Here is a 107,468-nt window from a genome sequence, read left to right as displayed (position 1 = left end):
TAGTACTGTGCAGGGGGAGCAGGGAAATATCTTCCACTTATGACACAGAGGTGGCTACACACATCCACCCTCCAGAAGCAGCTTTCCACGTACGCAGCTGTGCCTGGCTGCAGAGCAGGTACCTGCACAACAGGAGGAGAGAGTCTCCCCAGTCTGGTGGATATTTTTCAAACAGGTGAAGTTCATATAAAGAGTCTTGGACGGTGGAGAATAGACCTGTTACAAAAGCGTTTTAAAGGATTGTTCTCAAAAGGGGTTAAATCCAAACCCAGCACTGCAGTCTGGGTATAACATGTGTCCCAGCAAGCAGAGAAGTCCACCTAGGCTATCAGCTCGTGACATGGAAGAAATCGTCTACCACCTGAGCTCCTCCTGCTGCCTATGTAAAAGGGGGATGATGCCAAATTGCTTCACAGGTCACTGAAAGTTTAATGGAAGGTTCCCAGTAGTTCTGGAGCATGCAGCGAAGGTTGCTGTAGCACAAAGCATTACTGTTTATTCTGCCATTATCATTCAGTGGAGAAAAATGCAGAGTTCACTGTGACAGCTATTGAAACATCACCGAGGAAAGCCAAAAGTCCAGCAGTGAAATAACCTCGTCCTTCGGACAGACCCCCCGGTATTTTGTGCTCTGTCCCAGCAGAGGGAGCCCGAGTTTATTAACAAATCCCCATCCCAGAGGTAATCGCTATCAAGGTGGTACCAAACCCCAGGCATGCTGTGCACTGGTGGGGGAAGGTTGTGTGGTGGAAGAAGGCTGTATGCTGGTGGAGGAAGGCTGCATGCCAGTGGAGGCCACCTGCAGAAGGTGAAGAAGGTTCCCGGAGCAGCCCAGCTGTGATGCTGAAATCGGGCTGTGTTCCCAGTGGGGACCTCTGCGAAGAAAGCTAATGGTTTGCCAGGAGGTCCAGCAAGTAACTCTACTCCCTGTGACACTGTGAACATGTCAAGAGATGGATGGTTTGCGAGTGTAGAGGATATGCTTATTGCATGGTGGTGATGGTGGAGGGAATGCACTGACAGGTGCAGCAGAGCCATGTTAAGATGGATGCACTGAATTTAATTTGCTTCGGAGTCTTCCTCCAAGGCCCAGGCAGGGACCTGTGTAACTGTCTTTATAACAGGCCAGCTAGTTTAAATCCTGCCCATTTAGACAGTTCTCTCCAGAGGGTTCACTGATCACTGCAGTGCCAAATCCTTAGTTGTTTGCCATCTAGCTCCTGAATCCGGCCCCATTCTGGCTGCTGAGCAGTGTCCTAAAACCACCACAAGCACAAGACCGTGGCCATGATCCACAGTTCCTTAAACCTAATGGCAGCTTTTTTCACCAATTTCCCTGGGTTTTGGAGGCTCTGAGTTAGTGCATAGAGGGCTCAGTGCAAAGAAACAGGAACAGTTTTCATAAATAGCATTCTCGGAGCTCATGGGAATACCTTGAGCTTTCTCTGCAGACAACGTGAGATGAAATGTCTCCCAAGGACACAGATGTGTCTCAGCTGTGTGATCCTTCTTCCGGTAAGTAGTCGCACTGGTGCCATGGAGTCACTCACAGATGCAAAACTGCTTGGGAGAGGACAGGCTGTGGCACAGGAACTTGGGAAGATAACCGATCATTTTAGGTCAAATCCAAAGACCATTTAAACCAGCATTCATTACTCTTTAGTGCTCTAAAATGACTTGTTTTAGAAGACGAATAGTGAATGGGGACATTTCAGGGCAAAGGAATAAGAAGGCAAACGACTCAGGCTGTGCCCTGCGGAAAGCAGCAGATGGATATTTTCCAACACAACTTTTGAAAGGAAGGTTAAATTTCTCCAAGATAAGGAGAGCTCCAGCAAGCTGGAATGCATCACTAACCCCCCCCCCCCAAGCTCGTCCTATGATAACAGCTGTTGTGTTGGAAACCTAATGCTGATGAAAGAGTTAAAGGCTGGTTGATGGGCAATATCGGTGACACACCTCTGAATTGAGCATACTCCTGGAGTGAGACTGCGGACTGGTGTTACTCAATGAATAGAGGCCACTCCAAGGGAGTTTTTCCTTGAATAGAATGGGGTCAGGGAGCCGCTTTGGGGAACAATGGTTGCCACCGGCTAGCTGAATTTCTTACAATCACACACCATACCCCCTGATCAAATAGCTCCTTTGTCAGCCTGATATAAAAACATGTCATACAATGATGATCTGGAAGAATGACATGAGCTGGCCTTTCAAAGAGATCAGAAGGGCTTGTTTTGCACAAAAAGAGCCCCCATCAGAGTCAAGACAGAAAAAAAATGGAGAATAAAAGAGGGTGAATGGAAACAAACAGCAATAACAACAACAACAGAAAAGAGGGCAAGTTGGAAACTTGGGTCTGGCTTGTTTCACAGCGTCCCATGGCTGCAGCAGCACAGCACGGTCGAGTTGAATCTGTTTCGGCATGGATGTGGATGCTGGATTGTGTTGCCATTGGGTTTCCATTGTCATTCTGCACTGGGACAGAAGAAATTGCTGGATGGGAAAAGGTCACTTGGCCCAACGAACCATCTCCCCCCTCCCCGAAAGTGTCTCAACGCCATCTCTCCGCTTTCTCACTGTAGTTCTGTCCTCAGTCTTCCTAATGCAATGTTCGTCTGCTGCCTTCAGGGTCCTGCACAAAGTTCAGATTGCTCAGATGTCTATTCTTGTCTGCCTGTTCCCATGAGCTGGGAAATGTCTCTATGACGCCCAAATCACTTCTTTTTTTTTTTTTTAATCTTTTGTATTTTTTTGTTTCTTGGAGAGAGTGCCCTATTTTTGACCCTCTTTCTAGTATTTTTAGGAACATAATTGAGTTTTGCTGCAGGGAAAGAGTTTTTCTCCTAAGGAGGTTTTAAGATGCACAGGAAAGTGGATCCTTCTTGGCTGCTTTCAGGGGAACAGCATTCCTACAGTATCTGCCACAAGAGTCCCAAGAGATGGCATTTACACACAGTCATGACAACTTTTGTAAGCTAGAAAGTTCTGCAGTCCTGGAAATAGGCAACTGGGGGTGTCAGGCAGTTTCAGCACCTAGAAGTGTTTAAAACAGTTCATATTCAGGCTGAAAGCTTATATTTTATTAAAAAAAAAAAGAGTCAGACTATTCAGAAGAAATCACAGCAGATGAGAAGCTAAGCTCTTAGGAAACTGCTCCTGAAAATACATTGACAACAATGACAATATACTGAAGCTTTGCCCAGTGTTTTAGTTCTTTTTGATATTTTTCTTTGGATCACAATGTCGTTTTCCTCAAAAGGAAAAAAAGTCAGTGCAAAAGCTTCTAGAAGACTGCCGTATTTGTATAATTAAACATGGTAATTAGAAAGTAGAGATAATCTCAACTCTAGCCACTTGCACTTACGCTCTAAGACAGAAGTCTATGATCATATATTATTTCTTCTTTGTAAAGTATTTTATTTGTCCTTTTCTGCAATTTTGTGTAGAATCTCTTACACTGTTTTCTACTCAGCATATATTCATTTGCAGGAGAAGAATCTAGTAAGTTGTATTTACACAATACGCTATTTATTAAATACAGAGAATTTTTACAAGTACACATACACACATAGATGGCATGTATATAATAAATGAAATTGTTGCTGAGCTGAATGCCTCAGCTCTTCAATTCCTTCACCTAAAAGGCTACACTGCACAAAATTAGGGTCATAATAAATCACCTCCTCTACTGCAACATATCTCTGCAAAGCTATGCAGCTGGTTGAAAATAATTAGGCAATATTCTGGGTGCTGCCCAAAGATACATAGGAGACATTGGTTACAAATCTTCAACAGTTTAAGTTACAAGGCAATTACCAGATGCTACTTGTGTGTTTGAAGTGGTAGAGGAAAAAAATATCCCGCCTTGTGTTGTGCTATTTGTGAAATAATTCGGGATTGTATCATTAAAGCTCATACCACAGCAAAATAGTACAAAACACAGGTGGGTTGCAGCACATGTAATGTATTAAGAGTCTGAAGTTAGACACTGCGAAAAGTACTTAGGCACCTAAATAAAATGAGATTTCTAGTGGTGCAGAATACCCAGCAGTTTTGCTTGAATTTCACAGATTTTGAGCTGCCAGGAACAGACGGACAGCTGTCTTTTAGTTTGTCAATCTGGAAGGCAGGTTTCACTGCAAGGGCCCGTGTTTGGGATTGCTCCAGCATCCAGCTGGAAACTGCAGGCAGCATGGAAGGTGACACTCCACTTCTTAAACAGGATGTCCCTCAGGGACTGGGTGACAGATGACATGACCTAGACTGAGTACCTTCTATGTGCTGAGTGGATTTCTATAGTCCTGGTTTTGATCTATCCATCCTTAAAGTAAATCGCAGATATCTACCTGAGAGACTTCCAGTCATTTTGCAGCCGGCTGGATCTAACTGGGCATACAGGAGAAGCTGCTCTTGGCGCGCCATTGTTTGTAGGCTGGACTTTGCAAAGCACTCCCCAGTTTGACTGGGAGACTGTTGTTTTTTTAGGGCAGGTTATAAAATCCCCATTGGGGCTCAGGCCTGCTGGGTGTGGTGGCAACTCGCAAATTTGCAACACTTTTTCATTTTTCTCACTTAAACTGTTTTGTGGTGACGGTATTGTTTGGCCAGACATTCCTGTTTTGTGGTTATTCTTGGCTGCTGTTTTTCTTTATTATGGAAGTTCTGGATATGCCAGATGGCTAATTTTTCTATTGTCTTTGGACGATGATACCCTGTTTTGGGGTAAAGTAGCATGATTCCCTTAAGAGCAATGAAACTATGTTTGCAGCAACCTTGCATCCACCCTGCGATCTTGGACAATTCAAGGATAGAAAAAGTCACGTGAAGGGAACACTAACTGCACAGTTAACTATTGCAAAGGTTGGGTGTGTGCAAAAAGTCAGGTTGCACATGAACCTTAACTTTGTCCCTTTGTCAAAAGGTGGTACTATCAAAATGTGAGTGACAAAGTCAACATGGTTGTTTCTACACCACTTCTGCTTTCTTTGGCCTCCTGGCTGTGCTGTGCTGGACCTTCCCTATTCAAATTTCTAATGAATCTTCTTGTATTCTACTCTGGTTCTTACCATGCAGTTATAACCTTGGTATTGGGAGCAAGCCTGGAAAATTTCAGAATGAAAACCGAAACCTTCTAAAAGGTAGGAGCAAATAAAAAACAGTGGATTTTAATATAGCAACAGCTGGACTTCAACTTTAATAATGTATATTTTTTTAGAGCATGTAGTGTTTCAGATCAGATACAGATATTTTGTGTGTGCTTCCGCTAAATCAGGCCTCCTGTCAATAATGCAATGAGAGGGTGGCATAATATATTAAAGTATTAATTACTATTAATTACTTTTCTGATGATGGGTCTACTAAAGATACTTAAAATGGGTATGTGAGAATTGATCAGAAATTCTGTGGCTTGTTACCACTGATCATGAGCCATTTCAAACCAAAGGAAAACCCGACTCCCATGAAAAAGATACTGTGTTTTTACAAGAAATAAAAACTACTGGTCACTTGATTGCTATGGGGATGGATATAACTAAATTGAGCTTTCTTAAGGCAGAGAGCACAATCTAAGAGCAAAAAAAAAAAAAAGGGGGGGGGGGAGGGAGAGAGGGAGCGCAAGAGAGCTGAATTGATTTCAGTCTGTTCAGGTCTAGCTGGAAAACACAATACAGTGAAACGGTCCCTTAGTCGGCAAGCTTCTTTTCCTAGGTTTTTCCCATGGTTTGAAGTGGAGAGGGAGGGATGGTATTAGAAAAAGTGTGTGTGTTTGAGAGGGAGAGAGACAAGGCTGTAGGAAAGGCAGAGAGATGAGAGACATCGTTTGGAAGGGTGCAAAATAGTCCATTCCTTCTGGGGAGTGGAAAACTTTGATGTCAGTGTCTCTGATTTTAAAGCGGCAGTGTCAGGTTCAGGCTGAAAGGCCCTGGTATTTGAATCTTTGTCTGTGCTTGTGCTCCGGACTCTGCCTGTGCACACACCTGCACCTCCAAACACCTGTTGGGACATCCACTCAGCAAATGGCCCTTGCACTCCAGAGCGAATGGCAGAAAATAACCGCACGCAAGTAGATGTCTTTACTGACTCCTTGTGCAGAGGTTCATGCTGAAAAAGCACGGTTGTATGTTTGGGAGCATGAAGAGAGAAAAGCATCAGGCAGCCTCCCCTCGCCTCCCCCTTTTACAAAGATATTTTTCTTCCTGCTGTTACTAATGCAGTTACAAGATGAGGAAAATAATCTCTGAAGGGCATTGTGATTAGTCAGCCATTGTATAATAGTAAATTCAGTTTCAAGAGTCACAAATGAAGCTTGGAAGTCTGAAGCCCTTTCTCCTTTATGCAGAATTGCAGGCATCTTGCTCAGTCTGGCTGTTTTGTCTTTTGAGCTGCATTTCAAGATAATGCTACTAATAATTCAGGCATGTTAAGAATGATGAGTCTATTGCAAGCCTGGAAGAAAAGTGAAAGAATAGGACCAAATTTACCACTTACGGCACACAAATATTTCTGGTGTAGTTGATCCAGAGTGCAAGTGGCTTCTTCTCCTTTCCTCCTTTCCAAGTGCAGACTTGCACTCCAAGATTTGCATTCCAAGATTTGCACCTGCAAGTGGAGCCGTGAGAGCTCTTGCTCTGCTAGGCAGCAAGCTGCTCTTGCAGGGGTTGTCACCCAAAATTCATACCAGGCACTAAGATGCTGCAAAAGCAGAAAACATATTTGGGAATTATGTAGTGTTGAAGTCAATATAAATGTTACTGTGATGATCCTGGGACTGTGAGGTCTTGATTTCTGGCAAGAATACAGGCTCATGTGCATGGGGTGGTTGATGGGCTCTGACGAGAGACAGACAATGAATCAATTTATGTTCATCGACAGACTTCCTTTATTGGAAGAAGAGATTTTGACTTGAGTCTCTGGAATGTCAGCATTTTTCTTCCCAATACTTTGTTTTCTATTTAAATAGATAGAGTGAAAGGCCTATTTCCATGGCAGGTGGGCTGGAGAAGGGGGGTTTTAATGGCTCTTTATTCTTGTATTTATAATCTGACACGCTGTACACACGTTTGTCACAAAACTGTGTGAGGTGCCCACCTCCTATCCACACATTGTCCAGCAGATGTTAAAGCCATCAAGTGTGTTTGCTTCCAGTACCAAAGGAAAACATTCTCTATTTTGGGATGTGGGATTTTTTTTTAACTGATCTAAACAAACAAACAAAAAATAGCCTTGGAGAGGTAAGCCTTGCATGATCATAAGAAACTTGTGTAAATGAGGATCTAAGGTCTGTTCCCTGACCCATAAACTGGGTTAGTAATTAGTTGTTCCTGCAGTTTGTTGTTGTCACAGAAGCCGAGGTTAGGCTGAAGCCTATTTAAAACTCACATGCATTAGCAATACGGGATATCTAAGCATACACTTACCGCAGTGACTGATCATTAGTTACTATTTATAGTAATACCTGAGAGCGTGCAATCACAGCAGAGGTTATGTCTCATGAGGTACTGTAGCAGTGTAGAAGACGGTACTTTGTCCCAAGGAATTTACAACCAAAGGCCCCAAACCTGCAGATGAATCTGCTAGATGGACCCTTGTGCACACATGGTAGCCTGTTGCAGGACTAGAGCCCTCAGTGTATGGACAGAGGAATAACTTATTCTACACATTCTTTACTTGTTGACTATATATGTGTGCTTCACTAATAAGAGACCCCTTGAATACTCTCATTGCACTTTCAAACTGTATGTCCTGGAAAAGGCTGGTATTGAGAGCAGAACTTGCCTCACGGCTTGGCTATGCTATAAATCTTAATACAGGATTCAGCCATTTGAAGTTTCAATGATAAGGGAAGACAGAATTAACCACTGAGCAATAGAAAATGTGAGCCTCCTAATTAAAAAAAAAAAAAAATACTGTGCAAGAAAGGACGGCTAGTGAAATGTTGCCTCTACCGTAGAGGAGAGAGATGAAGTAAGCCTAGAACTCCTAAAATTCTGAACCCGTGAATTTGTATCTGGTGTTGATAATTAGGCTCCGTCTTGATTGCCTGGTCAAGGCAGATGCAAAACTGCCAGTACAACTATGCTTGCTCGCTTTCCATATTACTACCTTGTAAGTGAAGCTTCACATATGAGAACAGTGCATCCTCCAGAGCAAAGGACCTCGCTGTGCCCATGGGCACATGATGAGTTAGGACACTGTGAGACTTGTTCATAGAAGGCTAAGGACTGTTTGAAGTAGTCATGCAGGTGGAAGGCGTATGTAGGATAAAATTAGTACCATAACTACTGCTGCTCTGAAGATACTTTTACATTGCTTTCTAAACACACCAAAAAGTTTTGGAACAACTGGTGGAATTAATGAAAACTGAGCTGAAAATCGCGAGAAACAACTTCATAAGTCTTGATCATCCTCTCAGGGAAGCCAGTGGGAATTTGAATGTTTAGTTCCTCAGGCTCTGAGTATAAAAGGAAAAAGCCCCTAAAATATCTTCATAGGTAGTCCCTATAAAAGCACAAGATTCAAAAGCATTCCTTTAGGAGATCAAGGACGGTCCAGCCTTTGAAGCCTGGAGGATTGGGAAATTTAAAGATCTTTGTGGCAATCATATTGTGCCATTAGAAATCTACCATTTGGAATTGTAAAGTGTTTAAAAGGAATGATTCCAAATTCCACAGCTGTCTGGTGAGTGACAACCTGATGTGGCCTGGGGGGGAGGAAGAAGGTCATTGTTGAGAAAACAGTTAAAATGAACATTTTCTGAACAGATGCTTTAGATAATACTTTGATAAATGAGGTTAAAAACACATAAAATCATCTGGATGACTTCCAGAAAATAACAGATTAGCAAAACAAACAAACAAAACTCAAAACCCAAAGCCAAGGAATAGGTATAGGGCCAGTACTTAGCAAGTAACAGAGGACTGCTCAAAATAAAATGATCAATAAACAGAGTCTAAAACAGCAAGATGAGACAATTCTGCTGGCTATGGGAAGTGACACATTTTTATTACACTGCAGTTTTCCATAGGAGAGAGCTTCCAGAAGCTGGGCTGTTTTAGGTTTGTTATACTAAAATATTTGTCAAACCATTTTTATTGCTTTTTTTCTTAAGTCATCCAAGCAGCTCATCTGCTGATCAAAATACGAAACCATTACACGTGCCTAGCTAGTGGATAATGAGAGTGACCCCCTCAGTCTAGTAGCTTCCTCAGCTGAGTATAGTGAGAAAAGTAAGCAAACAGCATCACTGATGACAAACTGATTTATGAAATGGTTTGTTTTCAGAATCTTTGGTATAATTATGAATAAAGGTCCTGATTCTGTGACTGCTGAGAAGCTTATGGGAATGGCAGCTGGCTGGATGCCTTCAGTTCTCATTAAAAACTCTGCAGATGTGGTCTGGAAGCACACAGAATAGGGCCTGCTGGCATTATTTTTAAGGGAAGCTTTTTCCTTGCCCTTTATAGAACTCATGGCAAACGTCTTCTAATTCTGATTTCTTCTGGTATACCTTTTATAGGCAAAACCAAATCAATATGTGTAATTTGGGAAAAAGAGGGAAAATTCCGCATAACCTTTCAATTTTATCCTCTTTAATCCTTTGATAATTTTTGTGCTTCTCCTGTAGAAAAGCAATTTTGCTAATCACCTTTGTGCCAATCCCTGCATTCCTGACAATAGCGTGAACAGCCTCCATCAAAGTCTTTGATGTGGGAAAGACACACACACACACACACACATAATCTGAAAACAATTCAGCTCCTTGGTTCTCAATGGCGAGCACTCTGCTTTAATAGAGTGCAAGTTCCGTGGAGGTTTCTAATCCTTTCTGCCAAACAGAAGAGACACAGTCAGGTAGCACACCTTATTCAGAAGTTAAAATAACATGTTACTTGCTCTCAGAGAAAATCAAAACAACTCAAGATCAAAAACAGATTCCGCCAACCCTAACGGGATAGACTTTCTACTCAGATAACTCTTGATCTAAGTGTGTAACAAGTAACCTGCTTTAATCCCTCAAAGCGATGGTGTTACAGATAAGTACTGTAGTAGCAGAGGAGGTGTCTTAAGTTTCAGAAATACACAAAGCATTGGTTGGAAAGAAAAACAAAACAAAGAGCTGTCCACCTGCTTGTGTCTTTAGCTGAAAAGGTGTATTTGAGGGCAGTGTAAAGAAGAATAAGACCCTTTGGGGACAGCAAAAAAAATGACAGGCAGGTATTGAAATGGTATTTCTTCCAAGCTGCATTTCATTGACTTATTCTGTTATTTTATGGGTGTAAGCCCCCATTTTTAGCTTACAGATCCTATAAGCTATGATGCTAGAATGAACTGTGACTTTAGCACAGAATCCTACTCTATTTTCAAGAGGTTCAGGGTGGCTAAGAGCCATGAAAAGATTGGGATCTTTGACTATAAGATTTTTGAAGAAAATACTATTGATTATGTGATTATACTGCACTAAGCACCTGCACTGAATCCTTTATGAATATGGAAAACACAATAAAAATAATCATGTTACATGTACAATTTTAGTAAAGGCTCAGAACCTTCCTTGGTTTCTGCTCCTGCAGAAACCTACATGTGTACTTCCTTTTGCACTGCTGAGATGACTAGTGCCACCGGGTCCTTTCCTCCGAGGCTCTAAACATGCGCTGCTTACTGTCGTAACCGATGTGGCAGTAATAAAACTTCTGATACTTGAGGAGGGATGTGTGATAGATGTTTGATAGCCCCATAGCAGTGGCAGTAGTAGTAGTAACCATGCCTAAGAATTAATGTATGCAGTTGCAGGTCCATTAGTCTCAAAAATAAAGAAAACAATTGATGGTGATATCCGTGTTACAGATAAAGATTAATAACTGTTACTACCTTGTCAGGGAATTAGCTGCACCAGAAAACAAAGCTTATATTTAAGAGCAACGTATCTCATTGGTTTCTTCATACTACTGTTTGTGCCTCCTGTCTGGATCATATCTGGTCCTTTCCACAGCTACTGCATGCAAACAGATGTTTCATCTGATCCAAGTCTTTCATAGTTCTTTATCTTTAGGTCACAGATTGCAAGGTACCAAGGGCCCACTTCTACAGACGCGCCTGTCCATACTTCGGTCTTGGTCTCCCAGTGGGCCACACTGCACATATAACTTTGCAGCCAGGTTCCTTTTAGAGTGTACTAAGCAGTTTCCTCAGTGAAGTGTCACTGGCATAGACTGAAGGCTATTGTAGACTGGGATCTTACCCTTAATGATACAGCCAAATAAAGATATAGCCAGACTGTATCTCCAAGGGGAAAAAAACAATCTGATACTGTTTTTTTTTTTAAAAAAATCTAGTAACGGTGAACTACCACAAACCTTGATAAGCTGTTTGAACAGACGGTTTTCTTTACTACAAAAACGTGCTTCATTCATGAATACGTTTTCCATCACTTTCTGTCCACAGTTCTTATCTCTTTGTCTGGTAGATTGAAGAGCCTGGTATTACCAAATTTTTCTTCCCCGGTTTAAGTGCTCATAAGGTAAGATCAACTTGCACCTTAACCTTCCCTTTAGAAAGCTAAATAGACTGAGCACCTTGGGTCTCACTATAAAACATGTTTGACAGTCCTGTAATCATTCTTGCTACTCTTCTTTGAAACCCCTCTAGTTTTTCAACATCCTTCTTGAAATGTTGGCAGGACAAATTATTTCCAAAGCAGCCACAACACAGGCAAAACCAGAGCTAAAAGAACCTCCCAGCTCTTGTTTGTTTCCCAAGACAGCACTAGCTCTTTGGTCACAGCACTGCAGAAGAAGCTCACGTTCAACTGATTATTCATCTTAATGAATACTTTACGGAATTGCAGCTTTGCAGGATAGAGTTACATCCTTTCAGTGTGACCTACATTCTTTGTTCCTAGATGTGAGACTTTACATTTGGCTTGATTGAAATACATACAATCTGATTACACCTAAACTTAACGTAGAGTTCTGCAGCCACGAACGTCCTTTGCATGATTTACTCTTCCCTCGGGCTTTATGCCTTCTACAAAGCTTTGCTAATAACTATTACAGATTTTTTTTTTAGGTCACTAATAAAAATATTAAATCACATAAGTCACATAAAGTCAACAAACTATCTCTGTGGGTCCCACTAAGAAGGACCAACTTGATAATAAACATATACTTGCACTAACAATTTAGGACAGAGAAGTTATTTAGTGTTTAATATATTTAATATTTCAAACATTGTCAGTTGATTACAAAAAAATTAGTTACATTTACTTAAATTTAATGTCATCAAAAACATACCAATTTAATTTGATACAAAACTGCATTCATGACTGTTTTGTATAAACTCATGTTTAAGTCATGTTCATTATATTACCTCCCTTTCAACTGTCTACTTAAATCCTGTACCAGATGTGCTGTTATTTTATCTGAGCAAAAACTTAGGCTGATAAATATTTTAATTACTTGGGCTATCTGATTCACTTGTTACAAATGCTGATAAAACATTTGCCTTCTGGTCTTCTGGACCTTCCCTGAGTTCCAGGTTGTATTAAAATTCAGTGTAAATGGACCGGACAGTTCCTCAACAAGCAGCTTCCAGAGCAGGTGATTTAGTCCTATGAATACCTGAGATTATACAGACAAGATGACCTCGTGGAACAGGACATAAGTACTGTCTAAAGGCCTGTCTGCTATGGTAACCTCATTATACACTGAAATTTATTTTTCTACTTCACTGTGCAAAAGGAGATGCAGTCTGTGGTGGGTAAGTGATACCTGTACAAAGCATTCTAGGCAGATGATGAACTTCTTACAACTTATTTATCTTTTAATTTTGAGGGAGAAATCTCCTCAAACATTTCAGTCTTCCGTAGAGTGGAAAATACTACAAGAATGAATAACAACATCATACTCGCATTTTCCTGCTCCACTGTCTGTGGGAAGCAGCGCTGCCACTTTGGATCAGGATCATTCTGTGCTGTCAGTACTCCAGGCTCCTGTGGATGGCAACAATGATTCAGTTATTATGAACCCTTCCTTCGTGGCAGTGTGCATGTATGTGTGCACACACACACGTGTGAAGTGAGAGGGCTTTTCAGCCCCTGCTTTGTAGAACCCTGGATGGGGAAGTGACGGCACCAAAGTGTCCGTCGGGAAAGCCAGCCTTAAGTCCATTGCAAGCAGGGCCCACTCTTGCATGGGGGGAGAACCTTTCTTTCAAATGGCCCAGGAACCTGGGAGACTCGAAAACTGCTGCTGCAACACTGGCTGACCCCTGCTGTCTTTCCAAGGGCGCCGGGCGCTCAAGGGTAATTAATGAGCATTAATCACCTTGCTCTTCACCTTCCTTTGCAGGGGTGCTGCGCCCAGCGGGAGCTGCTCCAGGTGGTGGAGCACATGCTCTGGCTACCTGGAACCGCCATCCCTGCTGTGAATTACTATTAATGAACACACGGAGAAGGTGACGCTATCAACCCCAGCTAGGAAGGACACGGAACCGTGTGCGGGGGGGGGGGGGGAGCACTTCCGCAGCGGGCAGAGGCCAGGGGAGTCCCAGTGGCTCCCGTTAACGAATTAACTCGCTAATGAGGGTGGGCTCGGCAGGGCCTGTGTCCCCCCCCGGCCGCCGCCTCCTCCTCCCCCGGAGGGGGGCAGTGACAGGCGGCGGCTCCTGCCCCATGTGACTGGGGAGCGGCTGCCCCCGTCCATGGCTTGGCCTCCCCCGGGCAGCAGCAGCTCCGGCTCCCGGGGAGGAGGGGCAGGAGCTGCTGCTCCATGGGGAGGAAGGGCAGCCCTCGATCCCCCCAGGCGGAGGGGGGATCCCGGGCCGCCTCCCCCCCCCCCTTCCTCCTCCTCCTCCTCCTCCTCCCCGCTCTGGGCCTTGCCCGAGGAGCTGCTGCTCCTCATCTGCTCCTACCTGGACGCGCAGGCCTTGGGCCGCCTGGGCCAGGTCTGCCGCCGCCTGCGCTTCTTCACTAGCCGCGATGTCCTCTGGAGGCGCATAGCCCGCGGCTGCCTCAACTCCGGCTTCACCCAGCTCGGCACCGACCTGTAAGCGCCGCGGCGGCGGCGGAAGGGCGGCGGGGAGGCGGCGGCGGCGGCTGGGAAAGGCCGGGGATGCCGCGGCCTAGCTGGTTGCTAAGGGGCGTTCTGCGCTGCCGGCGTAGTCGCTACGGGGGGCTCCCCGCCGCCGCGCCGGGGCGGGGGGAGGGGGGCTATTCTCGAAGCGCGGCTGCGCCGTCGTCGTTGGCCCGCGCCGGCAGGGGCGGCGAGGGCAGGGGAAGGGCCCTGGGGCCGCCCCCGCCGGGGGAGGGACCGCGGGGGGCGGCCGTGGGGCAGGGCGGGGGGGCGCGCTGGTTTCGCACTCCGTCCCCGCGGGGCAGCGGGCGAGCGCGCTGGGGGCTCGCTGGGGGTGCCCCCCCCAACCCAGGGGAGGCCGAGCGGCCAAACCGCCTTCCGCAAGCGTGCGTAGGGCCGGGGGGCTTCGAGGCAGGGGCGGTGGGAGCAGGGAGCCGGCGCCGTCGCGCGGGGCGGCCCTCGTGCGCTCGCGGCCCCCGGCAGCCGCTCAGCAGCGCGGGTCGGGGCCGGCTCACCGAAGCCTTGGAGGTGTCGCGCCCCGCGAGCCAGCTTTTGGTGGCAGGAGTCTCCTTCGTAACTTAGCGTGATCTCAGCTCGCCGTAGGTTAAGGGTAGGCGCCAGCCGTGTTGGCCGCGCTGCGTGCGGCCGAGCCGCTTTCCGGGCGAAGCGCCTTGTTGGGCCCGGGCCTTGGCGCTAGGGCGAGAACGCAAACGCTGCGTTTCCTCTCTCAAACTTAGTAGCCTCCAAAACAGCCCTTGGAGGCAACTGCACAACTTGGGGCTTTCTGCTTTAGGGATCCCAAGAGGAAAATTATGTTCTTAAGATCTACTTCCTGCGTTTCCCTTTCGCCGAGGCCCAGAGTCTGGTGTGTCATTTCGGTTTGTTTCCCCTACGCGCTGTGTTGACATGAATCGTAAAAGAAGAGATGTCAGCTCTTGAGGCCTATTTTGCTGTCTCGTATTGCTGTCTCATCGATAGCACAGACTTTAGAGGCAACAGTTTCTGCAAGCAAGACCAGGACTTCTGTGGTGGTGAATATCCATGTGTTGGGTTTTCAGTCCAGCGCATCAGCTGTTCAGTCGTCGTAGAGTGGGGGTTGCAGACCGCAGATATCGCAACCAAGCACTGAATTTTGCAAGATAAGCACAGTTCCCTTCGAAGTCAGCAGGCGTAAGGGCTGCAGAATGGCTGTGCGTTGTGACTTCTGGATCCTGTCTACTGTGATATATTATTTTGTCTACCGAGGAAATGAAGTTCTGTATTTTTTCATTAAGGATAAGGTGATACTATGCCGCTTTGGTTGCAAGAGGGATCAGGTGTACAGCAGAGCAGGTGCAGCATATGCAAGGACCACCATTTCCCCCGGCAGAGGAATGCAGGTCTATAAAGAGCTTCAGAAGAGGTTTGTTAGGTCAGAGGTTTTGAGTGAAAGGAAGGGTACTTGAGTGTCAAACTCCTAGGGTTTTCTGTGCTGTTAGGTTTGCTATGAACAATTTCTTTAGTAATTCTAGGATGTGCTTTTGTGCTGAGTCTTATTTTCAAGTTTTCTTTAAACATCTGTATTTCCAAGTGCTGCTTTTAGTGTTGGTCATCACTACCCTGGTCTAGGGAGTTCAAGCATGGGTAATACACAGAGTGGCATCACAAGCTTGTTATGCAGGAGTGTTGAGGTGTAGCTGGGAGCTGAATCTTTTAATTACGTTTAACCTAGTGGAGAGCTCACAGTCTTCAGTTCTTTGAAACAGATAGTATGCCAGATATTTTAGACAATACCTGAAAGCCAACAACCTGTTTTCACTGTGTGCCAGCATCTTGGGACACTTGCAAGAGTTTTGCTCCAGTAGGGTACAGAGTTTTGGCAACAGATAAAGACAAGGGCCTATCTCAGAAGGAGGGGACTGAATATCTGTGCATCTCCAAAAGAATCGCCATGAATGTCTGTATTGGGATGCGGTACAGTTATAGATTTTGTACTTAGCTTAAAAAGAGTTAAATATTCTCTATGGCAGTTTGAGGTTTTTAAATAGCCTTGTCTTTTCTGTGCCATCTGCTCCTCATGCGTGTCTCCGAGATGAGGACTCTTACTGCAATTGAGGGAGTATAATTTATTAAGACTACCTGATGCATGGGGAGAGGGCAGAGATAAGCTTCTGGGCACATAATCTTTCTTCATGATAGTAATTCTAAATAGGAACCTGGCAGGCTGCTCAGTGAAGGTTAAACCTGAGCTGAGTAGATGTTCAAGCTAAAATATCACTGAGTGAATAGAACAGTGATGAAGATGATGGATTGATGGACTTCCTTGATAACTCTTCTTGCTTAGTGATGTAGGGCAAGTCTTGAGTCTGTCTAGCTTAGCTTTGAATCACTCGAGAGCTAAAGCTTCTGTTGCACGTTCTGGAGAACATTGCATGAGGTTAACACTTTAGTGTTTTGTTTTTAAGAGGTTTGTGTGCAATACTATCCACAACTGAGAAACAGAGAAAGTGAAAGCTGGAACCGTTTATGGTAAATGTGCTTAATGAAATAACATGCGTGATTCTAACATTAAATCTTAAACTGATGGTCCCAGGGAGGCTGGCACAAGTTAAAACCTAGTCTGGGGAATGTTTACTGTTTAGAACAAAAAGCATCTCAGTACAAGTTTGATAATTTCTACTGTTAAATGGCTTTTGATAAGCTGTCTGTTAATGCTCTGTAAATGGAGATAATTTGAGCCTAATGTGTAAGATAGCTGTGAAACTTATCCCCCTCCCCTACTTCCCCAGTTTCTTAAAGGGTGATTAACTTGAGAATGACACCATTTCTTTAAAATGTTATTTCTGTTAGGTGTAGCTGAAGATTATTGCAACAAGAAGATCAGAGCAACATGTTTTAGCTTGCATGTGAAACAACTGTTTGCATGGTCAGCTTGTCTATAAGGATCTTTTATGGCAAAATAGGGAAGAGGAAAATTGGCTGCAAAACCCTAGCTGTTTATGGCATGGAAAGGTGAAATTGCAGTACCTAGATATTTTCAAAAAACTGAATGTAATAGTTTTACTTCTCATATTGACTATGCACCTTTAAAAATTGCCTGCTTTGTTTATCTCTGGACATGTACTTAGACTTAACCAATCTTAAATTGGTTTGCTAATGTCAAAAGAAGATACAGACTTAATCCCAGAAACTAGCTGTTATGCTAAAAGGCATATTTATAACATTGTCAGTCTCTCATGTTTGCCCTTTCTGGTAAACTCAGCTAATCAGGACCTGCATGTAAGTAAAGTATTTAAGGTATTGATTCAATCATGTGCTTAAGAAGAAGAAACAAATTTGCTTTGAGCAATGTTTTCTGTATGTTTCATTCTGTAAGTGGGGGGGGGGGGGGGGGGGGGGAGAATTTTCCCTAGGTTACATCAGTGTGAATTAATGTGTATTAGGGATTATAAGGCCTGATTCAGCAAAGTCCTTAGCCCCCTTTTTAGCATTAAAAATACTCTTTCTTATTTGAATTAACAGTAAGTAAATGCTTAATAAAATAATACTGTGCTGTTTTGGAAGTATTCAGTAGTTTTAGGTTTATGTAGCTCTTGACAGCTATCTTACAAGCCTATCTGTGTCAGTGGCCTCTCTGCCACTTTTTCTGTACATTCACATTAATTTTATGTATAATCCTGTAGTGCAACAAGACTTTGTAATGGGGGTGATAAAAAAAGGCAGTTAGTCCCTATGCTGAAGACTTCTGCTTCGCTCCTTCACAAGAACTGCCCAAGCGAGAGTCAGGCCCTGTGTTCATGTTGTAAGGTTCACGGAGCTTCAAAAACATTGAACAGAAAAATAACGTCATATCACAGAAGAATGATGGCTTACTAGCTCCCTCTGTGACTAAACTTGAGCTGAGCAGTAGCACGAAGCCTTTGGGTTTTTTGGTGTGAATACAACTGTGGTGTCTGGTGGCCTGAGTCTGTTTTGCCAGCTGTTGTGCAGGCCCCGGGGAGGGGGAGCAGTCTCTGTCCTGAAGAGCTTGCTGCCTAAATAGACAGGGTAAACAAGGGCTGGGAGGGGAAGCAGAGGCAGAGCGATGTGAACCAAGCTGCCATCTGTGCAGCAGGTCAGTGTCAGAGCCAGGAATAGAAGATGGTGCTTTGAGCCCTCATCTTGTGCCTTACCCACTGGACCACCTCGGTCTGGAGAAATCGGAGAGGAAAGGAACTCGCTGCAAGGTGGTTCTTTATTTAAGCATGGAAGAAAGGAATAAAGTTGCAGCTGGGCTAAACTTATTTCCCCTTTGCTACAAAGGAATTTTAGAGGACAAGTTAGATTTGCAACCTAAATAGCTTGACAGTGTGTTCTTTGTAATATATTAATAGTTGTTGTCAAAATATAGAAATGTTCCACTGCATGTTTTCTCCCTGCCCATCTTCAGTCCCGCCTTGCCCACTAGGATCGTGGTATATTTTCCAGTTCAGAGAAGTAGGTTCGTTTGTGGGTGAATTTACCATCTTTGAGTATTTAAGAGCTTGTTGAAGCATTTCTATGAGTTAATAAAAGTAGCATTTTCTCCAGTTCTTGGAGGAAAAAAAATATATACACCTGCAGGAGCAGGAAATGGCCAATCTCTGCAAGTCAAGTCCAAATACAAACGACAGCAATTATAGGAGACCTGCCTTCATTACTGGAGGGGGAAGGGAGTGTGAATGCCTGTAAAGCTACTTCAGTATTCTCCATCTTTTAAAACTTGTTTTGCCAAAGTTTCATTACTTTAACTCAAAAATGAAACAGGCAGTGAAGTGGTGCAGATGATGCAGAGGGCAATACCCTGGGGAGGATATTGCAATAACGGCAGAAGCCTGGAAGAGGGCACACAGCTATTACTTTGTGCTGCAAAACTTAGTGGTTTTTAGAAACTCCTGTTAAACTCTTATTGCCTCTTACACTGTTCATTCTGGGCTAGATAGATCTGTCAAGATGGTTCTGCAATCTTTAAACTGTTTCTTATGCTGGGAATGTGAAATTGTTCGTAAGAGCGTTTTCTGGCCTGCCCACCCTCCCCTTAAAGTCTTTATGAGTTCAAAGTGAAGGAATAATTTTATCTAGTTCAGGGCTTGACAAATGTATGCCGTGCCTGTTGTTATTATTCCTGTAAGCTGCGTAAGTGAAGTAGCTGTGTATAATTTCATTCCATCCAAAGATGTACCCTGACAGCCTAGTCTTTCAAATCAGAATATGCATGATTACTGCTTAGCAGCTGCAGGTTTGTTTAGATCTTCCCAAGACTATTCATTTTTCTGAAGCAGCCCAGGTTTTGGCTCCAAAGGGTCTGTATAACTCCTTGAGAGATGCAAGGTGCCTGCTTGGAGTTTCTAGCCATATTCCCTTGGCAAGGTGGGGGATCATCCTGTGAAAGAGGGGCTTAGATCCGACTTAGAGCTGGTGATGATTTTTTTTTTCCATTGGGAAGTGTATGTGAGGGTGCTTGTCTTTGCGGTGTGTATAGAAGCTTGTCTGCAGCTCTCCTGATTAGTCTCTGGCTTCTTCATGCAGGTGGATTGCTCGCAAGATCTGTGAGGTGGAGCAGTAAACCTGAACTATCTGGTAATGTCTATCTGAGATACTGTAGATGCTCCAGAGGAGGCAAGGAACAGCACGAAAATAGTCTGGAGAGCGCTTCTCTGTCTCAGTTATTTGAACCCATCTCAAATAGGAGAGGGGGCGAGCATAGAAGACGGACTGTGAACCTGGTGGTAAGCTAAATAAGGGGCATGTGCTAAAGGAATTCAGGTGGAATTTTTCTACTGGAAGAGCCGTTTTGAAAGCAGGCTGACTTGTTGAGGGCAGCAACAGGAGCTCCTGACATAAATAGCTTTTCCCTCTTGGCGGTCTGTTGGTGGCCTGTGCCTTGCAACTGCGCTGAGACCCTGCCACTCAACAGGTGTGTCCTGATTACACAAATAAGTGCAGTTGGTCGCAGTGTTAGCCATCCCTGCCACAGGGCCAAGGTTGAAAGTGGGGCTTAGCCACTGTGACCTATTTGTTCCTCTGTGTGACCCTTCCTGAGGATGGCTGGTGACAGCTCTGGTGCAGACAGCAGACTCTGTCCACAGAAGAGGTTCAGTCTCAGCAGGTCTCTGCAGACTCACGTTTCCACATGAGCTCTTCAGCACTTAAAATGTAGCAAAATGTGAAGGACTTCTGTGGCTTAGGATGCTCCGTGCAGCTGGGAAAATATACAGTATGACGTGTTGGTGTTATCTTCTGTAACGTGGTATGTGTTGTTGCAGGCACCGTTGTTTTGGCACATGCTGAAATTGTAGACGTCTCGTAGGAATCTCCCTGGGATGTAGTGAAATACAAGAAAATCCTACTCTCGCAAAATTATCGTTCGTGATGGCAAGGGCATTTGGCTGGAGAGGGGACAGATTGCTGGAGGTGAAGCTTTAGGAGGAGATGTGCTTTTGTGTGTATGTGTGTGGCTGAATGATTCTTTGATTCTTTCTCTCTCTCTCTCTCTCTCTCTCTTTTTTTTTTTTTTTTTTTTTTTTTTTGCTTTCTTTTGGGGCCCAGGCCAGTAACTGCCATGGTGGCTGAGGTCAACTGGGTCAGCGGCACTGGGAGGGATGGTCCCAATCTCTCACTTCAGCAGCTGGGAAGTGTACTCCAGAAGGAATATTATATTTCTTCTGCTAACTTTGCCAAGAAAGAGAGGAAATCCATAATTTGAGCAAAATACTTTTTTTTTTTTTTTTTTCTGTAGGATGGGGTGAGGTAGGAAGGGGGAAGTGAAAAATCCTTATAGTGGGTTGGTTGACATGGCTTTTATCCTGAAACTGTCTTTCAGGCTCTAAGAAATGTTTGGCTTCTCCTTATTGTGACAAAGTCTCTTTAAAGGGGGCTTGCATCTGGCGTGCATGCAGCTGGAAGCATGTTTTAGCGCAGGTCATGTATTGTACTGCACGGTTTGCATTCCTGATAGAGTGCTTTTTGGATTAATTAGCTAATAACAAAGACAGCCTTGTGTCTTCGGAAGCATATAACTTTATACGTTGTTGGAGTTGTGACCCCCTAGTACAGGTGGTAAAATGATGGATTGTGATCTGTGTGGAGGCTTTACGGATGTTTTAGCTGATTTTTTCTTTTTTTGAATTTTCATGTATGATGTTGACGAGTTCCTTCACCTTGTGTTTCTTGCTATTCTTCTAGGGTTCTGGACCATACTTCAGTGTTGAAGAGCAGCTGTGGCATGTTGCTATAATTTCCTAGTCAGCAGCAGGGGGTAGAGCGTCAGGTGCTTTCCAATGCAGTGCTGTGTGGGTCCTAGTGAAACCAGGGTAGTCCTTTCCCAGTGAGTCAGCCTCCCACGGTCTTTAAGTATTGCTGTTGGGTGGGGTTTCTTAAAACTTGGATGCCAAGGTCTTGATTCCACAAAACATTTAAGCATATGCTGAATTTTGAGCATGTGGTTTAGTATTTTGTTGGATTCTGCTCTAAGGAAGGTCAGGTGGTTCATTGGCTGGATTATCGTGGTCTCTCTGCTGCGTATTATGTAGCATCAGGCCTCGTGAGGTAGGTTAGTCCCCTGAATTTTTGGATGTTCAATCCAGTTGCTGAAATGGGACGTACTTGGTTAAATCAGCCACTCGCTGTAGGTGTGTGACATTGGTTGACTATCTCAGATAATTATGGAGCAATTTATAAAGATTTGCATGTGCAGAAAGACTGAAGCAGAAGAGTCTTTGTAAGGGAAACAGGATCATTTTTATCAAATGATTAAATTTATATGGTGATACCCTTTTTAACTTCCTAAGTTTTGAGAATTGCTCTAGAGCATTACTGTGATGTATTTTGCATTGCTTTGTTGATGTATTTTTGGAGCTGTTTTGTGGAGTGTTGTTGAAGAAGCAAATCAAATTGTATCTCAGCACTTGATTCCATCAGTAGGTTGAATTTAACTCATCTCTTGCTATCGAGGATCAAATGTCTCTGACCAACATTTGAAAATTCTCACAGTTCAGTCTCTACTGCCCTGATCTTGGCAAACGGGAGGTGTGTATCTGTCCACGTTCTGCATCCCCTGTCTCATGTTCTCCATGTTCTCAGTTCCCTCTTTTGCTTCTGTTTTGTGTAAGTAGAAATGTCTGGGGGATAAAAGGTGGGAATTTGTAAGACATTTAAATTATCTGAGTCCAGAATTGTGTATGGAGGAAGCAGGTTGAAAATGAAATATCTATTTTATCTACTGAGCACTGAAACTGGTTGCCCAGAGAGGTTGTGGAGTCTCCTTCTCTGGAGATACTCAAAACCCGCCTGGATGCAATCCTGTCTAACATGCTCTTGGCAACCCTGTTTGAGCAGGGGTGTTGGACCAGATGATCTCCAGAGGTCCCTTCCAACCTCAACCATTCTCTGATTCTGTGATACTAGTGTGTGTCGGGGGAGGACGGATGGAGGTGAGAAGCCAGAGCCCGGCAAACAATTCTTCCCCCTTCCTCAACACACACTGCCCCTGTTGATAAGCGTGAAAGAAGAGGGTGCCTTACTACCAGGAAGTAGTGAGCTGGTACCCTGGGCCAAGCCAGTGCATGTCCTTTTCGAAATTCCTCTTTCAGCAGCAAGAGGATCAAGGCCTGCCATCTCTGAACTAGGAGAGTGACCAGCTGTATAAGGTGGAGGCTGCTTTTTTTCACCTTGAATTCACTTTTTTTTTCAAAGAATTGGGAATTATATTTAGTCTTAGTGTTTGTGCATTAAGCTCAGGATGTCTACTTGGGCCAGTACGTGTTGGGAAGGTTGGGATGTGAGTGCATTTTCCATCACTGAAAGCTACTGACTTAAATTCTCTTTATGTCCGGATTTTAACTGGGGGTTGAGGGCTGTGAATAAGTATTTTGGAGTAATGAATGGAATTGAGTGTAGGCGGAAAGCCTGAACTCTGGGAGAGTAATAAGCAGTGAGGACGCTGCTGGACCTGACCTGACTTTTCAGTGCTGTGCATTCCCCATCTCAGATGGTATCTTGCCCCACAAACTTCAGCAAGTGCTCTCTTAAAAGTGGAATTCCTCTTCTTGCAGCCTAGGCTAACTCTGGAGATTTTTATGTGTGTGTATATGTATGTATGTATATATATATATATATGTTCTTAAGGATTAAGAGAAATAGGAGTGTATTTAGGAAGCTGTAAGCTGTTTGTCTGTAGTGGCTCTACTGATCATAAACTTACAGTTGCAAAGATTTCTAGGAGATGAAAAACTTTTCTGTGTGTGCTTTCTGTTTTTGTTTAAAATGGGTCACATGCCCAGGAATGCAGTCAAATTATAATGGTGACTAAGTGCCGGAAAGTATAGAAAAGGGGAGGGAAGGGTGAGCAGAGAAAAAGGAGCCTGAGGCTATGGAGGAAAAGCTGGGAAAATGAGAATCTGGCCAGGCCCTAGGGCCAGGTTAGAGATTCCTACACGCATTAACAGCCACAAGAGATGTTTATTTACAGGGAGCTAATCTTTGTTTTAAAAATGATAGAGCACCCAGAAATGTCACTTTTGGGAAGTGGGCTGGGGGCATTATGGAAACAGGAGGAGGGAACTGGCCCTGGTGTGGACACCAGTCCCTGTTCTTCCTTTCATCCAATGTGGCTGGGAACTATTTGCCATTGAGAAATGCATTTTTAAAAAAGAAGAAATCTTGGTGTAATGTAATAAGATGGTTTGCAACCCCCAGTTACAGAAAATATGTTGGAAAGCTGCTTGTGTTCTTACTTCTCTGATCCTTTTGTTTGAACCTGTGTTGTACTCAGCGTACCTGATCAGCTCTTGGTCAGATCTGAAGCTTTTACTGTAGCAATCTTTGGGAATGGCTTGCTTTGCTGATGAGCACCCAATCTGCTCAAAGTTCTGTTTCATCAACTCTCACAAATGCATTTGCTCAAGGCTGGCTCAGGCCCCATCAGTATTTGCCAATTCATAGTTTGTGGAACCAGAGTGAGAATGTCCTTGTGACCATCTTGTTTGTGTTTGTTCTTCATGTGGCATCTGTCCTGGTTGCTCATCTCAGCTCTCTTTCTTTGCAGAGCAGCTGACGTTCCAGTGAAAGAAAGGGTGAAAGTCTCTCAGAACTGGAAGCACGGGCGCTGCCGGAGGGAGATACTGCTGAAATGGAAACACAAGCAAGTTGCTCCTTTCTTTTCTACTTTGTTCAGTGTCAGCTGCTAAGGGGCCTTGGGTTTGCATCTGTGCCCTGAAATGAGGCATTTCATGCTCACTTTGATCTGTGGTGTTTTGCAAGTGATATCGCTGGCCTGTTTCAGATATCTCATATCCAGCCAGCCAGCAATAACTGGAGATGCTGTCTTGCCCTAGGGATTCACTTACTGAGTTTCTCTCTCAATAAGAGCCCGAATTTGGCATTGTTCTGACCTGTTGGATTTAGTAATCTCTACTTCAGACTCCAAACTACTATGTGCCTTAAAAGCTAGCTTGCCCATCTATTGTTATATACCATGGGCAATTTTCTGTCCTGTTCTTGCAGTGAGCATACCTTGACCCCATATGTGGACTTCTGTTCTTTGTGTCTCCTCAAAATGCTTGTTTTCTGTTTTCTCACATTCTTTGCCCTAACCCTAGATTTGGACATAAAAATACAAAACTTTAATTGCTGTCTACTTTAGGCTTCCCTGTTCTACTAACAAAATGTACATTTGACACTAATTAGAGGAGATTGTTGCTGTCAAAATCTTGCTTGCAAAGGTGTACTCACTTTTCAAAGCAAGGAGTGAGATGGGTCTCATGTCTGAGTATATCTAAAGTTTTGGCCTTCACATCATCAGGCAGAGGGGAAAAGTGAAAGGGACTATGGTTTGTTATTTGTTGAAGATCAGAGACCTATTAGTGAGTTTACGTGCCTTTTGGTGCGATGTAGATTGAGGTGGTGGATGATGTGCCACTGCTTGTCTAAAGCCCTGGGTATAGCTGTAGTGAACAGAGTGGTTTGTAGTGCGGGTTTTATACCTGCCTGTGAAGTGCTTGAGACCATCTGTGAGAAGGGCTCTGTAGATGATGAGATCATTACTAAACCAGCTTCTCAAGTGAAAATGCGAGGATGGATTTAATGAGGTCACCATCCAAACTGTGTGCCCTAATTTTCATTTATCCTGCTTTCAAATTTGTTATTTCTCCTTATGAAAAAGCTGTAGAAAAAAGGTAAAAGCTAAACTGCAGCAGGAGGAGAGCCATAGAAACTGGCTATAATCTAAGGAAGCTGGATATTCACTTGCTTTTAGAGGGCTGCGTGGGAGTGGAGGAAGGAAAAGGAAATCAAAGCTTGCCTTAAAGCAAAGCTGCTGCTCTAAAGATGCCTCTTATTTTTCCATGCATTGATCAAATCCCAAGTGAATGCTATAACCTATGCTCAACTATTTTGTCCCTGTGACTAAAAGCCTGTTATTAGAAATAGATGCAAGCAAGCAGACATCTTATGTCTAATAAAATACCTTGTCCTCTTACTTGCTCCTGGTCCCTTGTTGTGATGATATGTGGTGTGCCTGTTTGTGATGGCTTTATTGTCACAGAAAATCATGACCTCTGAGGATGAATGAGCTGCAAAAAATAAGAAGGCTCCTGCTTTCAAAGCAGCTTGTTCCTTAATAGCCTGAAAGCTGAAAGATTGTTCTGTGGAAAGGCTCTGATTTTGCTCAGTGTTTGCGTTTATATTGGTGCAGTTGGCAACAGGTGTGAAGGATGGAGAAAATTTCATGCATCTGCGCCCTATAGACATGAGCCCAATGTTTCTTTGTAGCTTGCCTTGCCATGTCCAGAAGGTCTAGTTGTTGATTCTCTGGTGGCTACACAAAGGCAAAGAGCAAGAGCTCACAGGCTACGTGCCCGTTGTAGCCTGTTCTGTCTTCCGTATTTTGGGTTTGTTTCAAGAATAAATAAACTTCTTGTGATGATGCACTTAATTCAGATATTGCTTGAGTGTTGTCTTCTCTCTCTTTTTTTTTCCCCTCGCTTTCCCAGGAAGTTATTTTTTTCCCATACTTTCTACTTGTAACTTCCATGTTCAAAGTACTTTGCAACAGCTCTTTGAGAAGGCTGTGGCTTTTGTGCCTGGCACCTCTTTGTAGGGAGACTGCCGCTGTCCTGCAGATAGTAAGGGACAGAGGGGTGCATGATGTCTTATGAAGGATGGGCAATGGAGATCAAGAGATGTTGCTTTTCTGCTGCTTTTGGCTCAGAAGTGGAAGAGGTATGACTGTAGAAAAACACCTCCCTTGCATGAGGAGCACAAAGTTCTTGAATACCCTCCAGCCCCTGCTTCTTCTCACCCTAGTGGCTTACATGTGAGGGTACAGAGCCTGCAGGATTTCTTTTTGTCTGTAGGGAGATCTGTGCTTGATGTGACCTGCTCCTCTGTTCAGATATGTGTGAAACAGCAGCAGCTTTGTGTTCTCTGCAGGACATCAGCAAATTATGTGCAGGATCAAGACTGTTTGTGTTCACACAAAGAGCCTCATATTGAAGGCTCTGTTAGAAATGCTTGGCATAGCTCATGAATGCCTGATAGTCTAGTTTCTTAAAAAGTGCAGGGCTCATCAAGAGGGGTCAGGGAGCCTTAAGTATTTCCTATCTAAACACATTAGACTCTTCGCCATCTTCTCTTTCAGAGATTCCATGCTTGTCTTTTTCTTCAACTCTTGGTTAGAAAAATGCCAGCAATGTGATCTACTCTGGATGTTGCTAGAGAAACTCAATTTCTTAGCCATGCCACTATTTTAAGCCCTGCTTCTGCATGTGAGCAGCAACTCCAACTCCGCTTTTTTTTGAGCGAATGTCTGCTTTTGTTTGTCTGAGGGTGTATGTGATCTCTCTCTCTCTCTTTTTTTTTATTTTTATTTTGTTTTGTTTTGTTTTTATTTTTCTCTTCTCCCCCTTAATCTGTTGTGTGCCTGCAGCTTGATGCCCTGGATGGAGCTAGATGGCGAGTATTTGTACCTGTCTCAAGCTGAAAACATTGAGGCCTACCGGCTCTGTCCAAATAGTACAGGTTTGCAGCGCCACCCTCAAGCTATCTTCTCTGGCCACCAGGAGGACGTGTGTCGCTTTGTTCTTGTCAACTCCCACGTCGTCAGTGGAGGGGGGTAAGTTTAGTGCGTAAGAGATCCCAATGAGCGTGGTGATGAAGTTGGAAAGGTGACAGGTCAGTCCTGCCATGGAGCATCCTTGTACATGATTCAGTTCTGTCCTAAAAAAACACTCCGCTAAAGAGATGGAGAAGCTGAATCTCATGCTGTTGACAGTATGAACGGCTCTTTTATCTTTTAAAATTATACAGATGAGTGCCACATAATCCTGACTGATCTGCCAGGTTCATTTCTTTCCCTGTTATAGTCAGGGTAGCTAGACTGTATTCTAATATTCAGAACTGCTAGTTAACTGGGACTGCAGTTGCGTATAAAGCTTTCTAGAGACAAGTATATTTTTATTAGACCTACTGATATAATTGTGGAAAGGAGGAAAACTGCCAAGCTTTCTAGCATACAAACACTTCTCCAATTAATTTTGCATCCAGATGGGCTTTTTCAATTAAAGGAAAAGACAGAACTGTTGTTTTAGCTATTAATGTATACAGCACTTCAGCACAGAATTGGGAGAAGCAGACTGTCTTTACTGGATGTCTTGACTCTCCCCTGTTTTTTAAAACCGTAATAACTCCCCTAACCCTCCCCCCCGCCCCCAACCCACAACAGAAATCCGGGTGTCAATGAAGGCAGGCATTTTAAATTCCAGTAAATGTATTGGTTGAAAAAAGTCTAAGTTGCATTGTAGTTACTTCAAAACACCATCCTCTATGTGACTGCTTTGGAATGAATGAAAAGCTGAGGCTAAGACATGGCAGAGAGCTACCTGCTTGCTTGCCCACTTATTCCAGCTGTTTGCCATCCAGACAGGATACTGGCAAGCTCAAAGCAGTAGAAGGAAGAATGGCTGTTCTGCTGATTTGCGTGACTTAACCTAAACTCATCTTTCCCAGACAGAAAGGTGCCCTACAAAAGCTGTTCTGTGCAGCAGATCAGACTTAATGGCCAGAAATGGGGTTTTAAGAGAACGGGTGATGTGTGGGGAGTGGAGGGTTAATAATGTTGCTTGAATTTCAGCTCCTCTGGGAGATCAGTCATAGCCTTTTAGTGGCACTCCCAAACATGAATGGAAGGTGTTCCCAGCCAAGGGAGCTGTAGCTGAAACAAATTTCCCACCCCAGGGTTTGTTTTTCAGGGATGGGAATATTGTCCTTCACAAGATCCATGGCTCCTACAGTGTCAAGTTTTCTGCACATGAACAGGAAGTGAACTGTGTGGACTTTCAAGGTGGCCTCATTGTGAGCGGCTCCCGGGACAGAACAGCAAAGGTGAGCAGTGATGATCCAGCTGCTGCAGGTGCTGCCTCAGAGGTGACTGCTGAGGTCTCCTGCTGTGAGTGTCAGCAGAACTACTGTGGGCCCTGGCTTGTGTGTCTGCAGGAGGAGCACTGGGTATCTTGGCATAAGCTCATGTCTCTGAAAAGATGTTTGCTGTGCCAGGCTTTTAAGAAGGAGATTTGGCAGCACTTTTGGGTATCAGCTGCTGATTTAAGCTGGAAGCGTAGAGGAATGCTTTGCCTCTTTGACTATGCATTCATCTAACACAATAGTGTGGAGATCCATGCCAGTTAGTATGAAATTTGCCCTATGTGTCTCAAGCAAGCCCTTGCTTCCAGGAGCGAAATTAGGCTATGGACACCACCAGCTTCCATTTTTCTCTTCTAATTGGCATCACTGAACCGTATTTGTGGCTGTTTCTTTTTGAGGCAGAACCTTGTTGACTTTTGTCCTTTGGATCTGGTTAACAGCACTGTGTGGACCTGGAGAGCTGTTCTTCTGAGCTGGTCCACAGTTTCAGTAGTTTAGGAAACTCCATGCAGTTGTTTCACCCTCATCCTGCTGGCCTGATGCAGTACCCCTAGCATCTTTACAACCACTAGTTTCATTGTTGGTAAATGCTCCATATTGAAAGCTTTGGCTGTTGCTCAGGACAGGATCCTGGTATACTCTCTGTGTCTTGGTATGTGCCACAGAGCATTAGTGGAGGTAAGAAGAAAAGCTGTTATTCCTGTTCAATAAGAAGGGAAGCTGGAACAAAGAGACCTGAATATCTCTTTCAAGGTTTTATAGGAAGTGTGTATTAATGTGCATTACCCTATCTGTTCTACTTGGTCCCTCTGGATGGGTGTGCTCCTGGGTGAGATAACTCCCAAGCAGAGCTGTGTTCAGGTGGAAAGAGCACTGTTTGGGATGCTGTTTGTCTCCTGTGAGCAAGATCTGATGTTGCTTTGGCTGGCATTTAAACAGGGCTGTTCTTCTCTGTTCTGCTGAGCCTCTTTGGGAGCATGCCTTCTTGCTGCTTCCCTGGCAGCAGGAAGACAGACCTCCCCTGACCTTGAGAACAAATTGCTGAAGGCCAGAAAGGAATTAAGGCTGTTTTTTTCTGGAACTAGTGTCAGATCTCGCCCACCCAATGCTCCCTACAGCACAGGCTCTAGGGATGTTCACCTTTTATTTTCTATCATTGCTTTTGTGGGTTGCCTTGTTTGTGTGAAAGACTCTTGGAGGGTGGAAGGGAATCCCTGCCAGCCTTTTAAAGGGGCTCTAAGTGTCTAAGCTATTGAGGGCTCTGCTGAGTGTTGATTAGGGCTAAGCCCTGAAGAGCTGCTAATGTACATTCCTGTGTGATAGGCACCAGATAGTGTGCTCTGAGCAATATTTTTAACCTGTAGGAGATAGGGATGCCTTAAAAGAGTTAAGCTTTTCTGCTGCTTTTGCTGACACTAGGTGCTAAATTCCCCGCTGACAAGAATAGCCTGCAATCCTGGGCATTATCAACAAACAAACAAATAGGGCACTCCCAGCTTTGAAGTCTTGAAGTGAAACACTGGGGGTTGGTTACAGAGGACTGGGGTGCACAGGTCCTATGAGCCAAGAATGGGGCAATGCTGGATAAGTAAGGGGCACAAGCAGAGGCCACAGGGAGAAGCTTGGGGGGCTTTGTAAGGACCCAGAGTCAAAGGTAATAGGGAGGGTGAACTAGTAGAAGGGGATGTGTGTGCAGATGGGGGAGGGAAGGGAGTTTTCTCACATTGTCAGCAGGTGAGAGGGGCCTCTGAAAATAGCCTGGGGGTATGCCTAAGAATCCTGGCCCAAAGGGGATGGCTTTACACAAATCTCTTTCACAGAATATGGAACAATTAATTTTACAGGTAATGTGAATGAAAATCTTTCCAGTGATGGTGCAAAGCCTCCTAGACCTCTTTGAGAACGGCAGAGTTTTGAACAAATCCTGCTGCTTGTTCCTTTGTCTACAGAAGATGAGAAATTTCTGTGCTGAGCGCTGTCCCAGAGATGCGTGGTATATTCGGGTACTCTCTCTGTCCCTGTGATCAAGTGGGATAGAACGTCATAGTTGTAAGCTGAGTCTTTGTGCAACTTTAAGTGCTTGTTTCTACCTGCGATTGAAGGTTCTACTTCTCAAAAATAAGTAGTGGGAATTCAGTCAGAGGATCACTGGGGAGGGGAGCATGGCAGTTGTGGCAGCTCATTAGCTGTGTGCATCCTACCTTCTGCACCTTCTTGGTGATCTGGCATAACATGCATCTCTCCCTCTAGGTCTGGTCCCTGTCCACGGGCAGAGTTGGGCAGTGTCTACACACAGTGCAGACAGAGGATCGAGTGTGGTCCATTGCTATCAGCCCATTATTAAGGTAACTGAGATCTCATTATTTCGAATAGAGAGAAGTAAGAAGTTGGATGACTATCCTAGATAACTAAATATCTGCAAATCTCTGAGGCGCTACTGTGACACTTCAAGGACTTGATCTAGGTGGAGGTGCTTGTGCCTTTAGCAGGAACTCAGGAAAGAGTATGTGTTCTCCATTCCCCAGTATGGCAGAGTGGTCGCTTCATAAAAAGGCTGTGAAAATGGCCACATCGTTCCTGTTACTGCTTTAGGTGGCATCTGCATGTTTTCCCCTGCACAGCCAACTCTCTACCCTGTTCTTCCTTGCTAGTTAGGAGCCATAAGCCAGATCATCTTGAGGTTTTCTACACTGAAAAGATGCCAGCTTATACTGGACTCTCTGAGAGAAGAGGTACCAAGCAGAAAGATCCCTGATTTTTGGTTTGGGAAGCTAGCCTGGACCTGTGTGCAATGGTGAAAACTCAGTTTTCTTTGAGCATGCTGAATTGGGGAAGGTAAGAGCGGTGTTAAGGGATATGGAATATGCTACAAGTACAGCTTCAGCATGGGAGGTATGGGCGATACCTATACCAAAGTGCTGCAGTTCATGAGAAAGTAAAAATTTGAGACATTTAAATTCTCACTCTTGAAGTCTTGCGCTGGCTAGCAATGATCTGTCTCTTTGGTGCAGTTTTAACCTGGTCCTCTGCAAGAGAGGTTCCTCCTCAGCCTTCCTCAAGGGAAGAAGGAAGAAGAGCCATTTTTGCTGTCCATGTTATATCTGCAACTAGTGATTTTTAGGCTTATGTAATACTAAAATATTTCCCATAATTTTCTGCTTGTTAGATTTCTGAGCTTATTTTTAAACTTTGTTGTTTGGAGCTAATGGTATTATCATGGAAATGACCTTCTGGGTCTGCTGTATTTTTGCTGTTCCTCTGCCCCACTGCTCCCAGTGTTTGAGACAGATAGAATTTTTGAAGTAGTGCCATGTGTGTTAATGCTGCTGCAAGATGTTGGATGGAAGCCCTTTGCTGTCTTCTGCTCTGTTAGGGCCCCTTTTCCATTAGACTGGCCCTGGATCTAGTGCCATGGCTGGGAAAAAAACCAGCAGCATGCTGCTTCCTACTCCTAAGTGATGACCTACTAAGGTGGCCTCTTGTCAGGACAGCGTTCCTCTCCCTGGCGTGCACACTTGTGCACGCTCTCTGTCACAATATTTACCCACCGTCTTCCCCCTCCCCACCCCTTTCCTCCCTGCAGGGTGATAAATGGGAGGCAATGGAACAGCTACCCCATGAACAAGTGGGCTTTAATGTGCACTCTCATTTTCTTTTGAGGCTGCAGACCCTACAGCCTCCTTCACTAGCCCTACTCCCCCCCCAGCCAATATTTTTTTTTGGGGGGGGGGGGGAATTAGAGCCAATTAGCCACGTCATTAATTCTTCAATTTGATGGCTGATATAGCAGGGCCTGAAACACGCTGCTGACCTCGTATAATGGGAACCTTGCTCCTTAACATATTGACGATGGGAGAAGTTAATTAAAATTCCTCAGAGAGAAGGTGTCGGCTAACCTATAAACCTGTCGCTTCTCAGAACAAATCACAGCTATCCTGGAAGAGAGAGAGGATCAGAGCAGGAGGGCATATCGTGGGGGAGGGCCAGGGCAAGGGGCAGGGGAGATGAATTTTACACTAATAGGTTTTATTGCTTGCTGTCTAATGAGGGTGGGTATCAAAAAGATAATATCTGGTTTCTATCAAGGTCTACTTTGGGGAGCTCTGTGGCCTGTTTTACTTGCAAGAGTCCGTATTTTACCTGTATGCATTCCCTGTGCACTTGTGCGTAAAGGTTTTCCTCCCTTGCAGTCCCCATCCTTCTGGCCGGTCTTTGGTACATCTGTTCTTCAGAGAGGCTGGACGTAGCCCATTATCTCCTCTTCCTCCTAAAAATTTGATGTGCCCTCCTGATTTTTCCTTTCTCACTTGCTGGTGTAGACTGAGAGCCCTTCCCTAAGAATGGATGGTTCTGCTGATGTAGAATTGGTGCAGAATCAGGCTTCAACCACTTAAGTATTTTGGCCCATCATTGCAGAGAAGCCTCCAGCTCTCTCTAATATGGACACAGCTCTGGAACCGTTCAGAACAGTTGAGTATGGTGGGGTAGGAGCAGGGAGGAGTGCCCCAGCTCTAGCTGTTAACAGTTGCCTCAGAGTGGCTGCAGGTTCTTGACCTGGAGGTTAGCCAGGACTAAGACTCCCTAGAGTAATCAGGACTGTATTCTTACTGAACCTCAACTGTTAATGGGCAGGGCTGAACCTTTCCTCCTTGCTTTTCAATGGTACCTCCCTCTGTGTCACTGAAGCTTCCTTAAAAAATATCCCATGCGCTCCCAACTTGCACGCAATGGGGTTTTCTGTTATCTCTGCTGTAATCCTGCTCTGCTGGTCTGCTACTTTAATGGACTGTGCCCGCATCCCCCAAAACTAATGTCAGTAGGTAGGACTAATGTCATTCCTAAAAGAAATGTGTATGGAGTTACTGTAGCAATGCTCCTAGAACAGTCAGATTGTCTGCTTCAGGCTCAGGCATGGATATTTGTGCTCTTGAACTGCAGCTCTTCTGGTTTCAGGCATCTCTTCTGGCTTTTCTACTGTCAGTTGTCTGCAGTTTCCCTGCAACAGAGGTCCTTCTGCAGATGTCCTGAGATAGGGAGAAGGCTTCCTTGTTCTTCCTGCAGTGATGCTGAGCTAGCTAAGAGGGTCTAAGAGGGTCTGCAAACAGAACATTCCCTTGGGGAGATTAAGTCAGGAGAAAAGGCAGTGTAAAGGTAGCAGGAGCACTGGATCTCCTCCTGTTGCTGTGAGGATTGTGCTTGGTCCTCTGTTACCTTTTCAGCTTGTTGAGATGCCACCCAGATGTGCATTATTAGAGCTTCATTGCTTTGGGGCATCCTAACATTGTCCTACAGGGCAGTGAGGATGGAGAGGGCACTATGCTCCTCCTGCATACCTTTGGTCAATGATATTACTTGGGATATCAGGGCCCACATTACCTGCCACTTCAGGGGTTGGAGAAGAGTCTGAGAGTATCCTTAAAATAAGGTACCTCTGCTTGCTTTGGCAACTTTTGCTGGTCTCCAAAGCTGTCCTTCTGCAAAGATTAGTAAAACAATGTATTTACAGGGAGGCTGTATACCCTAAACCACGTTTCTTAGCTGTTTGTAATCCCCTTCCCCCCGAGTTCATTTGCCTTTTGAACTCTGCGTCATGCAGGTATTAAACTTTCGTTTGCTGGTGCTTACTGCAGTGACTTATGTGTGCTCAGGGACCAGGGCAAGCCTGAGTGCAGTGGACCAATTCAAATGTGCAAAGTGAGGCAAACCCAGTGTTTTCTGGTGGAATAGTGATACCTTCATGCTTTGTGACTTGTGACTCCCTGAGCTGGCAGTAGCCAGAGAAGTGACCACTGTACAGGGTTTAATTTGAGGGATAGGTTTATGGAGAAAGTGGGGTCTAATTGCTTGGCATTTATGGCTGCAGAAAAACGAGGCTTATGATACACGTTGTTCTAACGAAATGCTCCTTTATTTAGGGGGAACTTAGTTGCAATGCATTTTTTTCTGATCATAGAGAAGCTTTTAAACTGGAGGGAGAGAGAATAAAAGCAGACTTTGATACTGAGTTCATTATTTATCTTGGATTTAGAAGTTCTTTGGTGTTGGATTAAAAATGTGTTCAAACTTAAGCTCAATTCTCTTCTTGGGTCTGGCTATAGATATTTGTTGTTTAGGTTTTAAATATTTATCATGAGAGTTAGTCTTCCTGTGTCATTCTCTAAGTGTGCTGGCTTTTAACCTAAGAAAAAAGATGATGGAGGCACAAAAATGATTTTTATATGTGAACTTCTAGACAGGGAGTTAGGAAGCCTTGGGTGCAGATTTGGGGAATACCAGATAACTCTAATGTGCCCTATTGTGGCAGAGACATGATTTTGGTATGTGAGCCCAAAAGATGTCCCTTTCCAACTCGTCAGTGGGCCTGCTGGTGTGTGACTTCTGCTAGCAGATGTTACCTTGCTGAAATGCAAGTTTATTCCATAGAGGAGGAAAGTTTGTACCGAATACTTGCTGTGCTGAATGTTTTAATTTAAAGGAAAATGAGTAGTTCTGTGAGCTTTGGAATTTAAGAAGTCAGGTTTGTTCCGTCTCTTCCCTTTATGCCCAGTGTTGTGTTTGAGACCTGATTTTAGATGCTAATTTGAACCTCTGTTAATTTAGTTGCTGCCCCCATGGAAGATTATGGGGTGTAATATCTGGGAGACCTCTGCCCCTATGGACAACTTTAGGCAAACTGCAAAACATGAGCAAAACTTGCTGGGAAAAGGAAGGAGGGAGAAGAGGTATTGACAAGTACCATGACTGTATGGGTCCTTTTCTTTTTCTTTTTCTTTTTTCTTTTTTTTTCCTGCTGGGAATAATCAAAATGTCTAATTTTGAAGGCTACTTTTTAATGGCTGTTTGGAAATCTTTTTGTGAAAGTGAAACTATCTGATTTTGTAGATTGCATTAAGATAAAGCAACTCGCTTGAGTTGGAGCAACTTTTGTGGTAATTTTAACTGTACTTTCTGGAACCATAACGTGCAGCAGCTGAAGCCCAGGATAATACTCCCTCCCCTCGCACCCCCCTTCTCCGTCTTGTTGCTCCACTTCTATCAGCAGACATCCCCTAGTGCACGTGAAAATGAGCTGTTGGCTGTAGCGATGTTCTATTTTGACCTAGCTTTGTACAGTTAACCTCTGAGTCTGCTAGGATATGGGAGAAGGAATGGATTTTATTCTCGTTTGTGCATTGCCAGCAAAATAGCAGGCAGCAATAGCTCTGCTGTCCTTCGGGATCTCTGTAGAGCCTGGTTGGTTTGAATAATTGAGAGGAGAGTCTGACCTGCAGCTGTTTCTTAAGTAGAGGCAGGAAGAACCCTGCTTGACTGTGAGATCCCGAGGTGGATTTGCAGATTTGGAGGTGGTATTAGCTACCATCTCTTGCTGACTTCAGAGAGTGATCTGAATGCAGTTTTCTAGATGTGTGCAATAGTCATATCTGACTTAATGCTCTTTTTCAACCCTAAGCTGAAGAGCAGGAAACAAGTAGCAGCTTCTCCCTTCTGGAGCCAGAATGACATGTGTCTTACCCACGTGCCCTGACTCTTCTCGTGATGTTGGAAGGAAGAAGTTTGTCTTACCTTCTGAATTGTGTGATAGTGATTCTCCCACGTCACCTTCCCATGGGTGAACACAGGAACGTGTGTGTCCCTAGGAAAAAATAACCATGTGAATGCTGCTATAGGTCCACAAACTGTGCAGCTTTTCTTCAGTTTCTTTCCTTTGCCTGTCATACCTCACATGACTAATGGAGTGCTCCCTCCTTGTCACTTTGGGGCAAAACTCTGATGTTTGTATTATCTGTAGCTATGTGAATTGGGTCACTAGTGGTTGTGGGCAGGTGGGCTGAGGATTTGGTAGGCAGAAGCTAACTGAATTAGATCCCAAACATCTGTTTCTAATTCAATGGAGCCATGTTGCATATTGAAGCTCCCCCCACCTCGCCCCAGCAATTTTTTCTCATCTTTCCCCTTGCTTGAGGGAAAGTCTGCCTCAGGAAGCTTGGGGGAAGTATCTTTTTTGTGCTGCTTGATTTGCACAGAAGAAGCTGTGTCTGTTTAATCGATGTGACAGAAAAAACTTAGTCTAGGAGGGGGCTGGCAGCCTTGTGGCTTGAGGTTTCTATTTCCAGTTCATGATCGTTTTTTCTTCATTTTTTTAAACTTGCAGGGGGAGAAGGTAACTTCACCAGACCTTGGCTGCTGTTTACCTTTGCTCGGCTGTGCAGCGTGCCTTTGTTTTTCCACCTTTGATCAGTGTCCTGCCGACAGATAATTTAGCAATTGCATCCCAGGGTGGAAGTGTGGAGTTAATGTTAAAGTTAGTTTTTTTTTTTTCCCCTCTCTAACTCCTCTGGCTGATGGAGCAGAGAAGGGGAGAGGGGAGGTGAAGGGGGCCATAAATTCTAGACCTAGTGATTCTGCTTCTAGTAGAGAAACTAAAGCCTCAGATGTCTCTTCAGCACTTTCATTAACATTTAAATTAAGGGTTTGTTTTTCAGGTGGCTTCAGAGTTGTTGCCCTTTCATAGCCTGACACTTGGAGGCTGTTCATGTTCTGTCTTTTGCAGTTTGCAGATCAGTGTACAGTAGTAATCACTGCCCTATTTTTTTTCTGATCTTCTCTGGGGAGGGCAGCAACCTGACAAGCTGTACCAGAGGTTCAAAGAGAATCAGACACTGACTGTAGAGGTAGATGGGCAGGAATATGCCAGATTTCAACTCCTACAATTAGAGTGGTGTCTGTTCCCTGCTCTGCCTTTCAAAGGGCTGCTTTTGGGGGTGGGGAGGATCAGAGAGGGATAGACCTTTCTTGCAAGGTGAGAGCCCCAGGTGTGGATGCCTCTAACCAGGCTCAGCCTCTACTGTCAGACCTCTAAGATGGCTGGGGGTGTCACTCAGAGGCTGGAGCTCTTGCCCTGAGGTGGGAAGTCAAGCTGCAGTGTCCTAAGATAGCAGCCTAGCCTCTCTAAAGGAGTGTTGATTTACTCAGAGGACAGCTTGAGGCTCATCCTTAGCCTGCCATTGGCATTTGAAAAGAGGGAGATGGTGGAAGATACTGCCTTGAGGAAAGAACTTCACCTCCATCTTCTGTGCTAGAGCACTGAAGTCATGTCTGCTTTGGGCGCTGCAGCTTGCTGTAGAGAAGACAGCTGGTTGGCAGTGTCGATTTTGATCTTGGCTTATGATAACCTAAACCAGGCCATGTATTACTGTAGCTAAGTAATTTGTGGTATAGGAGCTAGTTAGTTTAACGTCTAGAAGGAGGAACTTTCACCTGCTTCAGCAATTTTATAAGAGCCAAAGAACAAGGAGACAGTTTTAGGAATCCACTAGCTAACTTCTGGGTTAGAATTTAATGGCAATGACTTATGTAAACACATGTGGAAATACAGTCTCTGCCCCATAGGTCTTCTGGAATTGGCCCCTTCCTATCTGCCAATAAGTAGGGAGCACTTAGTAGGCTGTTATCTTCTGTAGGCCCTCTGGAGAGGACTCCTACAGGAGTTGTGAGACTGAGTAAAATTTGAATTGGTGTCTTTTGTGAGCTAAAAGCAGACAAAACGTGGAGAAAAATGACCCAGCATAAGAGCAAAGTGTTTAGCATAGTGACACAGTTTTGTTGTCATGACTCCTCCACTACCCTGAGCTTTCTTGCCTTTCTCTGACAGCTTGAGCTGGATAGACTTTGAAGGATGCCAACTGGATGAGAGCAGTGGGATTGGGAAATGCTGCATGCTAGTGGATGTGGTGCATAAGAAAGAATAGCAGAAGTTCCTATTTCTTCAAGATTGGTCCTGCATGTGTTTAGTGGTGGTCGTGGTCATGCTTTGTAGTATGTGGCTCTTCTGAAGGATCTCATTCAAAATCATGTGCTTGTGGAACCTTCCTATACAGACTGAACAGTGTTTCTGTTACAGGGTGGGTTTTCTGGGGCCTTTTTGTGTGAACCGCCACAGACTGCAGTCTGTCAGCTCCTGTGTCACTGCTGTTGAGTTGAAGAGCTATGTCTAACTGATCTGTTACTGAGCATGTGTTGATGTCTCTTGGACAGTGAATGATACAGTACAGCTGTTCAGGGGCAGATGATCCTGTTGTCCACATTGCAAGTGCTCTAGAGCTCAGTAGTGGAATGGACTTCTTGGATTTCTGTCTGACTTATGCTGTTAGAACTCTTTGCTAGTCTGGTTGCTCTGCCCATTATCACTACAGGTGCATCCTAACTCCTTTCTTGGGAGAGGTTTCTTTATAGTTCCAAGAACTAGTGCTATCAATGGCATCTTTCAGTCTTCACCCTGTATAGTGCAAGGGGGGGTTCAAGAAGTCTGCTGCACACCACTAGCATTTATTCTTTCTTCCAGGTGCTTCAGCTTTAGGAACTTCATAGACTCATGTCCAACTAGCTCTTCCTCTTCAGGGCCTAGTGTCGCATGGTGCTGAACAGAGTTTGTGAAACCCAGACTATGTGAAAACTAAAGCTGTTGGGAATATGAAGAGGGTTGTTTAGTATTTGTCACCCAAGGGTCCTTAATCATGACTTCCGAGCTGCTTCTGATGTTGCTCAGTCTGTAACTTTTCATCGAGAAAAACTTTGGCATCCAGGCTCCGGAGAGCTTAAATTTAATGTGGAGTCCAGCTCAGCTGCCCCAGCGGTACCAGGGCAGATGTGCCTGGACACTAACTAGGGTAACTCCTCCTAAATTCTCTTTGGAAGCTCCGCTCTATTTATGGGTGGAGAGGCTGGGGGGATGCCTGCCCTCCCACCTTCCCCCGTGTTGTCTCAAAAGGCCCTGGTGCATCTTTGATTAGGTGTAGGTCAAAAGAATTTCCACATCGTGACCTTAATAACTGCGGTTGATTGGCAGGCGGTCTGCGGAGAGGGAGCAGCCTGTCCCTTTCATCTCCCTTGGTGCCGTGCTGGGACAATGGGCCAGCATATTTTCCTTGTTGTTCCTCATTTGAAAAGGGTCTGGTATCTCTACTAGGTACCTGTGACATGGGGGTCTTGATTGGGGTCTCATAAAGGGCCCTGTCAGTGTGTCCAAAGGCCAGGAATACAAAGGCGAGCAGTGGGTGGGGGTCTCAGCTGACCACTGAAGAAGGGAGGGGAGGGTCTTGGAAGCAGTGGAGGGAGAAGCAACCCCTGATGGGAGACCTTAAAGGGGGGTAGGGGGGGAGGAGGCGGCCCATTTTTGTCCCGAACTCATCAAGCACATCTGCAGAATTGTCCCAGCCGCTGCCTCCCAGTTTCAAAAGAAAATGATCGTTTGATAAACCGTCCTGATTCACCACTTTCTCACAAGGGAGGGAGACCCACCTTTGACCTCCATGATTTCACTTGGGCCTAGCTCTCCCCCCATCCAATTGCTAGAGAAACTTTGAAATGCATCCCTTGCGCTCCCTCTCCTTGTCCCTCTTTCCCTTTACTCTCTCTTTCTTTCCCTCTCTCTGTTTTTTTTCTCTCCCTCCTCCTCTTCCCCCTACCCCCACCTTCCTCTGTCTCCCGCTTTGTAAAAAAACAGGCGCACTGCTTTGGAGTTTAGGCAAGTAATTAGTAAAATCTTTTCTGCAGCACAATAAAACCACAGCGCTTGGCCCACATATTCCCACAATTTACATACTCGCGGGCATACGAGAAAACAGGTGGCATTCCCAGTGCATCGCTGCCTATGAAAATCATTTGGAAGGCAGGGAGGGGAGGGTGCTGGGACCCGCTCGCTCCTGCAAACTATAGGAATGTGCATGAATGTATTAAAATGTTTTCACACAATGCTTGCATTTTCCAATGGGAAGAGGCATATTCTGGATGAAAGGCGGCTGGCCCAGATGCAAGCCTCTTCTGAATGTTCTTTCCCACTCGGAGTTTGTTTGCATGGACCAGACAGAGAAGGGGCTGGGGCAGGGGGAGGAAAGGGCAAGGCTAGTATCTCCAAAGAGTAAATGCTTGTGTGCCTCCTACCCACTCCCCGTCTGTGGTCCCAGAAAGTCCAGTTGTGAGGGAGTCAAGGCTGTGGAGGGGGGCAAGAGTGAGAGTCAACAGAACTTTCTGCAAAAGCCTTTGGAGTGATTGCAAATATACAGAGGAAGTAGCTTGTAATGGAGCATGTAGCTCTCTGAGTGACGGGATTCAGTGGCTGCGGCAGGAAATGACTGAGAGGGAGCTGGCTATCTTGGACAGTATTAGTATAGCAAAGTGCCTATTAATAATAGAAAACATTCTTGCAGTACGTTTCCAGCTTCACCTTATTGTCCAGGAAAAGGCTGATCAGCCCTTAGCCAATGCCATATATTCAGCTACACCTTTCCTTTTCCCAAGAGAACAGGTTGTTGCAAGACGTGCCACAAGTGGAACTTGGGATTTCCTACTCCATCTCCTTCTGGGTTGGTTTGGTTTTGTTGCCCCTTAAGAAGGCTCTTTCAGCTTGTAGGGTGTTGACAACAAATGTGTGGTGAAATCTGTATCTAAAGAGTGTAGATCGGGACTTTCATGCTAAATGCCGCAAACTAACCAAGAGAATTGATGCAAAAAGTGCCAGAAGCTGGACAAAAGCCATGCATGAATGGCTTAGCCTAGGAGCAGTGTGGGAAGACCCTGAGTTCAGCTCCAGGGATACTGTTTTATTTGAGAGTACAGTGCCCCATTGCTTCCCAGTTACTGCTGGCTCTGGATATGTTTTGTTGCAGCTGTAGCTTAGTCTTGAGGCCTCTGAGCAAGGGAACGGGATTGAGAGACAGGATGCAAAAAAGCCTTGTTGGAGAATGTGGTGGTAGGATGAGTGCTAGAGGGTTTTCTTTGATGAAAAGGCCCTTATATTCTCTAAGGGCCTGTGGTGTGGTACCAGCATGGTGATCTGGATGTCTGTCTCAATGTATACAGCCATAGCCTTTGTAAAAAGCTCTTCTGGGCAGGAATGCAGTCCAAACTGGCTCTCCCATGAGGATGTACGTGTCTGTTCCCTGCTAGACGGAGCCAGGGCAACCCAAAGTTACGACTGCTACAAAGAGCTATCCCAAGGCCCACAATGTCCAGCCCACAATGTCCAGCTCAAGCCCCTGCTCTCCCAAAAGAACGTATCAATACACAGGCTCCCAGAATAGGTTATAACCCATCAGAGGGGAGTGGGAAATGCTGTACAGAAGCTTTCTCTTTAGTTGGGCTGGCTTGCCTTGTCCTTTTTCACCAGAGTATCTTTGTGGTGACTGGAGAGAGGATATTTCCTCAGCCCTGCAAAGAGTTCCTCAGCCCTGCAAAGAGCATAAACCTAAACAAATCTTGAAACCTTTTGCAAAAAGGTGTTCTTGCATGGCAGGTATTCTTAAAATGGATCTGCAGTAGCAAATTTGCAGTAGCAAACACATTGCAAAGCTCTGCAATGTGTTCTTTTCTTTTCTTCTCTTTCCTTTTTTTTTTTTTTTTTTTTTTTTCCTCCCAGCTGACCTGGCACTGGTCATAATGGTGTTTGTCGTAGTGCAAAGGTCTTCAACTTTTTGTTGGAAACATAACTAACAACCCTACTGGCAAGAGGGCTTAGTTTTTATTTTTAATTATTGTCTTCCCTGTTCCCTGTCCCTCCCCTTCATCTTTCTGCATTGCTTAAAGAGGCAATGGAGGGAAAAAAGCTTTGGTTTTTGTTTGGGAAGGGGGTTAGGAAGGGCTACGTGGCCCCTGCAACCTCTCATAGGGGTGTCTTGTCAGGGCGCGGCATGAAGGGCACAAACAGATCATAACCTTTAAATGAAAATGCGATGGAGGGGAGAGATGAAAGCAGTGAAACAAATTAGATACATCTAGAGGGGGTGCTCAACTGGAGAAAATTAGCATTTCTTCCTAATTGGAGTGCAGGGCATTCCATTACAGGGTTTCATTACAAGGAGGGAAGCACTGGGCCTCTTTGGGGGATTCCCTCTTGCCCCCAGCACTTCTAAAAGTAAAAAATATGTTTGGAAGAGGACTGGAAAAGGACTGAATTTATTGAAGTGAAGCTTTTGGACTGCTGCAGGGAGAAGAATGATAGCAGAACTCTAGCTCCCTGTCTCTTAAGAGTAGGAGGTGGTGACGGAGTGCACATGAAGTTGAGTGTTCATCTTGCTTTTTCTGAAGAAAACTGAAAAATCCAGAAGAAGATGGAGGTGTTGGCAACTTTCTGGTACTAGTCCTTGTCGAACCAGATTTGTAGTCTGCATCCAAAATGCACGGGTTTGTCCAAAGCATAGGGTTGTATATTTTATAACTAAGTTCAAGCCTGCCTTAAACTGCATGTCAAGTCTATGATGTGCAGAGCACTTGTTCAAGGCATGTCTTTCTCATCCTGCCTCTGATTAGAGCTGCTGTATCCAACAAGAGTTTTGTGCTGTCCCTGGGAGGGCAATAGCTGAGTTCCAGTGGAAAAGTCTGATGGCTCCACTATGGCTCCAAGTCTGAAGGCTTTGTGGTCCAGGTAACCAGGGATTCAAGAAGATTCTGTACATGTGAACATTTTTATGTATGAATGGGCAGCAGAAATAACTTACAAAGGATCTCTGGATTAGGAGTAGAAGCTAACAGTTTCTTCGTCCCAAAAAGGAATTGGATTATTTATCAGTCAGTGCTCACTGGGAAAGGAGAGGAGGCAGAGGAAGGTGAAAAAAGATGAAAACAAACAAACAACCCCCCCCCCCCCAAGATGTGCTTCAGATATGGCAAGCAATATATCCTGTTCCAGCTCAGGAAAGGGCCTATATAAGTACAGGAATGTGGGTTGTAAGAAACGTCTGGGAGTCCTGTCTGCACATAAGGTATTTTCTTGTGGAGCAGGAGGGATGTTTGCAGCAGCACTGCTGTTCATCCTGGGCAGGCTGTGTTATCTGCGTGCCAAGAACAAGGTTGCAGATGGTATGAGTGTATGGAACTGATAAAAGTAAATCTTTGACTTAACCTTGCTGCTGAATTTTGGTATCTTCTTTGATTCGTTGCTCAATGGGAACCTATGTCTGCCTAGGTACAAAATTTATAAATCTGTAGGCTTTGAGGGACCAGGTCTTGCTTACATCCATGTAAATCCCTGACAGGGTATTTTGTACTTGTGGGAGCAGACTGTATCACTGTAAATATAAGTCTGTAAGGTTAGACCATTGGTGTTTTAGGGCTAAAAGTCCTGCGGATACGCAGTGGCTGCCCGTAGTCCTGTGTGCATAAGTGTTTTCTTGATTCAGCTGTACTGCTTATGACCACTCTGGCGTACCTCCTTGCTGAAGCACCTGGTGAAATCAAGTCTGAAGCAGACAAGCTGGAAGCTACAATTACATTTATAGACCAGTCTTCTTCCTCACGTCCATTTCACACACACTCCAGCAAGTGGTTTAGCATCCCGTTTGGGGAGGTATTTAAGCCTACACACTCAAATGTGTTCAGGACCAAAACGTTCTGGCCATAGCCTGGTATATCTTAGGCCTTTAGCTAGTGCTCTATTTGTCAGCTTTGAGAGCTTTCTGATAGTGGAATATTGATGTAGAAATCTGCCTTGGACATGCTTTGAATTTCTAGAGCACAAATGTAAGGGGCCTCTGTTCCCTCTGCATGTGGCATAGAGCATTGTGCTGCCCACAGGAATATCTCCAAGCCTGAAAAAGCAAGTGAAAACATGACTCAGATGGGCTTCTCGCACATTAGTTCTGGCACAAGTCCGGATAATGTGTCCCATTCCATTCTCAGCAAGAAGAACCATTTCAGTGCCTCGCAAGAGATGCTCGTGAAGTTTTCAATATGAGCAAATGCATCAAAACCAACCTGGCTATTGATCAGGTTAGCAGACTTCTTTTGAAACAATTCCCTCCCTGCCCACATCTGCTCTCTGCTTTTGAGCGACTGGAGAGGCTGGAGTTTAGAGCAGAACAAATGACTGAAGATAGGCAGGCTTCAAGGAAGACTGGTTCCTCTGAAGAATGGGAAAGTCTCCTTCTCAACATATGTTGTTGTGAGTCCAGCTGGTGTGCTGATATTCTTTAAAATATAGCATTCCAGAGAGCCTCTCGGCTAAGCTTCAGCATTCCCTGGGTAAGTGGCGTCATGCATCTCTTTTGGGAGTGGGGTCAGACACTGGAAATGTGGACAGAAGTTTATGGCTATGACCCTTTCCTTGGCCCTATTGCCTCTGGTCTCCTTGCAGAGCTGTGTGAGACCATTCCAAAATGAAAGGCAGGTTGGGAAATACTTCTTCTCTGTGCAGGGTTGTCGCTATGTCCTGCACCATTTGTTATCTAGGATCTATAAGGCCTCTTCTACCTTCCTTCCCACCTGCACGAAGTACAACTGTTGCAATCCTCTCCCTATAAAGAGGAGGTGTGGATTCATGAGGCTGTACTTAGCATCTCTGCACGTGCCTGCATGTGGCATATACTCATGCTATGCAGGCATCCTGACACTTCACAGATGGAGTGGTAATTTGGGGCCAGGTATTAAATCCAGCCTTTAATGTGCATTGCCCTGTCTAATTAGTAAATCCTTGCCCTCTCTCCTTTGAGACTGAGGTACATGTTCCTCTAAATCTAGCCGTCTATCAAAGAGGACTTGAAATGAGGCGCTGCTATGGTTGGTAGACACAGGCAGCTAATGAAGAGAGAGAGAGAGCCCATTTCCTTTGAGGAGAGAGATCTGTACCAAGGTGATTGATAGTCCCAGAGATTTATGAATGTGGGGGCTGCATAGGGGATTGCAAACTGGAACCCAACAGCTTGTTTCCTTCAGTGGTCATTTGTGCTCCCCACCTCCCCCACCCCCCCCGGGGGGGGGGGAGGAAGAAGAAAAGGAGACGAAGAAATTAGCTGATCAGAGGAAGCAATTATAGACTAAACTGAGCTGAGCAGCAACTACTACTTTTGCTGTACTTGGTCTTTCCCTCCTGGTGCAGCTGTCTTGTGTTTTGCACCTGTGCTTCGTGTGGTGACCTGCTTTGAACATCCAGGCAGATTTAATAAGGGATGGGGATGCAGCAGGACTACTTGATGTAATGGGTTTTCTCTTGCTGTGAGGTTCTGACGGTGCTCAGAACTCTATTGCCTTTCTAGCACTAACAGAGAAGCCAGTGATATGGGTCCCTACTGGCCCAGAGGGGACTGACAGTGTTTGAAGCCTTAAAATTTGAGGAGCAACCAGCTCAGTCTTAACTTCTCTCAAGACTAAAAGAGCAATGAATTGACAAGGTTGTGTGTGTGTGTCTAAACACAAGGTATGGCAGAGGAATGCTTCTCTGTACCAAATGAATGGTTCTATAATTATTTTGTATCTTGTTTTTGTGGTCTTCCCTCATATTTAGTCCCAAGTCAAGCACTCTGCAGAGATTACTGATGTGCTGACATTTGATTGCCTCCATTAGGCCATTATTGTAAAAGTGGCCTGGAAGGAAATACAGAGAATATGACAGTGGTGGACAAGCTTGAGCACAGAGGTGCTTTTAACCAAATGCTGCAATATCAGCGCTAGGGACACCTGAAATTGCTGGGAGATTGGTTGAAGTGAACTTGCAGAACTTGCTGCCCTAGAAGGTTTTGGAGATGGATGATATCAGCAGTTTAAAAAGAGATTTGGCAGATTCATGGACACAAGGTCTGTAATGATTAGTAGAAGGACTAGGTGGGGATATGCTCTCAAAAATCCTTAATGTGACAATTGTGGGTACTGTGGTACTATAAAGAGAAAGACCAGAGAAAGTGGCCAGGCTTGTACACTCTCCCTAAAAAGCATCTGTTACTAGCATTGCTGGAGACAGAGTAGTGGGTCAGAGGGACCATGGCCTGACCAAGTTGGGCATTTCTTGTGTTCTTCTGGTCATGCTTAGTCAGTCCAGCATTTGGTCTCCAGCTGTGGTCAGTAGTGGACCTCTAGGCAAGAGGGCAAGAAACAAGACAAGCGCAGAAATGTTTCTTCCTGGCTGTTCCTTCACAGCTTATAACGCTCAGGAGGTTAGGGTTTCCCTGGCTAGAGTCTGCATTTGGGCATCCCTTGGGCATCCCTTAGACATGGTAAGCTCACCATTTCCTCTCAGCTGAGCCTGTGACTGCAGTCCACAGAGATACAGCCTAACCTGAACTCATGGTTGTGTAACTGGAGCCTTTACATGCACATGGTAAAGATCTGTGGCAGCTTTGACTGGGACACTCCAAATTGCTGCAGAATCGAATCCTGATATTTTAGTAGTGCTCTGTTGAGTCTCCACTCAATATGGATGCGTGAGTGAACTTGGTTCTGGCATTTCTTCATCTGGGTGCCCTACTGGCCAGGTGAAAATGGCTCTTTTAATACTATGTTTTTGGATGAGACTTCCTAAACTCTTAGCGTGCATGGGAATGGGGTGGGGACATGGAAGGGAAAGGAGGAAACTGTGGTTTCACAATCCTGCCCACAGAGCTGCCTGTACATCTTAAGTTTCTAGACTTACGTTCCTTGAAGTGCTGGAGAACTGGCTGATAGCAGTTGTCCTGCTTCACCTAGATGGCAACCTACTACCTACTGTAGATAGGAGGGAATGAGTGGAATACTTCATATCGCTTTTGTCAGGTATTTCCTGGCATCAAAGGACAGTGTGTTTCAGGGAATCTTCTGTTCCATTTCAGACTCGGGAGAGATATGTGCCTGAAGAGGCTTCTTCCAGTTATCTTCCAGTATGATCCTTTCCCTCCTGCTCCATTTTCTGTACCATTCTTGTCTTTCAATATGTTGATATGAATCATAATAAATTGTTCCTTGTTTTCCTACCTCATCCTTTCCCTGTCTCTGCTGCCTGTTTTGTCTAATCCTTTTCCTATCTTCATCTGCCTAAACTCAATTATCACTTGAATTCACCAGTTCTTGGCCTGCCTTGCTGCCCAGTCTGTGATGATACCGAAGTACCACCAAAGGAATATTAATGCTTATGTTGTGAACCTGTGTTTTATCATATAAGGTTGTCAGGGTGATTTGAGCTCTGGCTGCTGCAAAACTTGCTCAGTAGGTTTTGGGGTAGTTCAGGAGCTGTATGGGAAGTGGTCTCCACTAAGCATCGTTGTGCCTTAGATGTGCCTTGTCTGATCAGCTGTTTAATGAAATCTCAGCTGTCTCTCTATGCATGCAGGGCTGGGACTGTCCTTTCTGGCCTGACTGGCAGGTCTTATTTCTCCTTCTGGTGCTTGCTTGCAGCCAAACATGCCCTGATTCTGCAGATGGAGGGCAGAGGCTTCATTCAGGATCTTGTTTGCTTAGAGACAAATGGTTAACGTGTTTCAAATGCTGTTAGCATGAGAACCCCAAAGCAAATCACTTTGCAGGGAGCTTGGGAGCAAGAAGCTGCCTTGAGCTTTAAGGGTAAGTGAGCTGAGGTTGTTTCAAGTATGTCCATGTCAGGGCTAAAATGATCAGAGCAGGAAAGCTCTAGCAGTCATTTCATGGCTGAGTTAAACGCAGATGAGGCTTTGCTTGCCTCCTCCACAAGAGCACCTGTGTCTCCATGCCTCACTGTCTGGATCTCTCTGCGTGCGGTGTGTGGTATATACACACGCTTCTCCTCTTTCACCTTTCCTGGTCTTTGGTTCTTAAAACCCTCTGAGCATTATTTTCCTCCCACCCCTCTGGGTAAGAATAACTCATTTAGACTTCATTAGGAAAGTGTTTGAATATTGTAGAGCAGAGGAAGAAAGTCAAGCAATATTTTTAAGTGTTTGGAGTTTTTTTCCCCTCTTCCTGTAAACCTGAGCAAGTACAGCTCCTGCTTCTGCATCGTTATGTGGAGTAAGAACTACTGCCCTTTGTGGGAAGGTTACTGGGAAGGTGATGAAACTAGGAGTTGGGTGCAAGGTCTTCCTCACCATCGTGATCACTTTTTTTTTTTTTTCCAAAATTCTCCTGAGCTGGGAAGTTTCAATTTGGTGTGTGTGTGTGTGTGTGTAAAGGAATAACACAAAAATAGGTCATGGCTTGTTGTACTAGGAAAATTAATTCCCTCTGACCCCTACTTTTAAACTGAAACATTCTTGAGTTTTAGTTGTCCTGGCAAGCCTGACAGGATTCTCCCCTCCCCCTGACCTCAACAGTGTGCAGGGATTGCTGTCTTATTGAAAAGTCATTTTCTATCATATGTTCTAATGGAAAAGTTTAGATAAGCTCTCATTATAGATGCATTTTTTTAAAAAAAGAATACTTGTTACTGGAAACTTTGCCAGTCACCACATCTGAAAATATATTGCAATTGGTGCTGGCAATCATGAAGCTTAAAAAAAGAGAAAGGAGATTTTAAAAATAGGAGCGGTTTTCTTCTTTTGTGTTATGGTTCTTCAAGCATTTGCTACACATAGGTGTGTATTCAGACTTTTCTCCAAACTGATAAGAAGTGAAACCTTTGCTTAATTGAATTTTACATCTCCCCTTATTCCTACCCCAGGGAGTGTTTTGAGAAGAAAAAAACTCGGATACTGTAGGGTCTGTGATATGGAATGTGAGTGGGCAACACAACAGATCTTTTTGCACTAGTGTGGGGATTGTTTGCCATACTTCTTTACTTAGCCTTGAAATTGGCCTGGTCAGTTTGAGCCTGCTTATATTTATTCTTGTTTTCTGGTTCTCAGATCCTAGCATTGATTTCATGTTGAACGTATATTGTTCAAAAGCATCAATAGTTGTTCTTAAAGGAAGAAGTCTTGAGCATGGATGAGCTGAGGGCACACAGTATCTAGCTGAACTCATCCCTGTAGCAAGTACTTAAAGCGGGTTGGGTGAGACCAAAAAATACTGATTTGAAATTCAAAAATGTTGCTGTCTGTCACAGTCTTCAATAAAAGATGAAAGATTTACATGATCTGAAGAGAAACCAGAGGGGTGGAATCGTGTAACTTTGCCAGCTTCAAACAACCTGCCATGGGGTTGTGTCACAGCTTTTATATCTTTTAGGTGGTCCAAAATCTACAAATCTATGACCAAGGGGTTTGTGCTGCCTGTCTCTGTGCTTTGTATTGAGTGTCTATGAATCTCCTTTCCTTGCTGGCAGGAGTGTGGTGACTACATCACCTCCTACAGCTTGTTTAACAGTCCTGTGTAGTTGGTGCTCTGATGAAAGCAGAAGGCTCCTTTTGACTTGGATACTGCTTAGCTTGTGCTCTTCATTAAAAAAATAAATAAATAAAAAAAAAGGCAATTCTTGCTTTTCAGTAGAGTGCTTCAGTTATAAGGGACCTGAGATGAGATTTTGAAGACCATAATTCATCAGGTTTGAGCCTCCTAAAAAAATGGAGAGACTCAATGCATTGGAGTTGTGATCACCAAATCAGCTGAGCAGATTTAACATGCCCACAGCCCTGAAGCTGACCAACTAAAACAAAGCTTTCTGTCCCAAAAGGAACTGTGATAATTGAAAGAAAGAATAAATTCTAACAAGCCCTGCGTATCAACAGAGGTGTTTGCTTATCTCAGGATGCAGCTTTCTGATTTGTGAGACAACTAATGCTTCAGTCTGGGACAGTACAGGAGTGATACACTGGGACCCAAGTGGTTTGACCAACAAACGTGTGGCTAGTGCTATTCAGTAGGTTCTGCAGAACACGAAGCCTGGGATAAAAAGGGAGCTGGCATAAGTGAGGCTCCACTACGAAAAGCAATTTTGCTTTGCTAGCAGGAAATGGCTCAGCAAAGAGAAAACCTGGTACCTTTGTTGCTATCCTCCCAGCTCTGCTTGTTACCTAACTTCTGGACATATGTTGGAGGATGTGAATGAGTCATCCTTGACCTTCTTTACAGTAAGAGTTGACAGTGACCTTGGCACGGTTCTTGCTATCCTATCTGGGACCTCCCATTTCTTCTTTGCAAGCCTAACGCCTTTCCCAGTCTTGATGCAAAGATGCTGCTAGATATCCTACTCTGAGTAGAGGTTACACCAAGCTTTTTCTAGAATTTGTGCTTGCAGCTCACCTCTTCAGATGCTCCTGCTGTGCATTCCTGCATCCGTTTTCTCCTTTACCTTTTTTTTTTAATTTTATTTTTGAGGGGGGGGCATGCTCTGCTAGGGGCTAGGGAAAAGATGCATGTCACGAGCTGGCCTCCTTGGAGCATGTCCTGCTGCTGAATGTGCCCTGGCTCTGCCAGGCAGGCTGTCCCGCTCCAGCCCCCTCCTCCTACTCGCCCCAGATCGGAGCCCCTGAGAGGCCTTTGTCCGCCTGTTGAGAGCAGCCCCCATCCCGCCGTTCCCACATGGTGCACCCTCCCTGAAAGCCCCCTCCTCATTCAGCAGTTTGGGCTGAAAGAACCTTGGCTAATTACGCCAGGCTGAAAATTACCACTTTGCTTCGTTCTCCTGCTGCTGGGCCCATTTGTGTGGGGCCTGTAGTTAGAGGGAACAAAGCCCCCCCCGGTGGAGTCAGGCAGGCCCCAAGTGTGAAGCTACAGGTAGAAGCAAGAGGGGAATGAAGGGAATAATTACCAGCTTCTCCAGGTGAAAGCCCTGTTAAAACTTCAATAAGCCAATTAGGGGCCAGGGTGTGTGTGTGGGGGGAGAATCTCCCCCACCTATAAGTGATTCCCACCAGGCAATTAACAGAAATCATTTCATGGAGGGGAGGGGTAGGTAAGAAATGACTCTTAGAAATTGTCTTGGGGCTGGGGGTGGGGGGGAGCCTGAAACAACACAACTGCTGCAGTGGTCCTCATGTACTCCAACCTCCCTGCTCACTGTGTGGCCTGAAAGTGTTGGTGGGGAGAGGGAGGAGGGAAGAAAAATAGCAAAGAAAAAGGAATCGCTGGAGCTTTACACCTGGGCAGGCTTTGAGAAAGCAAAGGCTGGAGTTCAGAGCTTCTTGTAAGGCTGTGTGTGGGCCCAGAACACTGAGCTGCTGAATCTGGGGAAATGGTTGAGGGTCACGCTCAGGGTGTCCTCCCTGTCAAGGCTAGGAGGAAGGATAAAGGTGTTGAGCTCAGCTGGGCAGGGTTACGTGCTGGGGTGTGAAGGCTAGAGGTGAGTAGGCACACAGGTGAGAAATGGTACCTTCAGAGAACTGCCTGACGTACTTGAAGGTCTACAGGTGCCCTGTCTTATTCTACAGAGAGATAGTGTCTGATGTCTCATACCTTTCCATGCATCTCATCCAAGGGACTATGTTCTTGTGCTGCTCAGCCAGCAGTTTCACCTGATTCTCATGTTAAGTTGGCTAGGAAGAGCTAGTGTATTTGCTCAAAACAGAGGTTTTATGAAGTTGTCTTGCCCTGCAATTGTGCTGTATTGCTGATGGCATATGCAGTGGTCTAGGATAGAGCCTGCTGTGCCGTGCACACCTAGCAGGAGTCTCTGCGAAGTTGTAGGCAGCAAAAGTTTGAATACCTGCTCTGTAGAGGAGAGCAAGAGGTGAATGTAGGATGAAGGTGCAGCAAAGGATTGAGTTTGTCCTAGTGATGCTGGAGGGGGAAATGCATAGCATAATTAAAGCAGCATTGTCTGTGGCTATTTTCCCTGCACTTTCAAAAAAAAAAAAAAAAAAAAAAACAAAACACCCAAACTTGAACTCCTCAAAACACAAATGTAACCTTAGTAGTGTCTTTTTTGCCATTATAATGTTACAGCTTATGAAATGTCCTGTGAGGTTTTGATCCGGTGATGAGTGAAAGCTGAAAGAACTCTACTGGAATAGTGTTTAACCAACTTGTCTTCTGGACCTACTTGATAGTCAGTTCACAATATAGTTTCAAATATTCTTTAGGAGGAGCAGAGAAATGCATCTCTTACGTGGTCTTGTGTTTAGATTCAGAGGTGGTTTCTCAGCAGTGTTGCATTTTTTTACGGTTCTCCCAAGATGTAACCGCAGTGAATGCCTGTAAGGGAGCTCTGTCCACAAAAAGGCCTGGTAAGCGTGCATCGGAGAAATGGTTGTGGCACTGGCTTTCTGTCTCCGGGATGATGTTAGGTACATATTGTTCAGACCAGTGCCTGAGTTATATATTGTATGACATTTCTCCTTTGGTTAAGGAGTCTGTTTTTCCCTGTCATAATATGAGTATCAGTTGGTGATTAAATTGGGACTAGAGAGAGCTAGGGATGCAGGGAGTTCTTGCACAGATATCTCTGTGCAGAACATCCACTCCCTGCCTGGCAAGTACAGGGGTCAGGGAGGGAGAGGGAAGAGTATTATGCATATCATAGAAGGATTTTACACTGTTAAACTTGGGTTTTCAAGCCTTTGCTTTTAATAAAAGAGCAGAGGTGACATCAACCCAGTAGCAATAATTGTGCAGCCACAAAGGTCATTCTGTTTGAGGAACTGAAGAATCGCAGCAGCAGTGTAGAAAGCATCTTTTAAGTATCCTTCGTATATGGGAATATCTAAAGGGTTCACCCAGGATCCCCGATCCTCTTTTAGAGGTAATTGGAGTGTGGTCATGTCCTGGACGCTTTCTTCTTCCTCAAAGCCATGTGTGAAGTGGAATACTGAGAAAAGGAGGGTGGTGTTTAGCTGCAGAATAGTCTTGATGCTCACAGTGCTGTCTGAGTAGGCACTTTAGCGTCTAATAAAGCATATTTTCCAATTGGATGCCCCCATGTGAAAAAAAAAAAAGCTCTCTATGCATGTCTCTCTTGTGTGGATTCTCTATCTTAATATCCTTGAGCTCAGGTTTTCTTCACAGAGGAAAAAATGCAGCGAGTGTGTTATACCCTGTTGCTTGTTTTCAGAAAGGGAGCCTGCTGTTGGGCTTGTGAAGTGATGGACAGTGGACAGGGACATGACATTACTTGGGCAGACAATGTGGGGTGAAAAAAGCAATAAACGCTGGGTGGAGGTATCTAGCTGGGTGCCTGTTAATCAACTTGTTACTAAGTAGAGATGATTCCTCTAACAGGGTGGGAATTGGGCAGTTAGGGAGAAGAAAACCATTTATTCTATCTTTATTCTGTCTATTCTATCTTATCTATCTGTGGGTCTCTGAAGTTTGGAGCAGGACCTGAAGCTACAGGCCAAGTGGAAGGGTTGGACTGGTAAAGCTGATCTTCCCTCCACCCTGATACGTGCATTGAGTGAAACAGGAGATAATGACTGCTCTCAAATGCACATGTTCTGCCTCAGATGTGAGACTTCTGTTTAAACTCAGCATCTCTACAGTGTTCTTCAGTTAAAAATGCAAATGCCTCCTTCCTGGCGACCACTTTCCAGTTGTACACTGCACTGGAGGCAGCATGCAAATGAATTATTAGCCTGTCTCTCCAAGCCTATGTCACCAGTGCGCCTTGCCAGAGCATGGCATTTCTTTTTGGAGTAGCTGTGATTATAAATGGTGAGACATTCATGCAGTCATTTTTTTATGCATTTTGTTTTCTCTTCTGTGCTGAGTTCCTTATGGAGTGTCCATAAAGACTGGGAAGAATTCTTCTGTAGTTTTTCTGTGGACAATTTACGATGCATACCAGGAACGAGGTTCAACCCTGAGCTGGCTGATGCCTTGGGACAAGCTGCGGCATACACAGAAGGCTCAAGAAAGCCACAACAAATGTACCAACATTCTCCAGTCTGTTTGTAGAACAAGCCTGGTCATTTAGTTCTAGCTACAATGTTGTTTACTGCTGGACAAAGATGAGGCTGTGCTGCAATGGGTCTTTGCTTGCTCAAGTGAGCTTCGTCCTCTTACCAAATCTAAATACGGACCAATTGTATGTGCCACCGAGTGATTGGGCGTAGCTCTAAGCTCAGCTCCAGAGCACTGTGGAAGCTCTCTTTCATGCTGAATCTGGATGAATAGTACAGGGACTAGAGAATGCCCAGCCACCAGCAGGCATTTGAAACAAGGCTTTAACAAAGTACAATGTCGCTATCCTTGAGCCTAGAAGAGCAGCCAATGATGCAGATAGAAGATGCACAGGTCAGAGTTTGATGTATCCTCCTTTCCTTGCACTGAAGATGAAACTCTGAAGGTGCAGGGCTGAAGTGTTGCCTGACAAGATGTGGGAGGAGTATGGTACATGGTACATGGAGCTAGGGACTGGAAGAACAGGAGAGCCCTTGAGGACTGAAGAATATTAAAGACTTAGTGTGGAGCCAAAAGCCAGAAGGATATTGCAGGGCTGCAGTAAGTCGGATGCAACCTGCCCTTGATATTTCAGATTTTGGACAGTTGTATCATGTGCCATCAGCCTCTGCAGCTTTTCCAGTCCTATCTTCTAAACAGACTTCCATTCACCATACTTGCTGTTCTACAGAGTAGTGATTTTTGGCCCATTAACAGTGGCCAGACTTCTGATGTGATTGCCTTAAATGCTGATGGTGTGACTGCCTTACATGCTGATATTGCTTTTGGTAGGCTTAGAGGCTGTCATCTTGTTCTGTATGCTGATGGTGCTGTGGAAGTGGGACAAAGACTTTCATCAGAGAGCTGACAAGGAAGCCTGCTGAGGCAAAGGACCTTGCTGGGCTCGGGCTCAGAGTGAGAGGCAAACTGAAGCTGATTTTAGTCGCTTTGCTTGCTCTATTCCTTTTGATGTGTTTGAGGCTGTGCTGTTGGAAGCGACAACAATAAAGGAGTGATTCCCCAATGGCAAATTCTTCTCAACTTCAGGGAGGACAGAATGAGACCTCCAGTGACTTCCTTCCATAACAAAGGAAGCTGGAAATACCCTGTCTTTTTGGGGCTGTCACATCTGGCTGACTAATCTGGCCAGTCTTTAGTGTCTTTGGGGACCCTTCTTGACTTTGTGTGTCTGCCTCTCCTGCCTTCATTCTTTTAAATATATTTAATCCTGTTTCCTACTGAAAAAGGAACTCTGTGGAACTGGGAAGTTACAGTGTGGGTGAGCAGCCCCACTTCTGGTTCCGTGGGATTTTTTGGCCTTCGAGATACTGCATGTTCCACAGTGATCTAATTATTTTCTTTATTTTCTTGCAAATAGCTTCACTTTCCTTTTTTAAAGGAATACTCACTTAAGAAAATGTCTAATCAGTATTTTTGATCTTGTAGCATTGTACCATCTCTCCCACTGCATAAAAGTGCTTCCTATATTGCCTTGGCAATAGCTTTATTTTAGAGTTTAAAAGAGTTCTCTATGGTGTTAGAAGACACAGGGGAAAAGATGGGGGAAAGCTTGGCAAGGTTTTGGTTGTAGATGAAAGAACATGATAAGCACTGGGGACTGTTTATTTTCCTATGGATACTCTTCCCAGACAGATCCCAGAGACTTGCTATGTCTTCCAGTTTTGTATTCAGGTTCTAAGTGGTCTGCTGCCTGCTCATAGAGCACAGTTCCTCTTCAGTTAGGATGCTGTCTGTTAGTGGCTTTAGAAAAGAGGACTGTATCCTTAAAACAGTAGGGGTAATCTTTGAGGTTTAAAACACAGATGTTGTGCCCTCTGAACATATTCTGAACTGTAGGTGGGTTCTCTACCTGAATGGTGACCTTGCAAAAGCGGAACTGCCCGAGGTTGCTGTGGCTTACAACACTGATCAGACCTAACTGTGGTTAGTCACAGCCCTGGATCCCTGCAGGTTCAAGATTAAATGCTTGTAGCATGGTTTTCCTAAGCAGATCTGCAGAAATGTGCTTGTGCATGTAGTACATGTAGTCCAGCTGGCACATGCCTTTGTATTTGCTTAGTTTACAGTTACTGAGCTGGCATTGTATAATCCAGCTGCCTTATTTTACTTCTGAGAGACTGAAGGTGCTTGATTCAGTACTCTGGTCCTCCCCCAAAGGGAACAAAGTAGGCCTAAAGCAATCTATCTGGAGCAGTGTGTCCTCCAGGGATGTGAAGGCAAGGCACCAGTCCTGCCTGCCCACCTGACCCTGGTGTTGTCCGGCACTGCCTGAATTAAAGATGTGTGGGACTTAATTTTTTATGTCGGTCGTGCCTGCTTCTTTGTGGAAGAGGAAAAGCTGAAGTGATGTTGTTTGTCTGTCTTTTCTGTCCTCTCTCCCCGCCCCTTTTTTTTCTTCTCCCTTCACAAGTGATTTGCCACTGGGGAAGGAGCACCTGCTTCCACGTGCTATCTCTGTCTCTCTCCCTTTGTGTGTATATGGACTGCTGGAGAAGCTTCATGCTAGAGGTGCTGAAACTCACAGCAGTGAGTTTTCTACCCCGCTCCTCTTCCCTGGACAATGTTGTTACTGTTGCATCTGCTCCCCAGCCTCCCGGGCTCTTCAGCAGGGGCTCCATCAAGTTTGTGTGACCTTAGCACTGTATTCATGCCGGAGGAGTTGCCTTCCGTAATGATGTCAACTGATGAGGTTAGCAGGATGGTGGCGGCCACGATAAGACATGACATGTTCTAATGATTCGCCTTAGCGGACTGCGTGTGTGTGTTGGGGGGGCACAGAGGGGCTTAGAGAGGGGAGGTGGGGGCCCCACAGGTGCCGACAAAGACTTTGACCTTTGCTGCTATAATATCAGTGTTTCACAGGCAGGGCGGTTCGGTAACCCACTTTCAGCCCATCAAAAATTGATTTAATTGCAATTTTTTCCCCCAATTAGGAGCACTGGAGCTTAACTAATTGGAGTAATAGAGAGTAATAAGGCTCTGATAAAAAGCCTTCCTCTGCCTCCTTTGTATCTTGTGTCATTGCCTGTCAGAGGTCAGAGAGCTTGCATATTCTATTAGGCAGAGTTGCCTTCATTTGTACAAATTAGTTTACCCAACAGTAATTAAAATGCCAGTGCAGGTCGGGGAGAGCTGAATACAATTGATGGGCACATTGGTGAAGGATTTGACAGCTCCGGTGGCCTGCCTTGCCAAAGCGTGTCAGTGCTGAATCAAAGGCTACACAAACCCACAGACCCGTGTGCTTAACCCGCAGCACTGTCAGCATCAACTGCCCTCTCTCCTCTTCTTCTCTACTCTTCGTTTGAGACTTGCTGCTTCTTCTCCTTCTTTTCTTACTCTGCTTAAGACTTTTTTTTTCTTTTTTTAAGAAAAGTTTCCCATCTGTCTTCGCGCTATCCTTTCTGTTGATTTGCTTTCATAATGCTACTGCAGCTCCCCCATCCTGTCTCCCTGGGTGCTCCCCCTCCTATCTCCCTCCCTCCCCCTGCGCCTTCCACATTCCCAGCTGCAGGGCTTTCTCAAGTAATAACTTCTTTGTTTCCTGGTCTGATGAGTCTCCATATATAATAGTCTCCAAAATGGAACAACGATGTCCAATTCCAGGGGGCGGGGGAGTGTACGAGGGAGGAAGGAACAGGCTCTTGCACGTGTCAAGCAGATTCTGGACTCAAAATCCCCAAAGAGCGGAATAGGACTTGGGAAGCAATCTGTTTACAGTACAGGGGAAGGGCATAAGCCTGGGCCACGGTGAAAGTTTGGAGAGAAGAGGTTAGAAAGAACCTATTTCACCCAGATCCCTTCAATGGCTTTGTATAGCCAGAATCGCCAGCTCAGCTCAGCCAACACTTGCTCTGGAGGCTGGGTTGACAGTGAGAAAGATACGTATAGTACAGTGGGGTTTGCATCTCTGGAGTTGAGACCATTTCCAAACCTCATGACAAATAGCATCTTTTGGAAAAGACCCACATGCAGCTGTCTCTTCCCAGCAGTCATATCTAGCAGTGTTTTGTCCAGGATGGGGTGAAACAGGGGGGTCGGCATTTTGAGAGCAGGAGTGGGATCATCCCCACTGGACTGTAGCCAGCGCACTGCTGCTGTTGCCAGAAATGCCATGGGATCTGTAATGGCTGCAAGTCAGTCAGATGGAGAGAAGTTCTTGTGTTTCTTCCAACAGCACTGCCAAAATATGCATGCTCTCTCATATCCCCTGGCTCAGCTCCTGTTGAGGGGGATGATCTCTAATAGGATGCCTTTTCAGTGGCATGGAGAAGGCTTTCCCTCCCTTCCCTCCCCCCCCTCACCCAGGAGAGAGTTTCAAGTGGGAAGAAGAATGTCAGAATCTCAGATGACTAGAAGATGCTTTGCTTTGGGCAGCAAAAGCAGGCTGAGCGTGAAATATGTGTGTCCAAGTGCTCTGCAAAGTCCCGGCCTTCTTGGCACAGTAGAGATAGAAATGCTACATTGGCTTGCTTGTTGCTTTTAACCTCCCAGGGAATCCCTGTCAAGACGACATACCCAGCTGTGGTAGTCCTGCAATGGTGCTTATTTTCCACTTAGAGGAACCTCTTGGAAGGAGCTCATAGTAATGATGCCCAGCGACTTTCATAGGGCATGAGAGGGCTTAGTGGGGAAAGAAGCTCTGCGTCTCCAAGCCCATCTGAAGCTTGGACTAAATATAGCAGTTTTTATGAGAGATAAGTCATACCTGCACTAATGTTTGTAGGGCATCTTGTGCTTTTCTCTTCCCAGTCTAGTCTCTTCTCAGTCTCTTTGACTCGTGAAAGCATTGGTAGGGAAAATAAATAACACTTATTAAGCTGGTGATTGAATAAGTCTTAATGCTGTCCTGCTCATATACCTCTGGAAGATATTTTGAAGCTAAACTTTACATGCTTAGCTCCAGTGTACATGTTGTCTTACACCTACCATAGCTGATGTGTGTTGCCCTTTTGCTTGGAGTCAAATTGGCATCTCTGCAAGGTGCTCGGTCACAACAAGCCCAAGGGCTGAATTTATCTGTCTCCAGACCAGACTCAAAGTGAGGGACCCTGCGTCATCCCCTGGCAATCCAGCCTTCAAGTTCTGTTCGTTCTCAGGCTTTGGCAGTCTCTCACAGGCACTGCTTCCTTGTGTATGCCTTGTGGATCCTATTCGGTAATTCTAGCAGTGAAGGTGCCCTGCTTTTCTGGGAGAAGTCTTATCTTTGCTTGCTAATGGGCTCCAGCCTGTTAAAGATAAGGCTGGCAAACCTGATCCTCCTAAAGTATGAAACAAAATTCCTGTTGGCTGAATAGAGTCAGCTTTACCCAGAAGAGACTTGTCTGTGGCCCCAAGGCTTGTATGTGATGCCATAGAAGGATCTCTTCATTTAACACTATAGTTTTTGGAGGGGTGGGGGATTAGGACTGAGGAGGGAAATCTGAAGTCCAGAACTGTCAGCATGAGCAGAGATTAGACCTTGCTGTTCCTCCCACCTTTTTCTCCCTGCTGGTGTACCTCCATGCTAATTTAGACCTGTGGCAACCATCAAAGCCTTGCTGCATACCTTCTGCACAAAGGAGCCTGTCTCCCATATGGGGACGTTCTCTGCTGGGACAGAGTCAGCTTGTCCCCCAAAGAAAAAAATCTTAAGCACCCAATTGCCTGCTTGACTGACTCCCTGGCTGCTATTATGTTTCTAACCACAGTAATTGGCTTTAGTAGTTATTAATGGATTATGTTTGGGGAGGGAGGGATAGAACCCAACACCTAGCTTTGTAGCTGAGGGATTCACTGACCAAAGCGCTGCTTTCCAAACATGAGGTTTGACTGGCAAGCTGTATGAGCAAGTCCTTTTTATCTGTCTGCTGTTAGATGAGAGATACTGGCACACAGGCAGTGCTCACTCTTGTCTTGTGCACTGTGGTGGAGGGAAGGCAGGTATTGAGCAGAAACTCTGTATCTAAAGCAAAATGCTGCAAGCTTTCTTAATTGGCCTTTGTGGCTGTTGAACAGGGATGGGAATCAGCTTCTATAGTGACTTTTCCTTGGACTCTCAGATTTTGGCCAGGAACTTCCATGGGGAAAGGTACATATGTGCACTCTTACAGCATATGTTGTTTGGAGCCCTGTGCTGCAGGTATATTGAGCCTATTGCACATGCACTGTTTGTGAACTTAGGATTTTGCATGTGAGGGAGCCTAGTTGGAGGCTATCTGCAGTAGCTCTAGCTTGGTACTGCAGGCTCCATCCACAGAATCACAGAATGGATAAGGTTGGAAGGGACCTCTGGGGATCATCTAGTGTCCACCCTCCTGCTCCCCCCCCCATCCTCTCCCCCTCCAGCTCAGCAGGGTCACCTAGAGCATGTTAGACAGGGTTGCGTCCAGGCAGGCCTTGAATATCTCTAGAGAAGAAGACTCCACAACCTCTCTGGGCAACATGTTCCAGTGCTCCGTCACTCTCACAGTGAAGAAATTCCCCTTCACATTCAGGTGGAACTTCCTGTGGTTCAGTTTGTGCCTGGTGCCTCTTATTCTTTCGCAAGCGACAACTGAAAAGAGTTGTCCATCCCTAAATGGAGATCAATCCCTAAATGGCAGCTAAGGATCATGGTGCTTGTGTGGACACTTTCAGGTATGCATGCCTGGGGAGGAAGGATATAAGCAGGAAAAAGAGAGCTTTTGGTAGCTAAAGCTTCGTGCAGCTCTTTGGGATTGTTTGATAGTAGATGTAGATAGTGATAGCTGTCTGTCTCTTCTGCTTAGTATGCTTGGCAATGTTGCTTCAGCCTTATGATTTGGCGAAAACAGTTGCTGAGCTAAAACATGGAGCTAGGACTAGAAAGAGTCTTGAATTCTGGCCCTACTTCTACAAGGCTTTGACTTTGAAGTTGAGTGTGTGTTCACACCTTCACTACTGGAGTACTTTGTAACACCAGCAGTAGTACTTCTCACAGAAGCTGAGGAGATTACGAGAACCCATTCCCCATGCGTTAAAGCCTTGGAGACATCTTCTGACCTCCAAAAGAATGTTGTAGAGGATCAAAAGAATATTTAAAATTTGCTATTTTTATGGACATGGCAAGTTTACTTATTTTGCTTTCCTCTTTCAACTGCCAGCCCCTGTGTCATGCTGCGGAAGACGTTTAGGCAAAGCATAGAGCCAGCCTGTATTTAAAGTAGTGACTGTTTCCTGCATTCATGCTGTCCTTGTTGCAATGATTTAAACATAGTTTTGGCATTTTATTTTCAGTAGCTGCAATAAATGTTTCTTTGTGAGAGATCATTTATAGCTTACTTAGAAATCTTTGTGTGAATTGGTTCCTCTTCTTTGGATTGAGGATAAGAAGCTGGCACAAAGCAAGCAGTGTGGTATGGAGAGCCGCAGCACCAAAGTGCTCCTGCTGGCTCAATTTAAGGGTTAGTTCTTATCAACTAGTTCAAGGCCAGTGGATATCAGGTGACTTCTGCAGCCAGCATGGTATTGCCAAAGAGGATTTTGGATTTTGGAATGGACTCTGTTGGAAAGTGTGAACTGAGCCAAATATTGTTGCAACAGAGTTATGCTGAGGTATCTCTAGTAGAGGGTACTTAAACACTGAGCAGGGCAACTTGATCCAACTTTAAAATTGGCCCTGCTTTGAGCAGGCTGGGCTGGAGACCTCTAGAGGTTCCTTTCAATTCATGTCATTCTGTGATTTGTTAGACCTGTGATGCTGCAGCCAGTTCATGATGGTGCTGGGAATTTGTCAGCAGGCAGAAGCAAGACATGAAATAGAAAGTTAACAGCAGGTTTTCCGTGGGGTCTATCAGTAGCTTATGGTTTCACTGACAGTATATGAAAAGTCACGAGTACTGTGCTAGCTGTTCTGAAAGTGTCATTGCAAGTACAGCTATTCTTGTTCTAGGCTTTACCTCCACACACAGAGATATATCTATATTTCCTGCCAATTCTCGGCAGTCATCTTCTGCTGAGAAGTTTAGGCCAACTCCTGATAGAGCTTTGAAGCATCTCTCTTCAGAGCATGAGGATTTGAAGATTTGTAAATTGTTTTGTTTTGTTTACAGCTCATTTGTGACGGGGACAGCCTGCTGTGGACATACCTCTCCTCTGAGAATCTGGGACTTTGAGAGGTAAGTGAGCTTCCAGGTTATGAAGAATGACTCGATTTGAGAGAAGTGAATAACCATGAGAAAATCAATGCCAGAGAGGGCACGGGATTCTTGCTTTAGTCCGTGTAGGCAAAGGATGGTTAAGGATGAGATCTGGAGGGAAAACCCACTTGGCATGGAAAAGTATGTGTGTGTTGCGAGGGGAGGTTTTGGTACAGCAGGGAGCAACTCCACTTGAAAAAGGTAGTCTTGAACATAAAGCCCGAGAGAGGAAGCAAGGGTTCTGTAGAACAGTAGAAAGGATGATGATGACTGGAGGGTGAGAAAGTGAGTCTGGGGAAAAATTGTGAATTTGAGCCTAAACATAACTTGTAGAGTGGGGCATTTCTGTCTCTGGTGAGCCCGTCTCAGCTTGGCAGCTTTGTTGCTGGATTACTGGATAGATTACTCCAGACACAAGATGGAAGTGGTCACCTTGACTAACAACTGGCTCCTACGAGCCTGTTCCTGGCTGGCTGTTACCACAGGTTTTACTTAGGCTCACTAAGAAACATCCAGCACAGGAATGACCGTTCATGTGTCTAATTTCATAGCTATACTCATCTCCATCGTCAGGAAGCCTCCATGGACATATAGTCTCTTTTCTTCAGTGCTGTTTCTTCCCAGCTTGTCTTGTATGTATCTGGTTTCTCCTCATTAGCTATGTTCAGTCAGAAAATACCCATTACACCTTCCTTTTCCTCTCTCTCAGTCCATACTTTAACCAGAGCCATAGGACAGTAGAAGGTGACCTGCATCCTCCCATTCACCCACTGGTCCGTGGGTGACTGATGGGAAGTCGAAGGTGAACACAGTCTGTACAGTCATCTTGTCCTGGCTGGTGTTTCTGGTAGCTCAGAGAGGTGAGAGGTGGGAAGAGGTTATCTAATGAAATGATTTAGGCATGTTGTCTTCCTTCTGTCTTAATAAGCATCAGAGGTTAATTATTGTGGCCTGTGATTTGAGGCCACTGAGTAATTTCTGTTTGGTGAAGGTGCTGACCTTAGCAACTGGGGAAACGTTGGGCTCAAATCCTGACATGAGACTCAACTGCTGACAAATTTGAGACTCTCAGCCTGGGGCGTTTTGTGTGGTGATAGACGGATAACAAGTATTTGACAGGATTATTGAATAGCAGCTCAGCTTTCCAAGGCTGGTATGCTCTGGGTAGGAGTGGCACAGCACATTTTATCAAGGGAGTGCTGTCAAGGCTGGGGTGAGCTGGTGAGGTCTGGGGGGAATGTGGAGGGGGGAGTGACAGAAGGGGCTTGAGGGGTGTCAGCAGAGCTGCATTTGAAGAAAGGTAGAGGGGGACTGGTGTGGATGCAGGGCTGGTCTGAAGACAATTGTTCTCTAATGTGTAGTTTAGATTGTCCATCTGAGTCTACTGCATCAAGTACAAATATAAAGCAGTTTATTTCTGTGAAGTAATAAAATTAAAAGACTTGGCAAAGGATGCATCCTGCAAAGGACAAACTAGAGAAAGACAGCCCAGGTGTATTCAGCTGTGGTGCATGTTTCCTGGTGACCTGACGGTGCCTTTGGAGTAACCAGAGGGATGCAGGCTGTGTTGTGATACCTCTGCCCCTCATTCCCCCTGGCCTTTCTTGAATAGAGGCATCCGACAGGAGTGAGGAAGATAGACTGGGGCAGGAGGTGGGGGGGGGGGTCACCTCTCTGACAGCCTTTCCCAAGGAAGCCTGAAGAGATAATAAAGCTGTGTGGAAAATAGGATTAAGGTAATGAACAGGCACAACGGAGTTTGATCTTTCAATAACGTCAAAGCCTGAGTGACAGGCAAATAAAAAAGCCAAGGCAATCTAGTCCACTGGGCCTCTGTTGCAATAGCTGGAGTGTCAAACTTATTCTTCCCTCTTCACCTGTCACAGCTGGAATGCAATGTGCCACTGGGGCTCTTCCTCTGCGGGGACCTGTGCGTGGCCTAGGAGTTTTGTCAGCATGTGCCAGGCAGAGGTGGTGTGGGGAGCAAGGCTGGGGAAACCAGCACATAGCTTCTTGGGAAACTTGATGTGATCATTCATAGCGAGGGAGTACAGAGCTGTGCCTGCAGCAATTAACTTTCCATAAACTGTTCTTGTTCTTACACAAAATGCAAAGCTCTGGATTCATTTTTAGGGCCACCCACCAGTCGCATCGGGAAATACTGATTTCTTGCTTTGGGATTTGTGCATGTTGTCTCCATGTTGACACTGTAGAAGTGGGAGTATGGCAGGGAAACACAAAATGTTGGAACTACTCAGAATGGGAAAGCTGCTCCTGTGCCAGCTGTGTTCTGATAAAGCCTAGCAGATAGTCAGAATCTACCCAGGCCCTCCAAGTCAGCTGATTACCTTCTCCTTGTGGCCAAGAAGGACCAGTCTGATCTGCAGAGGCTGAACATAGTAAAGATGTGTCTCTAAGAGCAGAAACTGACCAATTTCTCCCTCAAAAAACGAGGCAGAGGAGAGTCTGATGCTTAAGACGTGTTCTTTAAAATACAGGTTTCGTTAGCGTCACCTTGATTTTTCAGTGTTTTCCAAGACCTAAAAGTTAGTTTAGTTAGCTGGGTTTTGTGTACATGGGTGTGAGTAAGTAATACTGCAGCAGCTCCTGTGGCATTCTCTTCCCTTGGGGTAGGTGGTCTTTTCCCCACAGCTGAGAGCTGAAACATGCTACAAAAGGATTTAAAGCTTAAATAACCTTTTGTGTACTGATCTTCTTAGTTCCAGGCCAGATAAGTCCTTGGCTGATGCTTGTAGCTGTTGGTCATGGTGTGTTTTCGTATTTACGACCTTCGCTGTTCTCTGACCCTGGGGCAGCCATCCTCATCCCTCAGAGAGGAAGGGGATAATGTCTTCACCTGGAAACATGTTCTGGGCTTTAGAAAAGGCTGGGTTTTGAGGCAAGGCAATTTTTAGTGGGGAAAGGAAACACCTCTTGCTGCATCCCACCCCCACAACTGTCTTTCATTTCTAACTCTGCTCAGATGATGGTGTTTGGATCAAAGCCGAAACAGGCAGCAACAAGCAATTGTCAAAGGGAGTCTAAAGCAGGGGAATGACCGCGTAATGCCAAGACACTGTCTCTGATGGCTGAAATTCCAGCTGCTGCCACACCTGGCCCTCTCTCCTGTAATGAAGGAGGATTTTTTCTTTTTGCTTTTGAAGCTGTCTGGCTGCTCCTCTAGAGGACACATCTCAGCTCACAGATGCTACGTTGTACCATCAGATTACTTTCAGATGTGGGGAAGTCGCTGTGCACTTCTTGCCACTCAGTACTCAGGTGAGGCATGTGTGAATAATTTTTAGGTGATTAGAGGTCTGCACAGGAAAGGAGAACGGATAGCAGTAAGGGCCACTGAATGCCAGCTGGTGTCCTTGCATCGAACATCACCTTTCTTTGCTTGGCCCTTCCTGTCTCATCTGCCAGTGCTAGTGTGTGGCTCAGCAAAACAGCTAGTTAATGGCAGGTGAGAGAGAAGGAAACTTTCCTCACAAGCTACTTCTCTTTCTTTTCCCACCTTCTATCTCTTTTGGAAGACCAGTGTGACACACCATTGGGAACAGCTCCAAAGCCAGCATATGTGCTTTGCCTGTAGACAGCTGTTGCTGCCTAGTGTATCATAGTGGTCTGCATGTCTTTGGGAGACAAATGCCTCAAGGATGCTTCTCCTCAGGGTATGATACTGCAGAGGCATCTTTTCAGCAGTCCTTGGAGCTGTTCTGCCAAGCTTGGTGTTAGAAACAGAGTGGTGATCTGTTGGATGTGGCAGTCCCCATGCTGTAAACATATCCCACGTTCTCCTTGCCCACAACAGAACGTGACCGACCCAGGGCCCGAGAGCCGTTGTGTAAATGAAGACAGTTAGCTGTGCCTGCAAACCACCCCAGCTCCTCTACCTTTTTTAATACCCAGTCTATGTCCATCTCCTCCCTGCTTTTGAAAACATTTTTGGCAGAGTGTGGTTTTTTTCTTTTTCTAAGAACCCTCTAATTTCTTTTTTGGTTTTTCTCCCTCTCTTGAGCCCTTTGAAAGTGGCTTTACGCCGTCACTGACACCAAACTGACAATTTGCGTTTCCCCACTTCTTATCCCTTTATGGCAACAGATGTTGAAATTTTGTATCCCTTTTATCTGTCCCTCTTTGCCCTCTTCCTGTAATTAGGTTTCCCTTGTTAGCAGTACAAAGTGGCCCGGTTTGCTGCCTGGCCTTTTGAGCCATTGTGTCTGAGCACATTTTTTTCTCCTCTTTCGGAAGAGTTCCTTCCCCCTTAAGTAATAGGCAGAGTGTGGGCCAAAGCTATGGCTTTTTCTTGTTTCTTTGTTCTCCATTTATCTCTGCCACCTTTTTCAAAGGGATGGGGGGGGAAGCGTGTGTGGATGGAAGGGGAAGATACAGAGTTGCATTTCTTGACGATCAGGCCCCCCCCTCCCGCCCCGCTCTTCAGGTGTTCAAGGCAGGTGCCTTTGATGTCTGCACATTTTGGGGAGGTGGGAGGAGGAGGATTCATGCAAGTGGCTTGGGAGTGGAGGAGAAGAGAGGTTCAGGTGCGTGCCTCGTGTGCACAGTAGAGGGGTGGGGAGGAGACTTGCAGGGTAGATGGGCAGCTGCTCAGCAGGTTCAGTAACCCATATTTGCTGCTAGTGCTGTCATGTTGTGGTCTGTCTTTCTGAGAGGCGGCATAAGTATTACCACCACAAGCAGATAGCCAAAGTTTGTTTAACTTACTGCTGCTTGATCTCTAGTATCTCTTTCTACTGGAGCCTCACAGGGGGCTTGCTAGGTTGTGCCTGCCTGTGCAGCAGGGTGGGTAAGAATTAGTTGCAGGCTTTCAAATCTCAGTGTATCTTGATTTGCATCCACTCTGGTGATTCTTTATACCCCCTGAATGAACATGAGCAATTGTCAGGAAGGAGAGAGGGTTTGGGGGCTTGGAAACTTCTGCTTCTTGTGCTGGTCTTGATCCGCAAGTGTAATTGGACAGTTGTGGTAGGTAGAATTGAGCACCCCGGTTGTATGTTGTACCCTGTAGTGCTAGGCTCTACTGGCATGGAGCTGAGGGAGACTCTGGTCCAGAGATTTGACTGTATACTGCCTGAATTCTTCCCCCAGCTACTGGATGTTGTTTGTAGGCCATTCTAGGGGTAACAGTATAAGCTGATCACTGCTGATGTTTTGCTGTTTTAATCCAGTCCTCCCTGGCTTTGTGTCCTGGCATGCCCATTTTTCTTTTTTTCCCCCTCTATGGAAGCAGATAAATGAAATGAGTATCTGCAGGTCTGGTTCTTGGTTATAGAACTTGTTAAATGCTTTTAACAAAAGCTTTTTTATGTAGAGGCTTGGTGTTGGATACATGAGCAAATTTCTTAGCGCTGTGCTCTAAAACAAGTTCTGTAGTGGGCTCTTCTCTCCATAGCTTTGAACTCTAAGGTTTGAACAGATTTGAGACCCTCTGATTTTATGATAAAAGTGTATTGGGTGAAGGGGAGCAAATGGGGTTCAGCACTGAAGTTGCTAAATTGAAGGAGAAGATAGCCTACCCCAAGAAGGGTAAGGAGTTTTATCTTTTTATCCCTCTGTTTTACCCAGGCTTCTGAACACAGGAAAAAATGGGTAGAGATGTCAGTGGAACAGGAGAGGAGTGATAGCAAATATTATCCTGGCACTGACAACGTTTTCACAAGATTTTGTGAGCAGAAAAATCATAATACCATGCAGCAGATCTAGAATCCCCTCTGATGCCCTGTTTTTCTGTGGATTGGTCATGCCAAATATCTGTCTTGGCTGAAAAAAAAAATCTCTCTAGGCTTCATGGAAAAGAGGCTTCACACTTCTTTGAGGTTTAGGTTTCTTTCTCAGCATCTCTGCCTTGACTGAACAATCTTTAGATTACGGTAACTATTTCAAAACTTGTGTAGGAATGAACTTCCAGGGCCCTGCTCGCCTCTTATCACTGAAAGCAAATGTGCACCTTCTACTGCCTCCACTCATGCAGCAAAATGATCCACAGATAATTCCTCTTTCTCAGATAGTTACTCACTCTTCTCTGAAGGCTCTCCTGCTTGTCTTTTGCTGTGCTGTTTTCATCATCCACCCCATTACAGATAACTTTGGTTACTATTTTTAAAGCATCAGTTCTGAGTGTTCCCATTTGTACATCCTTTGGTTATTCAGGAATGTGAATGCCATGCCTTCTCCCCAGAGCTCAAAGAATGGTTGGTGAGGTAACGCAGTAAAGTCTATTGGAGGATGAATTCTAGTCTTCAGGCAAAACCCTTCCTTGGCCTGCTTGTATTAAATCAGTTTGGCTCATTGGCTGTCTTTGCTGAGTTTCTAATTTGGTACTTGGAATCATTCCATCTGCAGTAATGTAGTTAGGATGGAGAGTTCAGATGTCAATCTAGGCAAAGGCAAAGTGGGTATTCTTCACGGAGCTACCCATTCCACCCGTGACTTGAGGAGCAAGGCTAGATGTAAACGTCTGTAGCCTTCAGGCATGAATTAATCGCCTGACAAGGTAGAAAGGAAATTCCTGCCTCAGTACTGCAACTCTTAACCACAGGGTTTGATTGCTTTGATGTGAGATGCCAAGCATTGTTGGAAGCAGGACACTGTCTTCTGGGGCCAGTGCTGGAGAAAACTGGCTGCTGCAAGGAGTCTTAAGCATCTGTCTCTTGGGTGACTGCTCATCTTAGCTGTTTTGCCGTGTTCAGAGCTTTCCCTCTTTCAGGTACAGTGGATGGCTTTAGTCTTGGCTGGACGTACAATGTATTTCCCATGACCTGCACACATTCTCAAAGAGTTTGGGGCCCTGTGGTTCTCTGTTGATTTTTATTTCTTTATCATCACCTTTTGGAATCCTAAGTTGGGCATCTTCTGCTTTCCCTTAGTTGGAAGGCTCTGATGTATTATTATTATTTTTTAAAAAAGTAAGAGCATACAGGTGTTTATCCTAACTCCTTTCCGTCTTATTGCAGTCTTGGCCTGATCTCACTGCAGATGGATGTGAGGCCAGCTTCTGCCCTTTGGATGTATGCATGTCCAGGGCAGACTGTGGCCTTTGCACTCCTGTTCAGGCGTATTTATGACAACTTTACAAGGTCCCAAACAATTGGTGAGCGTGGGTGGGGGCTGGACACTCCAAGCGCATCAATCAGTTTCATCCTCCTGAGCCAAAGCAAAAGCGATCTTTATTTTTCCCTGGGTTGAGAGAGAATCAACAGAGGCAAGAGAGAAGAATGGGAAGGAGTGAATGAGGAACCCCCTCTGCCACTGGCTAGCGGTAGCTCATTTAAACAGATGGCTTTGTTTTGATTTGGACTCTCCATTTTTTTGTCTCCCCACTAAAGGAGACCTGCAGAGCCCTGTCCAGAAAGGGAGCAATACAGACGCCTGTTCCCACACAAGTGGGGCGAAAGGCGAGAGGCTTTGAGAATTCTCTGCTTCTTTTCCTCGCCTCCTTCTTTTTCTCTTCCCCCAAGAAATCACAGTTTGAGAGAATTCCCCCCTACTCCTCCCGTTGGAAAGAAAGGCAGAGAAGACATTCTTGACATTCTTTGCAGAGAAAAGGGGTTAAATGTCTGAATTTGGGGGTCACCATGTTATACAAATTGCAATCTAATCGTTTTTACAAGAACACACGTGTGCTAAGAAAAGGAGCCGTGGACAAGAAAGAAAAGAGGACAGACAACTTTTTTTGTCCTATTTTCCCCCTCCCCCCCTAGGTTTTGGACTATTGTCATGTCCTGTCTCTCTCCCCTCCTCACCCCCGAGAGGGAGAACATTGGTTTTATAGTTAAATTGGTTCGTAAAGCAGAAGGGCTTGGTGCCATTTCTGTTTGTTTTCCCAAATAAAAGCCCCAACAGGGTCTCTTTTGCGCCGTTGTGGCTTTATTTGAAGAAACTGGCTTTTTCCCATAGCCCAGCATGTCAGTTTATCCTCTGAACTTAACCTTACGGGAACCCAAACAACAAAAACTCACAGGGTCCCAGGGCTGGAAAGGTAAAGAAATTGTATCTTTTTATTGGACCATTTAAAGCGTGTGTGGGCCAATTCAGAGAAAGTAGAAGAAAAGAAGGCAAAACTCCTTCTTCTGTGTCTGTCCCTGTGGTTCCCCCCCCCCCCCGCAACAGTCTCAAACCGTCGTTGGTGTCAATCCCCCCTACTGCCTTGAATCCCTTCAGCTGTGCTAGGGACGCTGAAGGGTATTTCTCCTGAAAACTGCTTATAACAGCATCTCGGAGCCATTTCAAATACAGGGGCTCCCCCAGACTCCCCAAGCCATTTTTGCCTTCCCTGCAGGGATTAGCAGCCTTGGAGAGGAGAAACTTTGGGGTAGGATAACCTTGAGAATAAAGAATTTATTAACGAGCTATGCTTTTCCCTAAAAATATTGTGCATGTTGTCTGACCAAGTTTTTCTTTTCTTAGCATAACCTCTGCATCCCTTAGGTGCCTCAGCCCTGGTTGTGAAGCACCTGGAAGAGACAACAGCTTAGTGCTTCCCTTTCGTTTTGGTGCTCTCCCCAGATGGGATGACAGGAGTTGTGCATACCCAGAACTCTGGATAATTGTCTTTAAGTGGGTTTTGTTTCCTTTCTCTGTTTGACTCTGATGTTCAGTTGAAATATCCAACTGTTTTGAACCGAACAGCTCTCTTTCCAGTAATTTTTTTTTTTTTTTTTTTTGGTAAATGCTTGAAAACTGGCTTGTTGCAAGTAGTTAATGGAGCTAGAAAATGCATTTAAAATACTGCTCAGTTTCTGAATAGCCACATAGTTATGTGCAACAGCTTAACAGTTTCTTCTGTCTGATGGATGATCACAGCTCACAGATGAGGTTTCCAGAGTGAATAAATGTGTTCTGAAAATCAGACATCTCTTGCTTTCAGCAGATCTGAATTCAGCAGTTTCTTTGAATGCTCTTAATACCAAATTTGTTCGCTGCATGTCTGTATAATATGAATGCTAGTGAGTCAGGGTCATGATAAAATTAAGGATGGGGAGGAACAGTGTTCATTGCTCATCCCAGTTTTTGGATTATAGTTCATGTGTACCAGAGACAGCTGGCCAAGACCTGAACAAGTGAACAGGGTGCAGGGAGGGAGGTATGGACTCCTTTAGGGTTCCAGCTCTCAGCAAGGCCCAAGGGAAATCCTGTGCTTTTTGTTCACAGAAATAATAACTGGTTTGGAAGGTGGAGATGGCTTCAATTTTGAGAGCAGCATCCTTGGATTATCTGGAAGTTATCCTTTTGGGCTACCCCATGAGAACTCTGTCTTGGAGTCTGATCGTAGTTTGAATTCATTTTGCTGGGATGAGGAGCAATAGAGTCTTAAGCTTATTTATAAACAAAAAGGCAAACTTAAACAAGGTGGTTTCTTTCTTTGTTTCTCGATAGTTCACTTTCCTGGCTAGTAGGCTTTTCTAGAGACATCAGGATAGCAGTGCTGATGACTGGATTTCCAGCATGGCAAGAAAAGAGTAAAATGTGGAAATTCCAACCAAATAGCTTATTTAAAAAGTAATGGAAATTGTTTTGTGTTCTGAAGAATGTGGAAATTGATGGAAAGGCATCAAAGGATTCTCTGCAATGCCTGAACAAAATACCTTTCATTTTTGGACTCTTCAGTTTGATGCATTTCCCAGACATAGTGACCTTGTTTAAATAACTTGTTCCATCAGCAAGGAGAGCATGGTAATAACACAGCCTTCCTGCGCTAAGAATGAAAAGAGCTCTAGGATCCTGTCCGACTCCAATACCATTTTAATCTGTTCAGGTGCTTTAGAGAAGGCAGGAGAGACTAGGAATATTTGCTGCACCATAGATGGTCTGTGGCTTTCTTGTTTGGCACTTGAAGTTTACCTTTGTCTTCAGATCCTGCGTTGGTCCAGATGGTTTGTGGTTTACGTGCTGCTGAAGCTTGAGAGCTTTGGGCCCTAGGCTGGTATTTCCTGGAAACCTGAACTACCACATCTGTAGTTCTGCTCCACAGACCTCTGCTGGCATGGTGCAGGGTTGTTTTTTGTCTGTGCCACCCAGCAAGTGGACTGAACCCTGTCATGTTCTTGGCCCAGACTGCTCAGTGTGGACAATGGAACAAAACTCCCACTATCTGCAGAGCTAACTAGCTGCCTTGCTGGAAGAGGGCCTGGGAGTGAAACAACTTGTATTTGCTATTGCTGGAGGACAAGGACATGGGGGTGAGTTGGTATGTGCTTCTGTACTTGTTCTTGCTTGGGCTCCATAGCCACTTGCTGACAAACCTTCAAAGCGCATGAACAAGGACAGGGCACACTGGCCTCTGAGATGCTGTAGATCAGGTGGCTGGCTTTCAGAAGGTGTTTGGATGCAGAGGATGAAAAGAAAAAAGTTCTTCCCTGCTGGATTTGGCTGGCACTGATGATCTCTGCAGACTGGAGAGAAACAGAATTCATGATAGCTATCACGGGTCTTTCTGGTTTGTCATCCCTCTTTGACTTGATGTCTTCTGCCCAAGAAAATTGTTAGACAAACATGTTGATGTGCTGGCATATCTGCTGCTTTTCTCCTGTTCCTTAATGGGTTATCTCAGTCAAAGGCTGTGGGTTTTGCTCCCTGGGAAGTGGAAACTGCTGGGGACTGGGCTTTAAGGGCAGGGATTAGTTGGGATGATGAAGACTGGAGAATTTGGGGGCACTAACTTGAGAACCCGAGGCTGAGAAAATTGTGTTGGCAGTAGGTTTCCTTCCCAGCATGACTGCATGTGCTGGAGGAGGGGGGAGCTAGCCTGGCATGTTGCCTGCTTCCTGGAACTTCTGGCCCAGAGACACCTTCATCTGCTGAAAAACAGGGGAAGAATTAATGGACTGTGTTCAGCATCGTTATCGATTTAATTGCCCCCATGCCAAAACACTGAAGTCTTTTGGTTTGTATGCCAAGTGCCCAGGTCTGAAGAGTTCTTCTCCCCTGGCATCAGATTGTAAGTACTTCACTATAGCAAGTAATGTAAGATGCAGTTTCTGTAAACTGCTGAAAAATTGCTTCTGTGTGCAGGGGCTGGACCTCCCAGTTGAAACTTTCTCAACTGGCCTATTCTTGGGGCTGGAGAACTCGATTGCTAACAAACCAACAAAGCCAAGCCAGTCTTTGTTGCAATGACTTGCATGCATCTGGGCTTCTTTCCTGCCTACCAAGAAAAGCTAATCTTATTTTTGTTGATTTTTGTTGTTGTTGTTTGCTTGCTTTTCGCCTGTCTTGACTGGAAAGAGAAGTGGAGGAAGGAAAAGAGTTGTGACTTTGATTGCTGAGATGTTTGGGTACCACTGCAGTGAGGTGTGAAGGCATGGAGAAATACTAGGAGCAAGGCACCTGGGTGGTGTTTACTGTTGCATGTGAAACTCAGAGCAGGAATCTAATCTCTCTGATTTCTTCTGTTCCTCGAGCTCTTGAATGTTCAGTACTGAAATTTTTTCACTTGGAGACATCACCAGGCTGCCAACACCTCTCCTTCCCTGGCAAGCACAGGCAGCGGTACAAGGTGCGCATGGAGGGGCAGCCTTCCAGGCATGGGCAGAAACACTGAAGATGGTTAGGGGAGCTGCTAGAGCACAATGAGAGCTGAAGGTAGACCTGCTTTGCTGTCTCTTCCTCCACACTGAATGTCCCACAGAGCTGAAAGACTTTGTGTGGGTTGGTTGGCTTCTGGCTTAGTTCAGAGATTGTTGGTAGAGGCTAGCACCTGTTGCCTGTTTCAACTCAAGCCAAATGCTGTGGCCTCTCTGGCTGTATGGAGGCTAAACATAGGCAGAGCCCTAGAACTGGTTCTCTCCCGTTGGCTGCTTTTGGAGATATGAAATCTCCCTGATGAGTCCATGCTGGGCTGTGTGGTCCTTGCCACAGCTCCAGTTAGCGCTGTCAGTCCTCCCGGTTTCCTCTCCTGAATGGCAATATGCCCAAGGCAGAGCTGAGTGACAGTGAGCCACTAGGGCCACAGTAAAGGGTACCAGTCCAGGGGTACTCTGTGAAGCTACATGAAACAGCAGCTTGTGCAAAGGAAGAGAGAAGGGCCTGAGCTGCTGGTGCTGCCCTCTGCCCAGGGCCTCTGAGACTTTTTGTTTCCTGTGAGCAGCTCCTTGCGCCTGCCTTAGCATCTGGCTGAGGACTCTGTAGGTTGGACAGTCTGGCCCCTTGTGCACCTCACAAGCACAAGCATGACTCCTGTGCCAGGGTTTTCATGTGTCTGACAGCACAGCTGGGTAATGGGAATTGGGGAGGGAAGTGAGCTGCAAGGACAGCTCAGGCTGGGCCCTGCTGGGTCACCCAGGCAGCCAGTCCCAGGCGCAACTTCTCCCCATCCCCTGCTGGAGAGAGCAGCCGACTCCTCCTCCTCTGATGTATGCGTTACAACACTTGGCTACCGTTACCACTCATAAGGTCAAGAAGGCTGTGCAGAGGCCTTGAGAAGGACTCAGTGCATGTCCATCTGTCCTACTGGCTTTGAAGCATGGCAGATGGAGAGGATCTGTGTGCTTGAAAGGGTAGCAGAGTGCCAGAGCTTGGTGATGCCCAGCCCTGCCACGCTGTATGGTGGAGGCGTTGTCTGTCCCTGCCAAGCCCAGCAGCTCTCACTCACTGCCACTGTTCAGTCTGCATATGCTTCAACCTTCTGACCTGCTTACAGGTGCAGAGTTGCTGCTGGGCTGGTTTACAAGTAACTCTCCAAGGGTTAATGTATTGTGAGAAGGTTGCAAAGGGCTGAAGCCTGGAATCCCCTCGATCCCTTGCCTGGAGAACACAAAGTCCAATAAGCCAGCACCCCTGGATTCATGTTGGGGGGGATTAATTCATGCACTTGATGTTAAAGCTTGTTCGAGAGGTTTGCACGGGGGGGCCATTGCTAGGGCTGGTTGGCCTCTCTAAATGGTTGCTAGGGCCCTGGCATCAAGGGCCAATGTAGCTGCCCACAGCCACGGTCACGGAGGGAATTACACAGCCACAAAGAAATTGTTATTCTACATAATCTGCTCTTTGGAGAGTGACTGTGGGGAAACAGGCTGGCCCCAGCATGCCGCCAGCTCTGTGATCATAGAAGCGTGCTGGCTGCAAAGATCGGCCAGGGCTCGCCTTCTGATCTGGGGACACCAGGGCTCGAGGCGCTAATCTGCTTTATCAGCGATTTCTCTCTCCTGACACAAAGGTGTTTACTTGTTTTAACATCTCCCAGGACTCTATTTCTCCTTTTGTGTGGTCTTTATCCCCCGACGAGGGCTTTAGCCCAGATTACAGATAGAATTAAGGCATTTGGCAATGTGCCTCAGAACTGTGTGATGCTAGATCAAGGAGCAGAAAGTAACAAAATAATGGGGGGGAGGATGCTGGGAGTGACCCCACTGCGGGGTCTGTGCTGTCGGCTTTCAGGACCGCTTCATTGTCCTGAGAACCATGAGCCTGTCGGAGAGGGCGGCCGTGCAGCAGGGTTTAAAAAGCAGGTGCTTCAAGGTTTATTGTGCCTAGTGTTTTTGATTTAGAGGGTGTGAGGAGGAGGAAGAAAAGGAAAGTTTGTAATAGGTGGCCGCCTCAAGCAGCTGGGCAGACTGTCCCCTCTGCTCCTGTGAGACTGCTGTAACTGGGTACTGCTGGCTGCTGGGCAGGAGGAGTGATGCTTAAGGTGGGTTGTCCACTGTGCTTGGTGCCCAGTGTGATTATGGCCTGGGGAAAGGACTCCAACCTCTCTTCCCAGCCCACCTGGGTAGCATGGCAGAAAGGGCCCTTTTGCAGTGAGCTCACGCTGGGCACTATCTGGCTGCTGGCTCTGTGCGTGTACAAGTGTAGTGATACGGCCACAGAGCATCTGGCTTAGAGCTTAGTGGTGATGTTGCTTTTGTTCTTTCACAGTAGGCCAGGAATGAGGGGAGGAAAAGAACCAAGCCATCTCTGGAGCAGCCCTGGCATGGCTCCTCCTGGCCCATCATGTGCAGCCACAGATACAGTGTTTGCAGCATGCAGACTAAATGGAGGAGGTTGGGGAGAGCAGCCACGGTGGCCTGGAGCAGAAGAGTCTAATTCACCTATAGACCTAATCAGAGTGTCAAAGATGTCAGGAAATGCCCCAGTGGGAACTATGCTGAAAGATAGGGTCAGGAATGGGATGGGGTTGATCAGATAAATGGCTATTGCAGGTGATCTGGAGTTTGACTAGGTTGGGAATCATCTCCTGTGGAAATGGAGCCCCATCATTCAGTGCATTGGTCATTTGTCCCAAGGAAGGCAATCCCATTCTGATGGGGATCACTTGTGCCTGTCCCTTGACTCTTCTCACATCTTTGATTCTCCTCTTGGTCAACCTCTATGACAGTTAGTGGCCCAACCAGTGGCAGAAGCTGGGGAAGGGAGGGCAAAGCTCTGCAGCCTTTTGCGCTCTCTTAAATCATAGAAAGGAGATCTAGAGACTCTTGTAATACCATCTCCACTCAGGCCTGCTGGAGCAGAATGGCTCTGTGATCTGAATGACTTCCCCTATTGCATTTCATTGCAGTGGTCAGCTGTTGACTTGCTTAGGGACCGATTTCCACCGTGGAGCTGGAGTCCTTGATGTCTTCTACGAAACGCCCTCGCTTCTCCTTTCATGTGGGTATGACACGTACATCCGCTACTGGGACATACGGACCAGCACTAGGTGAGCAAGGCCTGCTGGCACAATGGTTGCAGGGGCTCTGCCAGAGCAACACTCCTGGGTGCTCCTTGTGGCAGGCTAGAGTCTCGCCTGCAGCTGAATTAGCTCCTTTGGGCACACTGGGCCTCAGTTCCAGTCCAGGCTGTGGGTGGTAGACTCAGCCATATGCTGGTTTGTGTTGTCCTTGCAGGAAATGCGTCCAGGAGTGGGAAGAACCCCACGACAGTGCCCTATACTGCTTAAGGAGTGATGGGAACCATATGATTGCCAGTGGCTCTTCTTACTATGGCGTGGTGCGCCTCTGGGATAAGCGGCAGACTCGGTGCCTGCAGGTGAGGGCTGACTGGAGGATGGGCAACAGCAGGTTTCTGGGTTGTGTTCTGGCAGCCAGGTAGCTGCCTCTTTGGACAAAGAGGTGTAAAGCTTGCTGGGCTGTCTTTAGGGTGAGTTTGCCATAGAGACCCTAGCCTATACACAGGGAAAAGCCTGCTTTGCATCTCAGTTTTTGGGCCTGTAATGTGCAACATGAAAGAGATCTTACGGCTGATTCTCCTGTTTTCTTGCAGAGCTTTCACCTGTCTTCACCCACCAGCAGCCCTGTGTACTGCCTCCGCTTCAGTACCACTCATCTGTATGCTGCTTTGGCATCAGCCCTGCACGTCCTAGACTTCACAACCCCTTGAGGAGCACCACAGCTATTTCTGGTCACCCCAACTCAGCAGAATTGACACTTGGCTCAGGGAATTGCAGGGCAGAAGAGGTGAGAGTGGCCCCTGAGACTTCTCAAGGGATTCTTTGCCTGCCACAAAGATATGTTCAAGAGTGTACAAAGGGCCAGACTTTCTCCACCTCACCTGCCCTTTAGTGGAAATAAAGGCTGACTGTCCTTTACCCTTTTTATTTTGTACAAGTCAGGGTTTTTTTAACTGTGGTTTTTTTTCTTTCTGTGGATACAGCATTTGAGGGGCAGGTTGAGGTGGAATGCCCCATCAGCTGTGTGTGCTGGTCATTCAAGATCAGACAAGCTCTGAGCCATGTGAAGCAAATCTAGATCGTGGAGGGGGGTGCAGTGTTTTGGCAAAAGGGGAGGTGCCTGGAGCAGGGCCTACCTCTCACCTGTGCTTGCTGTCCTGACAGCTGCTTGTGTTGTCCTTCAAAGTCAAGAGCAAGAACTGAGCTAAAAGGCAGAGCCAGTCCTGCTTTCAGCATATTCCTCCCCAACCTGGCCATCAGGTCGGGCTATGCACTTGGCAGGGCTGAACAGTCCCATTTTGCTAAATAAAACACTGAAGGGAAACAGAAAAGACTGTATCTTTTGTTTCAAATTCCAAAGGGGCTATGGTGGTGCCAGCTGATTGCAGAGGCTTGGATGGGCAGAGGAGGCTGGGACTGTTTTCAGACACTGTCTGCATGTTTCTGATAGATCTGTGGCCAGACTCTGTGACGCTGCTGTGTTGAAGACAGTTTCTGGGATCTTGGATCTCCTATTGCTTATTCAAATAAGAAATTAAACACAGGATCTCCAGTTCACTGTAAATCAGCTCCTCTCCAGAGCTTAGTAGCAGAGCTCGTCTTGTGCCTGCACTTATTTGAAAGACCTGAGCCCTCACTGCCTGCATACTGAAGCAACACATTAGACTATTGCAGACCCCAGAGAACTGATATGGTTTATTGGGATCCTGTAGACACATATAAATGAGCTCTGCTCCTTTCTGCATCAGACTTCTGCACCTGAACAGAGTGGGTTTCACAAGGAGCACAGCTTTCAGTGTGCTCTGTGGATCTCTGTGGATGAATGCAGCAGTGTCTGGGGGCCCAGTCCTCCTTGGGGGAGGGGTGCCTGATCTCTACTGGGCTGTGAGCTTGAATTTCCTAAATATGGAAAAGAGTCTTTGTGTCACAAACTGAGTGCTTCCAGAGCAGAGCACCCACCATGGTGCTTTGCTAGGACTTAATAGGCCATTTCCACTGTCAAGAGGCTGCTCTTATCCTTGTGATTCACACAAATTGGAAGAGGGTTGTTTATCTGGAGACCTTAGCAGGGAGGGAGAACAACCACCCACCTCCTTCACCTGCATGAAGACAGCCCTCTATTCCCAGTGGATGAGAGACAAGAAAGTAATTCAAAAGTGTGGTTTTGCTGCAGGATCATGTATTCACAAGGTTCTCTTTCTAGCGCAGCTCCCTGCCATGGTTCCTGACGTAGCTCTGTTGGCAGGTCATGCCTGCTTGTTGCCAGCTCTCTTGTAGTTACTATGTTGCTTCTTATTCTCCCGGAGGGTAAGTGGCAGATGTGAGGTCTAAGTGCTCAACACACAGATGTCTTGCTGTAAAAAGATGCCATTGTTGGAACAATCTTCCATTAGTTCAAAACTGTACATCCCAAAGACTGCTGGTCCAGGATGATGATTACGGGGAATCACTGGGCTATTAGTAACACTGAGTGTAAAACAGATGACTAAAGAGAGATGGTACAGGTCTGTGGTGGGGGGAATTGTTTTTTCTCAGGTTCTAGCGTGTTCCAGGTCCTCTAATGAAAGCAGGAGGGGAAGGAAGACGCAGATACCAAATGTCTTTAGGAGAGTTCCAAGGAGAGGCTGTGAAGGAAGTGGAGATGTTGGGTGGGAGGAGAGGCTTTTAACTGGCAAGGCCCAGCCTATGAATGAGCTGCCATATGTCAGCCAAGCAGGTGAACTGTGCCACTGGTGTGACAGACTGTGAGTCCGCCTTGCCAGCACTGCTGCTTGCCAGTCCTGACACCTCGGTGGCACCCATTGCACTCTGCAGCCCATGGTGGTGAGTCCTGCACTCTTGTAGCTGCTTTTAAGTTCTCTGGGTGAAGCCAAGAGCTGAGCTGTAGCCGCATGAGTGTGTCAGCACTGGTGCATAGAAGGCTGCATCATCCAGCCTTTGGTGGCATTGGCATATGGGAAGCTGCCTGAGCAAGTGGGGCTGGTGCTCTGGCTGTGCTGAGCTCTGGTAGTAGATGGTGACTCCATTCTCATGGGAGGACTCTGCAGATGGGGGCTGGAGTTGCCCAGTCATCCCTCACTGCTGTGTGTAACAGAACATGCCACGTGGACTCTGAGTTTTTCTGGTTTGAAAGCAATTCTTGTCAGGTGAGCTATGCTGGAAGCTCATGACTCGCTCACTTAAGAGTAGGAGTATTTAGGCAGGAGCTTTTCAGATATGAACCAGGAATTAAGAGATGCCTAAATCTGTAGGGATGGCTTGTGTAGGCTAGACACAGTAGCAGGTTTGAGAGTGTGTTGATAAGACAACACTACCAGGGGCATGTTTTCTCCATGCTGACTCCACAGTGAGGTTTGCAATGGGCTATGTTCATGCCCAGCCAAGGAAAGGGTGGGCTGCTGGTACTCCTAAGCTAGCAGGACAGCCCTGTTGTTACCTTTTCCCTCTCTGCCATGCAAATGACGGGAGCTGCATTTCAGTTCCTGTACTCGGCGCCGCAGCTCTGCATTCTGCATGTTGCATTGCAAATGGCTGCTGGTAAGGAAGCAGCTGAGTATTTTGTTTGTGCTATTTCAAAGGCTTTTCCCTGTCCAGGTCAAAGCTCTGATACTGTTTGCAGAGATACCAGGCTCACCATAGCATCCTCCTAAGTGCACAAACGAGCACCCTTAACAACAGTACAGGAGAAGGCTGTTTCAAAGCACATCCCAGGCAGGTAATGGGTGTCAGGAGGAAGTCCGAGTTTTCCCACTTAATGCCTTCAGTGATAGTGCCAGAAGGAATTTTCATGGGGATCTACCCAGCTTTCATGCTGCTTCTATTCACTAAGGATGGGGAAAAGGCTTCTGGCTGAAGCTGTAGTGCACTTCTTTTTTCTGTTGTTGCTTTCCACAACTCGTAGAAGGATCATAAATATCTCTGTAAACCAGCAGACCAGACTGGAATGAGATTGACTGCCCTACCATTCCCAGGGCCTGCAAAGATTCTTCAAACTGACTCTGTTAACAGGACTAATTTTTATTACCAAAAGTAAAATAAATACCTTGAAGCTGTGCCAGAGAGCTGCCCACCACCCCAGACTACCAGCAGCTGCTGCCTACTGGGTCTTGCACTCGCTGTCATCATCATTTGCTGCCTTAATCTTCTTCAGCTCCTTTTGCAGCTCCTCTTCTGCAGCCAGGATCTCCTTTGGCTTCTGGTACTGTAGGACAGAGAGATGCTCTCAGTCCTCCTGTTAGTCCTCTCATCCAAGTGGCCTAACTCAGGCCACGCTGCAAGCAACAGCATGGTTTTTAGCACTGCTCTTTCTGGGCATCTTCTGCCACGGGAAACCCTTCTGTTACTGGCTACCTTTGATGCCTATTTGGAGAGGTGATGCTCTCAAGTTAGGGATGTTTGCCATGATCTGGTGCAGTTTTTGCAGTGCAAGTAAGATTTCCCAAGTGAATATGAAGTCCTGGCCCCCACCAACACCTCTGGAATATCCTGGCAAGCTGTGTTGTGCAGATCCCTGGTGTGTTTACTGGTTGTATGCACACGTTATATAACTATATATAGCATACATTTCAAAAAAGGCAGACAGATGTGAGAGTTGCAGTTTCTCTGTTCTCCCCTCAGAATACCCTTACTCAGCTGCAGCTCAGTGGTAGATGCAGGTGCCTTTTGGCAAGGGTTTGGCCTGTAGCAGATAGGAGCTCAGAAGGGCTCAAGGTGCTGCTCTTGGCCTATTTCCTCTGTATGTGCACCCCCAGCTCTGCTGCGAGGCTTCCCTTGGAGGGGTGTTCTCTTGGTAGCTAGCTCCTACATTTGAGAATTCAAGCACCTGCTGAGAAAAAGGTTCTAGCTGTCTCTGGATGCTCCTTCCAACAGGTAAGTCTTTATTTTGCTAGTCTAACTGTTACCTTGTACATCTTCTCTGGCACAGAGCAGCAGGGATTTTAAGGAGGCTTTTCCAGGCCTAGGGACACAGATATTTTTCCACCTGCAGGTCACCTTGAGCAGCAAGCAGGGCCTCTCCTGGGGTCTGGGATGTCCTGTCCAGTGTCAGCATGCCTGGTGTAACCTGAAACTCTCATTGACTGTGTGACAGAGAAGGGGGCTCATCAGTGACCCTCAGCAGATCTCCCTGCTCTACCTTACTTCCCCAAAGAATTTAATTTCTTTGTGGACATGAAGAGAAGGGCAAAGTTCTATTCCATGTAGCCAAAATCTCACCGTGATGATCAGGGTGTTGTTGGCATGGGTGAAGCTCAGAGCAGCTGCATCGAAGGGGAGCTGGTATCTGTCCAGGTCGGGAATAGGGAACTTTTTGTAGTACCTGCATGTAAGAGGAGAGATACAAACAAACAAAAAACAAACAAAAATTGTAGAATCCCTTTCCCCTACTAGCAGTGCTGAGCTATGCAGTGCTGCTTTGCAAGATGTGCTCTTGCATCTCTGCCTTCATTTCATCCAAGCAGGGTTACTGGGGTCTGCAGTGGGTAGGAAAGTTCCCTGGATGGTAGCTGGTAGCAACAGAACCCTCAGGGTTGGCAGGAGGACCCTGTGCCATGCTGTGCGCCTGCTGGATCCCTCAGGCTGCTGAGAGCACTGGAAACAAACCTCCAAACTGGAAATCAGAACTTGCAAAGTTCTGAATGGCCTTGGTTTCTGGATGTGGGCTAGGTCCCTCCAGCCTGTCTTCAAGCAGTGCCAGGCAGACAGAGCTAGGGAAGCTCTCAGCCGTACTGGCAGGTGTCCCTTGTCACCTTGGTCACCTCCTCTCATTTCCAATAAGTACCAGCTTCCATTAGCTCCTGCCAAAGCAACTGTCAAAGCCTTGCACCCCATGACTGTTACTTTCCTGAGTGATGCACGGTTTTGTGTTCCAGTTCTTAAAACCATCCTTTGGCCCCTTGCTTGATCCTACTGTGCTTTCTGGATCATCTCCTGCTTTGATGCCTCCACGGTGCTCAGAAATACCCTTGGGCATGCAGCTCCAGGTGTGGCTGCCCACAGTCACCTGAGCCACTGCTCCACAGCATTTCCATACAGCATCCTTGCTGGCTGTCCTGGTGCTCTGCACTCTCCAGCCAGCTCTCCTTACTGCTCTTTCCCTGGTCTCTATCCCCACTTCCTGAACACACCTCACATCTAGGTAGAGGATGGAGAGGTTTCTGCCAGCTGCCTACCCAACTCATGTTTTTCCACACACCAAATGTTGGGCTTTGCTCTATTTGAAGGGCTATGTTTCAGGCAGAATTGGAGGGGTTATAAGCTATGTAGGCAGCTAAGGTTTTGCAACCAGAACCACCTTCATCTGTTTCTGGCTTGGCCAAGACGTTTCTCTCCTGCCATGACTTGACCTGTATCTACTGCTTCATCAGATTCACTCGCTGGTGGTCCTGTGCCCACCTAGAGGCATGGCTCAGTTTGCAGTCTCTTCCAGCACTCCAGTAGCCAGTCCCCTCCACGGAATTGGCCCGTGGTCAGTACTGAAGTGCCCAGAGCTGAACTGGAGCTGGCATTGGCAGCTGTCATGGCATGAGGGTTTCTTTTCCATTCAGCTGGCTGTATGTGAAGCTTGGCCTTTCTAGCTACCTCTGCCCAAATAGCAGTTTATTTTCCAAGTCATGGTGAAAACAGCTACAAAGGGCAAATGGCTTTCCTGGTGCAGTGGGAGGAATGTAGGCAGCTTGTTACCGCAGGGCTCAAACCGTTCTGTGTTGTCACTGCTGTCGGTATTTGGAAAAGGTGGCAGACATGGATAATAAGGGAGATGTCAAAGGTTAAACAGCAGAGATTAGATGAACACAAAGACATGTTAAGGAAGTGTTAACTTCTTACCGATTAGACAAAAAAAAAAAAAAAAAAAAAAAAAACAGTACACAGAAAAAAAAAAACACTGTTTCAAAGGGCCTTGGGAGTCATCAATGAAACAGCAGCATTCTGCTGCCGCAGGACTAAGGAAAAGGAGAGAAGAATGGCTTTGGCTGGCCTCAAACTAAAATCTGTGACAAGATCAAAGGAAACCAGATCTGCCTGGCCACCCCCCCTCCTCCTAACATTACCACTGCCTCTCACTACAATAATTGAATCAGGTTTGGCGTTTGGGGAGGAGGCTTTCTGGGTTTGTTTTTAGAGTTTAGTTTAATGGATTTATTTTACAGCAAGAGGTTTTAAACAAATCCCACTTGAGCAGCCCTTGCCATGGCCAGAGGGAACAGGAGTGACTGCTGGAAGTGAAGAGCTCTTGTCTAGGCTGGGGAAGCAGTTGATGGGTGGTTTTCCCAGCTGAGGCAGGCAGATTCTCTACCCTCGTCTCTCACCCCATGGCCAAGGGCTGTACTGCACTCTGAGCCTGGCTCCTGGCCGAAGATACACAGCACATATGTGAAGTCACCTCTATTTTTTCCTACTGGAAACCCACTTTTTATCAGCCTGTAGGGAAAACTGCTACTGCTATGTTGAGAATTTAGAACTGAGCTACTCAGTAATGACTTGGCAACCCATCCCACTGCTCATGCGCCCAGCTGGCGGTCAGTGCAGCTCTGTTGCTCAGAAGCGACATGGCTGATTTCCAAGGGCTGGAGATGCTCTGAAGCTTCCTTTCTCTCCCATAGTGATGTGCACTCTCTCTAGGGACTCCATGCCTTTGTTGCTATCTTGGAATTAGCTGCTGAGTGGTGCCTTGCCCTGGCCAAGACCCAAGAGAAATGATCTAAGATATCGTGGAGCCTGCAGCAAGTGTTCCGGTGCTGGAGTTTGTCCCTGCTCCTACTGACAGCAAGGTGGTTCTTGTCCCATGGAGGTGACTTTACAGCTTTAATTCCAGAAGCCCTTAGCCATCATCTGCAGCCCATGGGCAGCTTTCAGATTCTTCAGCTATCTCCCACACTACAAGTGTCTAGGTGTGTCCTACTTGTCAGGGGACTCTATTGTGGTCCAGAGGGTGGTACAAAAAACTTTGTCAGACAGGGAATGACCTCAGTGGGTACATTATAACTTTAGAGCACCTACGCAGGTAAGGAAGTTCCCACATATGCTCTACAATTAATAGGTCTAGGAGTAGGTAAGCCTGTCCATGATAGTGGGAGGTCAGAATTAGGCTCTCTTACTTGCTTCCTATCATAGGTTCAGGAGGACCCATATGTAGCTGATGAGATTTTCATTAACTTGTCCTGTTTAGTTAAATCTTCCTACAAAATGGCTAGTCTTCCCTGTGAATCCCTCTGCATGCATTCAGGTCAACATGTCACTGGCGCAGAGCTGTAACTGCTTGCTGTTTTCATGGGACAGATGCCTCTTCCTCTATCTAACCTCCTTCTGCTTGTAAGCATCCAGGTATGCTCAGGTGCAGAGTTCAAACATCCCTTTGTCATTGCCTCTGATGTGGTAAACCCTTACCTAAAGACTTGCAGTTTCTGTTACCTGAAAGGCATTAAGTGGCCAAAATGGAGCGAGTTCTTTGCCAATAGCACCATCTACAGCCAGCTACAAGGAGTAGCTTAAAGAAGACAGGAAGCAGGTTGGAAAATACCAGTGTGGTTTTTGTCCACAACTGATCTTTCTCCATTCTACATTGACACTGGGAAAAGAAGGCAAGCAGAGGGCAGCTTGCCCACCCTTCCATATTGGCGTAGTATCCCAGTTTGTAAACAGCATTCATTTCCCTTCCAGCATCCTCCCTTGCTCTTCTAACACAGCCTCCTTGCTATTCCTTCCCTTTACCACAGCTCATGCCTGCTCACTTCACTGAGGCTGTAAAAGCTCTGGTGTACACTACGTCTGGGTACCCATACCAAAGGGTATGCCTTTTACCCATGGTTTCCATGAGTAAAAGGCTATGTGATGACTTTGTATAAGATGATGTTTAATAGCCATTTTTGCTCCCATCTCAAATTCCTTCTGTAGAACACTATGGTGCTTTCTTTCAAGACTTGAGTTTTCTTCTTGCCACCTCCAGATTGTATCATTTGCCTTATAATTACAGGACAGATTTACAGAGGGATGCCCACATGACTTATCTATACCTGTTGAATCCTGCAGCTCCATGAATTCTGAAATACAATTAGATCAAAGTGTCATCCAAATGCTCCATCTGGAGCTGGATGCTCTAGCAGGAGGTAGCAAGAAGCAAGAGGTTGTTGCGGGGGGTGGGGGGGCTTTTTTTTTCTTTCTTTTTTTTTCCAGAAGTGATGTTTGACAGGGAAAAGACAGAGCAAACACCACGTTACTGGAATTGTGAGATCAGTTTGTGAAGGTCAGGGCAGAGCTGAGGGGCTTGACTAAAAACATGTCTGAGGACATGTCCAGGAGTGGAAATCAAACAGAAGGAGACACTCAGCTGTGTGTACTAGCTGTGGTTGCTCAGTCCTGGCATACCAAAACCTAAAGGTACACATCCCCTGTGCAATCACTAGCCTGTCCTCTGTGCCAGCCCACCCCGAGGGACTCTCAGCACTGGCAGTGCTGTCCTTACTGACTTCTTGTTGGTGGTCCGGACGACACAGCAGCGCTGCTCCTTCTCCACTGAGACACTGTAGACTTCCTTGGGGTATGGCAGGTTACGGATCCGCCACTGGAAGCTGGTCAGGGTATCCTTCCTCACGAAGACAGGCTGCAATAAACAAGTACATTTAGCAAGGCCCCTCCAGCTTTGTCCTCTGTTCTCCCTAGCCCTTCTGCCTGTGCTATCTTGAGAGGTTTCACATGGGACAGCCCTTTTTTCACACTGGAGCAGAGCAGGGAATAACTCAAATTGCCTGAGCATCAGTTTCTTAGAGCTGGCACTGCTCTGGCTTGGCCTTTACCCACAGCACTCACTGCCTGCCCTGCTTGTAGGAGGCTGATTGCATTCAATGAGGGAGTCTTACATGACAATGTTACATGGAAACCAGGCCTCTTCCTTGCAAGCAACTGCATACTAAGCTCTTTCTACTCTAGGGACCTGCTGGACTCAGTCCTGGCTCTGTCCCAGTTTGCTCTGCAGGGCTGTGCTTGTGTTTCAGATCAGAGACTAACACCTCTGCCTTGCAAGCTGTTGGGATGTGAAGCTGAAACAGGCAGTGCTACACACTGTAGGTGTCATGTTCTCATTGTCACCATCTCTGCTTTCCATCCACTGATGTGTCCAGGCACTGGCCTGCCTTTCAGGCTGCTTTTTGGAAGCCAAAGCAGTAGCTAGCTAACACAGTAACATAGACAGTTTCTCTACTTAAGGAAACTACAAACCTCTTGCAGACCTCGAAAACACCTAAGCTGTGCCCTATTTTTGCCCAGCCCTACATCTTTGGGATGATTTGTAGCAGAGTGCTGGGCCACCTAAGACTACCTCTTCGGGCTGTGAGTGATCTGCAGTCTACCATCTACTGCTGTAAGCACAAGGCTAAGTGTTTCTAGGTGGAGTGGGGCCTGTAGACCCCATACATACATTGGAGCTGCTTTCCTTTATGAACTCTGATTCCAGTGTTCCCATGAGAGGCAAATTTGGCTCTCCCACCTCAACCTGCCACTTGCTGGAGCCCCCTAAGGCATTCTTCTCTCGCCATTTTCTACCTGTAGAAAGGAGAAGGAGGGTTTTCGTTATTCCGTTCCATAAAAAGTACTCCATGAAAGTTGCCCACACATTGAGATGATACGCCTTTTCCCTTAATTCGTCATTTCCACTTAAGTGTAAGTGGACCAGTTAGCTGGCCAACTCCTAAAGTCAAGAAATCGGCACTGAGTGTCTTTTTTGCTGAAGCCACGGAAGGCTTGCAGCAGGTGCCACACCTCAGCTGATGTAGTTCTGGGTAAGACCCAGATTGACATCTTGCCTATCTGTAGTTGCAGAAGTTACCAAAAAGCATATTTCACCCCGGAGCATGCTACAAACTGAGAGGGCGATCCCATTCAGTCCCTTCATACCAGTTGTGACAGAGGGGATGTTTGGAGAGATCTTGGGCCAAAACAAGGTCTGCTATGCCATGGAAGGGAGAGATCCCCGGGAAAAGCTGCACTTTACTTCCATCCCTCAAATTTCAGGGGAGCTACGGCCAGAATTGTCCGCCGGGCCGTTCGGGCGCGACTTGCTCTTGATCAGCAGGTCCCCCCGGAAAGCAGCCCAGGGTCGCGAGCCGCCGCGTGCCCACGGCGGCGCCCGCTCGCGTCGCTCTGCTGCGGCGGGACGCCCCGGGCCCAGCGGGGAGCGGCACTTACTCGCTAACTGACCCGTCTTCGCGTCGTACTCCTCGGCCATCTCTCTGCCATCCTCAAACAGGTAGTGCACCTTCCTCTTCCCTAGAGGCAAGGCGGGCGGTGAGGGCGGCAGCGCGCGGGGCTCCGCGCCCTCCGCCCCGCCAAGCGCTCCCCGAGCGCCGCCGCGGCCGCCGCTTACCGTCCTGCACCAGCGCGGTCTTGCGGGCGCCGCGCAGCCTCTCCAGCCAACTCGGCACCGCCATGGCGCCCGCGCGCCGTCGCCACGGCAACGCGCGCTTCCGCCCGCCGACCGGAAGCGCCGCCCGCCGCCGCCATTGCCGCGGCCGCGCCGCGCCGCGCCGCGCCGGTGAGAGGCGCAACGCGGAGCCCCGCCCGGGCCGCCCGCGGCTCCGTTTCTGGTGTTCCCCACAGGGCGCGCGTTTTGGGGAGGCAGCAACGAAAAGTGCCCACCCCCCGAACCCGCAAAGGCCGCGAGCCGAACGAGCGACGCTTAGGTCGTCCCGCTTGCCCCGTGCTGCTCTAAGCAACCTGCCTCTTATTATTATTATTATTATTATTATTATTATTTTTCACTGGGGCTCGGTGTTTTCGCAGCGTTAACCTCCCCCGGGGGAGCGACGCGCAGCCCATGGAGCCGCGAGGGATTGTCAAAGCCTTTCCCAAGAGGAAGAGGATGAGGGATGACTCGGGCAGAAGCATCCCTCCAAAGGTCACCAAAGAGGAAGGAGCAGGGGTGCCCCAGGGTAAGTCCAGGCTGCCCGGGATGCACACGTAATGCTTGTATCCCGGTTGTTAACTGGACATGCGGTTGTCCCAAAGGCTTTTTTCCAGCCTAGGTTATTTTGCTATCAAGGCTGCGGCTAGCAAGCTCTGGTGTGGCTAGCCACAGGCCTGTGGCTGGTGCCCTCCAAAGATTGCCTGCCACAGCTGGCCTCAAGGAGTCTCACGTGTAGCCCGGCTGGTTTGGGACAGTGCTGCTCTCACACCGACCTCCTGCCCTTGTGTCTTTCCTCAGCAGAGTGGCTGAAACCAGTTACTGCATATGTACTGCGAGCTGGCATTGGCCAAGCCAGGGCAGAGATCTTCTGCAAGCAAATCGTCCAGAATGGGGGTCGGATCCACAACCAGCTCTCCTCAGAGGTGACGCATGTTGTTGTGGCCGAAGACATGAACTGTGATCGGGCCTTTCGGCTCCTTAAATTACCCAAGCTACCTTCAGGGTTGCAGCTAGTGAAGGCATCCTGGCTAAGTGCTTGCATTAGAGACCAGAAGCTGCTGAGTACCACGAGCTACAGCATCTTTATCCCTCACAGGTATGCAAATCCGAACTGTTGTTCTTCCCCACAGTGCCTCTATTCCAAGCTGAACTGCACTGGTGTTTCACCCCAGCTCAAGATCTCAGCTTATTACAGATCCCTTGGGCATGGCTCAAAATCACTTTTCCCTGTACAGTTCATGAAATTTAGTGGCTTTATAGCTAGTTTCTGGTCTGTGGGGTAGTAGAAAGTGGAATAGCACCCAGAAGTGCTAACAGGAGTACTGTTGCTTGCTACAGGTGCCAAAGGCACTTCTTCCTAATCCATCACTGATAGCAAGTAGATCTTTTTTTTAGAAATGTTGAGAATTAAATGCTATTTCTTGCTTATTTCAGATGAAAAGTAGAGAGAGATACTGACTACTAGGCACATGAGGAAACAAGGAATGGATCTGCGTATTGGCAGATCTTTGAAGGAATTGTTTAAGACTGAGGTAGATAGGAGTGGAAACTGCGGGTCAGCGAAGTGAATGGAAACTGGATGATTGAGCCAAGACCTGAGTAATGAATCTGTGATCTGAGAGAGCAAAAGTCATATTGGTTGTTTGCTCTGTCCCCAAACAATGCAGAAGGACTTCCTAGTCAAACATCTGGGGGCCAAAAAGTTTTCCTACTCCCATTCTAAGGTGTCTGATCTATGGCAGGTACCTGGAGGAAGGAGAACTGCAGGAACAGCAGCGGCAGAAGCGCCTCGCTAGCAAAGAGATCCAGCCCCAGGCAGGGGAGGGAGCTGTGAAACCAAAGGCTGAAACACACCTGGAGGATTCCTTGCCACAAACCCTGGGTGTCCTTGGACAGCAGCAGCCAGCTGAGGTGAGGCTTCCAGCACAGGCCATTCTTAGGAATGGGTCCCACATACTGCTTTTCTTGCCTAAGAGCTTCCCTGCAGTGCTGGGAATACCTCAGCAAATACCAGAATACCTCAGCAAAGCAAAGATGTTTGGATATTTCAGTGGATCAGTGCTGGCAGATTTGGGCTGTGGACATGGTTAGTGCTTCTCCTTGTCCTTTTGAGGTGTTAAAAGTGGAAAAAACACTCCTTAAATTCCCATCTCCATCAAGACGTTTATAGCAGAAGCAGTCATGGTGGATCAGGCCAAGGTTCACTCTGGTGATCATGTTTCCTGTGCCTACTTTGGGGGAATATTCCCTGTCTGAGAATATCTCCCTGATATTCTCTCTGATGGTTCTTCCTGTGTTTCTGCTTGAGCCATGCTGACCCATTCTCCACTCCTTGGCAAGCACCCCATTCAGACACGTGTGTAGTGCATCAGGCTGTTACTCGAATGATTGTGTGTTGTGCTTAAAATATCCATGATGGATTATTAGTGGCCTCTGCTCTGAGTCACCTTCTCCAGATCTGACATTAGCTTTCTTTTCTTTTTCTGCATTATGCTCAGTTTTTTGGGGTTTGGGGGTTTTTTTTGGCATTGCATCATCCAGATCTATCTGTAGCAAAGTTACCCCAGATCTCTTGAGAGCCACAAACATATTACAGTGCTTTGATGCTTGAAAATCACAGTTGCTGGTTCTGTTTCATAAAACTGTACAGTAACTCCCTGGCTGGCAGCCCACTGAGGGCTCCTTTGTTTTGGGCTTTCCCCTTCTCTTGAATGTGTGTCGGGGTGATCCCTTCTCAGACTTACTATCCAGCATGTCACAGACAGAATTGGCTGCTGGTTTTTAATCTCTCCATCACCTTAACTGTTACCCCATCTTCATTGTTTCTTGTAAATCTGGTTAACTTAGTGATGATCTTTATTAACAAATCTCACCCTTAACTGAAGAAAGGGACTTTTGTACTCTTACAGGTACCAAGGCAGCTGCCTTGCTTTCTGCTCATATTTACTTTAGTGGTAAGACAGCAGTTAGACTGTGTGAAACCTTACTGTTTTTTTTTCCTTTTAAATTGCTTCAAACAATGATATTTTCTGTGGTTAGTCTGTGCACAGAACCATCTGTAGACACTGGAGCAAAATCTCTTGGCCCAAGCTTAGGACTAGGTCTGTTTGGGGAGGAGAAGGGATATAATTTATGGACGTATAGACTGGATATATTTTAAAGATGGTACCAAGTACTTTAAGACCTACCTAGCTATAGCAGAAAAGCTGAAGCTAAGCTCCTAGCTTGCAAATAGGCTTCATTTAAGTGCGGAGTCTTTTCTAGCTTGGGTGGATGTTCCTCTCTAGGATATAGTGAGTATTGCGGTATTTTACACTGAACAAAGGCTACTCCAAGAGGTTCTGTGTTTGAGTGTGACTCTCTGTGAGGGAATCCTGTTACCCATTGGTAGTTCCTTGCAGAGTAGCATTTGCAAGTTGTGCCAGTTACTCACTGACTGTATTGTAAAACTGTTGTTCCAAGCTGCTTGCCTCCTCCTCAAGCGGTGTATTGCAACTACTGGCCTTCAGCAGCTGTCCTGGGTCCTGCGCTGTGCTCCAGATAACCACACACATCCCGTTCTCACCTAGCTCTAGCACACAATGGCAATCAGCTGCTGTAGGGTCCTGAAGTATCTTAGAAGCTCATAGGACTAGTCAAATTTGCATGTATTTTTGTGAGGAATCCGTCAGCTTTGGCAAAGTGTGGAGATTCTGGGGTTTGTGTGCTGTTTCACCTCTCTGACACTACTGGCTGAGAAAGTGGGAATTGCATGCCCTGACTTTGGAGACATCTGCATAGTGCTGGGTCACATGCTCCTTAAATGCTCTTAAGGCACTTGCTAGCCAATTTGCATACTCTAAGACTTTGTGGCCCTCAGAGGGAACAACGTCCTAAGGGAGTCACATGTACAAAATTTCGAACTAGACTATCAAACACTCAATCTGACCCTTTTTTCTGACACTTGTCAGAAACTCGTAACAGGACTTCTGTGTCACATATAACTGCAGGGCTGGTTCAAAGTTGCTTTCACAGTACAGGAGCTCTTGATTGTTCTTGAGCTCCTGTGTTTATGCATCGTGAGAGAGGGGGACCCCAAAGGGCAAAGCAGTCTACAAAGCCTCTCTTTGGCTTCCTATTTCTATCCGCTTTCGTTCCTTACCTGAAGCCCAGACTTATTGTTTCTTAAGTCTACACAGAGGCATCCTAATGCTAAGGATATCAGCAAGTGTATACATTGGTTCTTTCTTCTGTCACTGAGGAATGTGGAGTCCTTTGTCTCTCTCTTCCCTCCCTCTTTTCTCTTGCAGATAGCCATGGGGAGAAAAGGAGAGAGGGTTATTTACTACCCTGTTAAAATTTTTAAAACATGAAAACAGAGTTCTGCACACGTCTCCTGTGATTTGTGTCATGAGGTGGCATATGTAGAGTCTGAATGTGAGAGAGGTGTGTGCACACGGCCACCAGACCAGTGAAAGGCTTCCCTGTGGGAATAGGGAGTCAGGAGTTCCCAGCCGGGGATTTCAGCATTGTCATATCAGGCTGCTGGCAACTGTTGCTCATTTAACCAGTGTCTTACCTCCATTAGGTCTCAGAGGCTTGGCCATAGGAGGTGCACGTGTACTTGGGCCACAGCTGGGCAACAATCTCAGTCTCCCGTGTCTTGTGCGTCAGATGTGCATGTAGCTTCAAAGAATGTCTGTCAAGCTTGGCGGCATTAAGATTTGTTGTGCATATAATCAGCAACTTTCAGAGACTGCAGTTTGAGCCTTGTGTGCTGTGGAGGTTGGTTAATGCGCAGGAGTACCCTGTGCCTAGGGGACATATGTGAGGCATGCAGTTATCCTTACATGGTTACTTTTCTATGTTTTCCTAAAGAAAGTCTCTGATGATGAAGACAGTGAAGGAGATGATGCTGGTGTCACCCAGGGAGATCTGGAAGCACTGATTTCTGGCTGCTATCCTGTGAAATCGGAGGAGACTAGTGACAGCTCTTCCATGGTGGTCCAGCCTGCCAGCAAGTGGGTTTGTGCTCAGTCCTCCAAGAGCAAGAAGGAGAACCACAACCAGTGTATCACAGAGAAGCTGGAAGTGCTGGCAAAGGCTTATTCTGTCCAGGGCGACAAGTGGAGATCTCTGGGCTACTCCAAAGCCATCAATGCACTCAAGAGCTACCACAAACCAGTCACCTCCTACCAGGTAAAACACCTTCCTAGTATAGTGGAGCAGGGAGATGGACCTAGCATCCTGGCTCTGTTTTGAGACAGTTTCTTTCCTTTTCTCTTTGTGGAGAAAACTCCTTTTTTTCAGGCCTTGGGAATTCCCTACTGGCAGGGTTTTGATGGAAATTGTGTAGTCAGTACACATTGGATTCATTAACCACCTGCAGTGTTTTCAGATCACCAGAAGAGTAGAGTCTGACCTTTTTTAATGCCAGATCTGTGTGGCTGTGAAGCAAATGCCTTCCTCAGCCGCAGTCCAGGGTTATTTTCACCTTCCCCTCAAGCCTCACCAGACAGAAAGCGTTAAGAGACAGTATACGAGACAAGCTGGATCTGGGCCTGATTGACTGCAATGATCCAGCCATTAGGTGTGTCAGTGTTTTGGTCCTCTTCTGCACGCTTGTCTTTCTCCACTTGGCATTGAATATGTAAGGCTGACACTGAGAGGAAAGCAGCACACAGAACTAGTCCTGCCGCTTATCGATTACTTATCGATTACTGTTCAGATAAGTAACTGGGCTCTGAATGGACAACAGCTTCTCAGCTTGTCTCTGGCCTTCACTTTGCCACTAACTCCTCTAGTTCCTTGTGTAGGAAGCCTGTAAAATTCCTGGAATTGGGAAGCGGATGGCAGAGAAGATTTTGGAGATCTTAGAGAGTGGACATCTACGCAAGCTGGATCACATCAGCGAGAATGTACCTGTGTTGGAGTTGTTCTCCAATATTTGGGGAGCAGGGGTCAAAACAGCCCAGATATGGTACCAGCAGGTAAATTTAGTGCCTATACAAGAGATTCCCAGACTATGGCTTACAAAACCACATCTGACAACAGGAGAATTGCCGTCACAAATAGTTTCCAGTGGCGAATATTCAGGAATGGGCCGTGGGTCTAGTTTTGCAGGTGGAGGTATGAGGTTTAGTTCGAGTGTGGGGGAGTTCAGGGGAAAATGAAGCCCATGAGCCTGGGGTTGAGTTTGGATGGGGAGGGGTGTAAAAGGTGATGTACAGTAGAGGGAGATGGGGAGTACAGTGCATTTTTGGTTAGCATCACTGCTTGGAGCTCATTTTGCACCGCTCAAGTAGCATAGCAATGGTATCGCTCAGAACCAGCCTTGGACAAGGACATATTGGCCATGAAAGCTCTGATCCAATTGCTGATGTTCTGGCCCAGTTGGCTGCTGTAGCTGCTGGTCACATGAGTGATCAGCCCACTGGCTGGGCTCCTTCTCTAAAAACAGTTTATTTTCTGAGCAGAGTTAATGAAACCTGTCTTTCTGTTGTGTTTGGTGTTGTGGTTGGATTCTTTTTTGTTTAAAATATGGTTGTGTTCACACTGTATACTTTCCTTTACCCATATCACCTGTTTTACAGCAAGCTGTAGGAACACCATGCCTTAAGTACAGTTCCCTTCTGTTAGGTTTAGTTGATATTCAAAGTCATTGTGGAGATTAGAGGTGCCTATAGGTAGTGGGATTGCTTAAATCCCTTCTCCTTAGGAACTAGAGCATAAGTGATATGATCTCAGAAGCTGTGACTAGCTTAGACTCAAGGAAGATTGAATATAATCCCCTCAAATCTTAGTTGAAAGCATTTGAAGAGTAGACTCTCTGCAGATGTCTGAATATCATCACATGATCTGAACCAGGGTTTCCGGACGCTGGATGATATCCGCACCAAGGCATCTCTCACCAGTCCGCAAGCTGTGGGACTGAAGCACTACGCAGATTTCCTGGAGCGCATGCCTCGAGAGGAAGCTGCAGAAATAGAACGGACTGTGAGTAGCTCAGCCCCAGGACCTTGGAGTGCAGTGACTGCTGGGATCTTACAGGAGGATGGAGGCCATGGAAGGGTTCCTTGCTGTTAGAGCTGAGCTCTCCAGGACCTCCTCTGAGTGATGTCAGGGCTTGGGGGACCTTTTTTGGACCTGGCACACAAAGCACCTGCTTTGCTTAGTAGGAAGGTTCTGTTTGAGTGTCTGGCAAGGAGAAGGATACTTCCTGGGCCACATTCTGCCCCTGCTTTAGAAAAGGCTGTATTGGCTTGGTGGGATGAGCAGGTTCCCAGCTCCCTTTCCTGTCCCTTGTCTCCTCTGAGGTGCAGCCAAGGCCCCTGAGCTATCTGCATGGTGCTTCTCAAAAGGAAGTTGTGAACACCTTGTGAGCACCCTGTGAGCTGGCTGTCAACAAGGTTGTCCTAATGGGAAGCAAAGGATTCAGGCTGAAAATGGGTGCTGCTGACTCTAGCAAGCCATGATATCCAGAGTCATGGGGTGCTAAGCCAATGTGCCCTAATATGAGTAGAGAGCTAGGGGAGACTGTCATTGCTACCCCCGTGCTCTCTGATCACCATGGAAGCAGCAGCCAGCGTGACCCTGTCACTCGGCCACAGGGCCTGGCCACAAAGAATACACTCCTGCCAGGCTCCTGCTGGGGTGTCAGTCCCGTGTGCTGGATTAGCCGTTTTAGTGGTGAGCGGTCCTTTTCCCAGGCAGGCTGGGTCGAAAAGGTGGCTCTTGGGGGTGGGTCTATTGTTAGCTTGATGGGATTACTGTGCTTCCCTCCTTACACACGCACACAGCTCCGATTCAGGTCCAGGAGAGAGAATAAGGGATTAGTTACTGTCTCTTGCTGCCTGTCACAGGGAGATCTGAGGAGCTTTTAGGTTCTGGGTGGGGCTGGGAGTTTTCTAGAAATCTTCATTTAAAGTCAGAAGGGGGCAAGGGCACCAGAGGAGGAGTTGCTGCGCATGAGAAAGACCTGTAGCTTCTTGAAGCACCTCTGGGGCAAAGGTTAATGGGTTTATCTCTTGCTAATGAAGGATGATCCCAAAGAGTGACAAGGGGCTGTGGGCACAGACACAGCCTTTCTGAACCCCATCCCTTGTGATGGCATTGTCAGGGGGGCCCTAATTATTTGTTGCCAGCAGGGTGATTGGCACAATCAGACAGGGAATACTTTGCTGCTGCCAAGGACCTTCTCAAGCATTTAATGAATGAAGCCATCAGAACTAGCAGTTTGTGCAGAAGAGGAACTGGGGTCCAGCCCAGAGGGGGCTGCATTAGGGGAAGATCTGATTATATATGGCTGGTTGGCATCAGTTCAGTCTAAAATGCTGGGTTGTTTGTGGTTTTCCTCAAGAAGCCTAGCTCACTTTCAAAGGCAGAGACCCAGGCAGGAGCGGAATCCAAGGGGCACTTGCAGATTCTCTTCTTTCTAGGCTCCTGCTGAGGAGACTCACTCTGAAACCATCTCTGCTTGAGGGATCTGTGACCATCTCATGTTCAACTGATTCTCTTTGTGGCCAGTGGGAGCTTTGCCCTCCTGGCTCACAAGGAGAGCTGAAAACCCTCTGCTCCCCTGCTTTCTTGGAGGCTGAGGGCTCTGGCAGATTGTATCCTACTCTGCCAACTCAGTGTTGCTTCATCTCTCAAGCTTGGCCTGATGACTGATGGTCAGCTTCATGGCAGTGTCACAGTAGACTGTTGTATTGTATAGCTCTGGGCTGGGCAGAACTCTGTGGAAACTACCCAAGCTCCTGCGGTTCGTGGTAGCAGGCTGGCCTCCTTTTCAGGGCAGTTTGCTGTGCTCATTAAGCATCTGCTCTTTATGGAGACCCTAGAGCTGTAGGGTAGGGTGCAAGGGACGGTGCAAGATATTTTTCAAGAGGAGGATTAAGAGACCTGCCCTTGAACTCCTCATCCCTCTATTTCTGTTCTCGAAGGTCAGACAAGCAGCCCTGGCCCTGAACCCTGGCCTTGTGTGTGTGGCATGTGGCTCCTACCGCCGGGGGAAGCCCACCTGTGGAGATGTGGATGTGCTGGTCACTCATCCTGATGGGCAGTCTCACTGTGGGGTGTTCAGCAAGCTGCTCGACAGCCTCCACAGGAGTGGTAAGAAGGCTTGGGGCCTGGCACATGATGCCCAAAGCAGTTCTCAGCACGAGCAGCAGGAGCTGAGGAGGCAATGAGGTCTGAGCTACAAGTGAGTGGCATCCGTTAAGGAGCAGATGATGGGTTTCCGGATAAGCAGGGTATGTTGTAAATCCTTAGAGTACTGCGCCTGGCCCTGTTGCAGCAGCAGTTCCCCAGCCAGCATTAAGGAGAGAGTACTGCTGCAGCTCAACACAGGTTCTCCTAGCTGTGTGGGGCTCTCAGAGCTGAGGCAGGTTTGGGGGACCCTGCAGCACATTATGGGACACCTCAGTTGCTTTCTTGATAATGGGAAGCTTTGGGGAGTTAGTCTTTGCCTCTCAACACCTTCTCTGTGCCTGCTCCCTCTCCCCAGGCTTCCTCACAGATGACTTGGTGAGCCAGGAGGACAGTGGCAATCAAAAGAAGTACTTGGGGGTGTGTCGTCTCCCTGGGCCAGCCCAGCGTCATCGGCGCCTGGACATCATCGTGGTGCCTTACAGCGAGTTTGCCTGTGCCCTGCTCTACTTCACCGGCTCAGCTCACTTCAACCGCTCCATGCGGGCCCTGGCCAAGACCAAGGGCATGAGTCTGTCGGAGCATGCCCTCAGCTCGGCCGTGGTGCGAGGCCGTGGTGGGGTCAAGGTGGGGTCTGGCCATATCCTGCCTACCCCTACTGAAAGAGACGTCTTTATTCAGCTGGGGCTGCCTTACCGGGAGCCCTCAGAACGGGACTGGTGACACGCGATTGTCACGCAGCACCCTGTCCCTACTGTGAGACGGGAAGGATGTTTGGAAGGATGCTAACTTCCCTGGTGCTGCGCTGTGGTGACTGCTGGTTGTATCCCCACCCCCCAAAAGGGGCTCCTCACTAGTGTGGAGCCTTGCTGCTAGCAGAGTTTTGTGACTTTACCCAGCAGAGGGCGTGGGCTGGGACCGTGCTGGAAGTGCTGCCTTATGCTACATGCACGCTTCGGGATGCCAGGCTCTCAGACAGAGCCTGGCTACCAGAGACTTGCTGCCCTTCAGCTACCCTAGCGCAACTCTGCCGTGTATCCTCAGGAAAGCCTCAGAAGGCTGGGCTGGAGAGTCTTGAGATCTAATCCTTCTCGGTGCATGGGAACGGAGGAAGTCGGATTCATCTTTCTCTATGCCTGAATGTAGCCACTCAAAAATTTCTGGCCTGAGCCATGTATAAAGGCAACAGGGATCTGGCCTGGTCTTGAAGCAGGCCTTCCCCTTACTCAGTGCTCCTGGCAGCTGCTACTGCAGGGATCGCAAAGCTTCTCCTCCCTCTGTCTGAGCTGGCTTGTGTCTTCTGGGGGGTCTCACTGCATGAGCTGGGCTGCCGTGACAGCCACCAGCCTCCCCTGGTCCTAGGTGGGGGTGGTGTAGGGCTTTGGTGTGCTGTGCCTGCATTCTCCCAGCCCAACGTCTGCTGGAAATCTCTGCTGCAGAGAGCTGTGATCCCCCTGTATAGGCCCAAGGCCTCTGCAGTTGCCCCTTTCCTCTCAGTGCAGGTGGGAAAATACGAACCTTAGGCTCAAGGTAGCTTGTGCTCTGGAAGGGTTTGAATGTAACAGCACTGAATGTAGCCTGGCAGGGCTGTGTATTTTGGGTGTGTGAGGCACGGAGGCAATGGGAGGCAGAGAGGAGCAGATTGTTCTAATTTGGGCAAAGTTTACTTATTTTGTGCGTCTGGAGCCCAGGAAGTCACCTATTCTTTCTTGATCAGAGAAGGGGTGTGTGTGTGTGCGTGTGTTTGTAGGTGTGTGCGCATAAATTTACCTGTGTGCTAACCCCTTTGATTCCAAGGGAGTTGATTTTATTTCTCAGAAAACCTCAACTATTTTTATCGTCTGGAGATGAATTTCCTAGATATTTTCAGTGCTCAGTCTGTGTTGCGGGTGTTGCAGTGGTTCCTCCTGGCAGAGGTGCTGCTCTGAGGTGTTGGCTGCCAGGGTGAGTGTTTCTGTGGTGGGACCTGCAGGGTTCCTGCTGGCCTTTCTCCACCAGGGCCTGGCCTTGGCCTCCTGCTCCCTTGCTTTGTGGGGCACTGGGCCATCACTGCCCTGTACTCTGCTGTGTCTGTCACATGCAGTGATAAGCTGTGAGTTTGTTGCGAGGGCATGCATTAAACCTGGCGGTTTTGCTCAGTTTCCCTCAGTACTGCCTGTTGGTGCTGTAGGACACCAGCAGTGGGGCTGGGATGTTTGCGGGGGAGGCCTCAACCCCAGGCAGTGTCTTTTGTCAGCCCAATCGCTCTCCCGAATATCTGATGGAAATGAATGTCTTTTGGCATGTTGTGGTGCTTTGAAAATGGAAGTATAATAAATTCCTTTTTCTTTTTATGCTTGACATCTCTGTCCCTTTGCTCTCTGCCCTGCAACTGTCGGGACTCTTCCCTCTGCCTGGCCAGGAGCACCTCCTGTGCTGGCCCAGCTCCCTGTTCTGGGTACAGGCAGGGTTAAGGCAGTGGAGACGTTTACGCTGCTGGGTCACCACTTGTATCAGTTCAGGCAGAGCAGGACCTGGCTCTTCCCTGACGTCCAGGTGGCCACGTGGCAGAGTTGGGGCTGGTTGTACAGAAGCCCAGAGAAGGGAGCAGTCCCTGAGCCAGGCTCTTCCTCTGGATGTGTGGTCAGGAAGGAATTGCTGTCAGCTTTCCATATGGTGTCAAATATTAGGGTATATGGGGACTCTCTGCTGCTTTATCTCCTGTTTTGAACCTGGGACACAGCTCGGCCTCTTAACCGTGGTTAATGCTTTGATCAAGGGGAATCTGAACAGCCTAGAAGCCAAGGTCTGGTCTCCGTGCATGGAGATGAGCAGCAAGGAAGATGGGCTCGAGAGAGAGATGGAGAAGCTGGAGAGGGTCTGGGAGAGCAGCTGGAGTGGGCAGAGGCCAGGCCAGGGGCCTGTGAGGAGAGGCGAGGGTGAGGTGAAGGGGGATCAGACCCACTGGGGCCCTGGGGCCACAGTTCACACTGTGGTGCCGAATGGCTGCGGAAGCACCATCAAAGCCTTGGCCCTGCTGTTAGCACGGCTTTTACTAGAGGGGAGGCCGGATGCAGGGTGTGTGGGGCTGGGGCTCCTCAGAAGTATGGCTGTTCACCTGGCCCCTCGGAAGGGGCCCTGGGACCCGAATTGCCGCTCTGCCCATCCCGATTCAGCCCAAGGGAGAATTCATGCTGCAGCGTCGCACCCTGTGCCCCGGTTCTCATCCTGGGGTGTCAGGTTGGTGATGCTCAGCCCTCCCCGGGCTGGGAGGCAGATGGCAGAGACACTCCACAAAGGGGAATTTCATCTGCTTGGGGGGTAGTGGGTGGAGGAGGGGGCAAAACACCCTTTCTCTGGGGCCAGCAAGGACCAGGGCTCTGCTGCAGTGAAGCTGATGCCCGAGTGCCTCCAGTGCATGCCCACGAAGGGGAGGCTGCTGGGGGGCACCCATCGGCCCAGCTGCCCCCTGGGCTGCCAGGGAAGGGGCCTGCTGTCTGTGCATGCCTTCCTGCCCCCCCAAATCCCTGCCCAAGAGCAGCTGAGGGGGCAGAGGACTAAGGGCAGCTGCAGCCCGGTGGGCCAAGGGTGAAGGTCATCTCCCTTGGGTGGCTTTTAGTGCTGGTGTAAGGGAAAGCCGTGCTCCCTCACCACAGTCGGAGGGTGACAGCCTAACCCCCAAAGGACCTAGAGGAAGGAAGGGAGCAGCAACTGATGCAATGGCAGCTCGGATGGCCAGAGGGGTGCTGAGAAGATGTTGCAGTCTCTGGGGATTGCCAGAGACCTTGGGTGCAGGGGGGGATGTAGCCTGGCTGCCTTTTACTTGTAACCTCTGCTGATGGTGTGTCGTCCTTGGGCCCCTCCAAAGGAGCAGTCAGGCTGGGTTGGTTGTGCAGCACATCACTGGGGACATGATATGTGCAAAGAAGGTGCAAGGTTCAGGGCCTGGAGAGATGGGGCCTCTCTGGGTACCTGGGAGGAGGCTAGTGGCTGTGGGTGCTGACCCCTGGCGAGGGTGCAGGAGGGGGAGCAGTGAAGGTTTGAGGCATCTCTGTTGGGCTGTCACCAGGTTGCTGCTTCCCCAGAAGGGGCCCTGGCTATCCCCCCTCTGCAGCGCACGCCCTTCCTGCCCTCCCTGGCTGTGAGTCTGATCATCTTGAAAATTAAAAATAAACCCAAACGCAGCAGCACTTCGCGAGTGAGTGCGAACACGAGGAATGGGGGAACAGGGCTGGGCGCTCGGCCCCTGCCACGAAGCCCCTTGCTGCTGCCCCCAACCCTGCGCCCCTGCCCAGCGTGGGCACAGACTGGGGGCTGCAGGCAAATTCCCCCCGCATCAGGCCCAGGGGGTAAAAAGAAGCAAAAGCCCAGGCAAGTCCTTGCGACGCTAACCTTTGGGCAGCGTTTCGCACCCCGGTCCCCCTCCCGTGGGAGGGCACTCGTCCTCCAGCCCCCCTGCTAGCCTCAGTGCAGAGGTGGGAGAGGGCTTTGGGCTGGGGGAAAAGGGCTGTAAAAGGGGCGTTTGGGCTTATAATGGTGGCACTTGATATTCATGAGTAAGTATTTGCTAATGGCAGCATGGCTGGGCAAATGTAACGGAGCTGCTCCTCCCCCCCCCCCCCCCCCCCGCCGGAGCAGGCAGGGAAATGAATATGAATTTATCATGATTAGGTGAACCCAGCAGGGAGAGCGGGAGAGAGAGGGGGCTAGGCAGGGAGGGGGCGGGCGAAGATGGATCTGTGCAATAAAATTAAATAAGGACGCCAAATAGAGTCACTGCTCACGCGCTCGCCCGCCCTCCCGCGTGCTGGGCCTCTCCCACCCTCCCTCGCTCCTCTGGCTTTGCTGATTTCTCTCTTTCCTCAAATTTATGAGGCCAATTATGAAGATGAGGTTGGAAGTTCTCGGAAGTTCACTAAATGCAAAGTGCGGTCCCTGCTGTTCCCATCAAATTAATTAAGCAAGCGCTATTGATGGCCGGGCGACGTCGGTGCGGCACGGAGCGCAAGGCAAAGACTGCTGGGGCGCAGGCAGGGGGTGTGCGTGAGACCTGGCAGGGGGGCAGTGGGCCCTGTGTGGCACCCCTGGAGATGGGGCATGCACAGCCAGAGAGCTCCCTGCCTGGGCGGCGGGAGCGAGGGATGCAGCAGGGGATGCGCCGGCTCCTAGCATTGGTGCTCAGCATCCTGGTCTCCGTTCTCAGGTACCAGTGGTTTCTACCTAGAGGAAGGTCCATCCAGGTGACAGCAGGGCCACCATGATGTGGTCTGTGGTGCGGTGGTCCTCAAGCGGTCCATGCTGCCGGCTCAACAGCCTTTCCATGGATGCAGTCCAGGCTCCACAGGAGGGACAGCTGCCACGTGCCCAGTGAACACCAGCTCTTACAGGGCACCTTCTGAGCCTGGAGTAATCAAGACGTACACAGCCCTAGGGAACGGCTTTTGGTGGGGGGGAGGCCTGAAATGACCCAAGTCTCTATCCCATTCCCGTGGCGCTGTGAGATACCTCTTCCACCCTCACTGCAGCTCCTGGCACTGGGCATCCCTTTGGGCTTGGCATGGAGGGCTCCATGGCCCCTGTGTCGTTGGGATGCTGAGGCAGAGCTATTGCAAGACGAGACTGGGGAGGAACAAGTCCTGCGCTTTTCAAGTTAATCTCAGGCCGTATTCGAACAACCCATCTTTTGCCTGACTTCTGGGGGAAAAGTCACTCAAAGCAGTTTATATGTCACTCTCAAGAGTCTCTCAGCACTGGTTATGCTACAGTGGGTGCTTGAGGTTGTAAAAAAGCTGGTCCTGAGCCCCTCCAAAAGAGCCTAGTACTGAGGGGAGCAGGTGCCTGGCAAACAGCATCCTGCTTCTCAAGGAGCCATGGTAGCATCTCCCGGCTGTCAGACACGGCCCAGTCCTTCAGCTGGGTTGGTCCTCCTGGACACCTGGGCAGCCAGTGTGGCTGCAGGGCAGACGGGGTGTTTGCAGGGACCTGGAACAGTCATTTGTCCAGGCACAGCCCTTCTGGCATAGCAACAACCAGAGGTGTAAGGGCTACTGGTGCTCTTGGCTCTGTAAAGTTGAACCCTTAGCCAGGCTGGCTGCTCCTCAGCCCATTTCTGTGTCCATCTGCCAGTTCCTCTGGTCCAGCCCTGCAGCAGTCAATGATCAGATGGGAAAAGTCGAGCTCCCTTGTCCTGCTCTGTAGGATACTCACCCTCAAAATAGGCTTGTTTCACACCAAATGTATGTGCGACAAGACACACATATGGCAGAGGGTCCCTGGCACAGGGACCTTCATCCTCTCTGACACAACAGTGACAGGGAGGTGAGGTTTGTCCAGGGCTACTGCTCACATGTCCTACATGGAAATGGGTTTGGAGAAGACCCAAGCGTGTCCCGGCAGGACGTGCCAGCCTCTGTCCATGTGCAGCAGTAGCTGTGTGCCTTGGCCTTTCCTGCTTTTGCTTCTCTTTGCAGGATTTACTTCTGCCCTGGTGATCGATGGGCTCTTGTTGGGCTGGAAAACAGCACAAACAGAGGCATTTACAAACCCGCTGTCTCTCCAACAGGGCCATAACTCAGGCTCTCCATCACCACGGGAAGTGGGAGGCAGGTGCTCCTGCTCCGGCTGCAGCGATAGCCTCGATCCTTCCCCTCTCGTGGTGAATGTGTTACTTGGGGATAATCTACCTGCTTATGTCAAGTTTTAAAAAAAGGAATAGACTGTGGGTGCTGTAGTCCTGGCAGCCACCATGTATGTGTGTGGACACATGTGTCTACCCAGAGGAAAAAAAAAAAAAGTCACCTAATCTGAATGGTGTGGCTTGCAAAAACCTGTATATGTGGAGCTGGAGACTCGATATGGAGTCTCTGCCGTCTAATACTAAGGCTGAGCTCATACTGCAGCTCTGCCTTCGGGGGCTGTAGGCAGCCACCAAGCTTCCCGATGGTTGCTGAACTGTCCAGCTGGCTTGAACTTAGCCAGCAGTTTGGAAGCTACTGAGACGCAGCAGACAGATATGAACCCGCTATCTCTTCCCCTAATTCATGTTTCCTTAAGAAATCATCAAAGAAAAAAAAAAAGAAGAAGAAGAAGAAGAAGAAGAAGAAAGCAGAATGGAAAAAAGCAGCATGAGCAGCCACCATCCTCACTGCCGAGACGGCAGCAGAGGGAGCTGGAGGACTGGGTAACGGCGGCGCTCGGCAGGCTGGCAGCAGCCTGGTGCCGCCGGGCCCTCCAGCCTGGGCAGCTCAGCCCCGGCGTGCAGAGACCCTCCGCTTGCGCCCAGGCTCGCCCTGCAGCAGGGCCCCGGCAGGTAGGCACCCACGCCTGCAGCACGGGCCCTCGGGGGGTGCCCTCCCCGCCCCCAATGCTTGCACACGCGAGCGTCCCCCGTCCCTCCTGGCCCTTTCACACCTTGCCTGCAGGATGCTTGCACATGGTGCTTGCATACCCATGCACATGCCTTGTCCCCTCTGTGACCGGGCCTGGCCACAAAATGCTCCTGCAGCTGGATTTCCCCCTGACCAAGTACCCCAGGACCCTGTTCCTGCTCTTTGGCTCCCTGTTTTCCTTCACCTGTGCCATTTCCAAAAGCACCGGGCAGATGAAGGTGTCTGAGGCTCTGTTACTGCTTTTAGGTATCACTATCTGTTATCCCCACCAGGGTGAAGGCTCAGTTTCTGTCGTTGCTGGCTTGGTCCTAGCTCACAAGCTGGAGACATCGGGTCAGCTTCATCCTCGACGTCCCTTTGGGCAGCCGACGTGAGGAGCTGGCTCCCATCAGCACAGCTCCTCCTTCTCAGCCTGCTCCTTTCAGGGGCAGGAGGTAGCCCAGAAGTGCTCGCCTCCCCATGGAAATGGCCTGAAGCCTCCCAGTCCCTCCCAGCATGGCTCAGTAGAGGCCAAAATGGCCTGGGATGGAGATCCCGGGCAGGGGCTGCAGTGAAGGGCAATGGAAAGCCAATGATGAGGAAACCTGCTCTCATGTGGTGTCTCACGAAGCAGGACCTCTACCTGCACGAGGGCCAGGGCAAAAATCCCTGTGCAGGTAGCTTGCAGCAGATCTCACCTCCTTTTGCCATGAGAAGGTCTTGGGCTCTCTCCGCAGTGTGGTCTGTCCAGGGGCATGCAGGATTTGGGGGAAGGCAATCCCGTTCGTATTTAAAAGCAGCACAGAGCCTTGTCTTTGCTGCCCTCCTGAGCTCTGTGCATGGGAAGGGGGTGCTGGAGGGCAGCAGTGTCCTCAGGCTGGACGTGAGGATGGGATCAAGCCTCCATCCCTGGACGCTGTCCCAGCGCAGTGTGGGGGAGCCCCGCAGCACCTGGCAGCCTCCTGTCCCCCCCGTCTCCTTGCCCATAGGGAGCTGATTTATCTGCAGGCCAGTCTGCTCTGACCTCCTGCTTTGGCTCAGGCATTATAACTAATGGCAGGTCAGCAGAGCTACAAGGAAAGTGAAGTGGCTGGTAAGGGACCACAGAAGGGGAATGTGGATCGAGGAGGGGGGCTGTTGGGGCTTCTCATTGCATTCATTCTCCAAGTCGCAGAGGCTGGAGCAGACCTGCTCCCAGCCTGGCTCCCTGCAGCCCAACCCTGCCCCTCTCTCCCAAAAGCTTTTCCTGACCTTGCACTCCTTTTGCATGCAGGGAGGCTCCTGGGCTGGCAGCATCCCACCTGGAGGGCTGGCTCCTTGCTGAGGGGAAACTGAGGCACACATGAACTGAGGGGCAGAGCTGAGGAGAGCCCCAGGTCCAGGAGCCCAGCTCTTGCCCTGCCCAGGCCCTGCTCAGAGTAGGGACCCAGGAGGACCTGCCTCAGGCACAGCAGAGCAGGATCTCAAGGCGAGCAGTCTGTAACATCCCTCTCAGCTCTATTACTCCAGGTGTTTGCAATAAGCTTTCCCAGCCGGACTGGATAACCAGCCCATGAACGCAGCCAGCTACAGGAGCTGAGCTTTGAGGGCCCCTGTTTCAGCTGCCACCCTTGTCCCTGCTGGCAGCCACCTCTGCTTTTCCCAGCTGCCTCCTTCCAACCTTGTTGTTCCCAGGGAAAGGAGTGCACAGCCCCAGGTATCAGCCTGGGAGAGAGCAGCCCCTGGGGCAAGGTCCTGCCATCTCCGGGTGGGTTAAAGGCATCAGGCCTTGCTCTCCTGGAGAGAGAAAGGAGGGGGCACCAGCACAGCTATAGACCTCTCAGCACCCTGGTGTGCACCCACCAGCAGCTGCTGCCATTCCCACTTCCCTGCTAGGGAAGAGCATTAAAAAATTTTGAAAGTGCACAACAAGAGCAAAACTTATAAACAAGTGGTCGGCAGGGAGATTTCAGACTCCCACGGCGGTGCAGCAGAGCTGGGGCAGCGTTTGCACCCTGGGGTGATCCCATTGCCTTGTGCTTGGGCAGGGGCAGGACCCACGTGTAGCTCCAGAGAGGGAAATGCCTTGGCTAATGCCACCAGCATGCCCTCAGCCAGGACTTCGCTGCCCCAGCAGGAGCCTAGCTTCACCAGGCACTGAAGGGGACACTGTGAGCAAAACCAACCCTACTCCCCGCACTTGGAGACTTCCCACCCCGCAGCTGCACTGCGCTAGCCCTCTGCTTGCCCCGTCTCCTGATCCCCAGCCCCTGGTTTTATTTTGCCCAGAGGAGCCCTCTCTATAGTATTTTTTCCGCGCAGCTTGCGCTGGTGTCACCTGCAAGGTGCCACATGGGATCCCAGGGGCCTTGCAGAGCACTGAGACCTACAGAAAGCCGTGCGTGTGTGTGTGAAGATTACATCCCCTGCAAGACATCTGCACAAATGTCTCCCTTAACGTGTTCCCCCCCCCCCACCCCGACAGCAGTCAGCAGCATTTTTTTCTGGAGATCCCTATACCTCTGATGATGGATGTTAAAGGCCACTGGTTTTGCCCTTATGGCGGGTCAATGTTGCATATGCGACCCGGCCTTGCTGGCACACTGTCTTTGGTGTCTGCTGGGGAAGGCTGAGGATGTGATGGTGGCAAACCACATCCACGTGAGACAGTAGGACATTGCCACGGAGTAGCAGGGTCTGCCTGCCGTGGGAAGGGCTCACGTTTTCGGTGGCGTGTGGCACCACCTCCGCGGCCGGGCAGGCAGCGCTCCGAGAGCCTCTCGGGACCGCCCGGCCATGCCGCCGTCGCAGCGGGTCGCTCGAGGTCCCGCCGTGCTTCCCGCTGCCTTTGCTAGCGCTTCCCACAGGGACAACACGTTTCGGCTCCTGATTCTTCAT

General features: G+C 47.3%; 3 protein-coding genes and 1 long non-coding RNA gene across 6 annotated transcripts; 2 read left to right on the top strand and 2 right to left on the bottom strand.

Annotated features, from left to right (window-relative positions):
• Window positions 1-12,795: 12,795 nt before the first annotated feature.
• Window positions 12,796-14,252, bottom strand: LOC134142803 (uncharacterized). The gene is made up of 2 exons (XR_009958962.1): window positions 13,906-14,252; window positions 12,796-12,985 (listed from the first exon to the last, which is right to left on the bottom strand). It is a non-coding gene; the product is annotated as an uncharacterized LOC134142803 (long non-coding RNA).
• Window positions 13,513-78,055, top strand: FBXW4 (F-box and WD repeat domain containing 4). Its single transcript, XM_062580330.1, has 9 exons — window positions 13,513-14,039; window positions 24,109-24,204; window positions 26,989-27,174; window positions 28,310-28,442; window positions 30,732-30,826; window positions 62,015-62,080; window positions 76,614-76,754; window positions 76,942-77,083; window positions 77,318-78,055. Exons 1-9 carry the CDS (start codon window positions 13,696-13,698, stop codon window positions 77,432-77,434), a joined length of 1,320 nt encoding a protein of 439 aa, XP_062436314.1. The 5' UTR covers window positions 13,513-13,695; the 3' UTR covers window positions 77,435-78,055.
• A 2,520-nt stretch (window positions 78,056-80,575) lies between these two features.
• DPCD (deleted in primary ciliary dyskinesia homolog (mouse)) lies at window positions 80,576-88,158 on the bottom strand. 3 transcript variants are annotated; one of them, XR_009958953.1, is made up of 7 exons: window positions 88,081-88,158; window positions 87,903-87,983; window positions 87,136-87,260; window positions 86,189-86,322; window positions 81,939-82,041; window positions 80,767-80,925; window positions 80,576-80,642 (listed from the first exon to the last, which is right to left on the bottom strand). XR_009958953.1 is itself a non-coding variant. In XM_062580266.1 (6 exons), the coding sequence occupies exons 1-6, from the start codon at window positions 88,142-88,144 to the stop codon at window positions 80,821-80,823; spliced, it is 612 nt and encodes a 203-aa protein (XP_062436250.1). In that variant the 5' UTR covers window positions 88,145-88,158; the 3' UTR covers window positions 80,726-80,820. The 3 variants fall into 3 exon arrangements, 2 of the variants coding, with proteins under 2 accessions (XP_062436250.1, XP_062436252.1); XM_062580266.1 differs by lacking the exon at window positions 80,576-80,642 and having other exon boundaries at window positions 80,726-80,925; XM_062580268.1 differs by lacking the exon at window positions 80,576-80,642 and having other exon boundaries at window positions 80,726-80,925; window positions 87,205-87,260.
• Window positions 88,159-88,255: 97 nt separating this feature from the next.
• Window positions 88,256-99,587, top strand: POLL (DNA polymerase lambda). Its single transcript, XM_062579778.1, has 8 exons — window positions 88,256-88,645; window positions 88,918-89,215; window positions 89,862-90,030; window positions 92,977-93,297; window positions 93,915-94,088; window positions 94,966-95,094; window positions 97,041-97,209; window positions 97,604-99,587. Exons 1-8 carry the CDS (start codon window positions 88,531-88,533, stop codon window positions 97,966-97,968), a joined length of 1,740 nt encoding a protein of 579 aa, XP_062435762.1. The 5' UTR covers window positions 88,256-88,530; the 3' UTR covers window positions 97,969-99,587.
• Window positions 99,588-107,468: the final 7,881 nt, after the last annotated feature.

The sequence above is a fragment of the Rhea pennata genome, chromosome 7, assembly GCF_028389875.1.
Source record: "Rhea pennata isolate bPtePen1 chromosome 7, bPtePen1.pri, whole genome shotgun sequence".
NCBI lineage: Eukaryota > Metazoa > Chordata > Aves > Rheiformes > Rheidae > Rhea > Rhea pennata.
Note: the sequence above shows the minus strand (reverse complement) of the source record. Positions and strands in the feature narration are given on the sequence as shown.

Excerpts from the sequence above, each read along its gene's own strand:
- DPCD (XM_062580266.1), bottom strand. The coding sequence starts at position 88,144 with ATGGCGGTGCCGAGTTGGCTGGAGAGGCTGCGCGGCGCCCGCAAGACC. Across the intron at positions 87,261-87,902 it reads GAAGACGGGTCAGTTAGCGA|GTAGAAAATGGCGAGAGAAG; the intron begins GTAAGTGCCGCT and ends TCCTTTCTACAG. Across the intron at positions 86,323-87,135 it reads TAAAGGAAAGCAGCTCCAAT|CCTGTCTTCGTGAGGAAGGA; the intron begins GTATGTATGGGG and ends TGTTTATTGCAG.
- POLL (XM_062579778.1), top strand. The coding sequence starts at position 88,531 with ATGGAGCCGCGAGGGATTGTCAAAGCCTTTCCCAAGAGGAAGAGGATG. Across the intron at positions 90,031-92,976 it reads GACAGCAGCAGCCAGCTGAG|AAAGTCTCTGATGATGAAGA; the intron begins GTGAGGCTTCCA and ends GTTTTCCTAAAG. Across the intron at positions 95,095-97,040 it reads CTGCAGAAATAGAACGGACT|GTCAGACAAGCAGCCCTGGC; the intron begins GTGAGTAGCTCA and ends CTGTTCTCGAAG.
- FBXW4 (XM_062580330.1), top strand. The coding sequence starts at position 13,696 with ATGGCTTGGCCTCCCCCGGGCAGCAGCAGCTCCGGCTCCCGGGGAGGA. Across the intron at positions 24,205-26,988 it reads CTGCTGAAATGGAAACACAA|CTTGATGCCCTGGATGGAGC; the intron begins GCAAGTTGCTCC and ends GTGTGCCTGCAG. Across the intron at positions 77,084-77,317 it reads GGCAGACTCGGTGCCTGCAG|AGCTTTCACCTGTCTTCACC; the intron begins GTGAGGGCTGAC and ends GTTTTCTTGCAG.